The 144,179-nt window shown below is 46.7% G+C and overlaps 2 protein-coding genes across 5 annotated transcripts in view; both read right to left on the bottom strand.

Annotated features, from left to right (window-relative positions):
- The window catches only part of Rnf130 (ring finger protein 130), a 113,211-nt gene extending 92,378 nt beyond the window's left edge, over positions 1 to 20,833 (bottom strand). For 3 of the 4 annotated variants that reach the window (XM_039086813.1, XM_039086814.2, XM_039086812.2), the window contains exon 1: positions 20,195 to 20,833. In XM_039086813.1, the coding sequence (XP_038942741.1) occupies positions 20,195 to 20,441 (247 nt within the window). In that variant the 5' untranslated portion in view covers positions 20,442 to 20,833. The remainder of the gene's footprint in view (positions 1 to 20,194) is intronic. The other variant, NM_001037658.2, reaches the window with a different exon arrangement.
- A 49,156-nt stretch (positions 20,834 to 69,989) lies between these two features.
- Positions 69,990 to 136,180, bottom strand: Rasgef1c (RasGEF domain family, member 1C). Its single transcript, NM_001108273.1, has 14 exons — positions 136,063 to 136,180; positions 92,407 to 92,589; positions 92,140 to 92,262; positions 90,855 to 90,992; positions 88,658 to 88,858; positions 88,021 to 88,095; positions 82,100 to 82,189; positions 79,880 to 79,982; positions 79,372 to 79,451; positions 79,194 to 79,289; positions 78,073 to 78,168; positions 74,085 to 74,208; positions 71,476 to 71,548; positions 69,990 to 70,718 (listed from the first exon to the last, which is right to left on the bottom strand). The coding sequence occupies exons 2-14, from the start codon at positions 92,581 to 92,583 to the stop codon at positions 70,694 to 70,696; spliced, it is 1,401 nt and encodes a 466-aa protein (NP_001101743.1). The 5' UTR covers positions 92,584 to 92,589; positions 136,063 to 136,180; the 3' UTR covers positions 69,990 to 70,693.
- Between the last annotated feature and the right edge of the window lie 7,999 nt (positions 136,181 to 144,179).

Raw genomic sequence — 144,179 nt, 5'->3', positions numbered from 1 at the left:
CAGAGTAAGCCACAGAAGTAAGGAACCTAAGTGACATATTTGAGGGGCAGGATTTTTCTATGTCTCACTGGCCCAGGAATTCAGACTGAAGGTAGGTCGAAGCCAAAGGCAGATAAGCAGGCAAGCATGCAGGAGGCGGTGAGAGGAATGCTCTTCCCAGGGAGAAAGAGGATCTTCCTGTTCTTTACAAGCCTTCTATGGAGTGCACAGGGCTCCCTCAAATTAGGAAGGACTGTCAGTTTTACTAATTTATGAATTCAGGTGTTAACATCATACAAAAATACTCACACAGAAATTTTGGTAACAATGTAAGACCAGTATTTCAGCAACCCTGAGCCCAAAAGGTAGGTAGGTAGGTAGGTAGGTAGGTAGGTAGGTAGGTAGGTAGACAGACAGACAGACAGACAGACAGAGAGAGAGAGAGAGAGAGAGAGAGAGAGAGAGAGAGACAGACCATCTCTATTATTTCTATCAAGTCCTCCTCACAGCTCACCTTCCATTAGTAGTCTCCATCCTTCACAAATCCTTAAAGGAAAATGTTATAGTAAAGTTGCATTGTTATATCTAAAAACATTTCTGTTATTCCCATTCTTGAATGTGTATCCATTTAAATGTTAAATAAAACTAATCAAAAATTAAAAGCTCCTTTCAATTATCCTCTAGCTTTATTTTTAACAAAGACAATATTCAAATTGTGTGGTCTCTTGAATATTATTCTACTCACTTTTTACTTTTGAATATAATATTTTAAAAAGTACATACATTTATTTTTCTAACTGGCAATTTTTACTTCTTTGGCCATGTTCTAAAGAAATCTGTCAAAAGTTACTCTCTTTCTATTCAGGATTTTAGAGGAGGCAACAAAGTATCTCCTGCCCACTCACAGTGCTAGCTGTGTGGGACAGCACTGCAAGAAGAGTCCGTAGCCCAAGCGTCAGCAAGCCGAGCTGTCAATAGCTATCCATTATCATTTGTCTTCTGTACTTAGTTACTGTACATCTCAAATGGATTTTGATTATTTTTCACATCCTTAGAACTCGAATATATTTGCTGGATGTTCTCCATGGCATAATGAAAAGCATCTTAAAAGCAATTTTAAATGATGGCTAATACAAATCACTTTACATGAAAAGTCATGCTCAAAAATAATTTTTATTACAACTGATGTAACAAATATCACATTCAAGAGAGATGCTATAAATCAAAGCAAGTAAAAATGGTAGCTCAGTCCTCAGACAAAAGTGGTATCTGAGTACACCAGGAGTGTTAAGTATTTAAACTACCTTGCTGCCTGCTCCATGAAAGGATTTCAGCATTGAATATGATTCCTTCAGGCCCTTTCTTTACTTGGCTCCTGTTCATCATGCTTTCTGCTTGCCTCTGACCATTCCTTCTCATTTTCCAAGGTTCTATCCACTGCTCAATTTTCTCAACAAGCAGCCACCTACATGACAATAATATATAAGTCTAACTCTTTCTTGAAATTTAGCATTTATCATTCAACTGTCTGCTAGGTATTTCTCTATGAATTTGTACTTCTACTCGGGTTATCTTCTGGTGCTAAGATCCTAGCCAACCAAATCATCTACTTAAACACATGTTGTTGGATTCCCTGTTAAAAGCCAGGAAGTGACTATCTAGAGACCCAGCTCAGTCAACAGAACCTTCTGGTTTTGTCTGCCACAAGACCAACCAAAGTTAATGACTGACCCACTAATGCTGATACACGCAGGGATCTAGGACACCACCAAGAATCCAGAGCAAAGCCAGGAAGTAACAGATGTTAGTAGTCAAAGCACTAAGCAGGCTGAGAGCTATTTGTCAAATTCTGGTCAGCCTGGGCTATGTGGTGAGGCCCTGTCTCAAACAACAGTTACGATACAATTCAGAGGAAGCTGAGTGCAGTGTAGTAAGCCTGTAGTCTTAGAATCTCTGGATACTGAGGCAGAAGCATCTTTTGAACCCAGGGGTCAAAGCTAGCTTGGTCTATATAACAAGACCCTATCTCAAGAATCCAGAACAGTATCCAAGACATTAACTCTTGGGCAGAAAAATAAAGAATATTGGTACACTTTTGTTGTATTTTTAAATCACTTCTTTATTTTAGCACCATTAGGCCTAGTACATGACGAGAATGACAAAGACTAGACTATCAGGTCCAATAACGTCAGGTGCAGGAAACAAGCTAGGAATTGTATAGCTGACCCTTATAAGGCAGAGGAACTTGTCAAGAGATGTTTAAGCTGAGTTGCTGAGACAGGAGGTAGAGAAGAAAACATGGAAAGAGAGCAGCCATAAACTCAGTCACAGTAGAGGAAAACTGAAGAAATCATACAAGAATAGGTGGTTTCAAGTTTTCATAATCTGAGCTGTCTATATAGCAATGAACAAGAAAATAGGCAAACATTTAAATGTACAAAATAATCAAAGACACTTGTTGAGGTAGGTCTTAACTTTATCTCTTAAAATACCTCTCAAAGGGGGGCGGGGTGACATACATTTACATCAGTGAATATGTGCCTTTCAAGGAAACATCAATAAATAGAAAATCAGGCATGGAGAGGCCCCCCTGGCACCAGGTCCACTTGCTGCATGGACCACCCTGCTGCATGGCCCACCTCTAGCAGGAGCCACTACAGTGTACAAGTATTTGGTAGGCAGATGGGAGAGAAAGAAGTGGAAGTCTGAGTACTGTGGAGAGACAGAACTGGAGACATGAGAGTACAGAGGAGCAGCCTGATATGAGTAGCCTGCCTTGCCACCTGAGGCCATGGTAGAGTCTTGGCCCTCACCTGCTGCAGCACTTGGGAGAGTGAACCCTGCACCTCGCCCAGGCAGCACAATAGAGCTGGCCCTGCTGGTGTAGGCTTGGGCAAGCTGGCCCGTGAGGGTGTGAAAATAGGGGAACTGGCCCACCCCTGCCAGTTGTGGTATTCAGTGAGCTAGCCATCATCCTGGCAGTGGGTGCAGGAGAACCAGTGGGCTGACCAGCTCAGCTAACACCCAGGCCCCTAGCCAGGGCTTTGAGTGGGCCTACCCCAACATCTACCCCACCTACAAATGGCTGGAGTGCACAAAGGGACTGTTCCTGCAGATCCAAAGCTGCAGGGTCTTCACTTTACAGGGTTTAGAGAGGTCCAAGTGATATTGACAGTGTAGTGGAAGCCAGAGGCCTTAAACCAGAACAATGACTCATTAAAGCAACATTTGCAAGTAAAGCTGTGTGGACAAAAGGGTATACTGTCTGACACACAGCTTCCACAGTGTGGTGGTTTGGACAGGTATGGCCCCACAGACTCATGTGTTTGAATGCTTGGCCATAGAGAGTGGCACTATTAGGAGGTGTAGATCTGTTGGAGTAGGTGTGGCCTTGTTGGAAGAAGTGTGTCACTGTGGTGGCAGGACTTCGAAGTCTCAAATTCTCAAGCTAGGCCCAGTGTGAAATACATCCATTCTCCCACTGTCTGCCTTTGGATCAAGACGTAGAAGTCTAGGCTCCTACAGCACCAGCTGCTATGTTGCAGAGAGACTGTCAAAAAGCAAATGCTTTCTTAGGATGGGTGTCTCTAGGATTACCACAGAGTCTTGGAAAAACCAGTTTATAGCTTGTGCATTTGGTCTGACTTCTTCAAAAACATCTCTATTTTGTCTTTTCCATTAAAATGATTGGTAATTACACGGCTTCTTTAACTCTGAGACATGCAAATTTTAAAAAGGACATAGTTGCTTTCTTCCAAATTCCCAAATTACTTTCTACCACAAAATGCAAAGAATTTTCTTTCTTCCCCTAGCACAATACCTTCCTCCTAAGTGTCAGACAAGGAAAACCACTTGGCTTCTCATCCCAGCACTCTTGGTTAAAAACATTATTTCCTCTCCACTGAACTGTATAGGTAACCTTGTCAAAAGTCACTTGACCAAACCTAAGGGCTGATACCTGGATTTGAGTCCCACATCACTTATCTATGAACCTGATCACATACCTGCCTTATAACCAGGAAATATGTATCTGGGTACGTACGTACATGCATGCGTGTGTAAGCCCTAGGTGGATACTGAGTGCCTTCTTCAACCACTTGGCACAGTATTTTTGGAGACAAGGTCTTTTGCAGACCCTGGAACTCACTGGTTCCACCAGGCTGACTGGCCAGCCAATGAGCTGCAGGTATCTTCCTGTGTTAACGCATCCAGTTCCTTTGAGGGTGCTAAGGAGAAGATGCTGCTGACTGAACCATCTCCCAAGTCCACAACTGTTTTGTTCTTTTTCAAGACTGTTTTTATTATGTCCTTTATACTTTCATGTGAGTTTTGGGACAATTTATCAATCTCTCTAAAACAAAAAGAAAAGCAAACAAAACACCAAGTAATTTTTATAGGGTTATGTAGGCCAATTCAGAGTAGTGCTATATTAAGAATACTCTCTGCTAGACATGGTGGCACACGCCTTTAATCCCAGCACTTGGAGGCACAGGCAGGTTGGTTTCTGTGAGTTTCAGGCCAGTCTGGTCTTCATAGCATGTCCCAGGCAGTTACTAGTAGAGAAACCCTGTCTCTTAAAAAACAAAAACAAAAACAAAAACCCAAACATTAATAAACAAACAGAATACTGTCTCTGAGTCCATGAACATGAAAAACATTGTTTACTTAATCTCCTTCCTTACAAAATGGTTTATAGTTTTTGCTACCAAGACTGTTTTCACTAAACTTTCACTAAACTAACAAATATCTTTAGAAAGCTATGCAAAGAAACACAAAAACAGGCAGAGCTAGTACTTCAGCTTACGAATCTGCTCTCTTTAGCTACCATAAAGGATTTTTTTTTTAAAATAAATCAAATTTGGAAAAGAAAGGCAGGGGGTGGACTATGTGAGACCGGGAAGGAGAGGGCTGTTCCTAGGATGGTTAGGCTCAGACATGACGCCCCCATGAACAGTACTTTATGCTACAAGTCACAGTAGGATCTCAGACTACAGGGAAAGAACTGGGAAAAAACAATGGACATGGGAAGCCAGGTAAGGACTGTGTATAGTCTAAGAGAGGAGTGATGGAGGTAATAAATGTGAAAATCATCACATTTTAGAGGTTAAATTTAGGAGTTTGGATCACCATGCCTGTATAGGTTGGGGATCTAAGGAGGAAGAGGCCTAAGTTTCTAGCAAAACAGGACAATGCTAAAATAACATTGGATGGAGTTGGGACTGAGTTTTGTAGGAGCGAAGATGAACTGTCTCAGACAAAGGCTGGGAAGGAGAAGGCCATTCTTAGGATGGTTAGGCTCAGACATGACACCATCAAGGGCAAAGAACCTCTGTCCAACTGCAGTCTCCTGACAGTCTTTCTCCTCTTAAGCAATTCAAAAGAACCAGAACTCCACAACTGTTCTTCCCAAAGGTAGTTAAAGAAACTATCCCTGTCTGCCAAGCCAAGGGTGAAGCCTAATGAGGTCTTCCATTCATGGAAGGGCCCTGCTTAGGAGGAAGGAAGGCTGCCCAGAGGCCACGAAAAATCTGAAGAGGCAGACCCTGTAAATAAAAAAGTTCATCTTGAATCTCCTTGTTTATTTTTTGTGTGCATACATTGATGTGTGGGTGTGCTTGCCTGTGCACTCCTGTGAAGGTCAGAGGTTGACTTTGGGTATCTCCTTTACCACTCTCTACATTACTTTTTTGAGGCAGGGCTTCTTCCTGAACCTGGAAGTCACCATTTTGGCTGCCCAGTGAGTCCCCACAATCTACTGACCTCTGCCTTCCCAGAGGTGACATGAGTGCTAGGGACACACACTCGGCTCCTCGTATCCGTGCTTGTTAATCTTAACTGTTAACCTGACTCAACTGAGTGATGCTTAGGAAATTTGTAAAGGAGGCTGTGTCTGTTAACATTTCCAGACACTGATCAGGGCAGAAAGCTAGAGTAAGGAGGAAGCAGAGGCTTTCAGTTTAATGAAATTTGGGTTTTACAAGATGAAAAGAGATTTAGAAATTGGTTACATACAGCATGAATGCATTTAACACCTGTGAACTATTTCTCCTCAAATTATTAGAAGTGCTAAATTTATATTTATACTTAAGTGTCATAATTTGTTTTATTAATTTTATATGATCAAAGTGCATTAAACACATCTATGAAAACATTACAATGAAACCAATTATTGTGTACACTATGTGCTCATAAAGATGTCTGAAAACAAACAAGCTAGCAGCATCTCCCGTCAGGCTCCCCCTCATTACTTTTTACTTCTGTGGTGTTGGGAATTGAAGACAGCCACAAGCTGGATGGAGGTGATGCTGCTGACAGGTTCATTGTCCCAGTGTGACTCCCACTTGGAATGACACCTTCACTAAGGACTGTCACACGTGATAAGCACAAACTGCTTCTGAGTGTAACCTCAGCTCCATGATTTTTAAAAACTCACAAAGACTTCTTCCCATAATGTTTTGTCACTCTTATAAAGTCCCAAGCCCCAAAAGACTAGGGGACACTGCCTCCCTTTCCAGCCCTTCTGTATAGCATCCTCCCCTTACTCTCTTAAATTCTGTTCATGGAGTATTTTGGACCCTTTGGTCTTCATGCCAAAAAAAAGGAAGTGATCTTCCTCTCTGTCCTCCTCTTTAGTGTCTGTGCTCAGGCTTCTGCCTCAGCTTAAATACTGTTTCTTTAGGGAAGTGGGGTTGAACTGTTAGTATCATAATGTTTTAGACTAGTCAGAGAGATTATTAACAATTACTTCAAAATTTTTATTCCATGTCTCTTCTCTCCATTACAGAGTACTTGTTACACTTCCCTTCCCTTCCCCACCAAGAGCACAAAGGTACAGTAAGTACTTAAAAATGTGACAAATGAAAACGTGTAGCAACTGCCACCACCTGGATGTAGGATTTTTAGTTTCATGAGTTAGTCTGGTGACAACAACAGAAACAAGAAACTCCATCACTGATAAGAACTTTGAGGAACCTCAGAAAAGAGACAGTAAGGAATAAATAGCACTCCAACACTTACAAATAAAAATGGAGAATTGTGGGGTTGGGGATTTGGCTCAGTGGTAGAGCGCTTGCCTAGCAAGTGCAAGGCCCTGGGTTCGGTCCCCAGCTCCGAAAAAAAAGAATAGAAAAAAAATGGAGAATTGTACAAATATAGGACCAGTTAAGCCACTGTAAACCATTAGCAAAACTAAGAAGTCATTATAAAGAAATAATCTGTAGACACTGAAGAAGAGAACTGTAACCACAGGGTATCAGTGCTAAGGCATTATGTACAGAAGACAGAAAAATGACTTCGCCAAAGATAACTAGGTTTTGTCTCTAGAACCTATAACAATGTTCTTCATAAGCCTAGGTGGAATACAGTTATAGATCAAATAATGTGCTAATCAGCTGATCTTATGAGGAAGGGACCATCTTGGACTAGCCAAGTGAGTTCACTGTAATCACAAAGTTATTTAAGTGTGTGTGTTTTGGGGGGGGGGTCAGAATTAGTGGGAGGTTTGAAGATGGAGAAGGGCTGTATGCTAAGGAATGCAAGGCTACCTCTGCATGCTAGAAAAGGCAAGAATCTTCTTTAGAGCTTCTAGTAGAAGTGCAGTGTGATAGCTTAACTCTAGCCCACTGATACTCAATGCAAACTGGGGGCAGCGGCTGGGTTTTGTTGTTTGTTTTCTAAGGCAGGGTCTCACTGCCTAGTGAAGGTTGCCCTCAAACTCATGATCCCAGCCTCAGCCTCACAAGTGCTGGGATTATAGATGTGTACCACCATGCCAGCCTAGAGTAAGGATTCTAACTCTAGATCTATGAATCATGTGAGGCTTCAAGATATAATCTAACTGTCTCTACTTACATATTCTGTGTACATCTACATAAAAGATATATTTTCCTGCAGGAAGGGCCACAGCTTTTATCAGGGCCACTAATTTTGTCAAGATCTATAAGACCATAATCTATAAGATCTAAAAGCAGACAATATGTTCATGACATGGAATAGTAATAAAAGTAAAATAAAAACAAAAAAATAAAAAATAAAAAAATAAAAAAAATAAAAACAAATCAGGATTCAAAAATTGTTTTTACAGACTGAATGAACAGAATTATGTGGCTTAGGATGGGACTCTATGAAAAAAGACCATGGGTTTAATCAAGAGTGAGCCCAGGATGAGTCAGTGTTCGGATCACCAACACCTTCTGTAGAGCTTCAGGCCTCTATCCACAGACAGAAAGAGCTGCACCTCTACACTGCCAAACCAAACCTGCGAGACTGTTCAGTTGTGGACTTTTCTTTTTATTAGTTTCCTGTGGCTACTATAAAAAAAATCATCACAAGTTTGTTGGATTATAACATCAAAAGTCTGTTGTATCAGAATTCTGGAAGCCAAGTCTAAGATCAGGCTTCTTTCCCAGTTTCTGCTGAAAATCCTTGGTGCTCGCTGGATGGGGGAGAATCACTGCAATCTCTGATTGACTCCTTCCTCGGGTTCTCTTTCATGAGCTCTGAACCCTTCTGCCACTCATTGGTCACTAGATTTTGGTTTATGCTAATTAGTAAAATGTCATCTTAATCTATAACTAAAAACACATTCAAAAGTTCTACTTCCAAATTAGGTCACACTGCAGTTCTAAGTGGATATGGCTTCTCTTTAGCCTCTTTTATAAGGGCACTAATCCCATTCATGAGGGTTCCACTCTCATTATCTAATCACTCCCAAAAGATATCACCTCTAAATATTGTCACTATGGGGGAGCAAAGTCCAGCACAGTAATTCTGGGATGACACTAACACTCAGACACAAAAGACTGGGTGGGATTTTTATAGACAAGATGGATACATTCTGAGGCCCAAGATGCCAAATTCTTAAGAACGACCAAAATTAAACCAAACCAAACCAAAGTCAAACAGACACCCCCACAGGAACATGAAGTCTAAAGGTTAGAGAACTTGAGTCAAGATAAGGAAATTTTCAACTATGTAGGAACATTTAAACCAACTTTTCTTTGGGGAAGAACATTTTGTGACCCTCTGTTTTCAAAGGATGAAAGTGGTAGTCCTTTGTCACTGTCCTTATTAAAGTATCTATTACGTAAGATGCAGGCTTCATGGAAGGGTTAGACTTGTGGATCATTGATGAGTTAAATTCTGAGTCTATAACTACTTCCCTTGTCTGTCTCTTTAATGGCAAGTAACCCTCTACCAAGAATGCAAATCCTGTGTGTGTGTGTGTGTGTGTTTATGTGTGTGTGTGTGTGTGTGTGTGTGTGTGTGTGTTTTGTGTGTGTAGTAAGGGATATGTGTTGGTGAGACACCAGGCAGAAGGTACACATGGTAAACAAAATTTGGAAGTCCTAAGAACCAAAGGAGCACCAAGGTTTAGCATGTAAACTGCTAGTGGTGAGACGAGTGAGTAGCATGAGGGAGAGTGAGGTCGGAGCTGATCAGAGTCCAGGCTCCCATTCTAGGGATGAGAAGCTACGGAGGGAGTTTAAACAAGGAGTGGCATTGCTGTTTTCAGAAAATTCTGGATACTGCAACAGACTGATAGAAGATAAGGGAAAAAACAAAAAACAAAAAAACAGAGACCAAGAAAACAAAAAGGGCAGGAGATAACAGCTACCTCCTGAGACTCTGGAAGTGGCAAGTACGCAGTGAACAGATAAACTGGAGGAGCAGATAACAGGTGGACTGTCAAAAACAAGCAAGTATGACTCCTGGTTTTGTCTATAAATGACTGGACAGTGGCATTACTTACTGGGCTGGGAAGACTAGAGAGCAATGGTAGTTGACTGGGAGGTGAAAACTGAGCTGCAGCTCCACTGAACTGATTAAATTAGAAAGACTTGAGGGTACTTGAGTAAAGATATCAGGTAAGCAACTACATGTATGAACCTAGAGCTGAGGATGGCAGAGGCCATGTCTAAGGACACAAGAGAAGGATTAAAGGAGGCACACAGGAAGGAAAAAAGGACTGCCTTCAGAGCTTTAATTAGTCATGCTGGAGATCAAAACTGGAGTTATCTGTGCTACACAGATGCTCTATACCGAGGGCTACATTCCTAGTCCTACTTTTTGAGGCAAAGTAAATTGCCCAGGCTAGCCTTGAACTTAAAACTTCTCCTGAGTTAGCTGTCTGAGTAGCTGAGATTAATCACAGATGCATGCTATATACTCGACTTTCTTTAAAAGACAGTATTTTTTGATTACTGGATTAAGTGTTCATTGAGTTTTGCTTCAAATTTATGATCTCAAACTTCAGCTGGATTACAAGGTTCCTTACCCCCAAACTCAGCCCCAGCATTCACCTGCTTGGCAATAGGAAACTGGGAATTTAAAAAAAAAAAGGTTTCTGGCTTGTCCATGATGTGGTTTTGCCAAGATGATCTGGAATAGAGGAACAATGGATGGATATGCAGGAAAAAATCATGTTAGAAGTCAGGAAGAGGCAGAAACTCACTCTATCCAGTGGGGCCACTGAAACAGTTGAATGAAGGTTGAGTTTGAACATAATTGAGTGGTAAGGAAGATACCTGCTAGAGAATAAGAAAAGACTAGAAAGACAATTTGGTGGCTACAACATTAAGTTATTTTATGCCTGTGGACCTAGATCTGTTTATGAAAACAAAGGCAGTAACTGTATCTCCTGATCTCACAGTTCAAGTAGACCCTGAGAAGTTGCTTAGTCTTTACACAATCCTAAATTCCACCCCATGTCACTGGAGCTGGAAAGGATCTCAGATATTGAGAAAATGAGGAACCTTTTCAAAGAAGGAAAGGAAATATAGGAAGCAGATTCGTTTGCTGTGAGCAGAGGGGAAAGGGTGGGATTTTACATTAAGAAAAGGCAAATTTACCCAACGGCTCACAAACAAGCACAGCTATGCTCATCCCCCTGGTACCCAAAGACAAGCAACTTCTGGTTTTAGCTCTTTCGCTGGCCAGCCTTCACAGTTCTAAAATAGTAAGGGCCATTATTTCTTTGTCTACTTTACACAGCATCTGTGGATTTATAATTGTCACAGAACAAGGTTCAATTCATTTATCTTCTAAATTTGTTTTGATTTTGTTTTTCTTTGTTTTCCTGTGTGGTTAAACCTTTCTAGCATCTGCAACTCCTGACGACCTCTTGAGGCTTACCCTGTGAGAGGATTGTACTGGCTCCCCCAGCTGCATCTATCATGCTATCCTCTTGTCATTTCTTCAGCTTTGTCATCTACTTATAGATCCTTAAGGTCACAAACCTTCTGCTCTGAAATTGTAATTATCCCCCATGCTTAATTTCCAGATTGTTTTTACACAGTGAACAAACAACATAACTAACACAAATGTCACCACCACCCTATAAACAGGAAAGTTGAGACCTTGTGCTTGCATCTCATTTCCCTTTCTAGGACTGGCTACTCAAAGTCATATCCTAGATTCTGTGCTTTACATCTGGACCAACCAATCACAGCTGCTCCTAGAGTACTTCTTTTTTTATTTTTTCCCAAGACAAGGTTTCTGTGTAGCCTTGGCTGTTGTGTAGCCTTAGGTGTCCTGGAACTCCCTCTGTTGTTGAGGTTGGCTTCAAACTCATAGAAATACACCTACCTCTGCTTCCCAAGAGTTAGGATTAAAGGCTGCCACCACCAACACCCAGAGAGAATACTTCTTATTTAATGAAAAGCAGACTCTGCTAACATATTCTTGCTCAGACTAACCACACCTTGAAGTCATCCTGATCTTACTTAAGGTACAGAATAAACTTAAGAGTAAAAGGGGAGGGGGTATAACTCAGTCATGTTTGTCTAACATGAGCGTGGCCCTGGGCTCAAGATCAAATACTGAAAAACAAACCAATTTCCAGATGTTTCTTCCTTAGTCATCACCTTTCGGCGGTGAATACCCCCATTTTGCCCTCATGAACACTTGCCCCCACATTTTCTAAGAAATCCATTATTGTGTGTGTTGCAGTATTCACATGAAGGTGACAACTGTGTGGAGTCATCTCTCCTACTTCTATGTGGGGTCTAGGGATCAAGCTCAGGTTGTCAAGTCTGCACGGTAAGTGCTTTTACCCTCTCAGCCACCTCACCAGCATACTCTCCCCTGTCAATGTAATAATCTGTGCTTGTCCTGGAGATGAAGATGAGGGTGTAAATACACACGGCACTGATCTCTACCCATAGCCCTGCAGCAATTTGTTTTAATCCAGAGAAATGCATTGATGACCTAATCAATACAAAACCCTTCTTATTTTGCATATTACTTTGAGCCCTTGTCCACTGTAAACAAACTTAACACAGTCATAGTTCAAACAATTTGTGTTTATTTTTGTAGCACATACAGAGCTTTAACGATGTCCTCTTTTATGGCTGTGTAACATTCCACTGAGTGGATTTATCATAATTTATTAAACTTACTTGGGAAGTAACACAAAGAGGTGGTTAGAGTATGGGCACTGCCGTCAGGCAGGCCTACCTCAAGTCCCAGCCCTGCCCCATTTCCAAGGCCACAGTGTGCTGCCTCATTCTCTTTAATTCACCTTACACTAATTGCTCAGTACCACTCTTATATGTTCCAAATACCATATGCATCCCTGAATATACAGGAGTGGACACAAGAGACAGGCTCCCTGCCCTGCCTCAGAAACAAAGAAACGAGATACATTTCAGTTATGTTAAGTGCTATAAAGAAAACAAGCACCAAATGAAAGACTGGAGTGCCTTGAATTCCCCAAGCACTGAGAGGATAGAGTACCACCTGCAGCTTTTAGGAAACATCGGTACCATTTGTGGGACACAGCACATACCCAATAGCTACATTATTGCTCCAGACAAACTGAGAACACCAAAGAAACAAGATCCTCTCCTACCCCCACTCACCAGTCAGTGTATCTCTTGTGCATTTTCAAGGCTAGCGCTCTCTAGAGAATTCTGATCTACAATGTTTTTAACTTTCATTCTCTCTCCTCACGTTCATGTTTCCTTTTTCATTCTTGAACACATAGTATATTTCTAAAGATTGGCCTAACATTATCATCTGCAATCCTGTCATCTGGTTATAGGTCTTGTTATAGGTCATTTTCTGCTTCTTCATAAGCCTGGTGATTCTGGACTGGGTCAGTTTCAGATTTTATAATTTTACATATTAAGGCGTTCCTTTAAATATCATCTAGACATTTGGAACAGATTACATGGTCTCAGTCAGATTCTTTAAAGGTTTGCTTTTAAGCTTCAATGGGGAGAGGGTCCCAGAACAGCATTGCTCTAGGAGTAATCTGGCCTCACTCACTACATGCTTCTGCTCACCAAGTTTTTCTATTCTGATGAATGAGAACCTCATGGATTCCCAGCTTTCTGTGGACTCCTGGAACCATCCTAACTGCTTCTTTTTGGCAGTTCTTCTCCCAGCCTCCAGTAATTTCTTCACACAGGTCGGTGCCTAGACTGGAGGACAGTCCCCTGCAGCAGTCCCACTGGCTCTCTGCAGCCCCCTCTTCTGCTCCAGCGGTGCCTCACCCTCCTCAAGTTCTGGCTCATCAGCTCATGAGACTATAGACCTGCATCTGAGCTGCCTATCTCTCTGCACTGAAGCCTAGAAATTCCCAGAGAGTAGGAGGCAATGGTGGGGCTCTTTTCTCAGGGATTCCCACCCCACGCTACCTACTGACCTTATCTAAAACTTCTGCTCATAGGCTGTCTGGTATTCTGATTAGTTAAGGTTGAGAGGGAACCAACAGCAGTGAACATACCATAGCCAGAAGTGGATGTTCTCATGTTTGACTTCAAGTCCCTTTAATGGGGAAAAGACAAGGTCGACCTCTTTTTCTCAATCTCTGGCTGGCCTGGAACTTGCAATATGGCCCAGGTAGGCCTTGAATTCACAAAGAACTGCCATCTTAGTGCTGAAAATTAAAGTCCTGTGCCAATACACCCAGCTAAACAAATCTCATTTTAAAAAAATGAAACCTTTCTAGACTATTAGTTCAAATAATATTTTTCATTTTTCTGATCTCTATACTATACAATACAATAATGGAGTCTTACTCTGATCATTCCTGTTCTACCCTGTCCTAAGATCCTGCCGTCACCTTTACCAGCACACCAAGCACCGCAGGGTTAAGCACAATTACATATCTAAATCACTTGCTAGTATCAGATATAGCCTTACAAGCTTGGCTCAACTGAAGAAGATAAGACCTGTTACTTCCAAGAATTCAGTCTGGGACAATTTAGCAATCAAAGCCTCAAGTTATAATACAGTCAGGCTTTAATGGGCAAATAAAAGAATGTTCTTACAGGACTGGAGAGAAACATTTTATCATAGGTCCTGTAGGCTCTCCACAAACATAAACCCTGAAGGTACTGAATGAAAGCAGCTACTGATGCCAGCTTGCATGTGGACAAAACTCTATTTCAACAGAATGATCTGGAAGTCCCTGCTTCAGAACAAAATCCACCTGCAAAATGAAGAAAACCTTTAGTCTTTCAAAGTGTTATGCCTGAGTAGTACTATTCAGCCAAGTTTGATCCTGTCAACAAGATGACCCAAGGTTTTTTCATGTCAGAATTTATACAGGTTCTTTTTGTGCATACACAGAGCTTGCATAGCACAAGCACAGAGTAGGCTTTTAAATTGTTTTTTTTTAAATGATATTTGAAGGGTTCACTTTGTTTTACTCAACATTACCTCTAACAATAAGGAAAACCTCACAATTAAAATCATGGAAAATAACAAATGCCTACTGCTCACAAAAAACCTTAAGAGTAATAAAACAAAAGGTGATGGTCTAGACAAACGTAAGGGCTGCATTCTGTGAATGGGTCAAGTGCTATACTTTAAAAAAACTAGCCATGAAGACACTCCATTCATGCCACTGACATTGATATGACTGAACCACTAAACCTCCTTTTCATCAATTACATAAAGGATGAAATATAAAACACAAAACACTCCTTCTCTATTTTGTTTATTTTATACAAATTAAGTTCATATAATATGGGCTGGAGAGATGGCTCAGCGGTTAAGAGCACTGGCTGCTCTTTCAGAGGTCCTGAGTTCAATTCCCAGCAACCACATGGTGGCTCACAACCATCTGTAATGAAATCTGACGCCCTCTTCTGGTGTGTCTGAAGAGAGTGACAGTGTATATATAACATAAATAAATGTTTTTTAAGTTCTTATAATATATGAACTTATGATATATATCAAAAATATTTTGTTATGGAAGAAGCTAGCTCTGAACCTTTGATCCTCTTGCCACAGCCATTTGAGTGCGGGCTTCCCCTACATATCTAATTTTAAAACTATTTTTGAAATAATTTTAAATTACATGGAGGGTATGTGCATATAACTGCAGTTGCCCACGGAAGCCAGAGGAATCAGACCCCCTGGAACTGCAGTCACAAGTAGTTGTGAGCAGCCAAACATGTGCACTGGGAATCAAACTCAGATCTTCTGCAAGAAATACATTCTTTTAACCACTGAGGCATCTCTCTAGCCCCGTCGCCTCTATTTTAAATAAAACCTACCTACTCCCAACTGCCTACAAGTAATTTCTGATTGTCAAAATTCAAAGTTATCTAGAATTTAAAGATGTTATATGTTGAATCTTTTTAAATTGTTCGATAAAAAAACAGAAAGCAAATACAAACCATGTTGACTGATTTGTTGCTCTAAATGGGCACATACGGTCTTCGAATTGACTGGTTCAAAAGAACAATATTCTTGGGCAAGGATATAGCTCAGTAGCAAAGTGCTTGGCAAGCACTATGAGGCCATGAATTTAGCTCCTAGTAGGACAAAAAGAAAACTGAGCAATATTCTCTTTAGTGAGTATGTATATTTTGGCAGGCTTCTTAAAGATTTGTCTTATTTCAGCCACGTCTTGCCCTAGGTGAGAGGATTTCAGAACATTAGTCTATTCTTAGCAGTCAAGGATTTCTTCTGTAACATTCAAAATAAAGTTCTGCAGTTTGTCTGTCTCTTACAACTTTTAATAAAAATTAACTATACATTAAAGGTATGTATGGCCTCTACAAAGTATGAGAGAGCCGCCCTACATTCAGATGCAACCCAGTACTGGCCTGGGCAAAGTCATGAGAATTTACTAGCTGTCACATATGTGTAAGCCTTATCTCCATTAACAACTCTCAAACAAGGCAACGCTTTTAACATTTGTCTCTACTAAAAAGTTAAAACTTTTTATTTTAATTTGGCCCATCGTTCTATATACATCAAGATTCTAGGAATCCTGACCAAGTCATCCAACATGTTTTTATCAAAATCACTAGCATAGCAATCAAAGACTTTCACTGTGTAAGGAAGAGCAGGAGGTAAAGGGGAAGCCAGCTAGGAAAGAAACATCAGACACTTTGCTCTGACAGAAACAGAAAAAGGAAGGTAGTAGTAGGTTGGGAGCCTGGTAAGGAGAGTGGGTAGTTCTACGTTTTTCGTAACATTTATATGCTAATAGAAATCAAAAGTGACAGGGAAAACATACCATGTAAAAATACTGTCTGCACGGCACAGTTCAATACAAACGCAACATGCACACCCCACATTTCCTTCTTGCCCCTCTAGCTCATTCTTTCAGCGCTGCAGCTTTTCTTGAGTTCTCTTCCTGAATGTTCAGAATACCTGCTCCTGGGATCACATGTACCTTTTCTGTAACTATTTTGAGATCTCTATGTCTAGTGGCCTTCCTCTGCTATTATCAACTGTAATGTTACGTGATCTCTTTCACCTTCGGTTTTATGTCAGTCTCCTGTTCGTGAAAATTCCTAAATCCAACTTCAGATTTGTTAAAGGGAGAATCAGGGTTTCAGCACAACCACAATTTCAAACATAAAAAACTGAGATAAACCTTTAAAAAAATTAGTTTGCAACTCTACGATCAGCAAGGTATCAGTAAGGTTTATTACTTGGCAAGGCTGTTCTCTGAGGTTTTAACACGCCATCCTGAAATTTCTGTACAATGCATAAAGTGGCCAATGCCAAACTCTTGCTGCCAGCAATCTGCATACATACTAATTACATCACCACCATAGGGCTTTCTCCTTCCCCAACCCCCACTCTGGGCTCAAACAAAAAGCCAGTGTGCATGCACATAAAGCACACTTACAATGTCTGTGCCACACACTAGCTAGGTCTGCTCTGCAAAGGGATTAGGGTGTTCCTAATTCAAAACTGATCACTGCACCAAGCAGCCGGAAAACAGCCATGATCTGTTCAGAAATGTACAACACAGTCCTTCAAAACTCCCTTTCTCAAAATGAGTACTTTTTATCAGGTAACATAAAAATGTTAGTCCAGAACAAAGAGCATCTCCACTCACTGATAAATTCTGTTTAATGAAAAATATGTCTCAAAGTATACTTGTTTAGGAAGTTTTTTTTTTTTTTTTTGGTTCTTTTTTTTTTCGGAGCTGGGGACCGAACCCAGGGCCTTGCGCTTCCTAGGTAAGCGCTCTACCACTGAGCTAAATCCCCAGCCCCAGGAAGTATTTTTTTTACAAAGTAGAATGCTAACACTTTCCAAAATGTACTTTTAAAATAACAACCTCTTAAGGATAATTAGAGTCAATCTGACCTTTATAAAGATAGAGCAAGTAAAACTCAGTAACTCGTATATGCCTAGCTGTGCAACTCACATTGGCCTGGAAAGAGCACTGTAAAAATAACAAGTTTCTAACTTCACAAATCAAGCCATGAGTATAGAACTAGCCATCGTGATAATCACTATGAAAACTTTAAATTTCTTGTGTCTTTTCAAGTAGGTATTATTGTTTTTGTTTTGGGGAAGAGGGTCTCACACCACAGGCTGTCCTGGGATACTCTATGGAGAATCAATCTACTGCTGTGATAACAGGTGTCTGCTTTAAATGGTTTTCTTAAACACAAAGTTTCTAGTGTACAAGCAGAATGTCACCTTGGAGTTCTTAAAAACCCACGGGTGTAGAAACACTTATGGGTAGACTTCCTGGGGAAAGACCAGCTCTGAATGGGAACTTCAGAAAGACTCCTTTAACCGCTTTACTCCAGGCTACTGCTCCTTCCTTTTCTGCAGTGCTTTTAATGGTGCTTGGCAAAGTGGGTTTCAATCGGCGCTGGCTGGACTGAAAGACCACATGGGTAAAGGCCATTTGTCCAAACCTTGACTGAAGCCACCTACAGTGTCCCGCCATAGCCATGCTGAAAAATCCTGACACAATTCTCATGTGGTATGGACTGGAAAGATGGGTCAGCAGTTAAGAGCAGTTGTTGCTTTTGCAGAGGACATGGGCCTGGTTGTCAGCACCCACAGAATGGCTCTGTAACTCCAATTCCAGGGGACACAACATCCTCTTCTAGTCTCTATGGGCACTACAGGGTACACATACATTTGACAAAACATCCATATGTAAAATAATTAATTTTTTTTTGAGGATACAATAAGGACACCTTTTCTTCACAGGAGAGGTGAATACTCTCTCAGTCCATTTTTTTTTTTTTAAGATAAGAAATGAAGACACCAAGCAGAATTATGTTGCTGGTATCATACAGTGTGTTTGTAGCAGAGGTCTGATACAGACCCTTCAACCTCACAATGCTATTTCCCAGTGACAGGTTAAGACAACTTTCAGTTTCCCAAACCGTTCTGCTGGCCTCCTACACGCATTGTCGAAGATGGGCCTTAACTTGGAGGTGAAGACAAACAGCTGACATTGGCACTCGAAACACTGCATCTTAAGTGAGGGTGGTGGTCTGGGTTGCCTGGGGGGGAACCAAGCCCCAAGCACAAACCACAGATTTCACAACACTTTACAGATCTTTCTGCAGAGTAGCTTGCCTCTTTCTTCCTCTTCCTCCCCTTCCACATGACCCTCACGGTCCTTTTCCCCTCCAGAAAATAGTGTAGCATTGTTACTGCCATAGTTTGGCAACATTACATGTCCCAACCACAGTGACTGGCACAGAGCAGGCAGCAAATATTTATTGAATGGAGCAAAGAAAAAACTGTTTCTGTGGTCAAACAGGGGCCTTAAGTGCTGATTCTAACCTAGTGGACTAAGAAATACACACCATAAGCATTTGGTCGCTGGTGTAAAAAATGAACGCTTAAGAGCCCAATCTAAGCTGAAGAAAGAAACCTTATGCCCCAAGCCAGTACGTCTCAAAAGCAGCAGCAGCAGCAGCAGCAGCAGCAGCAGCAGCAGCAGCAGCAGCAGCAGCAGCAGCTTAATATGCATTATACAAATAGTGAACTCAGAGGGCACATTTTAATATTTTAGACTATAAAAACAAACACCATTATCCTAAAGAGTTCCTAAACATCTAAACAGGAATCATAGTTTTGTTTTTTTTAATCCTCTCAACATTGTAAGGTGAGAACGGGAGATAGGATAGGAGACATCTCCCCAAAGTCCAGCCTGCCACAGCCCCCAAATATCACACTCCACGGAGCAACGTCCTTTAAAACACAACCAGTAATTAACATAGGAGTTTACACCAAATCATTAAGTATGCACAGCCGGCATACACAAGGGGAACGCCAAGGCTAAATCAAATGGCTTCAAAGACGATTCCTGACCATTTTACCTCTTTCCCTCTGGATGGGCACCCGTGACCAAAGACTTGGCTACTAGTTCAGCTACTCTCACATTCTTTATAATGTGAAAATCTCTAGCGTTTCATGACAGCAAAACTACCCGGGTCAGAGAAAGCCAAAAGCAACAGGGACCCTCTCCCCTTAGCCATTATCGAAAAAAAAAAAAAAAAACCCAAAAAACAAAAACCAGCACGTTTTGACGTTGGGGGTGGGGGGGTGAGTAGGAAAGGCGGGGGGGGGGTGGTTCTCATCCCTAAAGATTCACTGCAGTGTTAAATCCGTGGGATTTCAGGAACAAACCTGCCGATTCCAAAATACAGGTTAAGCATCTCGTCCACCATGAACTAGTTCTGCGCCCCTGCACCACCTCCTTTGTCTCAACTGTCCCTGCAAACTCGCATTCCAATGCCCTCCAGTAAACAAGCTACCTAAATGAAAAAGAGGAGGACATTCTAAGTCTCGCTCTCTTTTAATTTCAAGGGGAAATGCAGCAGGGTTTCTGGAGCCTCTTTACCCAGCGGGAAGCAGGCCAGGCTCCACAGCGCGGGGACCGCGATCCCCTTGGGCCGGCGGCCGAACGGCGCGCAGACACCCGGCCACGCCGCCCCCGCGACCCCCGCCCCGCCTCAGGCTTCCGCTCCCGCCTCACCTCCGTGGATGGGCAGCGGTGCCAGCACCTGGCCGCGGACCTCGGCCTTGGGTGAGTCGAGCCCGTAGCGCCCGCGGTCGATGCGGAACGTGAGAGGGGTGCCGCGGCCGGGCTCCTGCACCGTCACGTTGATGAGCGCCGTGTAGTACTCCTGGCTCGCGTTGTCCGCTCGCGTCGGCCACAGGCTGCAGGTCAGCAGGGCCAGCGCCGCGAGCCGGGCCGGGCCCGCCCGCGCCGCGCCGCTCATCGTCCCTCCGGCCGCCGCCGCCGCCGCTCGCGGACCGGGCTCCGGGGCCGGTGCTGAGAGGCGGGGCGGGCGCGGCCCGGGCTGCGGCGGGAGCGCGCGCGCGCCTCGCGAGGAGCCGGGCACGAGCACGGCCCTCCTCGGCGCCGCGGTTCCGTCGTTCGCTGCCCTCACGTCCGCGGCCCGCGCGCGGGCACGCGCCCCTGGGTCCCTCAGGGGAGGACGGCGCGTCAGGCCGCGTGCTGCCTCTCAGGGCAGCTCGACTGACGAGGGACCAGGCTTGCGGACAGGGCACCTGAGAAGACTCGGGGTGGGTGGGACGAAGCAGTCCCGACTGCTCCGGGAATGGGGGTTGGGGAGCGTAGGCGATGCCGCCTCAGGCGCGTGCCCGCTGCCTCCCCATTCCCTCCAGCCCAGCGGCAACGCGCAAGCCCGAAGCACAACCCCGTCCGCTACGCGTGCGCACTAGGCAATGCCTGCTCCCGCCCTCCCGCACGAGGGCCAGGGGCAGTCCAGTCACCTGCTTGCTGGCACCGGGCTCAGTGAACTGCCCCGGGCTTCCTAGCCCTCTATGACCTGGATCTGTGAAGCTTTCCAAGAACCTATAGAGATGTTGGAGATACGACTAAAAGGAACCAAGCTAAACGTTAGGTTTTAAATTAAATGGCTTTGAGAGCTAACATTTCCACTCGGTTGTTTGCATGCTGTATAATTGAAATCAGTTGGGAGGGTGTCTTTGCGTTTGGGGCCGGTAGAATTGGACTCAATAAGGCATCTGAGTGGTTAGCAAGGTCTGTTAGAGACAGATAGAAACTTCATAAGATTGGTATGGTCCTCTTCCCCAACCCCGACTCCCCCCAGAATACCCAGACCCACAGACACTCACTTCCTTTCTGTAAAGTGGAATAGTGCTTGCAGCATTCAACAAGGGCTCTGCTCGGTTTCTTCTGTAATTGGGCCTCTCCTCACTGGGGAAGCGGACCACAGTACCTATTCTCAGGATGAGACCCTAGAGTTGCCTGCCAAAAAGTTACAGGCTATGTTTGGCCCCTACATGGGGCTTTCTCTAGTAAGAATCTCCTCTTCCACTCCCATTTGTTGGTCCTGTCTTCTCTTTGCATACTTATCCCCCCCCCCCGTTCTTATCCTTAGCAAGGGTTTTTAGTGTAGGGGTGCTTATGCCACCAGCAAGAAGTGATATTACAGAAGTCCATACACACCCACAACAAAACCAGGGCAGAAGAAATAGCGATGAAAATAATTTATGGTTGGGGGTCACTACAACATGAGGAACTGTATTAAAGGGTCACACCATTAGGAAGGTTGAGAACCATGGTATAAGAGTATATGGTAAATGAGAATATAGCGTTTGGGGTACTTGGGTGTGGGAGGTCTCCTGGAGGATGTGGGCTGAAGTCTGAATAGAGCCCTCGGTTGCCTGTCAGTGAGCTGCCCTCATACGCACCACCTTGACAGGGCCGTTTCTCTCTCTCTACCATTTTCTCTGTCTCTTAAACCTCTCTACCTGTCTCTCTTCCCATTTCCCAGGTCATAAGAATGCCTCAGTCACCTGTATGCCCCATGTCAAATTCCCTTCTTCCCAGAGCTCCACTAAGAGCTACCACCTTCCCAGGTCCTAGATTCTATGAAGGGCTTCAGTCTATCAGGATCTGATCTGCTTGCTACCTCTAGGTGTGCAAGGTCACGTGTGTAAAACTCATTGAACAGTGCTTGGGGGACTCCAGGGGTCAAACCTAAGCACCGTCAAACCCTAAGCAGTGCTGAAACTCAAAGGGTTGTCCAGATTCTCAAAGCCTGTTTCCTTCCCCGTCCTCTCCCTCTCCCCTCCCCCTCCTCCTTCTCTTTCTCTTCTTCCTCTTGTGCTTCCCTGTTTGTTTTATTTTAAACTTCTAAACGATCCCAACTGGTCCTACAAAACCCTGCTCTTATTTTACTATCAGCATGTTTATTTTTTTACCAGGATTCCTAGTCTGATGTTCTGCCCCACAGACAGCCATTCTAATGTACTTAATGTATCTTTTCTTTGTGTTCTTGCAACATTTGTATCGTCTAGTATCATGTACTTTTTAATTATTAAATAATGCCCGGTTGTGACTGTCTTCTGTCTTTCATTCTCTTCATTCACACTGGGCGTTTAGATTTACAGTTATTAATGTTTGTGTTGAAATGTAACAGCTGAGGGCTGGGAGGTAGCTCTGGGCAGTGATTACTGTGGAAACACTAGAACCTAACTTCTGAACCCCAGAACTCACATAAAGACAGAGATGGTAAGACATGTCTGTAATCCCAGAGTTTCTACGGAAAGATGGGAGGTGGGGCTAAGACACCTCAAACAACATGGGAGGGCAAGGACAGATGCCCATGGTTGTCCTCTGACCTCCACATGTGTACCATGGCATGAATACATCCACACACACCGAACAAGCACACACATACATGGTTCCTAAGGAATGTAACATCTGTAGGAAAGTACAGAAATCTTGTGTGTGCACCCAGCAAATGTTTCCAAGGTGAAAGCCCTTTTGTAATAACTAGAACAAAATAGAGAACAGCATTAAAACCCTGGAAATCTCCCTGACTGCCTCGTGATGAACACCCCGGTGCTCTTAGTCCCATAACTGTAGATTAGTTTGATTTACATAAATGGAACCACACAGCACATACTCATTGGTGTCTGGTTTCTTTTAATGTTATGTCTGAAATTAATTTTCTGTCATTTTAATATAGTCATGGCTCTTTTTTATTTCCTGTGTAGTATTCCACTATTGATTTATCCATTTTTTTCCTATTCATGAGCATTGTTATGATTTTTCTCCTGGGACTAGGAAAAGCAGAGGTGTTGAGAAATCTGCTTTGTTTCTATGCTGCCACACCTCCTTGTTGTCCGTTCCTCCTTCTGCTGCTGGACTTTGAGCCTGTGGCCTTACTCGTGCAGGACAGCTGTTCTGTCACCAAGCTTTAGCTGTGTTACACCCTATTTGCTATGGCTTGAACATTTATTCCCAAGCGTTTACATGTGGTGACGTGATCTCTAAAGTCATATGGTGATGGTATTTGGAGGTCATTGGGTCAGGAGGGTGCTAGCTCATGAATAGATCGATCTATTTATAGATTGGTGGGATGACTTAGTTATAAAAGCAAGTGGAGGTCAGAGGACAAGCATGAGTGTCTGTCCTTGCCTTCTGTGTTGTTTGAGGCAAGGTCTTTTCTGGTTATTCCCCAATCTTGTTTTGCTGGCTCTGATCTTCCCCATGAAGTCTTCTACCATGATAAGATACAGTAAGAAGGTCCTCCATAATGGTACCATGATCCCGGACCTTCCACCCTTCAGAACCATAAGCCAAACACATATCCAGCCTTTATCAAGTACCCAATTTCAGGTAATATGTCATAGCAACAGAAGAGACACTGTGCCAGCAGTTTGGGGGCTGCTGTCTTGCATCCCCGAGAGTGTGTGCTTTAGAGTTGCAGGGCAGGGGTGTACTCAGCTTTGGAAAAAGTACCACTATCTTTTCTTAGCTGTCCTCTCTTGACCCCAACTCAAATCTCTCTTTTCTGTGTTAGAGGCCTCCACTGCTGTTATTGATCACATTTCATCCCCAAACTGGATAAATTGCTACAGAAACTCATCCAATACTATAAAGCAGGCTTGCTGGAGGTGTGTCCTGTGGACACTCCAACCCCCAGGGTGCTACAGATGGCCTATACCCCTGACGCAGAGCCCCATAGGAACTGCTTCTAACGTTAGCATATTCAGCCCAGATTCACTCGCTCTTCCTTGTGAATGATGTGAACAGGTGTGTCCTGTCCTATAAAGGCTTCACAGAGACAGGCTCTAGGGTCCCAGAGCCCAGTCTTTGAGTCATCAGATCCAACACATAGCGTCCGAGTTACTTTCTATTGCTTACTTTCTATTGCTGTGATAAAACACCGTGGTCAAGGTAACTCACAGAAGGAAACAGTGATTGGGGATCCCGATTCCAGAGGATTAGAATCCATGGTCATCATGGCAGGGAGCATAACAGCAGACAAGCAGTCCTGTCTCTGGAGCCTTATTTTTTTTTTTTTTGGTTCTTTTTTTCGGAGCTGGGGACCGAACCCAGGGCCTTGCGCTTCCTAGGTAAGCGCTCTACCACTGAGCTAAATCCCCAGCCCCTTATTTTTTTTTTAAGATTTATTCATTTATTATATATAAGTACACTGTAGCTGTCTTCGGATACACCAGAAGAGGGCATTGGATCTCTTTACAGATGGTTGTGAGCCACCATGTGGTTGCTGGGAATTGAACTCAGGACCTCTGCAAGAGTAGTCGGGTGCTCTTAACCGCTGAGCCATCTCTCCAGCCCCTCTGGAGCCTTATTTAAGAACTTACATCTTCATCCGAAAGCAGGAAGCAGAGATAAGTAAGTAGGAGTGGTGTGGGCTTTGAACCCTGAAAGCTCACCCCCTATTGGCACACCTCCTCCAGCAAGGTCATACTTCTTGGTCCTTCCCAAACAGTTCTATCAACTAGTGACCAAGTATTGAAATATGTGAACCTATGGAAGAAGGGGGAAGGGCATTCTCATTCATTTTAGCCAGACGTGGTGGTTTACAGGTATAGTCTCAGCACTCCAGACGGAGGCCAAGGCAGGAGAGCGGCTCAACATTCAAGACTATGTCCTTGAGGTCCAAGTCAGAGAGTAAGACTTTGTTTCAGGTAAAGTACTTTTGTACTTACAAATAGTCTCCTGTAGCCCAGGCTGGCCTGGAACTCATTATATATTCAAAAATGTCCTCGAACTTCTGACCCTCTTGCTTCTACTTCCCAAATGCTGGGATTACAGGTGGGCCACAACGTCCCATTTTACAATGCCAATTTCAATGTTATCTTCCCTTTTGCAGTGAGTGATTCGATTTTCAATGATAGCCTTATCACCTGCCTCGAGGTATCACCCGATTGGCCAACCTTGAAGAAACCCTAGATTCTATCCCCAACCACAAAAGGAAAGAAAGCACGTGGTGGGTGGGGCAGCTGGAGAGATGGCTCAGCGGTTAAGAGCACTAACTGCTCTTCCTGAGGTCCTAAATTCAGTTCCCAGCAACCACATGGTGGCTCACAACCATCTGTAATGAGATCTGGTGCCCTCTTCTGTTTTATCTAAAGACAGCTACAGTGTACTCATATAAAGTAGATAAATAAATAAATCTTTAAAAAGAAAGAAAGAAAGAAAGCACGTGGGGGAAGGGAGTGAAAACAAGGGAAGGGAGGAAAGATTCTGGAAGAAAATTATTTGAATAATAAGTAAATGGGACCTGAACATAGTGAAATTCCGAAATTGATTTTTTTTTTTAAGTCAAAACATAGAACAACTGTTGGGAAAGAGCGGGAGGGTGGCATGAGAGAGACACTCGAGCCTGGGCTCGCATCAGTGGTGCACTAGGGCCTGTTGTTAAGTATTCAGGAATTCAGAGAGCCAGTTGTTAAGTTGTTGATACCCTGCAATTGACCATGATATTGGGGTAACATTTACACAGGCAGTTCTTAGGAAGTAGGATGTTCTCAGGAGTCTGCATGCTCCTTCTTTCCCTCTCCCTCTATTTCTTCGTTATTTTTCAGGGTGATTTATATAAATGCCGGTGTTTCACATAGGTGTTTGGCCACAGGTCAGCTGGATAGAGTTCGCTTGTCCCATTGTCTTAAGGTTAGCATCCCTCAACGAAGCAGAGACAAGATTCCTGGCTTCTCTGATTTTTTTTTTTCTTTTCTTTTTTTCGGAGCTGGGGACCGAACCCAGGGCCTTGCGCTTGCTAGGCAAGCACTCTACCACTGAGCCAAATCCCCAACCCCAGCCTCTCTGATTTTAACAGGTTCTAAACTGATGATGAGTACCGACAGCCTGTAACCACTAGCCAGCACATCTGCTCATGACTTATTGCCAGAAAGACGGACTTTGGAAAGATCTAGGTCGTGGTCAGGTGAGTCTCAAGAACGAGCATGGAGTACATGACTGCACACTTGGGTACCAGAAGCCACCCTGTTAACCAGGGGACAATTATAGAAAATCCACAACCTATTTGTGTCGTCGGTTGTTCTGGAATGCTGTCCTCCAAGTTTAACAGTCATTACCACCTTAATTAGAGCAGCTGTGATCACCAGAAGAGGCCAAGATGGCACCTGTTGACTTCCCTGAATGTGGGGGATCTCTCTGAACATCACAGCCAGCAGAGTACTAATCCATGGGAGGCAAAGGTAGTTAGTGTTGGTTCAAATTTTTGGGAGACTGACCCCAAGTAGTTTATTTTAGGCATATTTAAGCACAGTACATTTTGGTGAAATTCTTCCTGGCGATAACTAACTCAATCCGGCCTGCACAATAAAGCTTAAGATGTGACCACATCAAAACTTTCCTGTGTTATTCTGCCACAGCTGTCTATGGCCTTGGAAGATGCTGGAGTTTATAGAGTGGGAAGTTAATTTAAGGGGGACTTCATCAGGGTTGGGGATTTAGCTCAGTGGTATAGCGCTTGCCTAGCAAGCGCAAGGCCCTGGGTTCGGTCCCCAGCTCCGAAAAAAAGAAAAAAAAAGGGGGGGGGGACTTCATCTCCATAGCTGATTACCCATGCTCCTCTGAGACTTTACTAACACTGAGGTTTGGGGTCTCCCACAGTCCTGTGTGAGTGTCCCCTCACTCCTGCTCCTTCCTCGAGTAAGACCTCACTGCAGCTCTTGTAAGCAAGCCCGATAAGCACGTTACATCACCAAGCTAGACCTGTGTGGGATTGTTTCTTTGTTTTGTTGTTGTCGATTAATGGTGAGGTGGGTTGAACAGCTTTTGAGTATGCCTTTTCAAGAAAAATGTGCACAGCAGGGATTCCCTCCAGAGTGTAATGTTACTTAGTAAGACAACGGCCAGCACCTGAAGGCTTTTAAAATGGCGCTTGCACGCTTGCTAGTTTAACTCAGCCACGGCCATGACTATTTGGTCAGACATGCTGTCTTCACATGGTTTTCGCTTTTGCCTGAGTTGTTTGGTGGCAGCTTAATCTATTTTCCATCACTCTAGAAGGGCTTTTTCATAGAGAAGAGGTCTATTTAGCTCACAGTTCAGACCTGTGGGAGATCCTGTGCCATAAACAAAGACGGGTACCTCCTGAGGAATAAGATCTGATGTTGACCTCTGGCTGTCATATGCCCATGTGCACACAGTTCCCCACCACACACAAGAATATATAGTCACGGGGTTGGGGATTTAGCTCAGCGGTAGAGCACTTGCCTAGCAAGCGCAAGGCCCTGGGTTCGGTCCCCAGCTCCGAAAAAAAGAAAAAAAAAAAAGAATATATACTCACACACCTGCATACCCATAGAGAGTTGTACACACACACACACACACACACACACACACACACACACACACACACACACACACACGTTGAGCCTTTAAGCTTGTTTTCTGCCAAGGACTGCACCACTCAAAATTTACCAAGAAACATATTGAGTTCTGCAATTACTTTGCCAACAAATGAGTGCCTTGTGGTTTTTCTTTTCCTGTTTAAACGCTGATATCATAATTACTATAACTTTATTTATTTTTTTCATAAGCTGGGAACCTCAGGGAAAAAAAGGAAGTGGCCCAGACTCCCCTTACCTCTAAGTGGATGGTCTGGAGGAAGAAAGCTGACCTCCTTTCCTTTCCTGCTAGAGTCTTTTTAGGGAAGCCACATGGTGGAGTGCATAGAGGGAAAGCCTGTCACATTGACCTGTCCCACAAGCCCAGGGCTCGCAGGCCATACCGGACACTATGGCTTTGCGGTCAGGTGAGATGTAAAAACTTGTATAAACAGAGAGGCCGGGATGTAACTCAGTTGGTAGAGTGCTTGCCCAGCATCCAGGAAGCCCTGGGCTTGTTCACCAGCCCCTTATAAATTAGTCATGGTGGTCCAACACCTGTGATCCCAGCACTTGAGAGATCGTAGCAAAAGATCAAGAGGTCAAGGTGGGCAGAGGAAGATTGAGGTCAGATTTGGAGCCTGTTGTGAGTAGCAGAGCAGAATTTAATTCTCCAGAGGATAGTCGGATGAGGAAATCGAAGCTCAGTGAAGTAACTCCTTCTCCCAGTAGATGAGGCTGAAGCAAAGGCCAGGGATGCCAAACTAATCCTGGCTGCTCCCAGCATCTCACCCCCAGCTTGGCGCCAGGCTCAGGATCCAGATGAACTGTATTTCCTTGCCTTTGGCTCGGTCCAAGAAGCCAGAGACCTGACACTGAGCTCTGTCCAGGAATTTGAGTGGGTCCTGGGCTTGATCCCTCCCCTGGGATGCCGAGCTGGGATGAGCTGCCAGGGTGGCTGCCCTTTCAGTAGAATCGAAGGCATCTCTTTGCCCTTTGTCAAGATCCCTTTGGTCGGAATGATGAATGATCAAGCCACAAAGAGCTGAGAGAGCAAGTAGGTGACAGCTGGCTGGAGCCAGCCTGGACCAGCTGGCCTTCTCGTCGTCTGACCATTGGCACTCAGGCTGACTTGAAGTGGGCATCCTTAGGGTTCTGATGGCTCTGCCACCAGGGAATTTATTGTACCCAAGGGGCCTTCAGCACATAAACAACAGAAACAGATTCGGTCAGCATGTACAGAAAAGGATTGGGAGAGGCTACTCAGCTGCTCTTCTGCTTAAAAGGGAAGGTGGCAGGGCTGGCTTCAGAGAGGACAGGACACCCCAACCTGGATCTGGGGGCCTGAGCAGCTGGAATCTGGGGGCAGCTTCATGAGAATGCTGCTGTTCAGCTAAGTCAACAGTGCATTCCTCCAGGTTTCCCATCGAATTTCTCTATCTGAGCCAGATATACCTGAACCACCAACCAGCCTTGCCCAGGGAGTATGTGGTGGCAGATAAGTAGCCCCACCAGGGCCAGCATGACTCAATGGGCACGGGACAAACAATGGTAGCTTTTATCTGATGCAGGCAGGTGATGACCTCACTTCTTTTTTTTTTTTTGACCCAATTGGTAAGATATAATTGCCCACTTAAACATACAAAGCCTGGTACCATCCATCCCTTAGGAACATTGATAACAACCTGTAAATACACAGAGCAGAATCTTAACATCACCTGCCATGACTTCTCCCCTCTCTCCATCTCCCTGACCTCACTTCTTGCCAGGTGAAGTCTGACTACTTTCTTCCAGAAATAGAGGTGGGGTTGTGAGCCTTTCTCTTTAGACACATCATCTGTCATGTCTTAGGGGCTACCCCTAAAGACTCATATAGAAGCTTAGCCTCCAAAGTCATATATTGAGGATACTTGGCATGTTTGGGGGAATAATTTGGGAAGGGCTCTGGTGTTTGCATTGGTAACAATGAGAAAGAGACCTAAACTAGCAGGCTCCTGGCTTTCCATGTGACATCCAATGCTGTCTGAGGATTCTGTGGCGTCTCAACAGCAAGACCCTCCCTAGACACAAAGCTGGTACATGGAACTTCCCAGGATCCATTCCATCAAACTCGGGTCTCCATGCTTGCATGACAAGATTTTTTTCATAGTGCATCATCTCCCCAGCCTCTGACTTGAGATTTTGAGACAGGGTCTTGTGTAGCTCAGGCTGGACTTGAACTTGCTGTGTAGTCAGACCTGATCCTAAACCCCCGTTTTTCCTGCATCTATCTCCCACATGCTGGGACTCCAGATTTGTGCCATCTCACATGGCTACAAACCATTCTTCATCAATTTCGCAGTGTGTGGTATTCAGTTATAGCGTCAGAAGCCACACTGAGATATCATCCAGGAAGGGGACCACAGAATTTCCAGGTCACTTATGGTTAGTGGAGAGTCTGATACTTGGGACCAAGAAGCTCTTCCATAACCAGCAGCCTGGAGACTTAGGAGGAACAACAAGACAATGTGAGCTGCCAGCCCCAGCTGATGCCAGAGTCCAGGCTACCACCAAACCAACTTCCCAACACAAGAACAAACAAACTCAGTACACAAGCATGTTGATTACAGCGTTTGCTATCGGGACAAAAAGTTGGGAATAGGCTCGTTTGTCTGTTAGGAAAATTATGGTGCAACAAATTTGAGGATGAATAGAGGCTATTAATATAGCACAAAGCTGGAGCAACAGAGAAGGCTCCTGACATTCTGTCGAGTGCAAAAGTGGAATGCAAAATATCTGGTTGCCACTGCATCAAGTTAAGTCCGCACGTGTGAACAGGCACTGGAGGGAAACCAGCGAATAAAAATAGTCCAGCTTATTTGGGGCAGGGGGGTGGGTGGGTGACTTTTTAGGTGCCTTGTTTTCATCTTTTCAAAATAAGTTCAGTTTGGCAGTGACAAAAACGCTCTTCTGATGCCTTACCAAGAGGCGCCAAGGAGCCTAGGACAGCAGTCAGACTGTGGAAGGGAGAAACAAAGGTAGGGGAATGTATGGATAGTGTTAAGTCTGAGGCTGGCAGAGTTGGGGGGTGGCCCCAAGTGACCCTTGGTAATATATAGGCCCCAGTAGACCTGCATTATCGTCTGCTAAAACACTAGCAAACTCCTCTAAAGTGGATGGCCTAAATGATAAATGTTTTACCTTTTTATGTGTACCTTTTTGAGTCTGGGTATATGCTTGTCTCAGATGTGAGGATCAGAGGGACAACCTCAGGTGTTGGTCCTCGAAATCCATATTAGTCAGAGTTCCCTGAATATATTTTTATCTGTACTGTGTTTGGCAGTATGTATGTCTATGCATGTGTGTGCCTGGTGCCAAGATAGGACAGAACAGAGTGTTGAATCCCCTGGAACTGGAGTCACAGATGGTTGAGAACTGCCATGTAGGTGCTTGGAATTAAACCTGGGTCTATGGGAAGAGCGGCTAGGGCTTCTAATTGCTGGGTCATCTCTCCAGCTGCTATAGAATTCTCTAAAGGAGCAGAACTGATAGAATGAATACATATATTAAATGAGGATTAGCTAGATTAGCTCTCAGGCTGTGGTCCATGTAGTCTCACACCGCAGAGGCCAAGAATCAATAGTTCAGTCTACAAGGCTGATGTGTTCCCACCCTGGTGCTGGAGTCCTTGACTATTCCTGAAGAGCTGCTGGCCTTTAGTCTACATTGGAATCCTGAAGAAGATTCTAATATCAGTGGAGGGATACCCCAGCAACAGGATAGATGAATTTTCCAGTGAGAGTGAGCTCAAGCAGGCAAAATACTATTTCTGTCTTCCATGTCCTTTTATATGGGTTGCAAATGGAAGGAGCCACCCAGATTTAGAGTGTGTCTTCCTGCTTCAATAATCTGGTCAGGAAAATCTTTCACAGGAGTCCCCAGAAGCATGGGTATGGGTTAATTCCAGATGTAACCAAGTTTGATAACCAAGGTTAGCTGTCACACCTTCCAACTTGTTTTGGCAAAGTCTCTCTTTTTCTTGCTCTCTGCTGTATGGGTCAAGCTAGCCAGCCTATGACATCCATGGATCCTCCTGTCTCCCACCTCACAGTAGGTGCCCTGGATCACATATGTGCTACAATGCTCAACTTTACATGGTTTCTGGGGATTTGAACTCAGGTCTTCAGGCTTGCATAGTAAGTGCTTTACCCACTGAGCCAATTATCCAGATCCTAAATGGCAAATGTCTATTTCTCAGTAGTTCTGGAGCTTAGAAGCCCAAGATCACATGCTAGCTAAGTGGGTCCTGCTGAAGGTTTTCTCTCTGGATTGTAGATGGCCATCTTCTCACTGTCTCTTTACTTGACAAGAAAGAGTACAACTGTCTTCTTTCCTAATTAAACATTATTACTATGGTGCCCATAGGGGGCTTCCCCTTCTCTGAGGTGAAAGAAAGGGGGTAATGGGAGAGGGGGTTGTGAGGTGGGACTGGGAGGAGAGGATGAGGGGGGCTGGGATTGAGATATAAAATAATTAATTAATGAATAATTAATAAAAGCAATTATTGTTATTGGTGTGTGTGTGTGTGTGTGTGTGTGTGTGTGTGTGTGTGACGTATGTGCAGGCAGTAGAGTGCTACAGTATGCATGTGAAGGTCAGACTACAACTCTATGGAGTTAATCCTCTCCTTCTGTCTTCATGTGCATTTTGGGGATTGAACCCAGCTCATCTGGCATGCACAACAAGCCCTTAACCAACTGTGATCCATCCCCTGAGTGATCCCTCTTTTCTCTTCTTACCAACCCCTAATTCTATCTTAAGAGCCTCATCTGCACGACCCCACCCAATCCCAATGACTTCCAAAGAACCTAGTTTTCAAATACCCCGGCATTGGCGGTTAGGGATTCGGTTAGGGCAATGGGGTCAGAAGGCACACTTCAGCCCACAGCGCTGAGGCCTCCCTGGTGTTCTCTGTGTATTGACTGAGTCTAGCTACACCTTTTCAAGGGAAAAAAAACCATAAATTTGGTTTTACTGCCCATATTTCTGTTAAATGAAAATCTGCCATTTTTTCCACACATGGAATATGAAAGTGTCTATGCTATAACCCGGGTGAGAACTGTATTCGTTTCCTGTTCACTGTATTTACTAAAGGCAGAAGGGGACCGACAGGCCATGCATCTGCTCAAGCTGTGATTGAACGGTAATCCCAACAGTTGTTTTGGCCTGGGAGAACTTGTAAGAATTGGAGGACACATCTTTCCAGGGGAACACACATGCTTTGGAGGGTGAGGATCTCCTAACAAAGGTGAGCGGGACAAGGTATCCAGATCTGATTAGCTACAGGGGGAAACCCCTCAAGAAAATTTTGTGAATGGAAAAAGCCCATGAGTGGTGTCAAGACATCACTTGTCTAACTGTCTGGGAACCAAGGTATCAGACATCGTTAGAGTCACCTCATGCTCATCATCGGCCCTCTCTCAGACTGATTCTACTTTGTAGGCTATAGGAGGTGAAAATTCCACTCTTATCTTCCTGAAGAAGCATCCATCTTCTACCCATTCACCCTACACATGTGTATGAAGCAGGAGCTCTGAGACTTAAGAGTATGTCAGCAAATGATCAGATTCCCGCCCTTGTGCCACAGTTTGGGTCCTACGAAGTTCTACCTCACGGAGAGTTGGGAGGGGAGCTGTTGCCTCAACTCGTCCTTTCTCCAGACCCCGTGGGACCTGAGCAGCAGCAGCAGCAACTTGTAGCCTGGAGAAGCAGCTAGGACGGGTAGCAAAGCTTCCCCTCGGCGAATCTGTCAAGGTGTCTCCATAGAGATTTACCTAAGGGGAAAACTTGCTCTGCATGCGAGCAGTATCAGCCCACAGGCTATAGGCCTGGATGTAGTAAGCAGGACAGGAGAAAGGTTGCAGGTTAGGCTTGCTCTCTCCCATCCCTCCCCTGCTTTCTCTCTCTTTGTCCCCCCTTTCTCCATAGCCTGCCTGCTCTACCACACCCTTCCTACCCTCCACAGACTGACAACTCTGAAACCATGAGCCAAGATAAATCTTTTTCTCCTTGAAGTTGCTCCTTGGGTGTTTTCCTCCCAGTGCTGAAAGTCTTGCTAATGCAGACAGGCACAGAAGCAAGGGAGAATGTGCATGGGTGGAGAAGAATTCTCTTAGAATAGATGCAGAACCAGCCCCCTGTCTCCCTTCTCCTTCCTCTCTCCTCTTTTGCACTTCTCTCTCTAAATCACTCGGTGAAAGATTTCCTGCTAATTGCATCAAAATGCAGTCCTGGCTGATATAAGTGGATTAAAGGCAAACAAATTAAAAGGGGAGATACTCTAAGCCTGGAATCTGGTTTCTGTCGTCTGGAGGTTTCTCATGCTGTTTAAGACACCCAGATTAAGCCTGGCCTAGAGAAATGAGCCAGTTTCCATTCAGCTAAGAAGGACCTGAGGTCTCTGGCTGAGCGGGGAGGGTGTCTGGGAGAGCCTCAGAGCAAGGTTGAAGCTGTACCCTGAGTGGCATGTCATCATTGGGCCCGTTTTAGTTGCTGGAATTCCAGCTTGGTCAGGAGGAAATTTATTGGGACTTTTATATAAAGTCTGGGGCTTATTCTTACCTCAGGTACAACTACCACAGGAGAATAGGAACTGGGTAGAAAAAAAAAAAAGTCATGGAGATTGACATGTAAAACAAGCCATTTTACAGAGGAAGACTGGAAGCCCTTCTCTTCCCTTGGCATCATCTAATGAATAGAGCATGCTCATTAAAAAGAAAAAGAAAAAGAAAAAGAAAAAGAAAAAGAAAAAGAAGAAGAAAAAGAAAAAACAAGCCCTGGGAAGCACAAAGCAAAGGGAAGGGATATAAAAGACCATGAACCCGAGGCTTCAGGCTCTACCCTCGGCTGCCTAGCATCCTTAGTGCCTTTGCCTTTCTTAAGCTGTCTGTGTTCCATCTTGTCAGGTCCAAAGCCCCTCCTCCCCCACTTCGCGGTGGTGACAACTACCAAACAGGACTCTGGCTGGGTTAAAGAGAAGGAGTGTCATTGGGTAAACAAGTCTGAAGGTGGGTTTCTGCTTACTAAAAAAGCATGAGTCTTCCAAGAACCTTCCTTAACCTTCAGCCAAAGGTCGGCTATCTCAGACGAGGGCTTGCAATCCAATCGGTTTGGGCAGCCCGTATCAGCGCAGATCCTCCCCCCGCTGACTGTCATAAAAACCACTGCCCGCTTTTCTGTCATTTTATTCTTCTCTCTGCCCAACCACTGAAGATGGCCTTGGCAGTGATCCCCAGTAAATCTTTCATTCTGCAGTAGTTTCTTTGTGCTTATATTTGGTGCCCAAACCCAGTAGAGTTACCGGACCTCCCAAAAGGCTGGGCCTTCATAATGAACCAAACTGTGGATGTTTGACCCTCCTGTGTGCAGATAACTTGCTCCTGCTGGCTCCATGCACCATATTTGACATCAAATTTTAACATCTGCCTCTCCAGCTGCTGCTCTTCTGCTCTAACAACCAACTAGTCTCTCCTCTCCTACTTGGTAAATGTCTCCCTCAGAGCTGCCTGCTGTTTCTCTTGGCACCTGGAACCTAGCACAAAATCACACCAGTGTATCGGGTAGCCTTCCTATGTCCTGTTAGGTTGCTCCATCCTGTGAGGGTGAGGTGTCTCTCTTAACAAGTCTCTCAATCAGCTTAGGGACACCCTGGATAGAAATTCTTGTCCTGCAGCAATTTTACCCTTGAATGTGTCACCTTCTCTGTTTCTTTTTTTTTTTCTTCTTTCTTTTTTTTTCGGAGCTGGGAACCGAACCCAGGGCCTTGCGCTTGCTAGGCAAGCGCTCTACCACTGAGCTAAATCCCCAACCCACCTTCTCTGTTTCTAATACTGCACTGGGATCCTCCTGGTGGAATTCTGGCTTACGATTCCTTGAAGCTTCAGCCATCCCCTTACTCTGCTTCTGGATGCCTGCCCCCTTCTACTACTCCTTGCTCTGTGTAGCTCCCTTCTGGAACTTGCTCTCTAACCCTGGCAAACCACTTGTCTCTCCTCACTTCTCCTTCAGAGCCGTCTGCTCAGTCTCCGTCTCTTTCGTTGGCTCGCTGGAGCCTACCCTACAGGAGTCCTGCAGGTACATCAGGCAGATTCTCTAGTCTCTCCTGGGCCTCCGTGATATTGGGATCCTCTCCCTGGCAAAGCTCCTGTTGGTCATCCCTTTCCCTAAGTCTTCCCTACCTCTGCTTCACTCTGCTTCTGAAGTTTCTCGCCTTCCCCTGCTTGCTCTCTCACTCAGCAAACCCCTTTCTCCAACTGATCAACTCCTTCCTCAGCTGCTTCTTTTCCTCCTCGGGCTCAGAGATTCCGTTAAGGCACACTGTCTTATAGCAAACAGCTTGGCTTCATTCAGTGCAAACTAGATAATCATTCTCAATGACCAGAAAATGGCACACTTGAATTCCAAATTCACAGATTGTAAGAACTGCCACTGCCCACCCAAATGTCCAAATGTCAAAAAACAAAAAACAAAAAAATAAAAAAAATAAAATAAACAAAACAAAAAACAACCAACCAAACAAACAAAAAAACCCCACTCTCGAGTTGGGGATTTAGCTCAGTGGTAGAGCACTTGCCTAGCAAGCGCAAGGCCCTTGGTTCGGTCCCCAGCTCCGAAAAAAAGAAAAAAAAAAAACCCAACTTGTTTCATTTCTACTCTACTAAAAAGCTGTCTCTGGAGTTTGCTTATGGCCCCATGTCTGCGAAACCAAGCATGCTTGTTTAAAAGTTTCCTCCAAAGCCTGTGTTCTGGGTCAGGCTGGCCACCTGACTCTGTGACAGGGATAAAGAGCACAAACTGGAACAGCCCAGAAAAAGACACTGTGTGCTTTAAAATAGCTGAAAAGTGAACTGTTCCCCAAACTGAGTACCACGGCTCACCTCACACCTCTTTCTCTGTCTTATCTAACTCTGGAAGCTAAAACTCCCCAACTCTGGAAGCTAAAACTCTCCTGTCTTATAGCTCGAAAACTTTTGCTAAAGTGTAACCATTCTCAGGATTTGTAAGTCCACTGCCTAGACGTTCTGTATCTCAGGATTTGTAAGTACTGGGTAAATTTTTTTTTTTTAATCTATAAAATCTGTAACAAAAAGGTTGTAACAGAAAGAGGTGATAGGTTAAAAAAAAAATCTGTACATAGGCGTTCTTAATTTGCTGCAGAGCGTTTGTATGTAACTTGGTTTCAGCTCTTTTTAGGACAATGTTACCAGTGCTGCCCTATTTTGGAGGCGGATGGGGTGGGGGTGGGGGTCTTTGGACCTGACAATGCCTAACTTAAAGGGCCTGACTCTTTCTCCATCTTTCTTCCTCCGGGCTGCTGAGGCTTTCACCTAACCTGCACTGTTTAGTTATTTTCTGAAACGCTAATAAAAATTGTCCTTGAATCTCCTTCTGAGTCTATTTCTAATTTTCTTTTTTATCACTGAGACTAAGAACTCCCAAAAGGAACCTCAATTTCCCCCAGGAACACACAACATCTAGGAAGTCAAAGATAATATCAGAGCTGGGCTCTGGCTCTGGCCGTCTCTGTCTCAGCCTTGATCTCTTTTGGGTGACTTGACATATTCTCAGATGGGATTCATCTCACCAACTCAAACTGTGGGTATAAAAAGGACTGTATTTGAGCTCTTAGGAGTTGCAGGAAACACAGGTTCAGATAGCTCGGAAATAAATGTTTTAAGGGAGGCCAGCAGTACGCTGAGGCTATAGCTCAATTAGGAGAGCCCTTACCCGAATTCCTGGGTTTGATGCCAGCGTTATATAAAACCAGTGTCAGGAGGTGGTTTGGGATTAGAAGTTAGATTATCCTCAGCTAAGTTTGAGGCTAGCCTGGGCTAAATGAGGTCCTATCTCAGAAACAAAACAAAACCCAAGGCAGATTAAATGGGGAAAGGTATTAAAAAATATAAATTCCTTTGTGAGGCTATATTTTGCCCCGTGCAAGGTCAATCTCAAAGTCAACTGGCTCCCAGAGCATTGTGGAACATCTAGTAGAATGTTCTGTAGCTCTGGCGGGCCATCTGTCATCTTGTTCAGGGAAGCCATAGAGTAGGGTAGACTCATAGGGTCAGACTCTAAGCAGCATCCAGCCTACTAGTAGTTGACCCTGCTAATCAACACAGGAAAAGGAGTGAACTTAATGCTTCCAAGCAAAGTCAATGTCAAACAAGGGCATTGACTCATCCTCACACAAATGGAACCACTGGTAAAAGGAAGGCCAAAGAGCCAGACGTTCCTCCCAAGCTCTGGACCCCGAGGACCAGAACCTCAGAAAAATAAAGAAGGAGAAAATGGTTAATTTCTGGCCACCTAAAACCCAACTGGAAAGTATAGCCAAAAATAAAAATGATGCCTATGTCTCTTTAGCAGTCCAAGGGGATCACACATCCAGACAACCATTTCTCACCAATGATTTGTCTTCCCGATAAGGAAAATGCTGCCCAAGATGTAGGACATCATGACCTTGGTTTCTTTTGTTCAACACTGCAGGGCTTACTTGAAGCCAAGAAAATCAGGCCTCTTTATCCTTTTAAACTAAAAATCAAATAATAGCTTAAAAAATGGTGTTTTTGCTCCCTCTCCTCCTTTAGAAGTAATCTGGGAGGGACTACACACTGGTTCTAGGAAGTCCAACAGCTGGGACCATTCTGGTGCATGGGGAGTAGGGAGGAAATAAAAAGGGAAAGAAAGAAAACATTACTCTTCCTAGGTATGGTGTAGATACGGGGGAGAGTGTAGTAAAAGGGATGCCTGGAAGAGTTCAGAATGTTCTTGACCAGGCTGAGCTGTGCCAGGTGGAGAGAGGGAGAGGGGAAGCAGAGAGAGGTGGACCAGGCACGGCATCCAGGAGGCCTAAACGTACAAAAGGAGCAGGAAACCAAAATGGTGTGGTTGTACAGGAGGAGCAGTCCAGCTCCCTGGGCCCAGTTTGGGACAGGGAGTGGGGTATACCAGGTAGAAAGGTCCCGTAACAGGTAGGGGACTGAGGGATGCAGGGAGAACCTGGTGGCCAGAGTCCCGCTTTGATATGTAAAATAGGCACCTCGCCATTTGTCCTGGGTACATCCAGTCCTGGAGCCTGGTTTTCCTCCAAGGGATGGAGGCGCTTATGCGCTCCTCAAAAGATTCTAATGCACTTTGATTTTTTAAAAACGCCCTCCATTCTGACTTCTTCTGGCCCCTGGCTAGGACTTGTAATGCTAATCACTTTTGCTTTTACTTCTTCACAGCTCCGTGCAGGCACTAGTCAAGGATTTCCTTTCCTTCCTACACTTGGCTGTTAAAGGACAGAGCTACCGATATACACCGTTGGGGTCCTTGACAGGCCCACTGAAGTGGTATCCGTCCACTACCACATTTGATGCCCCCCCCATTCAGCTGGAAGAAACCTGATCCACCATTACCTCAATTTCATAATGGCAGTTAGGGTTCAGAGGGTGGGGGCGTGTTGAAGACAAAGTCAAAATGACTAGGCAGTTTGGAGTAAAAAGCCCCCAAGAAAAGTAGTCAGTTTCTACCTTGATTAAAAGCCAGAAATGTCCCTGAGCCTCTTGGCAACCTCGTCCTTGCCACAGGGCACAGATACCAAGCCTGACTGGAAGCTCTGGACCCTGGTCTTGTTCATATATGATTTTAGGGTTAGAGTAACAATAACTATAAGAAAAGGATTCCTTTTGCTCCGGAGAATAGAATCTAAGGCCTAGGTGGAACCTAGCATTCCAGTTAGACTATGTCAGTCACCACTAGGGAGGCTATGCCAAAGAGGCAGACAGAATACTTTTTCCTGTATCGAATACTTTTCCCTCCTACAATTCTTCCGGTCCTTACCATCCACCTTGAGGTTTGGCTGGGTCTGCTCACCTTTCTGAAGCTGGAGTCAGAGGCCTAACTTTTCCTTTCTTTTATCTATCTTCTTCTTTTAGATGCTGGCTAGAACCTAAGTGTGCTGTTTGTGATGTTTTAGGCTTACTTCTTCTCTAAATACTCCCTTACCTTCATGAGGCAGCCTCCCCACTGTATGTCTGTCCTCCACGGTAGCCTAAACATCACGGCTGCTTCTCTTTCTCTTCTCCTCTGGGCAGCTGCCGATATTTATAGCTTGCCTGCCCTGGGATGTTTTTTCTTTTAAGCTCTAATAAAATTGTCCTTAAGCCTCCATTTGAGTCCATTCTTGAATTCTTTTTATTAATGAGACCAAGATAAGGCCCCAGTAAGACCCCGAGAGGGGACCCCAGATTCCTCTGTATCAGTACCAGCAGTGGAGCTTCATCCCAAAACACGTGGCCTTTGGTGTACATTAAAGATGCAAACCGTAGGGGTTGGGGATTTAGCTCAGTGGTAGAGCGCTTGCCTAGCAAGCGCAAGGTCCTGGGTTCGGTCCCCAGCTCCGAAAAAAAAAAAAAAAAAAAGATGCACACCGTAACAAAGCTCTGTGAACAATTTACTTTTATTAAAATTTGATGTATACGTTTGAAATCTCCATTGAATATAACTATTTTAATAAACAAGTGACCTTTTGGTCAGGTCCAACGGAAACAACAGAAATTCCGTTGTCATGTCAAGTGTAATGGCACTTGCCCAGATCCATGCACTCGGGAGACTTGTATTCAACATTAGTCTGGACTGCGTGATGAGAGCCTGAGTGGAAACTTCTGGTTTCTTCTTTGAAAACCGGTTATGTCAAATGACGCTTTGCTGGGGCAGACAGGTGAGAGAATGTTTTGCTGAAGCACACACAGGTAAAAGGATGTTTGCTATCTTGGACATGTGAAAGGACGTGTGTTGTGTAGAAGGGTATAAACATGGCCCCACAGACAGCGGGAGCTTGAGGGTTGGTGTTGGGAATTGTTTCTAATGCTTTGTCTTAATTTGGCTCCCAGAAGCTGTTCTCCCAGACACTGAGGGTCCCTGCCCCCAGCTGGCTTTGATTGGTAATAAAGAATCATACAGCAAATGGTTGGGCAGGGAGACAGAGACAGGACTTTTGGATCATTCAGGCAAGGGGTGAGGGAGAAGAAAACCCAACAGAATCGCCATGGTGGGAAAGCAGAAAGATCAGACTAAAAGGCCTGCCTACATGGAAGAATCAGGTAAGTGGCCACAGGGGCCAAGCCCCTGACTGGGTCTGGGGCAGCAGAGATAAAATATAGAGTTAGCAAATATTAATTCAGGAATACTGGAGTGGAGTGTGCGCTCGCTGCAGGGAGGTTGAGAAGTGCCCAGCCATTGAGCTAGTTAGGCATATTAAAAATTAAGCTGACACCCACGTGTGTGTGTGTGTGTGTGTGTGTGTGTGTGTGTGTGTGTCTTTCATTTGTGATCCAGAGAGCTCTGGAGGATGGCTAGAGACTTGACCATCTTCCAGGAGGGAGCTCAAAGTGGATTAACTATTTAGAGGTTCACAGCATTTCACTTTGCTCCGACAGCACCATGTATTGGTTCCCCTTACATTGCGTTGTTGAGCATTGCTTGTGGTGACTTCATAGAGAAACTTGCCAAAGAACTTCTCGTGAGATTCTTGCTGCTTCCTCAGACTCAGGCAGGTTGGCAAGCCTTGGGGTTTCTTCTGGATGGAACTGCAGTTGCTGGTTCATGTGTAGTGTCCGCCAAGGGGACTGGACTGAGAACAGTGAAGATTGGAATCGCCCCAAAGAACTATGTCTGAACAGGGCAACTTCCCCCATATCCTAATAACCTTTTTTCCCCATTGCCTCTGTTGGGTGGTGGGCTAGAGGGGAGGTTGAACCCTTATTAAAGTAGGTTGAGAAAAATTTATGCCCATAAATGCCTGGTGTTTGTTTTTGTTTGTTAGTTTGTTTGTTTTTGTTGCTGTTTTTAAGGGAAAGAAAAGAGAAAAAATCTGATGTGGTAACTTGGGGAGTGTAGCTCAAATGGTTGAGCATTTGTTTACTGTGTGTTGGAAAAGAATATTCTTGGTGTCCCACAAAGGAACACAAACAAATTCAAAGTAAATGGCAAGAAATTTTCCTATTGCAAAGAGGGTGTGTCACGACCCAAATTGGGTGAGAAAGCGCTCAAGGGTGGGAGTCCACTTTGTTTTTAACAAGGGTGGTGACTGTGTCTCATTCTATTGATAGGAGCTCGACCTCACAACCTCACTCTCTTGGCTAATTCCTAATTGCCTGTGGGAAAGAGTGTGATAGTCAAAGTGTCCAGGGGTTGGGCAAACAGGCAAATGTCATACTCATGACTTTCATAAGATGGGGTGCTTCGTGCAGTGCTGGTCATCGGCATGAAGCAATCCATTTCTCCCATGTGTGACACCTTAGGTTTGATGCCCAGCACAACGACCATAAAAACAACAAAATTGCTTTATAGGGAACTTCTATTGAAATTGAAGATTGAGAAGGAACAGAGCCTTCATGGCATGGGCTGATTAACAAAGCAGAGGAAGGAAATGTTAAAAAACTAGCAGTCTAGGACTTATTGTTATGCACCCTGAATCTCTGGATACCATGCAACCCTCTGTTCCAAATGTCTACCGTCAGAAGGGACCTCAAGCTCGCACTCCAACTAGCAGCTGGAAGCATGCTCCATCCCAACAGGCTCTTTCGACGTTCTGTACGTCATAACCATCTTTCTTTCCTTACCTTCAAACTTCTGACCCTCTGCCTCCACATCTCCCATGCTGGGGTTTCAGGTGTGCACCACTCTCCCAGTTTCTATAGGAGACACGCTTACTCTTCGAAGTAGAGAAACTTTGACACAGCACTGTGGAGTGAGACCGAATGGTGAGATTGAATTAAACAAAGCAAAACAAACACACTTAAAGCTAAGTATCTGGTCTTTGTTCTCGGGGCACAACTCTTAAAGCCCTGGGGATTTCAGACACTAGTGTCTTTTGTAGGCTAGTTAGATAAGTAGCAGGTAGACTTGTAGACAACTTTACGAGAGAGTTGTTCTGGAGTGAACTGGACTATTCAACACTAAAGAGAGCCAAAGCTCTCAAGGAAAGGAGAGAGGCTGGATGCTGAATTATTCACCAAGGGCCAATGATGTATTCATTCAGTCCCATGCCAGGAAACTGCCTCAAAGATCCTTAACTTGAGTAGACCTCAGCTATACAAAAAGATTACCAGCACCTAAGGGATGCTGAAATTATCTTCCCCAGGGAAGAGCACACCAACTGGCTGTCTGATAGCAAATGGTCATCCCTAAACACACACACACACACACACACACACACACACACACACACACACACACACGTAACATGATCCAGACTGAGCAGGTTATATTTAGGAATATATGTATATAAGTATACTTGTATGCATATAATAACAATTAATGAAAGGAGAGGCTGGGGCTGGGGGTTTAGCTCAGTGGTAGAGCGCTTACCTAGGAAGCGCAAGGCCCTGGGTTCGGTCCCCAGCTCCGAAAAAAAGAACCAAAAAAAAAAAAAAAAAAAGAAAGGAGAGGCCATGAATTTTAAAGAGAGCAAGGTAGAGAGCATGGAAGGGTTTAGAAGGAGGCAAGGGAAAAGGAATGTTATATTATAATCTCAAAAACAATAAGATAAAAAATTTAAAAATGTTAAAAAAATCCTTAAATTGCAGGTCCAGAGAGCTTACAGGTTGGTGAACTCATTGACAAAACTGATAGGTGACATCCACAGAACGGGCATAGGAATTCTACATTTCTGTCCCAAGACTTTGCCCTACACATCTCTCCCATTCGACTGGTTTATAATAATCTAACGGCCATGATATAGTTTGAATGTCTCCTCCAAAACTCGAATTGAAATTTAATTGTTACAATGACAATACAGGGGATTAGTCCTTGAAGAGATGACGGAATAAGGTCATTATCCCCTGGAGTAGGGTGCACGCCTGGAGAGTGAATAATTAGAAAAGCGAGGTCAGCTACGTTGGCATTTTTTTTCTTGCCTTTACCCCGTTGCTACCTTTCTGTGCATCTGTTGCTATCCTCTCTGTTATGACCCAGCAAGAAGTCCTCTTAATATTGGACTTCCCAGACTCCTGAACCATGAGAAATAAATTTCTCTTCTTTGTAAATCATCCATTCTGTGGTATTCTAGTATAGTAACAAACACTAGACTAAGCCACTCTCGTTTCTAGAGTCCTGTGAGGTGTGCCAAGTACAGAACAAGAACTGAAGAGAGGTTGTGGGAACTCTGACTTTGTGGTGGAGTCGGACAGAAGTGTGGGTATTCAGAGAGTTGCAGGAATCAGTTGTGTGTGCATAGAAGTGTGTGTATAAGGAATATGGGGGTGTCCCTGTAAGCATAAAGGGTGTAGATATGAGTACAGAAAATAACAAACACACCTGGACTCCCTGTGTCTGGAGGTGGCTTGCTCTGATCCTGGGCCCAGAGTCAGGAATCTCTCCAGCACCCACACACTGGAGAAAAGACCCAAGAACACTCCCCAGAAGCAACTTAGGCTGGAAGGAGACTTATTAGTTGTCTGTTAGGATGCTGGGGGCTAAAAGTAATCAGACTTGCCTTGGACTGGCTCGCCTGAGAAGGAAATCCAGCAATGGGAAAAGCTCCAGACTGACAGCTGCACATCCAGTTCATGCTCTGGCTTTGGCCCCAGGCTTTTCCCTCCCACTGCTATAAGCCAGGCACCAGCCACGACTCATCCTTGTTCCTGCTGGAGAGGTAGAGAGAAAGCCTTCTCTCTATCGCATTACAGAAACAATCTTCAGCCAGTTTTGATACCTACCCGACAATGCCAGACTGGACCTGTCAACAAGGAAATGCCAAGGCTAACCAGGTTAACCCGGGTCCCTGGCTGGAAGATGGAGAGATTCACCCTTTGCTTACATTGGCTAACATGCCCATGTTTACCTTATGAAGGAGCAGGCTGCATGCACCCAGGGTAGTCACTGCACTGTGGACACTGCCTAGAGCTATCATGGTCCGTGAGGAAGGCCTCTCCCCTTCTCTATTGCCTCTCCTCCTCATTTCTTCCCTCTCTCACCCATTCCACCCTCTTTCTGCTTCACTGCTCTGATCTTCCAGCTCTTGTTTTCCTTCTTGTCCTTTCCTGTTTTCTGGAAAATATTTTTTTCTTTTCTTTTTTTTTTTTCGGAGCTGGGGACTGAACCCAGGGTCTTGTGCTTGCTAGGCAAGCGCTCTACCACTGAGCTAAATCCCCAACCCCTGTTTTCTGGAAAATATTATACGTGTGTATATATCGTACATCAGCTATTCTAGTAGACGGTTTGGCTCCCATGTGTACACATGCTCAGCTGTCACCCCGGTCTCTTAGTGCATCTACTTTGGAATATCGCAGACCAGCTGTCTTGTGAACACAGCATTGTATTTACTCTCACAGCTCTAGACGGGAAAGAAACCAAGACCCGGGTGTTGATAGGTTTGGTGTTTGGTGGGCAGGTTTTATACACCCTGGTCACCCAGAGACTGAGAACACCAGAGCACCCTTCTCAGCTTCATCTGTCCCAAGCCATCTGTGGTCACCTGTGGTCTGCCTGCCCAAAACTCTTCTCTGTACTGCAGTTAGTGACATGCAGAATGACTTTCAGGCGGCCACAATTATGAACACCCTCATAAGATTATGACCGGAAGTGGTGGCATATAGCTTTAATTCTTGCACTTAGAAGGCAGAGGTAGTTGGATCTCTGTGAGTTCAAGGCCAGACTGGTCTACGGAGTGCGTTTCAGGACACCCAGGGCTACACAGAGAAACCCTGTGTCAAAAAAACAAAAAACAGGGGCTGGGGATTTAGCTCAGTGGTAGAGCGCTTACCTAGGAAGCGCAAGGCCCTGGGTTCGGTCCCCAGCTCCGAAAAAAAGAACCAAAAAAAAAAAAAAAAAAAAAAAAAAGAACCAAAAAAAAAACAAAAAACAAAAAACAAAAAACAAAAAAAAAAGCAAATTTAAAAAATTTTGACTGGAAATCCTATGGGAAAATACCTGTTGTCTAGTCACACAGGGTCACACTGGTAGAAACAAACTTACTGTGTTGCCAATCGTGAATACTGTAACATTCATTCATTGCATTATATGTGAACATGATGGGCTATCTTTTCGGTCTAAGTGTTTTCTAGGTTATACTTCCTTGTCTCTTTATTTGAGAGAGGCTCTTATCTGTAGTCAGGGATTATGTAGGCCAGACTGACCTCAAGCTCACAGCAATCCTTTTACCTAGCCCTCTAATGTTTTAAAACTCTGTGTCTGTGCGTGTGCATGCGTGTGCGTGCGTGTGTGTATTTACGCTACCAAATATGTGTGGATGTAAGAAGACAATTTGTGGAAGTTGGTAACCTCCTTCTATGTGGGTCCTGGGAATTGAACTTAAGCTACCAAGATTGGCAGCAGGTCCCACAATGAGTTATCTCACTGTCCTGTGGCCCCTTTAAAATATTGTTACAGTTTACCTTTTTGTATGTGGGAGTGGTGGGGTGGGCGGGAGGGGTGGTCCTTGTGTGTGCCTGGGTGTGTGTGTGTGTGTGTGTGTGTGTGTGTGTGTAGTAGCCAGAGGTAGCTGTTGGGAATCTTTCTCTATTGATGCCTGCTTTATTTTGTTGCTATTACATGTGTGAGCACATGGGTGCCCTGGCACACATGGAGATCAGAGGACAACTTTGTAGAGTTCAATGCTTACATGGGTTTTAGGCATAGAAATGAGGTGGACAGCTTGTGCGGCAAACACGTCTCACTGGCTTTCCCCTTTGCTTTTGAGGCAAGGTCTCTCATTGAAACTAGAGCTTGCTACGTTGGCTAGAGTGTCCGGGAAGCAAGCCCTAGGCTTCTTCTATCTCCACTTCCCCAGTGTTGGCATTACAGGTTCCTACTGGCCTGCCTAGATCTTTTACTATTTTTACAAAATATTTCGATCATATTCTTTCCCCTCCTCAACTTCTCCTGGATCCTCCCCACCTTCTTACCCAACCAATTTCATGCTCTCTCTCTCTCTCTCTCTCTCTCTCTCTCTCTCTCTCTCTGTCTCCCCCTCTCTCTCCCTCTCTCTCTCCTTCTCTCTCTCAATGCTAAACAAAGCAAGTAAAAATCAAAATAAAAACAAAACAAAGGAAGAAAGGAAGGAAGGAGAAAGAAAGAAAGAAAGAAAGAAAGGGAGGAAGAAAGAAAGAAAGAAAGAAAGAAAGAAAGAAGGAAAGAAAGAGAAGGGAAATATAAAGAAAGCAACAGCAGGGCAGCAGTGGTGGCACACTCCTTTAATCCAAGCACTCAGAAGGCAGAGGCAGATGAGTCTCTGAGTTCGAGGCCAGCCTGGTCTACAGAGCAAGTTCCAGGACAGCTAGAGCTACACAGAGAGACCCTGTTTCAAAAAACAAACAACAACAAAAAGAAGTCAAATAAAAAAAAAAGTGCACAAAAACCAACCCAACAACCACTCCGCCCGCCGCCCCGACCCAAAGACATATAGAGTCTTTTGTTGGCCAGACTACTTCTGGGAATGGAGCCTAACCTAGAGCGTGGTTGAAAGAGCAGTGATACTCCGTTAAAGAAAAGTGATTTTCCCCAGTAGGTATCAATTGCAAAGAGCTTCTCAGTTAGCGATAGTAAGCTGTGTCCACTTTTCCAGTGCTGGGACCTGATCTCCCAGGCCCAGCTTGTGTGTGTGTGTGTGTGTGTGTGTGTGTGTGTGTGTGTGTCTGTCTGTCTGTCTGTCTGTTTGTCTGTCTGTCTCTGTGTGTGTGCATGTGTGCATGTGTGTATTTTCCAGAAAGGGTTTCACTGTATAGCCCTGGCTATCTTTCTATCCTGGAACTCACTCTGTAGTCCAGGTTGGCCACAAACTCACAGAGATCCGACTGCCTCTGCCTCCTGAGGGCTGGGATTAAAGGTGTGTGCCACCACTGCCCGATGTGTCCTGCCCGGCTTTTATATGGATGTTAGGGTCTGAACTCTGGTTCTCATTGTTGTACAGGAAGTACTTTAACAACGGAGCCATCTTTTCAGCCCACGTTTATTTCTTCCTGTATAAAAAATGTCTGCTGTGCAGTAGTGTGCCAGCAGCAGCTCCTCCATGGGTTTTACAGTGGGCCTTGACCATCTGTCTTTTTGTGAGTGTGCGCTGGTGTCTACGCGTGAGAAATCCCCTAAGGAAGCATTCCTCAGAATGTACTCTGACTGTTGGAAACACAAACACACACACACCTTTGATGAAAAACTCTTGGTTTTTCTTTGTTAGGTCACAGGATTCCTTAGGCTCACAGTGAGCATGTGATCCCAAACCAGGTGAAGCAAACTGCCCCCCACAGGCAGCTCTGCCTCAGGAGGATCAGTAGATATGGTATCTTAAGCCATAAGACTGTTCGGGGCTCAGAAGATGTTGTCTTAAGATTCAAGGAAAAGCTCTTGCAGTCAAAGATTATATTTATCTTCATACCGACACAGTCATAAAAATAGATCTTGTGAGGCAGGGCTAAGGGGGAGGCTCAATAGGTAAATGCTTGAAGGCCTGAGTTTGGATTTCCAGCACTCGTGGAAAAGCTGGAAACAGCTGGGGACAGCGACCGTTCTGTAACCCAAGTGCTAGGAAGGGGAGTGGGTCCTGACAGGCTGATTCCTAGACCTTTCCTCAGCCAGTTTATCTGTATCAGGGAGCTCCAGGTCCTTTGAGAGACAGTCACAAAAGCTAAGGTGGAAAGTGACTGAAGAAAACCACCAATGTCTGCCTCTGACCTCCAGATGCATACACACACCACCACACCACCACCACCACCACCACCACCACCACCACCACCACCACCACCACCACCACCACCACCACCACATAGATCATTTGTTATATATTGTATTATATATGATTAGTTTTTCTTATATATTTAGGTATTTTAGCATCTTTTTAAAAAATTTATTTATTTTTTGAGTACTCTATCTGCATGTAGACCTGCATGCCAGAAGAGGGCATCGGGTCCCATTACAGATGGTTGTGAGTCACCACGTGGTTGCTGGGAACGAAACTCAGGACTTCCTCAAGAGCAGCCAGTGCTCTTTACTGCCAAACAATCTCTCCAACCCCTATTTTAGCATCTTAAAATAATTCTTTCTGGCAGAAGCGTTTAACTCTCCAAGAGCTAGCCGATTCTCGAGAGGTTGGGCGGGTTTAGCTAGAGGCATCCCAGAGATATACAAATTGACCAATCAGAACCATGCCTCTTCCAGCCCGCCCCAATACCCGAGTAAGCTCTAGGACTCGGCCTTAATGACCGCTGAGAACTAGGAACAAGAGGCTGAGGGAACACCTGTTTTGGCCTGTTATTGTGTTGTTCTAACAGAGAGCCGCAGCCTGGGTTGATTTAGAAACAATAGAAATTTATTTGGCTCATGGTTGCAAAGTCCAAGACTAAGGAACCAGTGGTGGTACGGGCTCTTCATCAGCACCGTCTCCATGACTAGAATCTGAGAGAAAGAGCAAGAAGAGGCTCTCTCTCTCTCTCTCTCTCTCTCTCTCTCTCTCTCTCTCTCTCTTATCTTTATTAACTTGGGTATTTCTTTTTTTTTTTTTTTTTTTTTGGTTCTTTTTTTCGGAGCTGGGGACCGAACCCAGGGCCTTGCGCTTCCTAGGTAAGCACTCTACCACTGAGCTAAATCCCCAGCCCCAACTTGGGTATTTCTTATTTACATTTCGATTGTTATTCCCTTTCCCAGTTTCTGGGCCAACATCCCCCCCCCCCCCCGGCCTCTCCCCTCCCCTTCTCTATAGGCTTCCCCTCTCCATCCTCCCCCCATTACCGCCCTCCCCCCAACAATCACGTTCACTGGGGGTTCAGTCTTGGCAGGACCAAGGGCTTCCCCTTCCACTGGTGCTCTTACTAGGCTATTCATTGCTACCTATGAGGTGGGAGCCCAGGGTCAGTCCATGTATAGTCTTTAGGTAGTGGCTTAGTCCCTGGAAGCTCTGGTTGGTTGGCATTGTTGTTCATATGGGGTCTCAAGAGGCCATCTCTTATGGAAAATTCTCTCAGTGGCAACACAGTCAGGCAATCATGGTACTTACCCTGTCACGTAGAGCATGGCGCTCACCACCTAACTGGTTCCTATGAGGCCTTCCTGACGTTGTATATTGAGTTTCCAGCATGTGAGCTTTATGGGCACACTTAGACAGAGCACCACCTCTCCCCTAGTTTAGAACTTGATGAAATTGTTCAAGCCAAGCTATCCTAAATCATCCACCAACCCCAGTTTTCTTTCATGAGGAAACCATAATAAAAGTGCTGGTATAAACCTGTCCTTTCCTCTTGTCTTTTGCCTTTTGAATGCCCTGGTGTCGTTTTTTCACATGGCCTCATACAGTATGATATGCCTCTCCTCTGTCTGTGACCTGTGAATATATCCACTTTGTTTCCTGGAGACAAGTCTGGATGACCCAGACCTCCACCCCCAGAGCTATCTCTTTTTTTTTTCCCCTTTTTTCAGGAGCTGGGGACCGAACCCAGGGCCTTGCACTTCCTAGGCAAGCGCTCTACCACTGAGCTAAATCCCCAACCCCTTCAGAGCTATCTCATTGGCCAAAAGGCCATCATCAGCAAGTCTGGAAGCTTGAACTCCTAGAGTTCAATTTCCACACTAGAAGAGAACAGACTTTCAAAAGCTGTCCTCTAGACTCTCTGTGTGTGTCCTCTTCCCAACACACAGGTAAATAAATGTAATAAGAAATAAATAGAAAAATATAAGTTCAAAACATGTTTCTTATGGAGGAAGGGTTCCATGAGGGAGAAATGGCAAGAGTCCAAAATCATCACAAGGCGGCCCTGCCTACAGGCGGGGCAGGGAGCCCGGTGTAGGCATGAGCTGCAGCCGTGGTATGTGTGTTGTTATGGTTAAATATTACATGTCCTCCAAAAGCACCCATGTTGTCGGCTGGGTCCTTAGCTGGAGGCTCTATTTCAGGCAATGAAAACTTTTAAGAGGTGAGAGCTAGGTGGAGGAAGTGGGCCGTTGGTGGCATGTTAGGGAACTATTCCTCATGTTGGCAACTTCCTGTCTCTCTGCTTCCTGCCCATCATAAGACGATTAGCTTTGACCTACCACCCACTCTCCGCCGTGATTCATGTGACTCTGTCTATGATATAGACGCAATCAAACCAAATGATTGTGGGCTAAAATGACTGAAATAAAACTGGCTTCCTTGAAGTCAGTGGTTCTCAACCTTTGGGTCGAGACTCCTTCAGAGGGTCAAACGACCCGTTCACAGGAGTTGCCTAAGAAGATCCAAAAAAAAAAAAAAAAAAAAAAAAAAAACCCAAAAAACAAAACCCCACAAACAAACCAAAAAACCCAGATATTTACATTCTGATTTGTTGCAGTAGCAAAATTAGAGTTAAGAAGAAGCAACAAAATAATTTTATGATGGGGTGGGTGTCACCACAGCATGAGGATAGTTCATTAGGAAGAGTAGGGTAGCAGCATTAGGAAGAATGAGAATCACTTCAAGTTTTCTCACGTATTTATCACAGTGACAAACACAAACAAAAAACAAACAAACAAAAAAACCCCAGACTTAAACAACACTGCCATGTTCTAAGAGCCTTCCTGGAACTTCTGCACAGGAGTTCTGGCAAATGCATTCAGGAGCTGCCTGAGAGCAGAGCCAGGCCAAGAGGGAAAAGCCAGTTCTGATCACACTGCAGGTACATCTGGATCTCAAGCCACAGCTCAGCCAACTTTCCAGTTTTTTGAGGCAAAGACTGAAATTTTGCTGGGACCAGTTTTCACTGAGTTCCCTTTACTCAAACCAAAAGAGTCCAGGCAGATGTTCCTGGGGGAATGGTCTTTTTTCCTCCTTCATGAAATTGTTGGAATGCTTTAGGATAACCGGCCTCTAGCTTTTGGCAAGCTCTCTTTAACTGGGCCACTCCTGTGGTTGTTTTGCTCTTGCTGGTTTACACCTGAGGCCTTGGGCTCTCAAGGTGAGCAAGCTGGCAGTGACCTGCATCGTAAGCTGTTGTTTTTTCCTACATGAATTCTTGATCGTATCTCTCTTTCCTCAGAGACTTTTCACTCATTGTTTTCTCTTTTTGTTGCAAACCTGATTGTGTTTGGTAATTTATTTTATTAAACTCTTTCTGTCTATTAAACTTTTACTGTTCAGATTACTCGGTGGGGCTAGGAACCATGGAGTACTTCTGTAGTTCTAGCATCCGGGAGACAGAGGCAGGTGGATCTCACTAGGCTACATAATGAGACATTGTTTCAAAACAGGAACAAACCAAAATAAAACTACTTAATGGTTTCTTTATCTGGGACAAGATGCGCATGTGTTTGTTAAGTCTGTGTTCTTCTGTGCATATAGATGTGGAGCCCAGAGGACAAATCTGTTATTATTCCTCAGATTCAATCCACCCGCTCTTGAGCCAGGGTATCTGTTTTAGTTAGGGTTTTACTGCTGTGAACAGTCACCACGACCAAAGCAACTCTTTAAAAGAACATTGGGGGCTGGAGAGATAGCTCAGTGGTTAAGAGCACTGACTGCTCTTCCCAAGGTCCTAAGTTCAATTCCCAGCAACCACATAGTGGCTCACAACCATTTGTAATGGGATCCGATGCCCTCTTCTGGTGTGTGAAGACAGCTACAGTGTACTCATACATGAAATACATAAATAAATCTTTAAAAAAAAACATTTAATCAGGGCTGGCTTACAGATTCAGAGGTTCAGTCCATTATCATCAAGACAGGAACATGGCAGCATCCAGGCAGGCATGGTGCAGGAGGAGCTGAGAGTCCTACATCTTCATCTGGAGGCTGCTAGCAGAATACTGACTCCCAGGCAGGTAGGACAAGGGTATTGAAGACCACACTCACAAGGCCACACCTACTCCAACAAGGCCACACCTCCCAACAGTGCACTGCCTAGGCCAACCATATATAAACCATCACAGTCTCTTCCTGGCCTAAAGTTCATCAAGTGGGCTAGGCTGGCTGGTGAGCACACCCCAGGGATCTGCCTGCTCAGTTCCATCAGTCTTTTTTTTTACAAAGTCTGGGGGTTGAATTCAGGTCTTTGTGCTCGCTTCATGCTTACAAGGAAGGGACATTCACTGATTGGTCCATCTCCCAACCCTTGGGGAAATTTTGTAATTTTATGTTGTTTTTTTTTTTAAAGATAGATTTTTTTTTTTCCCGGAGCTGGGGACCAAACCCAGGGCCTTGCGGTTGCTAGGCAAGCGCTCTACCACTGAGCTAAATCCCCAACCCAGATAGATTTATTTTTATGTGTACGTTTTACCTGCATGCATACATATGTGCACTCTGTGTGTGTGTGTGTGTGTGTGTGTGTGTGTGTCCATGTCCAGACCTGGCTATTAGCAGCTTTGCTCTGTATAAATAATTCTTCCTCATGGACTACATAGACAAGAGTCTCATTACTTGAAAACCACTGTTCTTTGAGGTAACAGGAAGAATATGGTATCTACCACTTCTATTTACATTTCACTGACTGAGAAACCACATCACCTGACTGACTGCATGTAGCGGGGAAAGGAGCCCAGCGTGGGCAAGAGCTTTGACTGTGGTGAGCATGATGTTATGGTTGAACATGAAATGTTCAAAAGTGTCTGGATTTCAGAAGACAGGGGAATGTAATCAAACCACAGGCCCAGGAGGAGGAAAAAAAACCAGACATTTCAGTGATCAGAATTAATGGTCACCAGAATAATCTATCTCACTCAGAATAATCTTATCACACAGGATGCATCTATGCCAGACGTAGCCACATGGATGACACACACATATGACATACATGCTGTTCAGCCTATACTGTAGATTATATCGTAAAATACTCGTTCAAAGTCAAAAGTACAGCAAATAAAACATGCATCCTAAATACTATGTACATCTAACCAACCAAACATCATCTTATGGCTTGGGTTTGAATTGTTTATTGTTCTTTCCAAAGGCTCATGTTTAAAGCCTGCTTCCTGACACAACTTTCAGAGGCAGGGCTTGGGGAAGTGGTCAGGTCCTGAGGGCTCTGACTTCATCAATGGGTGGCAGATTTATGGAGTCATATTTTGACATTACTGGGAGGAGATAGATTAACCAGGAAGAGGGCCTGGTTAGAGGAAGTAAATTGCTGGGTCCCTGCCTTGTCTCTCCTCCCCCTCCTCTCCTCCCTTCTCCCCTCTCCTGGCTGCTATGGCGTGAATCACTTTCCTAGGCTCTTCTGCCAAGATGCACCACCTCACCTCAGGCCCAGAAACACAAGAGTCAACTCAGCACAGCCGAACCTTCTCAAACCAACAGCCAAAACAATTTTCTTCTTAAAATGTATCTATATTTTATGTGCAAATGTTTGCCTAAATATGTGGGGAATGCCCTGTGTGTTCTTGGTAACTGTGGAAGCCAGAAGAGGGCATGAGATCCCTGAAACCAGACTTACGGGTAGCTATGAGCCACCACATAATTGCTGGAAACTGAACCTCTAAGATTAAGGTCTCTTAACTGCTGGGCCGTTTCTCTGGTCGATGAGTGTGCTGGCTAGTTTTGTTGTTGTTGCTGTTGCTGTTGTTTTGTTTATGCATTTGTTTTTGTCCACTTGGCAAAAGCTAGTTATCTCGGAAGAGCGACTTGAATTGAGAAAGTAACTCCACTGGACAGACTGTCTGTAGACAAGCTGACTGATGTGGAAGAGTCCAGCCCACAAGGAGTAGTGACACCACTGGGCAAATTGTCTTAGGTGGTATTTAAAAAGCGGACTGAACAAGGCGCGAGGAGCAAGCCAGCAGGCAGCATTTCTCTGTAATTTCTGCTCCTGTCTCTAGGATCTTGTCTCATGTTCCTGCCTTAACTTCTTTTTTTTTTTTTTTTGGTTCTTTTTTTCGGAGCTGGGGACCGAACCCAGGGCCTTGCGCTTCCTAGGTAAGCGCTCTACCACTGAGCTAAATCCCCAGCCCCCTGCCTTAACTTCTAATAATGGACTATACCAGGAATCCAAACGAACCCGTTCCCCCCCACATTGCTTTTCATCATAGTCTTTATCACAGCCGTAGAAAGCAAACCGAGGCACTAAGTTTTCTGTCTTAGCTGTTTTTGTCACAGGGATGGAAAACTGATCCACTGAACAACAAACACAGCACTGTAGCAAATAGTCTGTTTCTCCATGCAGTGCTGTGGCCATCTGGGAGCCGCTGCTCCTGCATGGACCATAAAGGGGGCGGGGGGTGGATAGACCACTAACTTCAGAATGCAAAGTATGCTGTCTACTGAATGCCTACTGTGAAAAAAAAACCAAACCTTAAACTCAAACCACTGAAGCTACAGGTGCCTGTGTAAGCACATGGAGATGTTCGTATGGGATGGATTCATGGGAAACCTGTCTGAACAGGTTCAGGGATGCGTTCAGACCTCCCCATCAGACACATAAGCCTGTCCTCTGGTTTTGTGTGGCAAGTATGTAACAGCTGTATATAACAATGCTAGCCATTGCTTTTTGAGGTGTCTCTTTAGACAACCAACAGCAGAATGAATCCATGCCAATAATAGAAGGTCTGCATCAGTTAGTCGGGGTCCTATCTATCATGGAGTACCGCAGTCATTAAAATGAGGATGAAAAGTTTTCCTTCAGTTTGGATGGGTTTTAAGGCTTGTTGGAGGCTGAGAAACAAGATGTGGTGAAGGAGGGAGGAAAGCCAATGTTTTGTGACGGAATTCTATTTTTGCAAATGATTCCAATCCACTGTATGTAAAGGCTATATAAAGCACACGGAAAATATATATGAGAAAAATATGGAAGAGTATGTGTTGGGTTACTTCAGTGGAGTGATTGGGGGAAGGTTGAGGGAAGGGAGGCCAAGTGATAAAAGAAGAAAGAAGACCATTAAGATGAGGTCATTGTGCAGACGTGATTTGGTCTCAAGGCAAATCGAACAGTTTTTGAAAGGACGTGTTTAGGAAGTTAACAGTGGTTCTGTTTGATAGGGTTTTCCATTGATTTTTTTTTTCACTTTTTCTTCACGTTAAAGTGCTTTAGAGTAAAGTGAGTGATACTAATGACACAGAGGGTTCCTAACTTAGATCACTCAACTTAAGGCACCTTGATTTCATGACACTTCAAAAGTGACCCACGCACAGTAGAACTTTTTGATACATGTAGCCGAATCCACAGCAGGATGGAGTCTGTTCTTTTTTGTGTTACTACAGTGAGTTATCACTGGTGAATTAAAGAAGACATATGTATTTCTTACTGCACTAGAGGCTGGAAAACTCCTGTGCCGAGATGTTGGCATCTGGTGAGGACCATCTTGATGTATCCATGGTGAGGCAGGAGGTATCACATAGGGAAAAGGCAGCAGGTATACTGCTTAGATCTCTGTGCTTCTCACAAAGCCAGTAACTCCCTCATGGAGAGCCTTACTGTGAACTTATTAATGCCCACTTAATGACTTTATCTAATATCCACTTATGACCTCATCTAATGCCCACTTATGACTTCAACTAATGCCCACTTATGAGCTCATCTAATGCCCACTTATGACTTCATCTAATGCCCACTTATGACCTCATCTAATGCCCACTTATAACCTCATCTAATGCCTACTTATGACCTCATCTAATGCCCATGTATGACCTCATCTAATGCCCACTTATGACCTCATCTAATGCCCACTTATAACCTCATCTAATGCCCACTTATGACTTCATCTAATGCCCACTTATGACCTCATCTAATGCCCACTTATGACCTCATCTAATGCCCACTTATGACCTCATCTAAGGCCCACTTATGACCTCATCTAATGCCCACTTATGACCTCATCTAAGGCCCACTTATGACCTCATCTAAGGCCCACTTATGACTTCAACTAATGCTCGCTTTATCTCATCTAATGGTCACTTATGACTTCATCTTACCTACATTATGACTTCATACAACCTTCCCGATGACCTCATCTAATCCATCCTATGACCTCACCTTACATACTTTATGACATCATCTAACCCAATCTCGTGGCCTCATCCCACCTTCACCCCAAGAGTTGATGTAACCTCTACCCCATGACTTCATGTAACTCCCCGTATAACCTCATCTCACCCAGTCTTAGGGCCTCATCTATTGCTCCCCTCATGATCCCCTTATGACTGCATCTACCTCCATAGGCTCAGGGAACATTCTATGACCTAATCCCCTCCCTCTTGGCCTCATTTAATACTTCTGTCATGACCTCACCTCTATCCCACTTTCAAACACTATCAACATCTTGGAGGAATAAAGTTTTTAACTATGAAGTTTTGGGGGCGGGTCACATTGAAAGTATAGTGTGGGGTGGCTGGAAGTGACACTTGGGAAGTATCATTATGGTCATGAGTGTAAGGCCCTCGTGACAAAGATCATTGCTGTTACTAAAGAGTCCCAAGGGCACTCTGTGTTTATTACAGTGCAGGTCTGTAATCCCAGCACTCCGGAGGCTGAAGCCAGAGGTCAAAAGTTCAAAGCTAGTCCGTGCTAAAAAGTGAGACCCTGTCTTTAAAAAAAAAAAAGAATTAAAAATAAATAAGAACAAAAGAGATCTAAGAGAACTCCCCCACTCCTTCTGTCACACGAGGACACAGTGAACAGGCACCTCTGGGTGGACCAGGAAGTGGGTCCTCATTCCGTACTAACTATGCCGGCAACTTGACGGGATACTTCCTTCCGGTATCCAGAACTGAGAAGGGCAGTCTGTTTGTCTCTAACCCGCCAGCCTGTGCTGCTAGAGAAGCCTGAACTGACTATGGCCTGGCTGGGTCGCACAGAGACGGGAGAGGCCACAAGTATAACATTGTTAGCCTAGCCAGGCAGGGGCAGGAAGACAGGGAAGCCCTTCAGGAGTAGTTAGAAGCCCATGTTCTGCATAATTTTCCCTTTTAAATGTCTGCCCGCACTCAACTACATTGTGCCCGTCGTGTTTGCCAGACTAAAGGGGCTCGCCTGCTGTCTGGGTTCAGCGCCTCGTGCTTTTCCCATGGTCATTGGCTCGAATGCTGTGTGCGAAAGTCTGGGCAGCTGTTTTGGTCGTATGGGGGCCCTGTCAGCACCTGCATTGGTTATGATAGCGACTTCCCGACCTGCGTTGGATTCCTGAGCCAAAGATGTAGGTGTGGAATCAGAGCTCCAGCCTTGGCCAGGTTAACACAGCGGTTGTTCTTCGAGCTGAATTTGAGCATCCTGACCACTGCAGGACCTTGAGCCATTAAGAACTGTTGAACCCCAACAATGTGCCTAACTACTTTTGGCCTTGGGAATGCCCGTATACACTAGCCCTCATAATGATCTGAGCCTTGGTTTATCACTTAAATATCTGAACGTAGTAAAGATCTGAGTTTCACAGGCCTGGGCCCAGGTCATTTGCAGGCGCCAGCCCACTCAAATCAAGCAAACACAGAAGTGTGAGCAATTAAGCAGCCCCTCACCTCGTCCACGTTTTCTCTGCGTGAATGCTACCCGACTAGGCTGCAGGCAGTTTTCCCAATCACATTTGTGTTTTGTGGACAACCCTAATTCACCAGATATTGTTGGCTTAATTAAAATCTGTTAAATGTACCTTTTCTGAAGCGTTTTTTGTTTGTTTGCTTGCTTACTTGCAATAAATGTCATGTCTGGATACCCATGACATGAGAAGATGTTGCTCTTGTTTTTTGAGTCAGGGTTTCACACAGCCCGGCTTGGCCTGGTATTTGTTCTATAGCCCAGTCTGGTTTTGAATTCATAGCAATCCTCCTGTCTCAGTCTCCTAGGGCTGAAAGCATGGGTGTGCACAAACTACTATGTCCAACTTAACCGTACCTCCTCAATAAAGTTAGCTGCTAACATAAGAGCTGGGGTTGTTTAACCCACAGCAGTCAGGACATCTGGATCTTTGGGAGATGGTCCAGCTGTGTCACTTTGCTTCTTGCCTCTAGCAGGTCTCCTTACGCACAGTCATATTGTAAAGAGGGGAGGGGAGGGGGGGAGGTAGTGTGGAGATCAGAAGTGGAGGTGGGGGTAGGATTAGGGAGAGGGGAGTTGGGGATAGGGAGTGGGGGTCAAGGGGTAGGGAGGGAGGTTTGGGAGGCAGGGAGTAGGGATTTAGGGATAGGTAGTGGGGGTTGGGGGTATGGAGTAAAAGGTGCTATACCAGGATTTGCTCCCTCCCTGGCACAAAGAATGCAAGTCCAGAGACAGACATTAGCCCCAGAGAAAGAGAAGGTAGCTAGCAGCTTTATCCCTTAGGATGGGAGTGGCCCCAAGGTTGCTGGTTCATGTACTTTATAGGGCCTTTGGGTCCTCCTCTTTTCTGTGCTGGTCCTGTCTAGATATACTTTTACCCTTTTGCTGGAAATGTCTTCTGGAAACCAGAAGCAGTCATTGGTTGGTGGGTGCTTTCACTTTCCTTGTTGCCTATGTCCCTCTGACCCTCCTTCACTCTTCCTGTCTGCACAGGCTCCAGGCCCTTGCTACCCTGTCCTCAATCTGTATTGCCATTCCCAGCATTCCCCTTTCCCTGCTGCCAATCCCAGCATTCCCCTTTCTCTATTGCACAAACATCATTACTTTAGGGAAATTTCCCTAGAACCTCGACATAGGTCCTCTATCCCTGACTCTTCACCCTCCCTGCTTTGTTTACTTTCTTAGCCTAACATTTTTTTTAACATAATGCCAAAACTTATAATACATTTTGCTCCTGGTCAATTTCTGAAAGACAGTACCCAGCACAGATTAGAATGATTGGTTCTCAACCTTCCTAATACTGTCACCCTCTAATACAGTTCCTCATGTCGTGGTGACCCCCAACCATAAAATTATTTTGTTGCCACTTCATAACTGTAATTTTGCTACTGTTGTGAATGGTAAGGTAAGTATTTGATATGCAGGATATCTGATATGTGACCCCCCTCCCCCAACAAGTTGCAAAACACTGGATTTTGTTGAAAATTATTTGTAGAGAGAATGTATGGTGTCTGGGCAGGTGCTGTCAGCCTCTGGGCCTAGGCAGGTGTTAGTGCCTTAGCTTGGAATGCTCTTTTCCTCAGTAGAACTCCTATGTGCCCCCATCTTGTCCCTCGGGCCCCATCAAGTGTCTTCCCACAGAGATTCCCTTAATAGTTTCTCCTCCAGTGCATCATTTGTTTTTCCCTGAAATTGAAATATCATTCTTACAACGTTTCATGTAACATAAAACTTCAATGTACACAATCAGGGATTTCTTGTGCAATGATCAAATGTATCAAATTCTTGAGCATTCCCCTATGCTTGTAGTCTATGGGTGCCTTATAGGTTGGGTACCCATAGACTCATGTGCTTGAATTCGGGACTTACAGATAATGGCACTACTAAGAGGTATGGCCTTATTGGAAGGGGTGTGTCGGTGTTGGGATGGGCCTTGAGGTTTCCTAGGCTTAAGCTCTCCCCAGTGCAGAATTCCAGCAGAATTCCTCCTCGCTGCCTACAGAACAGATTTTCCTTTCCACTGCTTTCAGACCAAGGTATAGAACTCTTGGCTCTTCCAGCCCCACACCTGCCTGCACATTGCCATGCTTCCCTCCATGATGATAATGGACTGAACCTCTCAAACTGTAAGCCAACCCTAATTAAATGTTTTTTCTTTATAAGAGTTGCCTTGGGGGCTGGAGAGATAGCTCAGTGGTTAAGAGCACTCACTGCTCTTCCAGAGGTCCTGAGTTCAAATCCCAGCAACCACATGGTGGCTCACAACCATCTGTAATGGGATCTGATGCCCTTTTCTGGTATGTCTGAAGACAGCTACAGTGTACTCACATACATAAAATAAATAAATCTTTAAAAAAAAAAAAGAGTTGCCTTGGTCATGGTGTCTTTTCACAGCAATGGAAACCCTAACTAAGACATTGCCCAAAGAAACCTCATGCCTGTTAACAGTCATTCCTCATCCCCCTGCCTCAGTTCCTGGCAAAAGATGAGATTATTCTGTCTCCATGGATTAGCCTGCTCTAGACACTTCATATAAGTGGAACCCACAGCGTGCAGCCTTTTGTGCCTGGTTTCCTTCATCCGTGCAATGTTTCCAAGGTTCATTTCATGGCGTCAAGTTGATTAGAACTTCCTTCCTTTTTTGAAATGTATTCCATTGTACAGACACAACACACTGCGTTCAGCTAATCACTATAATACACTTTGCACCCTCATACTTTGGATACTATGGTTAACGCTGCAATGAATATTTGTATACAAGTCTTTGCATAAACATGAGTTTTCATTTTGGGGGGGTGTATATTTATAAGTTGAGTTGGTGGACCATATGGATAACATTAGCTTTGCTCTTCACTTCTGAAGCTAACATTGGGATTCTAACGGGCTCTGCCGGGACTAGCAATAGAGTACGCACTTCAGGTGCAGTCAAAGCAAGCTGAAGTATCTCAACCGTTGGCAAAACCAATATTTAAACAATTTAGGACCGGGACTGAAGAGGTGGTTCAGAGGACCCAAGTTTAGTTCCAGCGTTCATGTGCAACAGCTCACAAAACATGGAACCCCGTCACCAAGTAATCTGATGACCTTTATTGGCCTCCATGGGCCCGGCACTCCTGGGGAAGTCTCATACAAACACACACACACACACACACACACACACACACACACACACGAGTAATAAGCCACAAAATGACTCAGCTGGTAAAGGCTCTGCCTCTGAGTCTGACAACCTGAGCGCACACTGGACCCACACAGTAGAAGGAGAGAACCGACTCCCACACGTTGGCAGCTTGTCCTCTGACCTCCGCATTGGCACCGTGGCATGTGTGTGCACCACCTTCCCACACACTAAATAAAATTTAATATGTAAGAACAAAATTTAACGAGTTAGCTGGGACACGATTTTACATTTTTTTTTTATGGAGTACAGGATGATAACTTGATTTACCTGTGAAATGTGGAATGATCAAGTCAGGGTCATTAACATTTTGACTGAAAGACCGAAGATCTGGAGCCTGAGGCAGAAGGAAATGTGTAACCCTGGCTATAAAATATTGATCCTTGGCCATCAAGATGGCTCAGTGGATACAAGTGATTCACACGCAAGCTAGAGTTTGCCCCCTGGACCCCATGGTGGAGAGAGGTCAGACTCCAGAAATTTGCTCTCTGGTCTTTTTACCTGCAATACTGTTCTCTCTCTCTCTCTCTCTCTCTCTCTCTCTCTCTCTCTCTCTCTCTGTCTCTGTATAGTAATTTAACTTTTTCTTTTTAAATTGCAATCTGTTATGGTATGATCCCAACATTCCTAAGGCCAAGACAGTAAGATCGTAAGTTCTAGGCCAATTTAAGCTCACAGCAAGATTTTTTTGTTGTTGTTTTGTAAAAAATATTTCTTTAAGCTGGTCATAGTGGCTCATGCCTATGACTCCAGCATTCTAGAAATAAGAGGATAATTTCAAGTTCTAGGCCAGTCTGCTCTGCATAGCAGGTTACAGATCAGCCAGGGCTACATAGGAAGAAGGCATCTTTTTATTTTTAAGCACCTTAATCTTATTAATCTGAAGTGGTGGGGCACTCTACTAAATTTCGCACCAGGCTTCTGACATGCCCAGTCGCCCAAGTCCCTTCTGGAACATAAGCCTCAGGCAGACATAATCTCCACATACTCGCCCTCCCCCCACCCCTGCCCGCAGAAAGTTCAGGAAAGAACTTAGTGTGCAAGGAGTACTTCTGTCAGCCCTCACTTTCATTAGCCTCCACTTTACAGCGAGCGGGCCCTCCAGCTGTGAGGCCAAATCTAAAATCAAGCTGGGAGAAAGATCTCCCCGGGTGATCCGGAGTAAGATCAGGAAGGGCAAGGTAGGAAGGAAGGAAGGAATAGATTCCAGGACACTGGGGGCGGGGAGAAACGGACCCAGGTAGGTGATGTCAGTGGGGAGTTCAGCCATGCCTTCTGCTACCTAGAACTCTGGGTTAGGTTTGGAGCCAGAGTGGAAGCTACTGTCTGGTCAGAACACCCTTGGCTGTGTCCCAAGCTTGTGCTGGAGCTGTGTAGTGGGTGATGGTGAGAGGGCGCACCCTGGTGGCTCCATGAAGCACTGATCACTCTGCAAGCCTCCATAGTAAATAACTACAGTTAAAAAAAGAATAGGGGAAGGGGTGGGGCGCAGACTTGAGGAAGCCACACAAATTGGATATCATTTTAATGAAATAAAAAAAAATCAATCTGTAAGTTGCTGCTTATGGGTTGGCCTCTTTTTTGGAAGGAAATTTGGCAATAAACAGAGGGCTTAGGTCTCTGGTGCCTGCAACGTTCTACAGAAAGGCACCACTAGGAGATTGGATGGAGACACAGCTATTTGGGAAAGCAATTTTCAGTATCTCTTCAGATCTAAAACTTTGGTCCCTGAGACATGGTTCAGCGATTAAGAGTGCGCATTGCTCTTCCAGAAGGCCTGGAGGTCGGGACCCACGATCCACATTGGGGCAGTTAACAACAGCCTATTACTCCAGCTCTAGGGGACATGACGCTCTCTTTTGGTCTCCGTGGGTACTGCACCCATGCACCCACCATAACATTTCAACTAAAAATAAAATATTAATAGGTATTCAAAGTCTTGCTCTCGGGATTGGGGATTTAGCTCAGTGGTAGAGCGCTTGCCTAGGAAGTGCAAGGCCCTGGGTTCGGTCCCCAGCTCCGGAAAAAAAAAAAAAAAGAATCAAAGTCTTGCTCTCTCCTCCTTAGGCACCTGTCTCCCACTGGCCACACAATGTCCTTAGGTTTTTCTTTTCTTTCCCACCTGGCAAACTGACCACAGGTCCATCTTTCTACAAAATAACAGGACTGTCAGAGACCATGATTCGTCAATGGCTCCTGAATTACTTTTCCTTTATCCCTATGACAAAATATGGAACAGAAGTGACTTACATGCTGACCACTGTTTCATTCTGTCCTAATGGGGAAGACATGGTAAAGTTCGTGGTGATGACAGCAGAAGGTTCAGTGTTCAAGGCTTGTCTCCAAGAATTCGCTTCTAAAGATTCTATACCCTCCTGAACTAGGACCTCCAGCTGGTGACCAAGTGTTCAAACATATGAGCCCATGGGGGACGCTTCACACTCAAGTCATGATGGCTCTCAAAGACCCACGAGGTGAGAGCGGATTCCTCTGCACACACCCGCCACCCGTCTGGCTTCCTAGCCTCCTACCCTCTGCTCTGGCTTGCATCTGGGATGTCCCCTGTACTCATAACATTTCTATCACTGGGATAAATACCGGAACTAAATATCTAAATAGAAGAAGGATTTTGGCTTGTGGTTTGAGAGGATACTGTCTGCCATGACTGGGAAGGCATGGTAGGTAGGAGGAGGTGGCCAGAAAACAGTCGGCACACAGAGAGGTCCAGAGCAAGGCTGAAAGCCTCAAGGCTGGTCCCCAGAGACTCACTTCCGCCTCTAGGCTCCACCTCCTAAAGGTTCCACAACTCCCACAACTGAGAACCATGTGAGTCTATAGGGGGCATTTCCTACAAACCACAACACCCTGCCCCCTAGGCCCAAAGCTTGGCTGCCAGCCTGCGATGCTCTTGGAGGTGGCAGAACCTTTAGGAAGTGGGGTCAACTTGGAAGGAACTTAAGTCTGTGAGTTCATGCTCGCCCACAAAGAGGATGTAGCAGACTTCTGGCTTCCTCCTCTTCTCTTTTGCTTCTGGGCTGCAATGGGGTGTTTTGTGTACTGCGTGCTTTTGCTGTGACTCACTGTCTTTCTACGGGAGCCAAGCAGCCATGTCCGAATCAAATAAGTAAGGATTCCCTCCTGATAGCTGATTTAGTTCGGACATTTTGTCACAGTGACAGGAAGCCGAGGAGAACACCCTCGCACTGTCACACACGTTTGACCAGGGCTACTCCCCAACTCCGGCACCTTCTAGCCCATCCCTCGGGCTGTATGGCCTCTAATATTAATATATCACAGCCATTCATATTATTGGGGTTCTCCTGTACATACACGATAGGTCATTTTTATTTTGCTTCACCCAAACTTTTTCTTGGTCTGTTTAGTACTTTTACTACAATGTGCAAGTGCATGTGCGTTTTTGTGTGTATCTTTTTTTTTTCTTTTTTTCGGAGCTGGGGACCAAACCCAGGGCCTCGCGCTTCCAAGGTAAGCGCTCTACCACTGAGCTAAATCCCCAGCCCCAAGTAGCATTTGTTTTTTTTTTTTTTTTTTTTTTTTTTTGGTTCTTTTTTTTCGGAGCTGGGGACCGAACCCAGGGCCTTGCGCTTCCTAGGTAAGCACTCTAACCACTGAGCTAAATCCCCAGCCCCGTAGCATTTGTTTTAATTTAAAATTTTAACCACCCAATTTCCAATAACATGTTTTAATTTAAATTTTTTTTCTTTTTTTTTCCGGAGCTGGGGACCGAACCCAGGGTCTTGTGCTTCCTAGGCAAGCGCTCTATCACTGAGCTAAATCACCAACCCTTATTTTAAAATTTTAACCTTATGTGTATGGGTGTTTTTACCTATGTACCACATAAATGCAGTACCAGAGGAAGCCAGAAGAGGGCATCTGATTTCCTGAAACCAGAGTTACAATCAGTTGTTAGCCACCATGGGAGTAGTGGGAATCAAACCAGGGTCCTCTGGAAGATCAGCAAGTGCTCTCACCCTCTGAGCCATGTCTCTAGTCTGCCTTCACCAACCTTAAAAACAAAAAGACCCAAAAAACTCCTTTACTATACTTTCAACTTTAGATCCTATTATTTTAAAAATAATTTTATCTGCTCGTCAATAAAACACATCAGTTCTGTATTTGATGAGTCGTTACTATCAGACTTTCAGTTATTTCTCAAGCATGGTCCAGCAGCTATTTCCACATATACATGACAGCTGCTGTCTGGCACCTCCTCTCACAGTGGTTTCTGTTGCCTTCTCCAGCCCACCCCACCCCACCCCACCCCACCCCATTCATGCCATAATATTTCTGTTTTGTTTTGAGTTCATGTCTTTTAACTTTTAGTTGGACACTGGCATTTAGAGTATGGCCTGGGACATGTCTGTGGCCAGTCTGAAAGGACAGTGGCTTGCCCAGGGAGCCCTGTGACTGTCTCCCATCCCTCCGTCAGCTGTCTGACTTTGCTAGTACCACATCTAACCATTGTGTTCCAGCTCACTGAAGTATAACTGGCCTACTGTTCGCAACAATGTTCAAGGGCATGGATTGCTACAAAGACAGACTCACCTGAAATGCAGGCTCCGTCCCAGGGGCAGTTTGTTCTGATCCCGGGAGGGCTCCCTGAGGCTTACATTTCTCTCAATGATTTTGCTTTGGTAAGCTGTTTGCTTTATGGCTTAGCTTATAGGATTATGTAGCTGTGGCCTTCTATTAATTTCTTGCTGCCAAGATCTCTACTGGTTTTGAAATTGCCCTTGGGTTTGAAGTAGTTCTTGAGGAGTTTAAGAGATGTCTGAACTGACAGCTTGCCTGTGGCCCCCTTCTCAGGGTGACACCCTTGCTTTTTGAGTTGAGCACTAGTGTGGGACTGTTGCCTCATCTTTCTTTCTTTCTTTCTTTCTTTCTTTCTTTCTTTCTTTCTTTCTTTCTTTCTTTCTTTCTTTCTTCCTTTCTCTCTCTCTCTCTCTCTCTCTCCCTCCCTCCCTCCCTCCCTTCCTTCCTTCCCTCCCTTTTTTTTTTCTCCATAGTATGACATTTCCACCACATGGGTGAGCTACCGTGAGTGTGAGCTGGGCCCCTGGCACTCATGGGGGAAGTGGTGAGTTCACTCTCCTCTCTGTGAACGGGGCTGGGTGCAGGAAGGACTCCTTGCCTCTCAGCTGTGCTCAGTCAAGTTTGCACTTTGGTGGCACAGAGCTGGGCTCCCAATGGGAGTGGCTGGCAGCCTGTCTTCCCTGTGGGACTGGAACCCGGAGGGTCTGTGTGTTCTTGGCTGTGCCCTTTGGAGTTGACTTGTATTGTTCCTCCTGAGAGGAAGTGGTCACGGTTCTGTGTGTGTACGTGTGTGTATACGTGTGTTATGCATGTGTATGTTTGGGTGTACTTACTTGTACATGAGAATGGAGGCCAGATGTCAATATTTAATGTCTTCTATTATTCTCCACTTTATTTATATTTACTTGTTTGTCTATTTATTTATTTTGGTTTGTAGAGACAGGGTTTGTATACTGCCTAGTTTTGAGTGTCAACTTGACACAGGCTGGAGTTATCACAGAGAAAGGAGCCTCTGTTGAGGAAATGCCTCCATTAGACCCAGCTGTAAGGCATTTTCTCAACTGTGGTCAAGGTGGGAGGACCCAGCCCATTGTGGGTGGTGCTGTCCCTGGGCTGGTGGTCTTGGGTTCTATAAGAGAGCAAGCGGAGCAAGCCATGGGAAGCAAGCCAGTAAGTAACATCCCTCCATGGCCTCTGCATCAGCTCCTGCTTCCTGATCTGCTTGAGTTCCAGTCCTGACTTCCTTTGGTGATGAACAGCAATGTGGAAGTGTAAGCTGAATAAACCCTTTCCTCCCTCCCCAACTTGCTTCTTGGTCATGGTGTCTGTGCAGGAATAGAAACCCTGACTAAGACTGTTTGTTTGTTTTGATTTTTTTGTGACATGGTTTCTCTGTATAGCCTTGGCTATCCTGGCACTCATTCTGTAGACCGGGCTGGCCTTGAACTCAGAGCTCATCTATCTCTGCTTTGCCTCCTGAGTGCTGGGATTAAAGATGTGTACCACCACTGCCTGGCTTCCACTTCCTTTTTTTTTTTTTTTTGAGACAGGGTCTTCACTGAACCTGGAGTTCATCATTTTAGCTAGACTGGCTGGCCAGTGGGCTCCTGGGACTTGACCTTCTCCTTCCTTCTGGTGCTGGTGTCACAGATATGTGCTGCTGCGCCCAGCTTTTTACATGGGTGTTGATGTGAACTCAGGCCCTGGTGCTTGGACACCAAATACTTTACTGATCCATCTCCAAAGTCCAGATTTCCCTGAGTAATCTTTCTTGAGTTGTTCCATGACCTAAGAGAATTTAAAGTCATGTTCACACCATATAGTGACTTCCCTGGAGGACCTTCTCCATGGGGCTCTTTCCTGCAGCATGTGGCTCTGCCGTAGGCCACAGGCTCTCAGTTCTGGGAATCAGAAGTGGAGTGCCCACTTCAAATTATTACAGTGGTTTTGAAGCACTGTGGGTTGAACTCAGGACTTTGAACATTGTAGGCAAGTCATTTATCACTGGGATATATCCGGCTGCCCCAAGGTATTGGAGGGAGAAAGAGTTTGTTTATTTATTTGTTTGTTTATTTATTTATTTATTTATTTATTTATTTTTGAGATGTGGTCTTCCTATGTAGCCTAGGCTGGCCTTGGGCTGTTGATCCTTGTGCCTAACCTCCCGAATGTTAAGGTCATAGGCCCACACCCCCATCTGGCTTAGAGACTAGGTTTTTGTCCAAGTATTGAAAAGCTTGTAACAAAAGCCTCCACTTCCTTTCTCTGGGCTTTCTTCCTTCTCTCTATTCCCCAGAGGCACTCTGCAGTGACAGGAGAGCCTACTCTTAGTTGAAGCTTCTCCTGGTGCCGTTGTCTCCTTTGCCCCACTCCTCCCAGCTCCTCTCTCTCTCCAAGGCTTTGTGTGCATTTTCTTTTTTTTTGTTTTTTTGTTTTTTTTTTTGTTTTTGTTTTTGTTTTTTTTGTTGTTGTTGTTTTTGTTTTTGTGCGCATTTTCTTGTGTTGAATTACACAGTTGTTGAGCCTCGTTATCTTGCTTGACTTTATTTCCTTATTGTGGTGGCACGTACCTTGCTGTGGAACATATATGCTGGTGGGGCTTTGGGAGGGAGGCCTGAGCCATGCTGGCTAGACACAGACACCGTGGGGTCACAGGTATTTCTTCTCATCAGTGCATAAAGCACCCTTATCACAGCTGTGGAGGTTGGGCCCTGTGACAACTGAGTTACCTAGATTCTTATATATGGATGCTGGTCTGTTTCCAATCTTTTCCCTCTCAAAGAGTTTTGCAGCAGAAGTGTGTGAGCATAGTGACCAGATGAGTCACTAGAGGCGACAGCCACAGACAGCCAACATTTGTAGTTTTGGTGGCAACTCTCCATTGTGGTTTGGCTACTGTGTTACCACCCAGAACTCCGTGGGTGGGTCGGAAGCTTGGCGACTGGATGTTGGTACTGGGCAGAGTGTGAAGCTATTTTTGTTTTCTTTTGCTTTTTTGCTTTTGTGTAGCCCTTGCTCTGTAGACCAGGCTGGCCTCAAACTCACAGAGATCTGCCTGCCTCTGCCTCCTGAGTGCCGGGATTAAAGGTGTGCACCACCAGTCCCAGCAGAGTCATGGAGCTTTAAGAGGGGGATCCTAATGTGGTCCTTGTGGTAGTCAAGGGCGCTGCTCTCTCTATGAGGCCTCTTGGTAATTATGGAGAGGAACTCTCTCTGGCACTGGGTAGAGTTGGCAATGTTTCACCCTCATAATCCTCCATCGCTGTCATCTGCCTTGATGTGCCACAGAGAGAACGTTTCCAGAGCTAAGTCAATTCACGTGCTGTGTCCCTTGCCTCCCGGGCCTGCGAGCTACCTAGACCTCTAGGTTAGCTCCTTCGAGTATTTTGTTAAGTGGTTAACCAGTAACTGACACCCTGTCAAAGTCACATCTTTGGAATGTGACAATGTACACTGTAAATAGTGACACGTGGGCGGCACCCGAGAAAGGCTAGATGCAGACGAGTCAGCAGGCACAACGAAGGCCCAAGGGCTGATGCACTCCCCAAACTCCAGGAAGCCTGGGTGAGGAGTTGCAGGAGGCAGAGAAGACCCTATTGGCTGGATGCTGCCAGAATCTTTCAGAATTCTAAGGATTCCTCATGGGCTCCTGAAATTGTCTGTGTGGCCGGGAGGCAGGGACAGAGAGACAGGGTCTTGACCTGAAATTTCAGCTCAGCAATTGGTCACTGGCAGGCTAGCGAGCTCCAGGGGGCTGCATATTTCTGCCTATCCAACACCAGGTTTACAGATGTGCTCCACCAATGCCTGGCTTTTCACACAGGTACTGGGGATCCAAACTCAAGTCCTCACATTTGCACTTGGCCAAGAGAGCCGTCTTCCAACTTCTCACCCTAATTGGAAAGTGCATTACTACATTCCCAGGAGTGATCTAGGAACCCTGCACCGTACCCTGTGTACACTGTGAAAGCTTATCCTGGGCCTGAAGATCAGAGACATATGGACACTCACGTGCAGGATGGGCGTACAAACATGAGTTTACTCCGACTCTAAAGTTTACAAGGGAGCTAGGCAGCAGGTTGTAATATACACATTGCTGACTCCATGACTCCGGTTTGTCTCAGTGACTTGTTTCACCGCAGTCGCCAGGGGGCTATCCTGATACCAGCAGGATGCAGAAGGAGATGGGTGACTGCAGAAACAAGTCCGCTGGGAGGGACGGGATTGGGGCCCGTCAGCGGAATGCCAGGGGCTAGAGTGGGCTCGGACCTGGTGCAGGGACATCTCATGTTGCACCGTGATGCCCGCTGCAGTTACAGAGGCTCCCAAGCCACCTGGTGACAGACTGTGGCGTTACTCTCCATAGCACAGGTCATTCAACAAAATCACATGATCGCAGTCACCCAGCTATCCGGGTAACACTGTGTCCCTGTCCAGAATGGACAGACTGACTATGTGACCCACTTGGTCATAAAGGCAATGTTTGCCCAAGGCGTGTCCCCCATGCTCTTGGAGGCCCTGACAAGTCAGCCAGGGCTGAGGTCCTATGCAAGGTTTCCCGTGCCCATGTGGCCTTTGTGGCAGGTACCAGGTCATAGCGTCTGGTTTACAAAGTAAAGAAGCTTTGCGTCAACCTCCACCCATTGGGCCATCTGCGACAGGGTTGGGACTGCCTGTGTCAGCTCCGATGTTTCCTCTTCCTCTGTCTCAGGGCTTCTCATGTCTTCCCCAGAATAGAAGATCTGCAGATTTAGACACACAGGAGAATAAGGTGAGACCCTCCCTGTGGCCAGAAGGCTTCCACCACAGGCCACCTTCTCAGCACGATAGAGGCAGCCAGAAGAGGGGGAAGCAAATACTTTCAGCTCAGTCCTCTTAGTTCATTGCATGCTTCAGACTTCCTGCTGAATAAACAGGAGAGAGAGTGTGTGTGTGTGTGTGTGTGTGTATGTGTGTGTGTATTCGTGCATGTGGGTGTGTATTCATACATATGTATGCATGTGTGTGTATGCGTGTGCATGTATATATGTGTGTGTATGCGTGCACATGTGTTATTTTGGCATAAAAATATGGATCAGAGCCAGGCAATGATAACACATGTCTTTAATCCCAGCACTCAGGAGGCAAAGGCAGGTGAATCTCTGTGGTCAAGGCTGATCTTAGTCTACAGAGTGAGTTCCACATGTCTAGGGCCACACAGAGAAACCCTGTCTTGAAAAACCAAAATTAAGTCAGTCAGTCAGTCAGTCAGCCAGTCTAGGCCCTGGGATAGGCATCCTGACCATCCCACAAGAGGTACAACCAGGCATGAAGGGTCATTGGCTCAGTCTCACAGCCCTTGAGTTTTGCTCCAGTCCCTCTGGTCCCGGCCTGATCCTCTTCCTTCCTCACAGGGAGAAGCTAATACCTTGCAAGCCCCTCAGCCTCGTCCTGGCCTCAAGCAGCCCAGTTGTCTCCCTCAGTCTATCTTGCATGCACCTTCCTGGCACACAGACCCACCTTAGAGATTTCCACCTCTCCTTTTCTGTCTGGTTCTCTGGACTTTCGCTTTCATAGGAAGCCAAATACAGACCTAAACCGAAATGGAAGTGAAATTACTCACAGCAGGTGACCACAACTTGTTTACCCAGAACTTGACCTGCTTTTTGTTTGTGAATTAAACTTCTCATTTGGAGGTCACTGTTCACAGGCAATTTTAAAAAATGACATGTAGAGATCCCATGGCCCCTCTACCCAATTTCCCCCTGCAGTGCCCATGTGCAAAACATGTTCTTCACGTATGACAGTTTAATGTTCAGTTTTTCTGCTCATGATGCTGTAAGGTGACACATTTAGTAGATAACACAGTCTGAAATTTGGATGTGGAGTTTTCCCTTGGTTAACAATAAGGGGTGTGCTCCTCTTTATGGACTGCAGCCATATCAGTCATGGGACTCCAATATATACTGTGCATCATATTTAATAAACAACAGGTGCTATTCCACGTATAGCAATATAACGTGTCACGTTAGACCTTAATCCCAGCACTCAGGAGACAGAGGTGGTCGGATCCCTGTGAGCTCAAGGCCAGTCTGGTCTATATAGAAAGTTGCATGGCATCCAGGGCTACATAGTGAGACTCTGTCTCAAAAAATAAAACAACAATAACAACAACAACAACACACAAAAACGGAAGCAGCTGCACTTGTGTTAGATGACTGCGTTCTTCTCGACCGTGAGCACTGTAAGCACATTAGCAGCAGGCTGGACCAAGCTGTGACAACCCACAGGCTAGGGAACTAGAGATGTGTTTTTGACGGATGGTGTTTCCAAATTACGGGTTTATTGGGATGCAATTCCGTCATGTACCCTGGTACAGCCTGTGATTAGGACAATGACATGGGCAGAGTTTAGACACAGGACATTTCCATAAGGACCAGAGCATCCATGGGAAAGGTGCCCGATTAGAGGCACAGTCATTTCCTTCATTGCCCCACAGTTTTCCCCTACCCACCTCGCCCCTATTCTCCCTCTCCTCTTTTCTTTCTGTGATGTTGGGGATTGAACCCAGGGCAGCATTCTATCATCAAGCTACATCCCCAGATGCTCTCCTTTTTCTTAACTTCCAACAATCTGTTCTCCATTCCTTTCTTTAGTAATTTGAAGAATATTATAGAAATAGTCATATAAGATATATGATATATATATAGAGAGAGATGATGTATGATATATAAGACTGGAGAGTCATCCATGGGTGGCATGTATTCTGTTTGTGTCTGACAAGGTCCAAAGTCGGGGTATATCACAGTTCGTTTAACCATTCACCCATTGACAGACACTGGCGTTATTTTCAGTTTGAGGCTTGTTGTTGTTGTTTGTTTGTTTGTTTGTTTCTCAATGAGCATGGATATCATGTATCTAAAATAACTCAATGCCCAGGTGTGCAATTTCTTGGTTATATAATGTTAATAGTATTTAGTTTTACAAGAAACTCTTTGTCAGTTGGGCATCCCAACATTGGGGGATCCAAGTGTGAGTTTGGAGTTAGTCCAGGCTACATAAATTCTAGGCTAATCCGAGCTACACAATGAGGCCCTACCTCAACAAACAAAAAAAAATTATCGGTTGGGGATTTAGCTCAGTGGTAGAGCACTTGCCTAGCAAGTGCAAGGCCCTGGGTTCGGTCCCCAGCTCCGAAAAAAAAAAAAAAAAAAAAAAAAAACCAAAACAAAAAAGAATTATCTAGGTAACCACAAAGAGCAAAACAAGCAAACCTAAAACCAAGACCTCTTTGTCTACACAGATGCTTCCTGGGGTATGACACATTTATGTCCCAGTACACCCCTGCAAAGTGAAACTGTTGGAGTTAAAACAGTGTATTTAGCAAGCCAGACCTGGTGCCCCGAGTCTGCAATCCCAGCTATCTTGGGGGCTGATGGAGGAGGACCACAAGGTCAGGTTTGCCTGGGCTACAAAATGAGTTCAAAATCATCCCGGGTAACTTTGTGAGACCCTGACTCAAAATAAAGTAAAAAAGAGGCCTGGGGAAACAGCTGAGTGTCAGGACATTTGCCTGGTGTGTGAGGCCTTCCTTGGGTTCCATAGTTTCCAGACATGAATGTCTCCTGCCGGTGTGGATCACATGCACCATCTATAGAAAACCCGTAGCCAAGTCAGTGCATGGCTCTCCTTGTGTGAGCCCTAGTTCTTATCCTCACTAACATTTTATCAATGAGAAAACCAGAGGACGTTGGTGCTGAAGTGAGGCTATGCCCTACTCTAATTCTCCCATATTGTATCGAATTCTGACACAGCAGAGAGACAGTGGTTGTAACACAGGACGCTCATGTTTACAATGGCCAGCCATGATCACACCCTGTTCAGGGGGAAATCTAGACTCAGGGGTCCTTGAGGTGCTGGCTAGCCTGCAACCTGTTGAGTTGGTCTTGTGCTCCGTAGGAGGCAACTGGGTGCTCATCGGACAAGGGCATAAACCTTCTCTGTTCCACACTCGGCCCAGCAAGCATGCCTGCGATGTTACTTCAGCCCAGAGTTGATGTCCCTGCATGGTGACTAAGAGGCCACAGGCAGTCCCATTGCCCGGCTGTCGAGGCCCTGGGCCACCTTACCGTCTTCGCTGAAGATGGGTGCGGTGTACAGGTAATGGGTGATGCTTGGATCTTGCTCGAAAGGACATTCCACTTGTTTCCAAGTAATGAACTCTCCAACCTGCTTGGCCAGTTCCAGAAATTTCTGCCAGGTTTACAGAGATACAAAATGGTGCAAAGTGAGCCATTGGATCATCACCCTTCTTGCAGATCTGAGAAGGAACGTGGGGCTGTAGGGGGCAGCAGAACCTAGGAAGGATGCTGAGCGTTGTGTGAGAATCCTGCCAAGTCTCCTTCTTAAAGTCTGTGATACCTGCCACCTCAGGCCCCCAGCATGCTCATCAAGGGGTGGCAGCCATTGACCCACAGCTGTTTGAGACAGTGTCTCACTGTGTCTTACTAGGGCTGGCCTGGAACTAGCTGTGTACGTCAGGCTAGCTTCGAACTCACAGAGATCTCCTGCCTCTGATTCTAGAATGCTTGAATGAAAGGGTGTGCACCACCATACCTGGCTGCTCCCAGCCTTTGCCTAAATGTGGTAAGAAGGAGCATTTATTTGAATTTCTTTTTGTTTTGTCCTTGGGAAAGTGACACAAACTTGTTGACTTATAGGGTGTTGTAAATGCAGTTCAGCCAATCCATTTAAATAAAATTTAAGTAATCTAAAAAGATGTGCATAGTTTTTAATTACGTGTATATATGTGTGTATGTGTATGTGAGTGCAGGTGCCCACAGAGGCTAGCAGAGGGTGTTGGGACCCCTGGAGCTGGAGTTACAGGTATTCCTGAACCGCCTGACATGGTGCTGGGAACCCAACCAGGGGTCTGTGGAAGAGCAGTGCGTGTTCTTAACTGCGGCTCCATCTCTGAAGCCCAAGTGAATTCTTTTTAAAAAAATCTGTGACATTTTATTGTACACATATGTGTACGTCGGAGCAGAGGTCGAGGCCAGAGGACAGCTTGCAGGAATCAGTTCTATCAGGTAGAGGTCAGAGGACGTCAGTCCTATCTTTCGACCATGTAGGTCTTAGACATGGAACTCAGGTCCTCGAGAGCCGTCTCAACAGCCCTAACTAAATTCCTTTAAGTGAATTGCAAAATAGAATCATTTGTTGTTGTTGTTGTTAGCTGGACTGGAACTCACAGAGCTTTGCCTGCCTCTGCCTCCTGAGTGCTGGGATTAAAGGTGTGAGCCACTACTGTACAGCTTAGAATCATCAATTGCTTCTAGGATCCCTTTACCCCAACCAAGAAACCCAAACCTCAGAGGCGCTGGTCCCTTCTTAAGATGGTATATTACTCCACGGAACAACTCTAGCTCCTCTTGCCCAGTTTAAACCAGCTCCAGGTTCCTCCTGACACCTAGCACAACGTAAATGCTATGCAAATGGATTCCGTGAGCATTGTTCTGGGAACAGTGACAAGCAACACAGTCTGCACATCTTCCGTACAGACGTAAATAAGAAATATTTTTCCAGCCACTGATGCAGAACCCATGGAAACAGAGGGCTGGCAACATATGTGTTTAAATTTTGAAAGTACACTAACTCTCAAAAGGACTTTAAACACAGAGCAGCCGGCCTGTGAAGTACCCCCAGTAAGCTTCTTTTCCAGCTGGTGACGATGTTGGAAGGTTATGAAACCTGTGGGAGGTGGAGATTTGCTGGGGAAGTATGTCACAGTGGGTGGCCTTTGAGAGTTGACTGCCTGGTCCTACTTGTTGTCTGGACGCTTCCTGATGCACTGTGGCCAGTCGGCTTCCTGCTCCTCCCTCCATTCCTTGCCTTTAATGATGGACTCTCATCCCCTTGGAACTGTAAGCCCAAACAAACCCTCTCTCCTTTGTGTCTGCCAGTGTATTTTATCACAGATCCAGCAAAGAAAGTAGGACACAGCCCAAAGCCATGCTTGGGCTGGAGAACCTGCCCTGTTTCATCCCTCAGTCAGCCCCAGTAGCCGGGTCTATCCCCTACCACCTGCTCCCTCAGCCTGTGGTCACATGAGTGGCTCAGTCTTCCAAAGCTCTGATTAAGGACCAGTTCAAGAAGAGGAAATGACGGAGAGTCCTCACTCTCAGTTCTGTGTCAGGGTCACCAACAGAAAAACCCCATCCCAGGCCCCTAGACGCCTGACGTCTCATCTATGTGGTCCCGAGATAAGACCCTGGGACCACATGCTGGGCTGGACAGTCCTCTGGATCTGACAACTTTGGGACAACCAGGCTTGTGGGTCACCTGAGATCTGTGCAGACACCAGCTGTAGGCCAAAGAGCTCAGACTCATGTTGTGGTCCTCATGAGCTGGGGTGTTGAGTGATTCACAGAATTCCTGACAGCCTCCAAGACCTCTGTGAGGCCACAGCTGTGGCCCAGTTTACAGAAGCAGGGGAATGAGCTTCCTACAGGGCGGCGGCTCTCAGCCTTTTTTTTCCGGAGCTGGGGATCGAACCCAGGGCCTTGTGCTTGCTAGGCAAGTGCTCTACCACTGAGCTAAATCCCCAACCCGGCTCTCAGCCTTCTTAATGCTGTGTCGTTCAACGCACTTCTCACGTTGTGCTGACCCTCAACCATAAAGTATTTTCATGGCTACTTCATAGCTATAACTTTGCTACTGTTATGGATCATAATGCAAATATTTGTTTTCTAGTGGTCTTAGGAGATTCCCGAGAAAGGGTTGTTCAACTCCCAAAGGGGCTGTGACCCACAGGTTGAGAACCACGGCTATAGAGCAAGTACTATGTCCAGGATTTATGCTTGTTGGAGCTGAAGGCTGAGTGGGCACCAGGTTGGGCTGAGCCTTCTGCAAGACAAGAGCCTCTTTTCTCCCCCACAGATTGGAAGGTCCCACGAAAACTTTGTGCCACGCCATGTTTGCTGGACTCTGTCTGCAGAGCCCACCTACCTACCACATCAGTATGTGGGTGGGCTCTTCTGAAGTGTTCAGGAACTCTGGTGCTCTGAGTGAGTGAGTGGCTGGTGTGCAGCCTGCTGGGTGAACCCCAGCAGATGGGGGTCTCTCTGCTTGTGAGGTCATGGGAACTTCCTGAAAAACCTCTAGTGAGCTGAGGGAGCAGAACCCTCTTTGCTGCTGCCTCCGTGGTTTCTTCTTTATGACTCCATCCTGCAGCTCAGGGACCCTCCTTTTTGGGACCTGCTCTGGTTCTCATGTACTACACTTTTGTGTGACCCCCGAAGCACCTTGCCAGCTGTAATCATAGTCCTCAGGGTTGGCTTTCTCTTCAGCCTGCTGCTCTTCAAGGACCAAAATAATGGAGCTCCCTGTGCTGAGAACAATGTCCCGGATGGAGTGTTGGCAAGAGCCTCAGCCTCTGCCTCTGCCTCTGCCTCTGGGTGATGTTAGGGAACCTGGATGACCCCAGTCTGAAATGGCTGTAAATTGTTGCACCCTGAATCCTGTAGCTCCCATGAATTTAGCTATCCAGGGGCTAGCAGTCCCATGCTGGCAACTTTTGTCTGAGTGTGTTTGTGTTTGTGTGACTCCAGGTGTACTTAGGTAAGTAGAGGCCAGAGGACAACCTCAGGTACTGCCTAGCATGCTTTCAAAGACAGGGTCTCTTGGCTGGGCATGGAGGCACACACCTCTAATCCCAGCACTTGGGAGGTAGAGGCAGGTGGATTTCCCTGAGTTCCAGGACAGCCAGGGCTACATAGAGAAACCCTGTCTGGAAAAACAAAACAATAAAGCAAACAAGCAAACAAACAAAAAAGACAGTCTTTGGCTGGCCTAGAACTAACAAATTGGGCTAGGCCGACTGTTCAGAGACACCCAGAAATCCACCTTTCTCCTCCTCCCAGGACTGGTATTATTCTAAGCCCATGCCAACGAACCCAGCTTTTCTTCCCATGGTTCTGGGGTTTGGGACTCGGGTCCTCCTGCTTGCATCACAAGCACTTCATGTTGAGGCTTCTCTCTAGCTGCCTCCCTTGTTTCTGCTGGGAGCATTTAGCAGCTGTGTCACTTGCTGGCATCATTGAAAGCCTGTGGACCCACCTCAAAATTGACGTGTCCATTGGGAAGGCGGTTGGCGCAGCCCTCATTGAGGAAATAAATGTCCTTGATGAGCAGGCTGAAGAAGGGGATGACAATCTGGAAGGGAGAAGGTGCAGATCACTGTAAAGGAACAGCCCTAGTAGCCCAGAGCTAGAAGCGGGCTCAGAGTACAGGCACAGGAAGTGCCACCCTGCTCCATGGTCACCCAGCCTCTGTAAGGATGGGAGAAAACTCATGCAGAAACCCACTGTTGTATGTGACTTCTCCTATCAGAGGTGACAGCCCAGCTTCTATACAGTCCACCCTAGAGTCTGACTCATGAGCTGGGAGCCAGTATCCCTGAGGCTAAAGCACTACTTGTGTCCAGGGATCAGCAAAACAGCCGACAAAGTACAACAAGGTCAGTATATTCAAAGCTGTACGGGGCCTGGCTCTGCTACTGCCTCACAGTACAACTGAACAGTGAAGAATCCTCACTGGGACTCAGTCTTCCAATCTGGCAGATGGGAATGCTGAAGCCCATCAGAGTTAAGTAGAGGGCTGGGAATCATGGAGCCCACCTGTTCTAGATACTCGGGGGAAAGAAGTTCCTGGCCTTGCTGTCTGGCTTTCTAATGTCCTGGCTCCTGCTTGCTGCAGGCTTACTAGGGCAGTGACTGGGCCGGGTGATTTGGTCCCTCAGATTCCTGACTGCTACAGTTTGGATCATGTGTTTTCCAAAGGCCCCTATGACTATGACTTGCTTCTGGGGGTAGTGGTCATGGGAGGCTGTGGGAATATTAGGAGACGGAGTTTAGTCAGCAAGAGATCTTTAGTCACAGGGGACATGCCTTTGAATTCTGAGTTTTTCCTCCTCTTTTTGGCTCCCCTGCCATCATGTGAGCAGTTTAATTTTATCGTATGTCTTTACCATAAAAGGCTTACAGTCACAAAGTCAGCCAACCATGGGCCGAGACCTTTGAAACCCGCAGAGTTGAACCTTTTTGCTTTATAACTTGGCTGTGTCAGGCATTTGGTTACAGTGACAGAAAGTTGGAGCATACATTGATACAGCCCACCTGAAACAATATGGGAGGAGCTGTGAAGGCCGAAACGTCTAAGCTTTGAAGGCTCTTCCCTACCTTCTCCCTGCTGCTGTGAGCAGTCAGTGAGCGGTGGGCTGCCCCACGCAGAGCTGTCCTATAGTTGCAGAAATTCCCTGTTGGGTCCATCTGGTGCTGGAAGGAGACAGGGAGACATTTGAGTGACTATATTCAGGGACCAGAGGGCCACACCCATTGGACAAGCAGCCCTGCTTACCTCCAGAATGAAGAACTTGGCTGTTTTCACTTTGGCCCAAGTCTTCTTCAGCCTGGAGACAGGACTCATGTTCATGCCGGCTGAAAGAAGGTAAACAGAGATGGGCGAGCTCCTCCAGCCTGGACAGTCCCCTTTGTTCCCATAGGAAAAGCGGTCTCGGTGTGCCCTGACTGTGTGACTCAGACTGTGGCTGAGGGAGCGGGTGCTGGTGTACTTGGGTGCATTTAACTCTGACTGATCCACCTACAGGAGCCCACCACGGAGTCAGTACTTATTATCGTCTCATTCTCTCTGTCTGTGGGTGTGCAGACTCTTCAAATGCACCCCTTGGAGACTGACCTTGCTTCAGATGGAGCGCCTCCATCAGCCCCCGGAGCTGGCCACCTAGGCCACAGCCACCCACTGCCGAGAAGACCCTTGGCACGCACACCACCTGCTAGCTGTGTCCTGTTTAACCTCTCTGGTGGTCCTCACACAGGGTACTCGAGGCCTGGGCAAGTTCACTCACAGATAATGGCCATGAGGGAGTTGAAGTTGCCGATGTTGAAGCACTCTCGGGCCACGTCAATGAAGAACTCGATCACCTGTGCCCTCTGTTTCTTCTTGGCTGGCTGGGGAGAAGACCCCAGAGCTTCAGTGGGTGTGTGTTCTTCCCCCTTCAAACACCCCAATTAACCAGCCTGGCTCCCCTGCCCTTCTCTAAGCCCAGTTCACAGCTGAGAAGCCCAAGGCCCAGGGTCTCGGGACCCTTCGTCAGGACCCTCAGCAGATGCACCCACAGCTCAGAAGTGTGCAGGGCAGATGTGACCCCAGTAAAGTTCCTGTGGGATGGGTGCCCCTGCACTGGAGGGCCTAGGAGGTGTCTTTGGAATGGTGCCCCCACAAGGCCAAACTTTCCCTGAAAGGTGGAAACAGTACTATTTCCTTTCTTCCCAGTGTGGAACTCCTCTCTCTTCAGTAGTGGCCGAACACCAACCCTGGGCCCTGCTCATTGTGCTACCCACTATTGCTTTCTGTCAGAAAACCATGCCGCTGTGAGAACTCACTCTGGGGACAAGTAGTTAAGACTCTCCACCTTTCTGGTGGGTCAGGACCAACCTGTCTTTTCCCCAGAGCCCTCCCAGGTGGGTTCCTGGGTGGTCTAGCCTCCACACTGGCCTACCTGAGCTGCCGAGCCAGTGATGGGAATATGGGAACAGGCTCAGGTCGTACAGTTCAGGTGCATCTTTCTTGTCTATGAATACCATAGCCTCTCCGGCCACCAGGAAGTGACACTGTAGGTGCCCCACCACAGCTCCTCCAAGGAGTCCTCTCTGCTGCAGAGAGCCGCCTACCTGAGGCTTAGTCCTGTCCTTCAGATGGCAACACTAACCAAGGACAGTGACGGAGCCAGGCGATGTTTAGACAGAAGCTGGCCATGTTAGCCCACTATGAATGCCACAGGTCAGTTTCTCCCTCAGCACAAACCTGACTGTCCTGTTCACTTCTCAGCTGCTGACCCCTAATAAACACTGACCCTTGACCCCAGGCTCTGTCTCAGCACCTGCACCCTGTGAGCCCAACTAGCCCGTCTGTCCCTTTGTGCTTCAGGACAATGGTGGGTCGTGACCGGCCAGAGTCAAATATCATATCCTGTATCTCAGATATTTACATTATGATTCATAACAGTAGAATTACAGTTACTAGGTAGCAATGAAAATAATTCTATGGTTAGGGGTCACCATAACATGGAGAACTGCATTACAGAGTTACAGCATTAGGAAGGCTGAGAACCACGGTCTGAGGATGAAGGCGTATGTGCAGAGGACAGTGCCCTCAGTTTAAGGAAGAGATGACAGGCAGGGTTTGGCCAGGCACCTCACCTCAGTGCCAGTGTGTTTAATACTAGGGTGACAGAACTTCCTGTAGACAGAAGCAGCCACTGGCTGGACTTGTTTTGGAATTCAGTTTTTTAAAAATTATGGCCCATCATTTCTTATATTCAGAAAATGACAGATAAAGAGCACACTCGAGGGGCTGGAGAGATGGCTCGGTGGTTAAGAGCACTGACTGCTCTTCCAGAGGTCCTGAGTTCAATTCCCAGCAACCACATGGTGGCTCACAACCATCTGTAACGGGTTCTGGTGCCCTCTTCTGGTGTGTCTGAAGATAGCTATAGTGTTCTCACATACATTAAATAAATATTTTTTTTTTAAAGAGTGCACTAGAGATCGATGGTTTGGAGGAATTGTGCATATCCTTCAGAGCATTTAATAAACGTATGCGAAGCAAGGTTAATAGACACAGTGAAACCTGTAGAGGTCACCTCCTGTCCCCTCTAGGTATCATTTCCTGACTAAATAAACAACATCGTGGCTTTAGGTTACTCTGAAGATATGAATTTTAAAAGTAATAGTAATTAAATAAAGAAAATATTTAGGAATCGATTTATTTCCAGTCTCATCGTTGGCCTGGACTGTTAACATTGCAATTTCCCAGCTCTTAAAGGTTGGACCCTTTTTATCTCCAAGCCCCAAGTAAGCTACACAGCCCAGATGCCTGAGGCAGACAGGCAGAGGCACACAGTAGTCAGCTCAGTCCCCAGCAAATTGTCTGACTTCCACTTGGCTTCCATCTACAGGGGACATTCACTGGGGGGAAGGGGCTTGGGAAGGTTGAGATTCGATGCATCCTTCTGACTCTCGGGTAGCCTCTGACTGGCAGGCAGGCCCAAGCTGGCTTTACTCACCATGCAGATTTCTGTGGCTACCAGGTAGCATAGTCTGTTGAACCACTTCACGTAGGCCTCTACGTTGTTTGTCTTGTCATTGAAGCGGGGCTAGGAAAGACACGCAGGCTGAGACTCGTTGTCAATAACTTTTTAGAGCATGGAATCAGGTCACAGTCATTATAAAGAACCCAGACAACGGAACAATCTCAAAGTCAACCAGAAACACAACAATCTGGTGTGGAACCTCCTGGTCTTCTTCCTGTAGGCTGGAGGTCCTGGGCTTATCCCCAGAAAGGGGGTGGCAGTTAGGTGTAGAGCTCTGCAGTATGTGAGCTCACACACTCACCATGTGTCCCTGGGTCCATCCCCAGCACCAGATGATGGACAAATAACATAATTAATAAGGTTGTACTTCAGAAGTATGAGCACACACACTGAATCAGTATTTATTATCCATAGATTCTGTATTTGCAAATTTGCATACTACTTCTTTTTTTCTCTCTTCAAATAGCTTGTGTTGCCTTCCCATTCAATGGTGTGCGGGCACAGAAAGGCAACATATTCGAGCTACTTGCATAAGCATTTCCAGCTAAGACTGAACTAAACAAAGCTGTTGTGTCTTGTTTCTGCTCAGACTGTGAGCAAGGATCCTTCCCCCTGCCTCTGTTTAGTATCGCTTTTCTTTCCTTTTTATGTTTTCTTTGGAGAATAGTTTCCGCATTTTGAAAGGATTCCAAGAATAATACTGAGGTGATGTATTTTATTTCTAAGCACAGGAGGGCTATGGTGTCTCCCACAGAGAAAACACGCGCCAGGGAGTTCTCATTTATCTATGACTTATACAGACAGACAGCCAAATAGAGAGAGATCGGTAGATAGACAAGTGGATGGACACACACAGATAGATGGAGAGACAGACAAGTAGGGAGATAAATATTTTTTATGTGGTTCTGGGGATGAAACCCGTGCTCCTGAGCTCCATCTCAGACCCAATCATGAGTTGGCCTGGCCATTTAATGCCCTAAGTTCAGTGCTAATCAGTGATGCATGTTAGATATGTGTCCCTTACACACGAGCACATAAACATGACTATGTGTTGATGGCTTGTAGAAAATATTGAGAAAAGAAGCTTGTGTGAACCTGATGTTACATTTTCCCCCAGGAGCAATGGCTTAGGATTTGATAATTTGACACTTGTGTTAGTGTTCTACAACATAATTAGCGGGAATAACAGAATCAACTCTGTGTGTGTGTGTGTGTGTGTGTGTGTGTGTGTGTGTCTATATCTATAGATTTCCATTTGAATCTTTTCCTGAGTCATAAATCTTTGGAGAAAAAAAATTCAACCTATGCTGAACATTCTATGTATCGTAAATACATGGACCATGGTTTAAATGAGTAAACTTAAGGTAAAGAACTATGTATGTTAAAACTACGGGGATAATTTTCAATGAGTAGGGGAGATAGATGGAAAAAATGTAAAGAAAGGAGAGAAAAAGAAATGGGAAGTCAAGGAAGGTGATGACAACTGGACAAGGACAGACCCTTGCAGATCAGCAATTACAGTCAAATCCCACTTCTTGACATTTTCTAAGCCAAGGATGTAAATAAAAGAGAAGTAGGACATGTGCATTTGACAAGTGTCACACAGCGATTTGGAGGATTCCAACTTTGGTGGTTCAACTATGATTTTTTTCAGTTTTATGGTGGGCTTATCAGGACAGAGCCCCATTGAAAGTAAAGGAGGATCGGTAACATTTGGACAACATTTTAAGCCCCCCCCCCAAATTATTTTGATGGAGAAAGCATTGTAGAAGCAACTACAGGGTAACCACACAGTGATAAGAAGTTCAATTCCTTAGGAAAATATCACGAGTGCAAACATGTTTGTGCTAAGTAACATGCTTTCGAAATATGGAGTTAGGACTGGGGAGATGACTCAGTGGGTAAAGTGCTTGCCAGACAAGCATGAAGACCTGAGTCTGATGCCCAGAACCCCACACTCACACACACACACACAAGCTCGGTTGCATTCACCTTGTAATGCCAGTGATGTGATATATAGATGAAGAGACAGAAATAAATCACAAAAAATAGTAATGGGACTCCAACAGGAATGTGCAGAATAGTTTAAAAGGATAGTTGTCCATGAGTAACTTTGTATCTGTAAACACAAAAACTTAAGGGAAAAGGTTAAGTTCTTGAAACAATATAAGAAGTTACAAAGCAACTTAAGAAAGAGAAAGGCAAAGGCCAGCTACCCGGGAGGCTGAGGTAGGGGGAGCCCAAGTTCAAGGCCCAGCTGAACTAGTTAGTGAGCCTGTCACAAAAATTAAAAACAAAACAAAAAAACAAAAACAAAAACAAAACAAAAACCAAACCAAACAAAACAAAACAAAAAAAAAAAAAAACCGGGCTGGAGAGATGGCTCAGCGGTTAAGAGCACTGACTGCTCTTCCAGAGGTCCTGAGTTCAAATCCCAGCAACCACATGGTGGCTCACAGCCATCCATAATGGGATCCAATGTCCCCTTCAGGTGTGTCTGAAGACAGCAACAGTGTACTTACATACATGGAATAAATAAAATAAATCTTTAAAAAAAAAAAAACCAACCAACCAAACAAACAAACAAACAAAAAAAAGGAGATTTGGGAGTGTAGCTCAAGGGTGGAGTGCCTGTCAAGGAAATGGAATGACCTCAGTTCCAGCCTCAGGAATACTTTGGGGAAGAGGATAGGGAAAACCTAAATACCCTTCTGGTTACTAAATAACAGTGAGAATAGACAAAGAAACAATCCAACAAGAAAAACTTGAGTGGGTTAATGAATGCTGCTCCTCTAAGAACACTCATTCTCAAGAGTTTTCACTGGCAAAAGCTGATCAATGTTCCAATAACAGGTAATTCCAGTCTTTCCCACACAACAGAGTAAAGAGTGAGAGGAGCTGAAAATAGTTTCAGGAAGAGGAGTGTCCGCTCAACCTGACTCATGAGTAATGGTGGCAGAGTATCCAAACAAACGGCATGCAGGACCCAGGGACAGGGAGAGACAAAGGTTCATCTTCTTCTGGTTTGCTTATTTCAGGATCGTAAGGTGGACTCAACACTGATTTTAAAAGCTAATAAAAAGTCAGTACTGTAGAGGAGAAGCATCACATGAGTTCTGTGACGATGCATTATTATGAAAATATCTCTTACATCCCAGAGATGGGGACTTTTGCCAGACCTTACAACCTCGGTAGTAACACCTTGAGCTCACTTAAGACCGATGGCTGTTCTGCTGTCCACTCAGTCTGTTTGTTCGACCTGCCTCCAGGAGAACAATGTAACAACTATCCCTGTCTTAGATGTCCCAGGAGAACAATGTAACAACCATCCCTGTCTTAGATGTCCCACACAATCGGCTTTTGCAGCTTAAGCTGGTGCTTAGCTTTCATCTTAAATAGCGGTTTTTCTTCCACGCCCCTGGCCCAGAGCAATGCGGGGTGTGCTTGAATGTGTGCTATGATAATCATTTGCTGAAAATAGCAAACAGGACAAAAGAGACCTTGTACAATAACTGTCACCAATGCTGGAAACGGCCTGGAGACAGAGCGTTTGCAGGACTGCTTGTTATTTGGGGAGATTGGAACTGGTAGTTTCATTCTATGTAAAACTCGGTTCAAGTATTTCTGTAAAGCAGCCTTACTTGTGTTATGCTGTCTGTTTAATAGAGGAGAGCAAAGCCCTTTGTTGGGGACAGATTCACAAAAGACAGCATTCAAGCAGGTGCAGATTCAAACTCATCTGACAGGCAGACAGGACAGAAACCGTAAGCTACCCAGAGACAGAAGACACATGGAGAGGTGTAGAGAATTCATATTTGGGCTCCCTCTTCAAATTCAAGAAGACACACGTGTTGGACCTTTTTGTTAATATGACGCTAATGCACCTGGGTGCATCTGAGATGAGCTCTACTGCCCTTAATCTATGCGGGGTAATAGAAGCAGAGAAAGAACCCAGCAAAAGTCAAGGACCGTGCGTGTGAGACCTCCTGACACACTAAGAAGCAAGCACCTGGGGCTGGGGATTTAGCTCAGTGGTAGAGCGCTTACCTAGGAAGCACAAGGCCCTGGGTTCAGTCCCCAGCTCCGAAAAAAAGAACCAAAAAAAAAAAAAGAAGCAAGCACCTTTCTGTTACCCGGAAAATAATCTAAAAGCAAACACTCTAGCATGGCCTGCTAAAAGTGATCCTTTTAAAACTAGGAAAAGAAGGGCAGAAGGGCGCCATTTCTCAACGCTTCTGCTTAACATGGTACTGGGGTGCAAGCTTCTGCCATAAATAGAATTGGGCAGGGGTGTCCCGAATTAGGTAACAATCTTAGCACTTCAGAGACGTGAAGTGATGAAGGAGAATATGTAGACGATTCCTGTTCCTCTTATACCGGTGGAGTTTCTATTCTATGATTGCCACAGAAATAAAAATGAATACTATTTCAGGGGCTGGTCGGGTGGCTCAGTGGTTAAGAGCACTTGCTAGAAGCCCACAGCAGCACGTGGTTGCTTGGCTGCCTAGCATGCAGGAGGCTCTGGGTTCAGTCTCTAATACCAAAAATTAGAAATAAAAAAGTACTGTCAGTTACAAAATTGGTCTGCAAAAACAAAAACAAAACCAAAACTGTTGGATCTGAACTGACCACTGGTTTCCACTGAATATTATTTTGACCTGAAGAATGATAGAGAAACTCCCATTATTCAGACTTCAACATTTGGCTGATCTTGCCTTGAAAATGAATAAAAAGCCAGGTAACTTCCAAGAGAACAATTCACAGTATTTGTTGCCAATGATGAAATTCAAGCTTTCAAGAAGAAATTGGGAATTTACAAAACCCTTACCCACCTCTGTGAGCTTGACAGCCTCTGGGTTTTCATGGATTTTTCTCCCCAACAGTGGGAAGATCTCCTGTAATTAGTGTCTCCATGGTTTTTTTTTTAATGATGTATGGTGCTATAACATCCCATATTCAGGGTGCGTTACAGCCCAGTGGACATCACGGTGTATGGAAAGGTCACTGCTATACTTTCGGATCTCATGCTACAATGAATGTTTAAAAATTAGCACTTGCATCTAACAAGAATATGGGCAGGTATCTCATAAGAATGTTAACTGTTTCAATTCTCAACTGCATACCTGTGAGATTTGATCCCCCCTCCCTTCCCTCCAGGGATTGGCACTAGAATGAACCTTGGGGGTTCCTGAGCAGGAGGAAAGAGTTCTGCCCTTGAGCTCCAGCTCCCAGCCTGAGGACGCACATCTGCAGAGTGGGTGCCATTGATCATCTGCCTTGTGAAGTCCTGTGATCTCTACCAAACGCATGATCAGGTTATTTTCTGTCTAGCTAGCTCAGAGACAAAAAAGGGCAATTACCACTACAGCACTTAATTTACAGTCCTTTTCTTAGGAGGGACCATAAATAACTGATGCTTCCAGTTCTGACTGGATCTAGCCGGTTGGTTAGACACCCTACTCCTGTGCTGGGGCCCTAGGAGGTAAGAACTAGCTCTAAGTGTTAGTGTGGCTCAACCCTTCCAATTTTTTTTCAGGCGACGAGCACTAGCCAACACTTCTTACAGTGGCCACTAGAGGGCACAAGCGCCTGCCCAAACGCACAAGGAGGACCCTTATGTCCCACCCTGCAAGGTGCACCCTGTACATTCTCTCTACCCAGCGTTGAAGCTTGACTCAACCTAGCGGGGTATATCTAGCCAGTCCATGGGGCTCTCTGGGACTCGGCGCTGGACATCTGAGCTGGAAAGGCTGGGTGGAACGTCCAGGGGCCCTCCGTTCTGCTCTGGGCAGCATCAGGGTTTCCCCAGATGATGTCCGTGAGATCTCCCCGCTCTTGGCCACCACTGAGTGGAGGCCACTGTAGTCTCAGCATTCCCAAGAACCTTTTTTTACCTTTGTGCCTGCCAGGGGGTCCTTGTTCACAAAAGCCTGGACAAACTCCTCGGGCCCAATGTGCCTAAGCCGCTCCTGCATGGGGAGGGGAGAAGAGTCAGAAAAGAGGGCGGGGTACACGCTGGGGAGGAGGCACATTCCGGGAGGCAGCAAGGGCACAGTCAGGGGTGCTAGCGTGACAGGGAGGTGCCAACTTTCTTTCACTACCTCTCTCTGGAGGCCCTTTAGCCTCTGTATCTACACAGAACCCCCATGTGCTTGGGGTGAGGTCGGCTCATTCCTTTTACCAATATGAAGGAGGGCTCAACTGCTGCTCTGGAAAACTGGGAGAGCAGCCTCCCCCTACTTCCAGCCTCAGGTGTGTTGGGCCCAAATGGTAAGTTCCGTAGGCCTGGGAAGACCACATAGTGAATGGCGTCAGAATGAGAGTTTGAACTCAATTCCTCTGTCCTCAGCCTAGACCCTTAGCTGGCACCTGCAGACCTCCTGACCCAGGCCCGAGAATGCTGTGGGACTGCTCTGGAGTCTTCTGCAGGGTCCATTGGGCATGGATCCTTGGGCTATGCTGAGATCAGGAAAGACAGGCTGGGGGCAGTGTTTGCTATGTCTAATGGCTCCTTCCCTGGGTCCCACTTACCAGCTCCACATGGGTCAGTTGCTGGGCCAGTGTGTAGGGGTCACTGCAGACACCCAGGAGCTCCCTGTGGATTGAGGCTGGAGGCTTGGTCCTGTAGGAGATGGGCTTGTCCGCCCCTACCAGGCCTTCTGGTCCCTGGCCAAGTGATGCCAATTTCTGGTGCAGAGTCTGCAGGAGCTGGTGCATCCTGTTTCCGTAGGTCTAGGTTTGTGGCGAGGGGAGAGGGCACTCAGGCCTGAACACTCACATCCCAAACTCAACCCCAGCTGCAGGCTCCTGGGCTCCAAAGTGTGTGTGTGTGTGTGTGTGTGTGTGTGTGTGTGTGTGTGTTTAGAGCATGTGTGCTGTGTGTTTATAGTACATGTGGTCTGTCTATGTGGTATGCGGAGGGTGTTTTCTCTGTGTGTTTTGAGTGTGTGTTTGTGGGGTGTGTGTATATGTGTTTTGTGTGTATGTGTGTTTTGAATGTGTGTACGTATGTGGTGTGTGTGGTATGGGTGTGGTGTGTGTATGTTTAAAGTATGTGTGGTGTGTGTATGTGGTATGTGGGGTATGTTTTCTCTGTGTATTTTGAGAGTGTGTGGTGTGAGTATGTGGGGTGTGTGTATGTGGGGTGTGTGTGTGTATGTGGTTTGGGTGTGTGTGGTGTGTGTGTATGTGTGGTGGGATGTGGTGCCTCTGTGAACAAGGCCAGGTACCAGCAAATATCCTGGGGCCTGTCCCATCCTGAAAAAGGTCCCTACACTCCACATGTGGTGGTTGGGAATGAAGTGAAGGCAGTTGGGGAAAAGGCTGTGGGTTTTAGGTGGGGTTTGAGAAAATGCTTCAGGTAGAACATCTCTGGCTAAAATGTACAAGCTGCTTCTGGACTCTGGGGAAGAGGTCAGGCAAGCCAGGGGAAGAAGGAAGGGGAGGAAAGGAAGGCACAGGACACACCCAGTCCCGCAGGATTGGCCCCTTACTGGCTCGAGTGAGAACCATCCTGGTCCTCAAGCTTGGCTCAGAGCTGACTCTGGGCCAGCCTCACTCTCCTGCCTCAGTCTCTGGCAATGCCGCCTTCCCTGATGGGACTTTGTTCACAGGACCCCAGCTAGAATGATGCTGCATGGGACAGGAAGTGCCATGTTTGTTACAAGAACCCAGCCCAGCTCTGGGCATGCAGGGTAACAAACCCTCTCAACACGGAGCTCGGAAGGACAGCCTGCTTTGAACTGTGCCCGGGCTGGGGACAGGGACACGAGGTTCCTCAGGGTGACCTTCGACTCACAATGAGAAGTCCACCATTTCTCCTTCAGAGACCCTATTTCTTTGTTTTAAAAAAAAGTTTTTTTAAATTAAAAAAACAAATTGGCTGCGTGTGTGTGTGTCTGGGTGTGGGTGTGTACACTTCAGTGCAGGAGCCGTCAAAGGCCAGGCTAGGGCATCAGTGTCCTGGAGCTTGAGTTACAGGTAAGTCATGATGCCAGCATGGATGCTGGGAACTGAACTCTGGTCCTTCTGCTCTTCACTGCCGAGCCATGCAGCCCTAAGGACACTATCTCTAAAGAGAGCCGCCATTAGTTTAGCTGGATTTATTGAGACATCTACATAACCCAAGACCTTTGGCCTTTAACCCACGATAGACCCCTAAGACTATCAGCCCATGGCAAATATCACTCCTAGAGACATCTCTACTCCTTGTGCACCAAGGAGCTAGGGTGAGAGCTGGCGGGAGAGTGGGAGGCAGTTGGGGAACTTTCTCTCTCAGCTGCTCTTGTGGTTCATCTCTGGAACCCTTCTCCTGCTGCAAACTACAGGTCCCTGGCCGTGAACACTGATTGCCAGCCTGTGTCTACATGGGGAGCAGGCCAGTGGGGACTCTGTAGGCCCCTGAACATGGACCTTTGCAGGTGGCTTAATGGGTCACACAGAGCCACTGCCAGGCCCCCAGTCCTCATGAGCCCATGGATGGGTCTTATTCACTACCTAATACCATTGCCAGGACAGAAGGGAGGGGTAGAGATGCTGGCCTAAACAGGTCCCTGGATTCCCTCTCAGCTATGCAGGGCCTGGCTCCTCAATGGACTCCAGAGGGCCCATTGAGGGTTTATACTATGTAGTGTTGGGAGAGAAGGGCCCAGAGGAATCCGGAAACAGGCTCAGGTCCTGGATGAGAAGGTACCGGAAGGGGAAGTGATTTCTACCCTGCCTTGCCCACCTCGTCACATGGGGAGATGCGGCCCACCACGTCTGTCAGGTGTCCGATGGTGGACTCCTCTTCAAAGTCCCGTGGGAAGGTTTCAGTCCACTCGGCTAACAACTGGAGCAATTTGGCACCAAACTTCCGGACTCGGGCCTGCAAGGCAAAGGCAGAAGCAGGAGCCATTTGGTGGGCTGTAGTGAGCCTCTCACGGAGCAAGCTCTGCCCGTCTAGGTTATACCATGGCCCCTTGCAGTAGTTGTGGTAAGCCTCAGGCTATCTGTGCCCTGCGTCAGGGAGAGGACAACAGAGCAGAGGACTGGAGGGGAGGTGCCTTGGCTCCGCTCACACAGGGGACGGAAGTGAGGCAGACACTTATTTTGAGGCCGGGTCCATCTCATTTCTACCACCGACAGTATCCCTGGCCTCTCCCTTTCCTAGGGTCACAGTATCCTAGGGTTAGTTTTCCCATGGGACTTCCCCTCCTCTTAGAGAGAGAGGCCCAGCCGATTGGCTCAGGGGTGGAACTATTTGAGTACTGGCCTATCAGAACCCGGGATTCTAAGGCATCATGTGCAATGAATGCCCACAGATGAGCATGTGACCTAAGCAAGGTCGATGAAATCTCAACCTTTTACCTTCAAAGGTCTTTCCATGTGATTCAGAGGTTAGAAGGTCACCCTGACAAAGGAGGTCACCTGTCACTGTGCAAGAGAATCAGCCAGCATAAGCTGAGGCCTGTGGTCCCAGATGAAACCAGGGGGGACCATCAGAGTAGGAAACCCCATTGGGTGATTTGGGCTCCTCACAGAGAAGTACCCAATGCTGGGCAGGCACAGGAGTCACCCATGTTTCTTTGCTTGGGTCAGTTGAAGCTGGGTTTCCGCACCCAAAAGCCTGACTGACACAGGTGTGGAAAATCATGTTAGAGAATCAGGCAGGGAGAGGAGAAAAGGCCTGATGAGGCATGGCATAGAGAAGCCACCCTCATTCAGAAATGGAATGGGACTGAAGAGAAATCCTGCAAAGGCCTGGGCTGTCCCAGGCTACAGGTAAGGGCCCTGTAGACTCGGTTCCGCGGACTCAGGTCTGGCTTTAATAGATCTCACAGGACGTTGGAAAATGGCACAAGGGTAAGAGTGACCTATTCTTGCAGGTCCTGGGCCTCCGGTAAGTCAGAAGCTTAATAGGCTCCCTTTCCAGAGAATGGAGCAACCACTGCCTCCCCCAAGAGTGACCCTGTGAGGTCATACCCAGGGCATACACGTTCGCTCAGAGGCCCCTGGCCTACCTAGCTCCTCACCTTGTCCAGCACCGGCTTGTCCAGCTGTTGCTGCTCTATGCACAGGTGACACACACGAGCCAGGAGCTCTCGGGGCTCGATGAAGAGACGAGAGCTCAGCAGGAAGGTGAAGATGTAGGCTTTCTGGTGAGGACGCCACATACACTCATCAGAGCACACAGGGTGTCACCAGCCTGCCCCGACTCCCCAGACACCAGCCCATTTCCAGCCCTGTCGCCTGCTCCATGCCCTCCTGCCCCTTGTCCCCGCACCGGGCGGCTCACCTACCTCAGGATAGTAATCGGCTGTGGGCACGAGGTGCTGAATCAGGGTCTCCAAAGAGGCTGAGGATGGAGCTCCGTCCAGGAGGGGCTGCCCAGCCTGCTCTCCTTCTGTGGAGTCTATGGGAGGCGGGCTGAGGCTGCCTGGGGTGACCATGTCGGAGGCAGTCAGTGTCCGGGGCATGCCTGCCTGCAGTGATAAGAAACAGTTGGGGGGTGGGGGGGTTGGGGGTTTAGCTCAGTGGTAGAGCGCTTGCCTAGGAAGCGCAAGGCCCTGGGTTCGGTCCCCAGCTCCGAAATCCGGGCTGGAGAACTATGCCTCTCACCATCCACACTTAAGTTCAGCAAGCCCATCATGAGAGGCTGCCAGTGTCCCCTACTTTGCAGCCCAACGTCCATTCTGCATTTTCTTATAGCCCCCACCCAAGTCTTCCCCCAGGAACCATCTCTCCCTGGAAAACACATCCTTTTTTTTTTTTTTTTTTTTTAAAGATTTATTTATTTATTATATATAAGTACACTGTAGCTATTCAGATACACCAGAAGAGGGCATCAGATCTCATTACAGATGGTTGTGAGCCACCATGTGGTTGCTGGGATTTGAACTCAGGACCTCTGGAAGAGCAGTCAGTGCTCTTAACCACTGAGCCATCTCTCCAGCCCTGGAAAACACATCCTTAACAGCTGGTTATCCCTTGCTTCTCTCTCTTTATAATTCAGGTTGGCCTTCAACTCACAGCAATCCCCCTGTTTTAGACTCTTCCATTGCCGGCACTCTAGGTGTGAGCTACCTAGCACAGGAAAAGTTGTTCGTCCAAGTCCTTAATAGTCACTATCTTCCCCCAGCTTCTGGCCACAAAAAGAGGCTCAGGGGCGACCCTGATCCAGATTAGGGGTTCAGGAACAATCCCAGCTCTCCCTCGACACTTGGAAGCTATGGTTCCCCTGAGGTCCTAGTGACTGGACTTTGGGGAATGTAAGCTCAACATTATTGAGTTCATCTCGGTACCATGAGGAGCTAGGAAGGTAGGCACACTCTTTTTGGAGGGAGAGAGTTGGCACTGACCGCCCGTACATCTACCTGAGGACTCTGCCGCTGAGCTAACATCCCAGCTCACTTTGCTACTTTTCATTTTGAGACAGGCTCTTGCTAAGTTGCCCAAGTTGGCTTTCCATGTTCTCTGTAGTCTAGACAGGCCTTGAACATACAGTTCTCCCGCATTAGCCTCCTGAGTAGCTCCTCAATGGGGCTAGTCCTGCTTCCTTTCAGGATCTCTGTACTCCAAAGCCATGTCTGACCCCTGGTAGACGTCAGTGGATTTTCATTGTGAGCCCTGTTGTAGGCCTGGGAGCTTCTGTCAGTGGTTGGTGTAGCTAAGACCCTCTGCTGGCATTAGAGTGTCTTCTCTATGTAGGCCTCTAGACCGATGCTGAGTACTTCTGTGGCCTGGCCAGCAGAGGGCGCCTGCACATTTTTCCGGTGAGCTCCCAGTTCTTCCACAAGTTTTGTAGGTCTGTGGGCGTTTAACCAGTTCCAGCCTAGACAGTCAGGTCACCCCATTTTCTCAAACACGGAATCTTATGGGCTCACCCCCTGAAAGACTCTGGCTTTGGCCTGCTTTTTCTGCCCCCTAGCGACCCTGACCTAGAGACAGAAAGACAGGAGGCCAGAGCCCACTCAGGGGTGAGGGGGAACTCTCCAGAGGGCTGTACATGTGGTGTGGGAGGTGCTGGGATGGGGTTGCAGTATTAACGAGTGCTTGGTCAATCCATGTGGATAGCAGCCTGGACAGCCCTGACCTTGGCAATTGTCGAAGCTTTATTTTTAATCTCCCTAGCAATCTCCAACACTCAATTTTCAGTCCTAAAAATGCAAATTTCACAAGCCACCTCTTGTCCATCTGTGTGGGGAAGCCGGTGCAGATGAAGACGGCGGGAGTGGGGGTGGGGAATTCTGAAGATTCTCAGTGGAGAGGGTGGCCATCTCTAGAGACAGCAGGTGCCAGCTCTGTTTCATGCCTGGAGCTCAGCACCTGGTTCTAACTTTATATGCCAACATATGTGAGCGCTGAAGCTCCCCTCTCCCATGTAATGTCTGCCGCCTCTTCACCCTACAGCCCGTCCTGGATTCCAGTCCAATTTTCTCCCAGATGGGCCAGTGACAGAGTGGAGGTGACACTAAAACTCTCTGTGGGGCACAGCAGCAGTCTGCCAGGTGGTGGGAGAATCACAGAGGGATTGACGCGGCACAAGTCAATCGGGGAAGCTCTCAGAACACCCCTAGGCCTGGCTCAGCATTGGGCACTTGATGCTGGGTCCTTGGGGGTGGGCTAGATCCCCAAGCTCATGCTGAAGGAGTGTCCTGCAGGGATGACCTGAGAGGGGACGGGCTGCCAACTGGGAGCCTGGGGAGGTCACTGACCTGAGGACTGAGGGTAAGAATGAGCCCGTGGAAAAACATGGCCATCATGGGACCAACAAGGGGAAGTCGGGCGATTATGAAAAAGTGTGCTTAGGTGGCTGGGAACAGGTATCAGGTCCTAAGTGACAAAGTGGTGGATGAGGGAGAACACAGGATGACAGGCACATCGAACGTCCATGTGTGGAAACACATGTCTTTCCAAGAAGCACATCAAGGCCCCAGGCCATGCACCCAGGTCCTTTCCTGTGCGAATGACTCTTGGATCAGTTTATCGCCCTATGGTTTCTTCACACAAATGCAATGTAAGCATTTATTTTTCCCATTTCGTTATTACACACAAAATAGCATGTCCCCAATGCTGTCCCATTCTGGGTTCTTTTCTTTAACAATACATCTCAGAAATCTTTCTGCAGTAGGCCAGGGTTTGTTTCAGTTTTTCTTTTTTCCCTAAAATGTTTTGTTTTAGTTTTTGAGACCATTTTATTCGCTCTTTGTGTGTCCAGGAGTAATTTCTTAAAGCCTGCCTAATTAATGTCCATCAATGGATGAATACATAAACAAGATGTGTATATATAATATATATATGGTATATACATATGATGAGATATTATTCTCTCTCTTTTTTTTGTTCTGGAGCTGAGGACTGAACCCAGGACCTTGTGCTTGCTAGGCAAGTGCTCTACCACTGAGTTAAATCCCCAACCCCGATATTATTCTCTCTTAAAGGTGGGGGGGAATTCTGAGATGTCTTACAGCATGGAGAAACACTGAGGGCACTGAGTTAGGGGCAGAAGCCAGTTACAGGAAGACAAAAGCTGGTCTGGGGAGATGAATCTGCAGTTAAGAGCGGATACTTCCCCTGTAACTCCAGCTGGAAAGAATTCCTTGCCCTCTGACTGTCTGAAAATCAATCTGTCTCTGTCTCTGTCTCTGTCTCTGTCTCTGTCTCTGTCTCTGTCTCTGTCTCTCTCTCTCTCTCTCTCTCAGCCCTTTTTGTGGCATGAGTCAGCAGGCTTCACAAGTGCTATAACAAATTCCAAAGATAGTCAATGTATCAAGCTATCTTGATACAGTTTACTTTAGCTTACTGTTTGGAAGCTTCTTTTTGGTAAGTGACTGGCCAGTGACTGGCTGGTCTCCTTGCTTTGGGCCTTTGCTGGAGGCACCATGGTGGGGCACTTAGTAGAAAAAACAACTCACTCGTCTCATAGCTGGTAAGTGAAGAAGATGAGGAGCAAGAGCTCAGCCACTATGTCCCCCTTCGAGGGCATGACGTCAGCAATCTGAATAGCTCTCACTGGGTTACACCTCTTAAAGGTTCACCACTTTTCACCAGGCTTTGGTGCACGGGCCTCTGGAGGAGCATCAAGATCCGAGCTAGGGTGGGACCATGGGTAAGTTACTTGGATCATTGCTGTGATAAAATACCCTGAAAAACACAGCTCATGGGAGAAAGGGCTTATTTGGTCATGGACAGAGAAGCCATGGTGGCTGGAGCTAGAGGCATCTGGTCACGCTGCACCCACAGTGACAAAACAGAGAGTAACAAAGGCTGGTGCTCAACCCGGCTTTCCCCTTTTTATGTAACCCAGAACTAGAGCTCAGGGATGGTGCTGGTTCCTTCTGGGGTAAGCGTTCCCACCTGAACCTAATCAAAGTAACACATCACAGGCATGACTGGGGCTAACCCAATCAAGATAATTAATTCTTCATAAGTGAGCCTGGCACTCTTTGGCAATCAACATCACAGGCCACAAAATAAATGAGATTTTACAGTAATCAGTTCTGGCCAGCGTGTTGGAACAATCCTTTGAATACTTCTGGGGTGAAGGAGTAAGAGGGGTGTCAGAGCTTTTGAATCGTACCAAGATTCGGTTTTGTGTGCCAAGCCATTCATATCCCAGTTTCCTTTCACACCAATAAAATCCTTGGCAATACAGTCCAAATAAATAAATAAATTAATTAATTAATTAATAACCAACCACAAGGGAGAGGCTCTGGAAAGAAGAGCATAGGCTTCGACTATAATATGGCTCCTAACTGAAGTGGACAAGCCAAGCCTTCTGGTGGATTTGGTCTAACGCTTGTATTATGTTATCTGGGTTCCCAAAATTGTGTGAGAATCCATATGTAAGACGCTAAGAGTCCCTGCCGCCCAGTTGGTTGGTTCTGATTGGAAAATAAAGTGGTCAGTGGCCAATGGCTGAGCAGGGAGACAGAGGCGGGACTTCAGGATTCACAGGCGAGGGGACAGTGGAGAAAGGAGAACCGCCACACGGGAAAGGAATAAGGAATGGAGAGCATACCGATCTTAAGAGCCAGAGATGAGTGGCCCCAGCCCCCAACCCCCAATTAGGTCTAGGGTAGCAAAGATGAAATATAGACTTTAGTAAGTATTAACTCAGGAGTATTGGCGGGGAGGTGTTAACGACACGGAAGTTTGGGAGTGGCCCAGCCACTGAGCTGCTTAAGGCATATTAAAATATAAGGCTGCGTGTGTGTCTTTCATTGGGGAACCTAGAACGTTGGGGTGGGTGGTGAGGAACGCGCACCATTGCCGGGCGATTAGAGCCATTAATCAACCACAGCAGCAAAGCCTTACACTGCTAGGTCCGTCCTGTGGCTTGTTGTCCTGGCAAGTCTAATTGAAAGCTCACCGTGGCAGAGAAGCTGTCAGTCATTTATCGACACGTGGATTTCACTGTGTTGAGGTCACTGCTTCTGGGTGTGTTATTTTTGTCATTCAACTTTGCCAGTTCTTGTTCTGCATTGACATGACTCTGCACGTGCACATGAGCTTTCCTGTGAATGCGTATTACATCAAGTTTCGGTTCAACCGTCCTTGCATTCCGTCAACAGTCTCACTAAACCCTGTGGTATAATCCTTTTTAATGTGCTGCTAAATTTGGTTTGATAATTTTTTTGTTGTTGTTGCTGCTATTGCTGAGAACTTTTGCATCAACGTTTCTAAAGAAACATTACCCTTGAATTTTCCTTTATTGTAGGTGTTGTGCCCGTTAAGCGTTCGTGAACCCTGGAAGACCACCAAGCAGTCGATTCTGATGCAGTCTCACTAGGGTCTTTTTTTATTCAAGCTCACGCTCGGGCTCAGGACAGGAGGGTGAAGCCCCAAGCCCAGTTTCAAGCAAGCGTTTATAGAGGCAAGTCAACCAGCAAGGGGGTGTCTAGCCTGGCACAGCTCTGATTAGGGGGCTATTATGGAGTTTCGCCACCCTTTAGAATGATTGGCTGGTGCTAGGAGCCAAACCATAAACTTAACTTCTGCTTTCCTCCTGATGGGTGGTTGTTGGGGAGCGAAGTGCCAGGGGCAGGCTTGTTTGAGAGTAACCTGGAAACTAGTGCTGGGTGCAGGCCTGTTAGTCAACTCGAGTTCAACCTCAGGTCAGGGTCTCTAAGATGGCCTGGTCTCTCAGTAGGGTCCCTGCACCAGACCAAATGCTTGTCATATAGTATGAGCTAGGAAGCATCCCCCCACTTCAATTATCGGTAAAAGTTTGAAAGGATTTATATTAACTCTTCACACACTTACCAGAGAAGCCGCCATCTTGCACTTTTCTCTGTTGGTGGCTTCTAATTACTAACTGATCTCTTAACTTGTCTCAGGGCTTGGATTACTAACCTGATCTCCTAACTGGTCTGAGGGCTTCTCAGATCTTCATTTCTTTGTAATTTGGACGCCATAACTTTTGTGTTTCTAGGAATTTCCATTCGTTTCACCTGGCTTATTCAATTTCTTGGCATATAATTGGGCATCCTCTCGATGTCTGCAGCACTGGTTCTCTCTCCTCAGGACTTTTCTCTTGGGGGGCCTGGAGCAAGCCTGTTGTTTGGGCGAGCGTCTCCGAGCAGATGACTAGGGATGGGTGTCCAGGGTCTCAGCCAGCCCAGGGCTGCTAATCGGCTGGGATGCTTCTTCAGGGACAAGGAACAACCTGTGTTTAGGGCCTGAGGCACTGAACACAGGGCTCTTTCCAAGGGTCGGGATAATAAACTTGCTCTGGACAGGTTCTGACCTCCAGAGGTTTCAGTAAGAAACAAAGTCTGTTTCTCAGCCTAAGGGTTTTTTGGAAAGTTGGTTGAATGGTGTTTTGCCAGGGCAAACACGTGAAGGAACATTGAACTAAAGCAGATGCAGGTAAAAGGTTGTTTCGCCAAAACAAGCACATAAAAGGACATGTGATAGAAGGCTCTTTGTTAACAACACGCATGCGTTTGGTCCACCTTACATGTGTAGTTGAGCTGCATTTGTCGTGACTCCATAGAGGGAAGCGCACTGAGAAACTTCTGGTGGTGTGCTGCCGTTTCCTGCCACTTCTGTGGACTCTGCTGATTGGCAGAGTGATGTCAGCTAAGACAGACATACTTGCCGAGACAAGACATGTGCTGAGACAAGACCCGTGGAGGACACATGACCTTTGGGGGATATAACTAGGACTTGACAGACAGTTGCTGAGGCTGAGCTTGGACTTGCTTATACAGCGAACTGTACAATGTCTGTGGGTCTCACGTCTTCGCTGATCTTGGCTTTCCTGTAAGAGGCACAGCCGAGAACTTCTGGTGTTCTTCCTAGTCCCTCCTGCTGACGGAGGCCTGGCTGTCTCTGCTAGGTTTGCCACACAGCTGATTCCTGTTTGCTGTCCCGACTCTACCGAACTGGACTGCTGGTGTATCCCTAAAGTGTTTGTGAGTGGATTGAGCTGCTGCTGCTGCTGCTGCTGCTGCTGCTGCTGCTGCTGCTGCTGCTGCTGCTGCTGACGTGTGGACTGCAGATTTCCACACAACACAGATGGGAGTTGCTCCCAAAAACCTTTCTAAGCAGGTCCACTTCCTGTATCCTTTCTCTTCTACTACCTCTGGTGAGTGTTGGGCGTATTTAAGGGAGGTTAACGTATTTAAGATCCATCATTGATAATAAGGTTTGAAAAACTTAGTTACACAATCACTTAAACCTTAAAGGATGATGTTCTCTCATTAGATGGTTTCTCACTTCCCAAACATGGGCCCCAGGTAGTAAACGAGTAGACAAGGTTACCAGTGGGACACTCATGGACTTCCCTGGATCTCTGGGCTCCCAACTCCAGACCAAGCTCTTATCCTTGACCCTGTGAAGTGGGACTTGATAAATGTTGATCTGAGTTGAGGACAGATGAGGCTTAAATATTCATCAGGGTACAGAGTCTGGGAGCTAAGGAAGAACCACCCTTACATGAGAAATCCTCAGTGTAGCCCAGCTTTGCAGGATTTAGGATGCCCCTGAGTATGGCCTGCTGGATTCAGCTGAGGGAGAGACCCAGTGTCCAGCCTGACCCTCCTCTTGCGCAGGAACATTGGAGGTGTCTAGAGGAAGCCACTCTATGATGGCTTTGACCATGCCATGTCATTTTTAGCTTTTCTGATCTTGTCTAGCTAGCCTCTAGGGTCCCCGTCTTCTGGTTTGACAGAAACTGGGATTGAGGCATGACTCATTCCCCCGGAAGAACTCCTGCCTATTCTCTGTAGCCTGTAGGATGCTGTGGCCTCTTATAGGCCTGAGGTGTTCCCAGGTTGAGAATTTACCTGGCTTCATCTGCAGGGGGCTGGTGACAGCACTGGCTGGGAGAGGGATGCTGGGCCGACTTATCTGGGGCTCCAGATGGCCCCTGCTCCTGCTGACAGACCCTGCTGCTTCCACACTTCTAGAAGCAGTTGGGTTTGGAGAGCTCGGGGCACTTGCAGGCAATCTGTTGTTGCAAGTCGAGAGCACCAAGCCTCACAGTAGATTGGTAGCTGAAAATAGAGTTCTCCAAAGAGGGATGAGCTGGCTTCTCCCCTGTCCCCTTATCCATCCTCAGTCACGCTGGCAATTACTTCCTAAACCTCACTTTGAAGAGCTGTCCCACTTAATGGGTCCCCTAAACTATAGCTAAGAGCTGATGTTTCTACTTCCCTACGACAAGGTTTCTTAAATTTTAGGCTGAGACAGGGCGTCCCGCTATGTAGCTCTGGCTATCCTTGAACTTGAAATGTAGACCAGGCTAGACTTGAACTCACAGAGGTCCCCTGACCTCTGCTTCATGAGTGCTGGGGTTAAAGGCATACACTACCACACCTGGTTCTAATCGCTGTTCTGCTACTATTGCTATTATCAATTATTATTAATTTACATGTGTTTTACACACACACACACACACACACACATACACACAGACACACACACACACACACCCTCTGCGAGAGCACTGAGTGCTGTTAAGTAAGCCCTGAACCGTCTCTCCAGCCCCCAGCCCCAGCCCCAACACCAAACCCCACCCCACCATGCTTCTTTGCTTCCAGAAATCACTTCCTTAGACAGGCTGGCACCCAAGTCACAGGGACGAGAGGAAGGGTGGGGAGGAATGAGCCCTGGCTAACAGAAGTACAGCATCCTTTTCCCACTGAGCTGGTGGCCCAGGTTATACAATTGTAGTAACTCCTGAGCCTAGTCTGGAGACCATGGAGCAGTGTCCTTTTGATATTCCCCCCCCTCATCAACAAAATAATGAAAACAGAAGAGTCTATAAGCACACAATAATTTAAATAAAAACAATTATTATAATAATGCAAACATCTGTGATTTCCTAAGCTAATAAAATGAGCACTACTGGTATTAAAAAGTTTACCATGCCCTTCTGTCCCCAGCCCCACCATTCCCTTCTATTCAGTCCCACCATTCACTCTAATTTTCGCTGAATAAACATCTTGACTTTTGTGCTAATAGTTCCCTGCTTTTAGTTATGATTTTACCTATATATCTATCGCTAGGAAATCTGCAGCAACATATGCTTAATTGATGGAGATTTAGGAAATGAATTTGTTAATGGCAGGGAAATACATCATTAGGTGATTTCATCATTGTGTGAACACTGGTACATGCTTGTCCAAATCTAAACCAGATGGTGTAGCCTATTGTGTGTGAGTGTGTGAGTGTGTGTGTGTGTGTGTGTGTGTGTGTGCACATATGCCATTGTTCCTAAGACTGTGAGGAACAAAAAAATATGAGAGTAAACCGAAGACAAGAGAAAATGATTCAATCAAGAGAAGCGATAAACATGTATATATCAAGTTGTGCCCATGGAACAATGACATACTCATTATCAATAGTAAGGGCTGATATTGTTGATTAAGTTTCAAGCCACCGAGGAGATGGGCCTTCAAGCATGTGTGTGGGGAGTTATGTTGATTATATTAACTGAGGCAGCAAGACTTTCCTGTTGTGGGTGTCAAGCATGCCTTGAGTGGGATGCTGGACCACAGAAATGGAGAGAGGGGAGTGGAGAGCAGCACCCATTCATTGCTGTCTTCAAGCTCCTGCTGCCTTGATTTGCCTGCCAGTATGGCTGAACCTTGAACTGTGGTCTAGAACAAGCCTTTTCTCCCTTAGGTTGACCCTGTGGGTATTTTATCACAAAGAAAACAACAACCACCACCAAACCTAAGACATCAGGCATTATCATTATAGAATTCATTATCCTCATACACAGGAGCTGTGTTTTGAACTGAAAATTTCCCACCCTGGCTTATGTGTTTGAACCTTGGCTCCCAGCCAGTGCTGTTGTTGTGGGAGATTGTCAAACCTTTGGGGCATGGAGCTTAGCTGGAGGAGAGCAATAGATCACTCAGAAAGTTGCAGCTACCACTGGTTCTAATCTGATTATCTGCTTCCTGGTCTGGTCACCCATGTGAGGTCGCAGCTCCTGTCACCATGGCCAGAAGCCATGCTGCCAGGCCTTCCTTGCCATGAAAAACTAGAGCATGCTGAAGTCGGGAGTCAAGATGAATCTGTTTCCTTATGTTGTTTCTGTGAGGCATTTTGTCATAGCAACCAGAAAAGTGGCTAATCCAGAAAACTGGAGCCAGGAAGTAGGCCGTTGCTGTGATGAACTGATCATGAGGGCCACAGGCCTTTGCAAATGGAGAAGGGGGAAGAGTATGGGAGGACTTAGAGATGCTAGGCAGAGGAACACTAGAGAGCTCAATGGGCCATTTGGGTAGAAGTTTAGATAAAAACGCTGATAGAAATGCAGACAATAGAGAACAATGCTCCTGAGGGTTCAGACAGGAGCAAGGACTTCATCAGGAATAGAAACGCAGGCCACTTCTGTTATACTCTGGCAAATAATTTGGCTACATTCTGTCAGTGTCCAGATAATTTAGGTGAAGCTGATTTCAAAAGTAATGGTTTTCAAAAAAAATTTTCAAAATTGGTTGAAGAGATTTCAAAACGGTATCACATCCAGGCTGTGAAATGGTTATCACTTGCTGCTTTTAGCTAGATATGCAGAGTTAATTTGGGGAAAGTGCAGCAAAAAGATTAGGAAGTGTGCAGCTTGGGAAAGAAAAAGAGGTTGAGTGCATTTAAAGCTGCAGATAAGGTGGGTGTATGCCAAGGACCTGTAATTGTTAAAGAAAGAGTGTATAGTTTATACTGTGACAACAGGGAAGGTGTTTTGATGGTGAGACCCTCAGGGTGCAAAAATGCAAACACATTTGAAAGGCTTTCCTTTGAAAAGAGAAAGTCTGGGGAAATGGAACCTTTGGGATACCTGGCTTAAACCAAAGAAGTTTTTTTCCCCCATGGTTTGAGTGTGTAAGCATTTGCCAGCTCCTGCAGCTGTGACAGGACCCAGAGGTGGCAGCAAAGCTTGGTGCAATTCATGTGGTGCCAATTTTACAGGCAATGCCGAGTGCCAGAATTGTGAATCAAAGTTCCAGGGAAAAAAAGCCTGTGAAATCAGGCCATGTTTAGCAGTATCAGATCCCCTGCCTGAGCTCCAAGTGGACTGTGCACAAGGCACAAGGCTTTAAATCAGCAGCAGTCAGCACTGGTGGAAGGACAGGCACATTGGGCCAGACAGCCCAGAAACATTCTCTCTCTCTCTCTCTCTCTCTCTCTCTCTCTCTCTCTCCCTCCCTCCCTCCCTCCCTCCCTCCCATCCTCTCTCCCTTCCTCCCTCCCTCCCCCTCTCTCTCTTTCTCTCTCCTGGTCTTTGGCAGAAGCACATGAATGATACGATAAAGTGTCACCTCTCTAACAGTGAGGCCAGGACATCTGGATCTTCTCATCCTAAAACTGCTCTAGGGCTGGAGAGATGGCTCATGAGTAAAGGCACGTGCTACCACACACAAAATTCTGAGCTCTATCCCCAGGACTCACATGGTGGCAGGAAAGAACTGAATCCTGAAGGTTGCCCTCTGACCTCCACATGTATGCTGTGGCATGTTATAGTATGAATGTGATATCCCTCCCCCAAATAAATGTATAAAAAAAGACATCAGTGAATAGAGACACAGACATCACACTCTTCATAGATATCAAGTGGACTTGGTCTCTGGATCTAATGTAAAGTGCGGACTTACAAAACTGGAAGAGAACGTAGGAGAATGCCTAGGTGAGCTTGGGTTTTTCAGGTTCCATGCCAAAGGCGTGATCCAGGAAATAAAGAGGTAATATGCTGGCCATTTTCTGCTTCTGAAACAGCACTGCCCATCAAGAGACTAGAAAGAGGAAGCACAGACTCGGGCTAAATGCCACGTCTTAGCCTGTTCCCTGTTAGCCTCTGGGGCTTTCTGACTGGGTGTCATCTGCTATCAGGCACCTGGGCATGCTCTGGCTGAGTCTCCTGACCTCCTGTCTGTGGTCAGGGGTTGGTTCCCCACAGAGGATGAATTAGTGTCGGAGACACATAAAACCACTTCTTGGGCACCTAGGCTCACCCACTTGGCCCCCTTAGTGGAAGAAGACGTACAAGCTGCCGCCACCCACATTACTATTCTATACAACTCCATCCTCACCCCTTCATCCATGCAGCTTAGCCTCTGGGAACTGGCTCCTTGTTTCAGGAAAGCCATGCTAAGTATATCTGCCACCAGGGATGAAAGCTTTTAATGCCTTCATAGCTGGAGCCACGACTGAGTGACTCAGAGTGTGTATTGCTCCTGCAAAGGGGACTGGAGTTTGGTTCCCAGCACTCAGCTTAGACAGCTCACAGCCACCTTTAATTATAGCCCTAGTGGCTTCCTCTGGCCTTGGTGAGCACTGCACTCCTAAGAATATACCCACGTAGGCTGGAGCGATGGCTCAGCGGTTAAGAGCACTTGATTGCTTTCCCAGAGGTCCTGAGTTCAATTCCCAGCAACCACATGGTGGCTCACAACCGTCTGTAATGGGATCCGATGCCCCCTTCTGGTGTATCTGTAGAGAGATACAGTGTACTCATATAAATAAATAAATATAAATAGTTTTTAAAAAACCTATCCATGTGCAAACACACACACACACACACACACACACACACACACACACACACACACACACGATTAAGATATAAAACAAGTTGGAGAGATGGCTCAGCAGTTAAGAGCACTAACTGCTCTTCCTGAGGTTCTGAGTTCAATCCCCAGTTACCACATGGTGGTTCACAACCATCTGTAATGGGATCTGATGCCCTCTTCTGGTGTGTCTGGTGTGTACTCACATACATAAAATAAATAAATAAATCTTAAAAAAAACAAAAAAATATAAAACAAAATCTTAAATGATAAAATGGTTTTAAAGCTAAAACACACAAGGCGAGCTGCTCAGTCGAAGCCTCGTGGGAGGAGATGATGCAGACTCCCTCCATTCCCAAGCACCTCCATCCAGTAGTCATTCAGACAGAGTTCAGGAACTCAGGGAGCATCGCGGCTCAGATTCATAAATGCTTCCTACAAGTGCTCCAGCGTCTTCCTCGCCCTGCACACAGTTGCGTGCGTATCTAGAGTGTCTTTATTTACAGTACAACACAAGGTGGGGCTATTCAGGAACTGTTTCAGTAAGACAAATAACAGGAAAGGAAGGAAGGGGCACCCACTGGCAAACTGACACAGCCTGGGAAGGTCATGGGCTTTGAAGAGAGGTGGGAAAGAAGAACACCTCTTAAAATAGTGACAGTTTCTCTAACAGTGCGCCTCTTTCCCCACTTTGTCCCCCACGCCCACTCCGTAGCCAGCCCACATTTGGAGATCTGTGGGGATGGGTGGCAACAGAGCAGAAGAATGATTCTCCCATGGGCCTTTGAGTTTCCCTCATCGGGGGCAATGTCACGAGCAAAGGGAAGGTCCCTCCACAACAGTTAACAACGGAGGCTTTCTGTATGCTCTCAGTTCACCATGGCAGAAGATTTTAGTGCTCCTACCATCAAAAAATAAGCATTTATATAAGATTCTGGGTATGCAAATTTATCTACAGTAATCATCCTACTATATTTATGGACATCAGCACATCATACCACATTCAAATATATACCATTAACAAAAACAAGAAGACAAAGTTCTTCCACAGCATGTGGAGTAGAAAAAAGTCCCGAGGCTTGTGGGGGAGGAGTTTACAGAAATCGAGGTTGGTGACAGGTGGGAGAGGGCTCTTCCTCAGCCTGGGTTGTACTGCAGCTTTGGGAAAGTAAACCCTGGCTAGACAGGTGAGCCGACTCTTCAAGCAACAGAAGCAGTTTCCACCGGGAATGTGGGGAATGTGGGCTCGAATGACAGCAAGAGATGACTGTCGGTCTCGGTCTTTCCACTGGGAGCCTCGCCCCTCATTTCATGTGGTTGGTTCCCTAACCTTCAGAGTTCAGGAAGACTCTGTCTCCTGGAGATGACCTCACAGTTCTTACAATGCAAATCTATCCTACAGGCCCCAGCACTACCTCAGCCTCTGGCATCTACCGAGGCTCTTGTTTTTAGTGTATTTAGTTTAGTTTCTTCTCTGTCTCACCACAAGGCTATGAGCCCAGAAACAAGGTCTCACCTATATAGCCATGATTCCAGGCCTAGAGAGGACTTGGTACCTGGAGGGTACGTGTTTGAAGTGAAAATTGAGCCGGTGGATGCATGACTGCTGTGTTGTTGTTGTTGTTGTTTTAAAGATTTATTTATTTAGTATATATAAGTACACTGTCACTCTCTTCAGACACACCAGAAGAGGGCATCAGATCTCATTACAGATGGTTGTGAGCTACCATGTGGTTGCTGGGATTTGAACTCAGGACCTCTGGAAGAGCAGTTAGTGCTCTTAACCGCTGAGCCATCTCTCCAGCCCGACTGCTGTGTTTTCATTTGACCACCACTTGCTGTGTGGCTTGGGCATATCGCTTCTCTACTCTGAGTCTCATTTTCCTCTCTGAACTAGAAGGAGTGGGAAGATGTCTGGTGTGTAGCACTGGTCTGCCGAGAGGCATGAACGTTAGAGGAAGTCACCAGTTGCCTGGCTTCCTGCTCACAGGCCCCACCTTCCTCTTCCTGAAAATCAAGATGATGGCCACTCACGTCTAGCCTCCAGACCTCTTCTTCTGACAGCATGGGATTAGCACCTAACCCTGATTCCTAGAGCACGAGGGTACAGATGTGTGTGGGCCAGCAGGAAGTCAGGGAGAGGATATTGTGCTCAGCACTCTGCATTCCAGGCCCAAGCTCTGGACTCCAGTCCCACGGACCTCACATGGATGGAAGGAGTCACAGACCATACTCCAGATGGCCACTCATAGACACACCCAGACGACCCTGGTGAGAGTCTCAGAACCCCTCTGTACTCTCCAGAGCTGCTCAGAGCAAGTAACTTGCTGTTAATGATAAACGGCTCCCCTTGCCTCATTGAGGAGTGGGTTTTCCCCCAGATACAATGATCATAAATAGGTTTGTTTTATTCTGATCACATTTTAGTGACATTGGTTTTTTTTTTTTGACTCTTGCATTTTCATATTCATTTTTTTAATGGCACCGCCCTTATCTGTAACAAAAACAGAAACAACAAAGCAATACAAAAAACAACCACCCCGCCCCGCCTCTGGGGTACTCAGATCTGTCAGCTTCTTTGGGGCACAGCTTTATATTTGACATAGTATATATTTATTATGTATTAAGTTATAGGTATGTATATATGCTATAGTATGTAGTGTGTATAAGTAGTAGACAGTATATATTTACTATGCTAAGTCTTCCAGTCCATGGACATGGTATGCCTCTCTGATTAGATGCAATGCATCTTTGACCCTTTCATTAGAGTTTCACAGTTTTTAGCATACCAGTTTTGGATGTAGCTATGTTTATTCAGGAGTGCCTTTTGCAGCAAGGATATAGAAACCCACGCTGTATTTTAATTTTTAAAAATATTTTAGTGTGTGTGTGTGCACGTGCCTGTGCATGCGTGCCTGTGGTGTGTATGTAGAAGCCAGAGGACAACCCGAGGGAGTTAGCTCTCACTTCCACCGTGTAGACCCCAGGAATTGAACTTAGGTCATCAGGTTTGGGGACCGCTGCCTTTACCCGTTGAGCTACCTATCTCATTGGCCTATGTTGTTCATGGTTAATATGACTGATGGGTGCTTGCTATTAATCCTGATGACTTGAGCCATTTTCCAGGCTCCTCTGTTTTTTGTCACTACAAAAGCAAAACAAAACAAAACAAACAAAAACAAAAACAAAGGCAATCAACTTATAAAGCGAAAAACAAAAACAAAAACAAAACCCAACAAAACAAAAACAAAAGCTTATTTTGCTCCAAGGTTGCAAAGTTTCCATCTGGGCAAGGAGATGTGTGAGGAGCACATCACAGTGAGACTGCCCAGTGCAGCTCACCTCATGGCGTGTGCCACGGTGAGCTGAGCAAACAGACCCAGCTCAGTATCACCAGGACACCTAACAATCTGCCCTGGCCTTTCTGCTGGCTCAGAAGGACCAACCCCTTAGGCACCAAACCCATCAGTCTAACCTTATACGTCTCTCCTTGCTTCCCTTTGTGTACATGCAGACTGGAGTCCTGCTATCGTCATCTTTAGGAATGAAATATACATACACTCTCTGCTCAGAACGCTGAACTCATTCCCACCCCAGAGCTTGCGGTCTTCTCATTGGAAACACCCTTCTAGATCTTCCTCTGGCTGCTTCCTTCTCCTTCCTAAGAGGCTTCCCCTTAATGAATGGTCTTCACAGTACATGCTGTCCAGTCCCTCTCCACACTGGACTGCAGAAGTCAGCTCACAATAGGGATTAAATTGCACACGAGTTCTGGAGGGTTCAAGCTATATTGAAGCCATGGCACCTTTGATGTGTGCCTGGCTCCTTAGGTCCCCAGACTGGATATTCACTGCACCCAAACACCTGCTAATTAACCTACTCTTGTTCATGGTTGTCCTCTTGGAACGCTGAGCAGACTCTGCCAGTGCTTGCCAGATACACGAATGAAGGGATGGATGGATGGATGGATGGATGGATGGATGGATGGATGGATGGATGGATGGACATCACCAGTGGAGATGACTAGAGGAGTAGCAGATAGAAAAGGCTGGGTGTCAGGGCATTGAGGAGAAAGCTCAGTATGTGCCTGGCTGGAGGCCAAGGGTGACAACAGTGACCTGGCTGCCTCTGCAGGGCTGACCAGCTGGGTGGCAGCTGGGATGGTAGGGAAGCGGCATGGTTGGTGAGGGGAAAACAAGCCCCTTATTTATTGTGGGGAATGAATGTCAGACTGTGCAAAAATCCTACTTGCCACCCAGACCTAGGATGTGCCAGGGACAAGAGTTTTCTCTCTGTGAACTGCCCTCATCCCAGCTGACACATGCCATCTTCTAGGCCTGCTCACCCTGCCTAGGTATGGCCACCTGGTCCCTGCTGTGACCTTGTGACATCAGTCACCTCAGCTTCTTCACCCAGGCCACCTTCTGTGGATACCCTCTGCCCGAAGCCAGTTCCCCAGTGGCATTTTCTTCACTCTCTGTACTGTACTGAGCCCCCAGATCTCCACTGCCATGCCTACCTGGTCTCCTCTTGATGCCTGGACACTCTGTGCTGCAGCCAAAGGACTTCACAAGGTTTGTCAGGCCACATCCCTTTCCTATCCCTCTCCTCAGGGTCTGGTCATAGTATGGTGACCCCTCCCTGTGGATCTGTCCCTCAAGCTGGGCTTCCTGCTCTTGGCTCATTGCCCCCACTCCCCTCCTTCCTCCCTCCTTTCCCTTCCTCCTTCCTTCTCCCTTTCTTTTCTATCTTTCATGTGTGTGTTCATGCTCATCTGTGTATGTGTGTGCATGTGTCTGTCCACGGAGGCCTGAGAGCAGCGTCTTCCTCCATTGCTCTCCACCTTATTTTTGAGACCAGGTTCTCACTAAGCCTGAAGCCCATTGGTTTGGCTAGATCAACAGTCACAAGCCCCAGGAATCCTTCCTGGTGCTGAGATTACAGACACAGCCATCTCAGCTGGCTTTTATGTGGGTGCTGGGGACCTCACCAGCTGAGCTATTTCACCAGCCCCTTGCTACCCACTCTGCCTTCTCATGGGCTTTGCTGTCTGGGGAGCTGGCTCATCCTATCTGAAGCACCCTTGTCCTATAAGGACCTGGATAGGAGTTGTTCCACTCGGTAGGGAGATGGATGAAGCCTACAGTCCCATGTTCTAGGATGTGGGGCATAGGCCATTGTTCCCCATAATAAGCCCTGTCCTAGTTAGGGCTACTATTGCTATGATGAAACATGACCAAAAGCAACTTGGGGCAGAAAGGTTTTATTTGACTTATACTTCCACATCACAGTCCACCCATCACCAAGGGAAGTCAGGACAGGAACCTGGAGGCAGGAGCTGGCGCAGAGATCATGGAAGGGTGCTGCTTACTGACTTGCTCCCCACGGCTTGCTCAGCCTGCTTTCTTATAGAACCCAGGACTTGTAGCTGAAGGATGGTCCCATCTACAATGGGCTGGGCCCTCCCACATCAATTACTCATTAAGAAAATGTCCTTCAGGCTTGCCAACATACCAATCTTACGGAGGCATTTTCTCAATTGGGGTGCCCTCATCCCAGAAGACTCTAACCTGTGTCAGAGTGACATCAAATTAGCCAGCACAGACCCCCATAGCCTTTCCCCAGTTTCAGCATAGGATCCTCTTGGGAAGCAAAACCCTAGTAGAACATAAGATTCTGGGAACCATTTTCAAAGGTGAGGTTTCTGAGCCACAAGAGCCTGGGATGCTCAGTCCCTAACTCCCTGAGCCCCTTCCCCCCATTGAACACAAAAAGAAAAAGAAGACCCGGATGGAGTATGGATGCGTAAGGGAGCTAACTGCAAAAGGAAAGCTTAACCTGTTCACACTGGGGGTGCAGGGTGTGAGGTGGCCTGAGCAGTGGCCTTGATTTTAGACTCCGAGGACTAGCGGGAAGGGAATGTCAACAAAGACCCCAGTCTTTCCTCCCTACAACTCTGGGACCCCAAAGAAACTCAGGAGAGGACCAGAGACCCTGCCTCTGACAAGCAGAGCCTGCTGCCTCAGGATGTCGTCTGCAGTGTTTACCTCTCTTGGGATGTCCGTTCCACCTGAGGGCATCGCCGTGTGGGTACTGGCTGTCAATGCTGGGGCTTAGGGCTTAGCCTCTTGTTGCAGGTCAGCTGAGCCATCCCGAGCATCTGCATCCCAGTGATAGGCACCCGAAAGAGATGCTGCCCACCCACCCCCCTCCTCCAGAGTCTAGGGCAAAAATAGCCAGTTCCATCTCCAAGTGTCTGCGTGAGTCACCCACACCTCCTGACAAACACCTCTCGGGCTCTTTCCAGAACGGGGAGCATCAGGCAAAAATAAACACTTTAGTTTTCCTCTGTAGGCTGTGGGAGTCATTTCTAAGAGTGAGCTTGGGAGACAAACTTTGGGTGAGGTCTCAAGGGCCTGCTTCAAGGATAGGGGCAGAGTGTGAGCCCATGGGGGTCGGGGGAAGTGTCTTCCCACTGACTGGCTTCTTCGGAACAGCCACCTCTACTTCCGGGTATCAAATTACACATATTTAAAGTGGTGGGGTCAGGAGCTGAAGAGGGTCAATATTCCATTAGCAGGGGCCCTGCTCTATTCATGTCAGCCAGTGGTGGACCAAAAAGAACCATGAGGACAATGTCTGTGATGAGACAGTAAGGACACGGAGTACCTCAAGCCTGACCCAGGAAGTCATGCCCCCATATGCCCACCGCCTGGCTGGCTGGTCACCCCAGCCCGTTCAGGAGCCACCCCAGACAAGGTTCTCTAGGCCTGTGCTTCTGTTTACTGAGCTTCCTGAGGCCCTGGCCTCTGCTGAGCTTAGACTCCAGGCTCTGGCTGAGTGTTATCCTGTGCGGGGTCCACTAAGTGGCTAAGGAGGTGGGGTATATGTTGGGGAACAGAGGTGAGGGGTCCCCTAGCAGATCTGACACTGAATCCACAGCAGCCAAATCTTCCAGATGGAGTCTGCATACGGACTTTATCCACACTGTCCCACAGAGCCACGACCTAGGCGTGAGGGCACAGCCATCTGTCCAGGTCTCTTGGCCAACAAAGAGCCAGGTCCCCGCCCTCCTTTTCTCCAGAATCCCTGCCTAGGGTTGCATCCCAATCTGGGGCCACTCAACATTTCCTTTGTGCACCCAACTACCCAGAGTGGTACCCTCTCCACTTCCAGCTCTCCCAGTTGTCCAGAGCGTTCACTTCTAGCTCCTTCCTCTCTCCACATCTCTGCATAGTCCACACTGTCTTCCTGGAATGCCCTCCCCTGCCAGTTGGCCTAGAAGAGGCCCTTCAGGTTCAATCCATGTTCTTTCCTCTAAGGAACCCTGCCTCATCTTTCATCCTGAAGACCGAGGCTTCTTTCCTGAGCTGTGCAGTTCTTTGGGTACCTCCGCCTTTCAGCCGGTCCTACGACTCCCTGGCTAGTTCTCTCACCTGCTCCCTTACTCTTGCATCCCCTGAACCAGCTCTGGTAGGTACCTGCCAAGGGCGTACTGATGCTAACTCCAGATGCATGAAGCTAAGGCACTGGGCTTCTTGCTATCCTTTTTCCTATTGATTTCATGGCCCTATTTACCCTTCACGACAGTGTATCTGCTTTTCTTGGAATGCTAGTGGGATTGGCCAAATCAGGTACATTCAAGCCTGGTAGGGTCTGCTGGCGATTGCTGAGTGGTCTGGGGGAGCCGCTACCACACTGCCCCTATGCCCTGGTCTCCCCTGCTGCAGCCACACTGCTAGTCTTCATCTCCTGACATCATCTGCGGCTATCCAAAGTCTGGGTCAGGGAGGGACACTGAGGAAAGCATTCTGGTACTTGAGGACACAGCAGAGATGAGATTCTCTCAGTGACTTCAGCTGTTCAGGCAGAAGTGACCGCATGGGCTTCACTCCTTGGGACCTTTTTCTTTTGACTAGAGATATCTGCCAAGGGTTAAAAAAAAAAAAAAACAAAACCTTAAGGGATGAATTAAGAACCAAAAGTAATTTCTATCTCTCCCATAGTTCTGGAAACTTGAGGGGATGGGTTAAAACCTGTGGGGGTGTTTGTTTGTTTTTGTTTGCTTGCTTGCTTGTTTTTCTCATAATGGTGATCTGTGGCTTGAGTTCACACGGGTGGGTAGTCCAGGTACGCAGTGGGGGCTTAGAAAGATGGGGAATTGTGAACTAGGTGTGTCAGCTGGGGCGGAGCCTGAGAATCCTACCCTCTGAAGGATTCAGAACAGATCTTAGAGTGGAGGGCAGGTTTTTGTGGTATCCCTAGAGATGGTGGGAATCAGAGTACCAAACAGCCAGCAGGGAGCTCAGGACATACGGCGTGGGCTCGCACAACACCGAGACACCAAATAAGACCCGAGAGAGCTGAAAATAACTCGGGAAAGCAGGGAGCTGCTTTGAATGTTTCTCATGTTTTGCTGGAAGAGTAGGCTCTCGTGGCTGGACTTTAACAAATTCGTCACCGTCTTTTCTGGGAAGGACAAGAAAGATGAAGTCATTGGTGGTGTGTGATAAAACAAAGAAACATAGTGTCTCCTCTGCCTTCGCCGAGAAAAGACAAGCACTCGGAGAAAGGGCCCTTGTTAGAAAAGCTGAGAAGACGTGTGTGTGTGTGTGTGTGTGTGTGTGTGTGTGTGTGTGTGTGTGTGCAGCCCCACCCCCAGAAGCTCCAAACAGAATTCTAGGCTCCGTCCCCTTCCTAGGTTACAGCCTAGGTTACAGAGGACAGAGAAGCCATTATCCACAGCCAACACCCAGTGTGTGCACTAAGACACGACCACCAACCTCCCTCCCTTAAGTTTGCTGAAACAGGGTAAGATGTGCTGAAATGAAGCGGACACACCATTCCGCCCACCATAGGAGATGTAGAACTCCGTGTCTTTTGGTATAGTCTTTGGCTTCTCTCCCATTGCTCAGGGACATTCCTATGCGTGTCTTTCCTCGTGGCGGAGCCACTGTGTCTTGGTTATTACAGTTTGGTGTGTGTTCCCGTGAGTGCACACGTGTGTGAATGGTTACCTTGGAGAGCCATCCCTCATTTCCACACACCATGCTTTTTGAGACAGTTTCTCCCTGGCTCATCAACTAAGCTATCCTGTCTGGGCAGAACAATCCCAGGGACCTGCTGGTTTGTGCCCTCGGCCCTGATATTAAAAGGTGTTCATCCTCCTTTCGTGTTTGTCTGTTTTTCAGGACAGGGTTTCTCTGTGTAGCCCTGGCTGTCCCGGAACCTGCTCTGTAGATAGGACTGGCCTCGGACTTAGAGATCTGCCCGCCTCTGCCTTCTGAGTGGCTTACGAGCAGAAAAATAGGGCTGCAGTTCCGTCGCGGAGCGCCCAGCCTTTCCCACCAGCTTTGTGCTCTTCGCAAGTTCCCAAGTTAGGAAACATGCGCGCCCAACTTTGTTTTTCCTTCAAGAGTCGGTTATCCGGACACCCTGGAGTTTCCGTGTGAATTGTAGGGTTGTCTGGTCAAAATTTCCAAAGAACTCCCCCAAGGTTGTTTACGAGGGTTGTGTAAAACGTACGGGTGATTTGGGGAATATGTCTTCCTGACAAGATCAAGGCACGGTACCGGAACTCCAGGTGTTCTACCACTCCTTTAGATATTCTCCAACGCAACTTTTTTTTTTTTAAACGCCGTTTTACATTTTGATAATCTTATTTTCCCCTTGATGTGTACTTTACAATTGTTTATAATGTTTGATTCACTCAAGATGGTTGTTCGTGTCCGTGGGATATAATGTGAAGTTTCAACATATATAATTATCAAATGAGGATAGCTGCCACACCACATCTATAGACTCAGGCGGATGCCGTACATGGTGAGAATACTTAAAACGTGTTCTCTTGCTGCAAGGCAGTTGTGTTGCCGTCCGCAGCCAGAGAGAAGGGAAACTGAGGCTTCGGCAGAGAGTAGGCTGCACTGCGGCCTGCAGCAGGAACGGGGGGTGATGGGTCAGTCTAAGCGCCCCCTATGGACCTAGAGTAGTAATAGGTTTTGTGCATCTCCTGAAAATGGGTTTGGGGTTTCCTGGAGTGAGGTCTGTGTTTCTGACTGGGTTGGGGGTTGGGGGAGCAACTCCCCAAATAGTCTTGAGATCTCTGACACTCAGCACAACCAGGTCCTTTGATCTGAAAAGCCTTACATTTGGGTCTCTCATAAGTGCTGTGACCCAAGTCATGCTGAGAGACTAGCTTTAGGCTCGAGAACCTTCAGGGTACTCCATTTCGGTGCCCGTGGGCTGAAGGAGCCAGTTAAGGAACACTCCCTGGGGCCGGGCGCTCCCTGTGCCACATGCCCTGTTAATTACATTTTAAAATGAGTGTTTAGCCTCCCCATGATATCTGTCTGCCCAAGGGTAAATAGTGCTAACTACATGCGTTTTAAAGTGCATTTCAATAAATACCTACGAATGGCGAATGGCGAAGACAGTGACTGATGGCATTATCGTAACTGGTTCTTAGCCTGACCCAGAGAGGCAGCAATGCTCTCCCACAAGGGGTTGGAAGACACACAGCTGCTGGGGTGCATTTTAGACCTTACTGGATTTCAGTCTCTGAAGGGGATGCCCTTAGTCTGGGTCTTAGTGCAGCAGGTGGGCCCTAGAGGCAGAGGCAAAAGGCAAAGCCGCCCTCCCCACTCGTTGCAGGCATTTTGGCAGATAGACAGTCCCCTGGAGGGCACTTGATTCAGCCATGCTAAGTGCCCACTTTAATCTTGCAAAGACGGGGGCCTCACCCAGGTCCATCAATCCTGTCATCAGAATAATGACTTCCGGCCACATCTCCGCAGCTCTGGGCTCAGCACGGGGCCTCTGGTCAGCTCAGGAGCCATCTATCACACCCAGACTGCTCTGCCAGGACAGAAAAGCTGGGGGGGGGGGGTGTGTGTGGCTATTGTGTGGGCTGAGCTGCACCAGGAATAAAGGGTCCTGGCTTTCGTGTGTGTGTGTGTGTGTGTGTGTGTGTGTGTGTGTGTGTGTATGTGTGTGTGTGTGTCTGTGTGTCTGTGTGTCTGTGTGTGTGTCTGTGTGTCTGTGTGTCTGTGTCTGTGTGTGTGTGTGTGTGTGTGTGTGTGTGCGTGCGCTTCCAAAATAGATTCAGCAATGATAGAATTTAGAAACACCATCACCCTAGAGATGCCAGCTCTTGCAATCAGGCAGGGGACAATCCTATCTACCTGTCCTGGGTTCTACACAGCCCAAGGCCTGGCCTCTGACGCTTGACTCACCTTAGCCAACCTGGCCTCTTAAAGGAAGAGTTCGAGGGCCAGGCAAAGGGATTCCAAGGAGTGGTAATTTTTAATAGCATGTGTGGAGTTGGGGTGACAGGCAAGACCCTGACGTGGATAAAGAGGCACAGCTAAGTAGATTACTTCCGGAAACATCTCCTAGGAGAAGATGCCTTCAGAGTCCCCCGTGCCCACTCTGCCTGCTCCGTTCCCCTCCCAGCCTTGTCTCTGTCCCTTATTATTCAAGTTGAACTCACTGAGTGCCCTGCCGTGCTCCAGCAGCCTCCCCGAGGAGACAGCCTGTTAAGTGTCTCCGCTTTTAGCCTCCTTTGAGCTCTAGCAATGCAGGCCCTCAGTGCACGCCACTGCTCGAACTTCCCAACCAGGCTGCAGGAAACACGGGCACAGAGTGAGGCTGTGTGGGGTGAGCCCTGGGTGTCACAGGAAGAACTTAGCTTGCCTCTGGGTCCCTTGCCAAGCCTTGGTCCTGCTGCAGCTGCCCAGGGTCGCAGCCGCTATGGCTTCCGCCTGCCCATCATCTGTTCTCCCTCTGGACAACAGAACTATTTATCCTCCTCTCTGGTTCAAGACAGGATGACACACAGTCCCAATGCCAATGGCAACAAGCCGCCTGGGTATGTTATGTGAGTTTGAGGTGGACGTGAGATTCAGGCGTGGGGTCTTTACTTGGATGGTGAGGACAGAGCCTCTCTTGTCCCGCTGAGGTCAAAGGGAAGAATGGGTGGCGAGAGTGAAGCTATCGCACCTTGTTGGGAATGTCAAGAATCAAACAGGCTGAGACCAGCCTGTCATAGATGCAGCCATTCCTGAAGTCCATTCTAGACGTCATTCACAGAAGTGAACTTAAGAAGCAAAGAGGTTTGCCTTTTGTGCTTGAGTTTGTTTGAGTCAGGTGTCCACACCTGTAACAAAATCCTAATGGCCACGCTCTAGAGACCAGCATGTTTTTCGAAAGTACTGCTCCCATCCAGTGAGGGCTACACGGAGTCAGGTTTGGACTGTGGGAAGGTGTCTCAGTCTATTTTCTATTTCTATGACAGAATACCCATGACTAAGTAATTTATAAAGACAAGGTGATGTTGGCTCATGCTTCTGAAGGAGAAGTCCAGGAGCAGGGTCTGTTCTCATGGTGGGAAAGAGGACTGGGTAGGCATGCATAAAAGACAGATCATCATGGGCCGTCTTGCTTTATACCTGTGCTTGTGGCTATGAATTCACTGAGAAAGTTTATTCCGTGCTGCTAGAGTGCCGTTATCCTCTCCATGATGTAAGCCAAACACTTCTCGTAGGTCCACCATCTTCCTAGACTGTTATATCAGGAATCAAATTGCAATGCCAGTGTGTGTGGTGTGGTGTGGTGTGTGTGTGTGTGTGTGTGTGTGTGTGTACGCGCACGCGCACGTGCGTGCACATGCATGTACATGTTTGTGAGTGTTTGTGTATTCCAGCGTACACATGTGTGCATGCAAGCCGGGGTCAGAGGTCTATATCCGGTGTCTTCCTTAATTGCTCTCCACATTGTTTTTTAAAGACTGGGTCTCTCATCGAACCAGGAGTTTACAGATTCAGCAGGACTGGCTGGCCAACAAGCCCCAGGGAGCCTCCTGTCTCTGCCTGTTGCTGCCTGCCCGGATCTGGGATTACAGGTATGCAATGCTGTGCATAGCTTCTCTTTCCATTTATTTGTGAAATGGGGATGTGTGTGTGTGTGTGTTTGTGTGTGTGTGTGTGTATGTGTGTGTATGTGTGTGTGTATGTGTGTATGTGTGTGTGTGTATGTGTGTGTGTATGTGTGTGTGGTATGTGTGTATGTGTGTGTATGTGTGTATGTGTGTGTGGTATGTGTGGTATGTGTGTATGTGTGTGTATGTGTGTATGTGTGTATGTGTGTGTATGTGTGTGTATGTGTGTGTATGTGTGTGTATGTGTGTGTATGTGTGTATGTGTATGTGTGTATGTGTGTGTATGTGTGTATGTGTGTGTATATGTGTGTATGTGTGTGCATGTGTGTGTATGTATGTGTGTGTATGTGTGTATGTGTGTATGTGTGTATGTGTGTATGTGTGTATGTGTGTATGTGTGTGTGTATGTGTGTGTGTATGTGTGTATGTGTGTATGTGTGTATGTGTGTATGTGTGTGTGTATGTGTGTGTATGTGTGTGTATGTGTGTGTGTGTATGTGTGTGTGTGTGTGTGTGTGTGTGTGTGTGCGCGCCATGTTAACTGTGGAGCTCAGAGGACAACTTGGGAAAGTTGGTTCTGTCCTTCCTCTGTCAGAGTCCAGGGGTTCAAACAGGAAGGTTATCAGGCTTGGTGCCAAGCACCTTTACCTCTGAGTCATCTGGCTGATTTGGCTTTTTAAAAAATTAATTAACTAATCAATCAATTAATTTTAATGTGAATGCTAGTGACCCAAACTCAGGTTTTCATGTTAATGCAGCAAACACTGTATGGACTGGGCCATTTCCTCACCCCTCAACATGAGTTTTTAAGGAAACCCACCGGAGTCAAAGCACGGAAGAAATGCAGTGGCTTCACGCAGGCTGATCGGAGGGAAAATATGGGGTCCTTGCTGGCTGTGGAGCCCTGGGGAGGCCACTTTCTCTTACATCATCACCTGCAAAATGGGACTAATGACCCCATCCTCACAGGCTTACATACAGAAAGTGAGTTCTGATCTAGAACTTAACAGCAGGAACCAGGATGGGATGAACATCCTGGGAAAAGAGAGAGGGCGCACATGGGCCTGTGGGAGAGGCAGGAGAAGGCAGGTGAGTACCATGGTCCAAAGAGGAGAGCAAGCTGAGCAACGTCATTACGGCTGGAACAAGGTGAGAGTGGACCCTCACCTGGAAGCAAGGGGAAGCATGGAAGTGACTTTGATCAAAGCCACAGAGCAACCTCAGAGTGAAGAATGGGCAGTGGTCAGAGGGAGAGTCTCCATCTGGAATGAACTGGACTTAAGGAGGTAGCAAGAAAGAGCTGCAAGCTGGAAAGGTTAGAAGATAAAACACTGAGTCATGGGGCTGGAGAGATGGCTCAGTGGTTAAGAGCACTGGCTGCTCTTCCAGAGGTCCTGAGTTCAATTCCCAGCAACCACATGGCGACTTACAACCATCTGTAATGGGATCCAGTGCCTTCTTCTGGTGCGTCTGAGGACAACTACAGTGTTTCATATACCTAAAATAAATAAATATTTTTAAAAAAAAAACACTGAGTCATGCTATTGTTTGGATGGCGGTAGGGATCACTGATAATACACAAGTCCTTGGCTCCAGGGCCAGAGCATGATATATCCTTTAAGGACATCCCCTGCCTGACCCCACCCTTCATAGCATGTTGATAAAATTAGCCTCTTGATCATCTAGTCACTTCTCAATGACAGCTGGGGTATAAACCTTCAACACATAAACCTTTCAGAGTACTATGCCATGTTCATGTTTCAGTTAGGGGAGACTATACAAAAGAACTGGAATGGGCTTGGAAAGGTGTGAGCTACAGGAGGGAGTCCTGAAATGGGAGGGATCTTGGCAGTTCAGTGAAAGTACTTAATGGGTCAGAAAGGAAGAAGCTGGTCAGTGGCCCAGCGATGCAGTCAGGGAAGAGGAGCTTGAGGGCATAGAGAACCCCAAAGTCTGATAATCTCAGGTTTTGAGGAACCCCTCCTCCAGAGCTACTCTGTAGAATAGCATGAAAGCCAGCTGGAACCGATACCGTTGAGCCTGGACCCAGTGATTATCCTGAAGACCTAATTCAGAAAGAAGGCGGCCAACGCAGCAGCTGTCAACTGCAAAAAAACAGGACCACAGCCCTGAGCAGTGGGAATCGGTCAGTCCAGCCATGGGTGTTGGGTAGGCAAGTGAACAGCCCACAGCTGTGGAAGGAACTCAGACACCAGGGGCAGAATGTCGAACAGATCACTGAGAAAAGCCAAACCAACCAAGCTATGCTTAGGACAGAATCTTCATGACAGAAAAACCTGCTCCTCCATGCAACCCGGAGGAAAGACTGGAGGTGTCTTCAATTACCTGGGTGGTGTGCGAGTGAGGGCTTTGTTTTCTGAGTTACCCACATCTGCATTTCTGCCTTTCCCTCCAACAATGAGCTTGTATCATTTTATACAAACAGAAAAGAGGTGCTCTCAGTTTGGAAAGAGGGAGAGAGAAAGGGAGGGAAGGAGGGAGAGAAGGGAGGGAGGAAGGGAAGGAGAGAGAGAGAGAGAGAGAGAGAGAGAGAGAGAGAGAAGGCAAGGGAAGATGGAGGGGTGACTGAATGGAGGTGGAGCCATTGCTCTCTGTGTGTGCACCACAGCCTGGGCTCTCTGGGTTGCCACCAGGAGGAGGCAGCCTGCTGGTGCTGAGACTTCACACAGCTCTGGGAGTAAGCCAGGCAGCCAATTACTCTAAAAGGCAGCAGATGTGGCTTCCTCTCCCTCCAGCCACTTATTACTCTGCAGAGGTAATAACGCGTCGGAGCATTTAGGGCACATTTGAGTATGACAAAGAGCAGGGATGATGGATTCCAAGCCATTTGTCAAAGCCGGAGTTGGCATGAAAGGTAGCCCCTCGGCTACCTCCCAATTACAGCCACCCTGGGCGCCCTCTTTTCTGAATCCAGTGCCGCATCGCAGCTGCCTTTACCATGAGCTCCAGGGCTCAGGTAGTCGGAGCACTAGCCGCAACTGCACTGTGCTTTTACGGTTTTCAGAGTCAGACCACCGTGCACACCCTGCCTTAGAGTCTGCAGAGTTAGGCTGCCTGGGCAACCTTTCACAGTCCACACCGTCAGCCTGACACTATGACACAGTTACAGTGTGCAGTGACGGTCAGACGGGAGATGCTACTGTCCCGGGTCCTGGGTCTCTTCCTACAAACTTAAGGAACTAAGTCTCTGTCCCAGGCTGACCCCTGGGCTACTACATGACAAACCCATGCACTTCTAGTACCTCTGGCTCCATTGTCAGACTCGGTTGTTCGTACGACGTCGTTTTTACTGAAATATCATCTACAGCCTGGGATGCACATAGGACCGAGCCAGCTCGGTAAATTCTCCTGATGACGTTGACCATATGCAGGCCAGCAGCACACACACCAGAAGACAGAGGTTTCCAGTTTGCAAACCCTTATGCTCGTGTCCCTTTATACTAAAGGTGCGAGTTCCAACCATGAGGAGACATGAATAAAAGCCGCCACATTGGAAAACATCGTTGTACACACTGACTTTCAGGTTTTGAACACGTGGTACCTTGGCAGAGGCATCCCCTGAACACAGGAAGAAGATGGAGGTGAGCCCTTTCATGTCTGACACCATAGACAACAAGATGGGCCACAGGAAGCAGCTGTTAGGCCACACCCACCTGCTTGGCCACGCCCATCTGGGATCAGAACTTCTTCTCATCAAAATATATGTCAGGGATCCCTAATCCAGAAATCTGAACTGCTCCAAAATCTGAATACTTTACATGTCAACATGAAGCCTCAAGTGGAGAAGCCCCACTCTGGAATGTGCACACATTAGTAGTAACATTGGCTAGCATTTCCTCCAGGCTGCGTGTGTTCAAGTACTATAGAAATATTAGTGAGTCTTGTGGTGGACGATATCCCACTATGGAAGTGTAAAGGTTCCAAATCTGAAAACAATTGGAAATTGGAAATACTTCTGGGTCCCAAGTATGTCGGATGAGAGACACCCTGCCTGTGTCCTTTAACTATAATTGGCCATTTGATGCAAATAATTACAGTGTAGTGTGGGGGTTAGGGATACCTGGACTAGAGAGGGTGATGGTGAAGGCTGGATTGTGTCTTCTACACAGAACAGAAGCTGAAGTCCCAGCCCCCACAACCTCAAAATAGGGTCTTCTATGGAAACAGGGTCATAGCTGACTTGAATCCCCTGAATGAGGATGAACTAGAGATCCTCAGAGGAATGGAACATCCGTGCACCCCGGCACACAGAGGGAACATGCTACGACACGGATGAGAGCCTACAGTGCTGTGGCTTCACATCAAAGAACACAAAGAATTCCAAGGAAGTCACTGGAAGCTAAGGGGAGGGCAAGAAGAGGTTCCAGGGGCACCAGAACTATGTCGCCTTTTAGAATATATTTTATTTTTTAAATTATATGTATATGTCCGTGTGTACATTCGAACACAGGTGCCCATAGAGGCCGGACAAGGACACCGGATTCCCTGGCGTTGGAATAACAGGTGGTTGTGAACTTGGATGCTGTGGACTGAATGAGGAGGGTTCTCTACAAGAGCAATGAGTGCTTTTACCTACTTAGCCATCTCTCCAGTCCCTGTAGTCATCTTGCTTTTGGCCTTCATGCTACTGTAAGGGTGAGAGAACATATTTCTATTGTGTTATGGCATCCTGGTTGGTGGCACTTTATTAGGCTGTCGTAGGACACGGACACATGTGCAAAGACTGGGAGCCTTGGAAGCACTGGCACAGGCTCACACGCCTTAGCAAGAAGTGCAGCATCATTTGAAGATGAGATGTGCTGCGTTAATGATGTTGCAGTGGGGAGAATTCTAAGATGGCCCTAAATTCTCACCCTGGTGTATTTGCATTGTCCCCTTGTATTATCTTCTACCCTTGAGTGTTGGCAGGGCCTGTCAATATGACGGATGTCACTCCTGTGATTAGGTTATGTTCTCTGGCAAAGAGGAAGGGAGTTTCGAAAATTGAATTAAGGCCCTTCATCAGTTGACTGAGTTAATCAAGAGGGAGGAGGTCCTCGGCAAACCTAACCTGATAAGGTGAGATTTGAAAGAAAGTCTAGACTAAGGCTTTCTCATATTGGAAAAGCAAGCTGTCATGAATTCTGAAGCTGCAAAAACATAAAACAAAATAAAAGTGAATTGTATCATAAGTCAAATGAGCTTGAAAGGAGACCCTCAATCTCAGATGGGACTCAGCCCCAGCACCAGACTGTAAGACCATAACGGAGGGACCTAGACAAACATCCGTGAATACCTGACTCTTGGAAACTCAAATAACAAACAAGTATTTTAATAATACTAAAGGGGAGATCACAAACCTGCAGGTGGAAATTTGAGAAAATGAGGCTTTGTGGATGGGAGGCTTGGAGAGATATACACACAGGGCTCCTATATGAAGTTCCCCAAAATAAAATTATAAAAAGAAGTAAATAAGTGTGTTTCGCATCTTTAAGAAGGCTCTGTTTGGGTGGCACTTGTGTATTATGACCCTTAAGCACTGACACAGTCTGATAAAGGGTTAAAGTGAGATAATAAAGGACATTAGATAGAGCTACAAATACACAACTAACCCAAAAGACATTAGAAAAACAAGATAAAGGGATGAGAGAGTAATGAAACAAGTCAAAATAGATTGGAGGAGGTTGGAGAGATGGATCAGGGGATTAAAATTTGTACTCCTCACAGCCATCCACAACCACAGCTCCTGGGAATCTGATGCCCTCTTTTGGCCCTGCAGGTACAGCACACACACACACACACACACACACACACACACACACACACACACACACACACACAGAGAGAGAGAGAGAGAGAGAGAGAGAGAGAGAGAGAGACATACACAGAGAAACACAGAGAGGAGAGAGACACACACATACATACATACATACATACAGACACACACACACACACACACACACACACACACACGAAAGTGAGCTGGGAGCTTACATCTCTGGGAGCTGGGGAATGGGGACAGTGTGACTTACATCCAATCTCTTTCCTCCATGTTTTTGAAATTCCCTGTAAGAGAAGGTTGCGGGGGGAATGAGGAGGGCCTATGACTTTCTTCCTGGAAGTCCTGGCAAGCCCGAATACTGTGTCACCTTGGGCTTTGGCAGGCAGACCTGCTGGGTCCTGGTCCCTGTCTGAGCTGCGGAAAAGACGGTGGCAGGAGGGGATGCCAGGCTCCCCGTCGCTCTTTCTCCTCATTAAGGTGAGTGGCAGCCTGCTGATCACGCTCATTATGTAAAATGTGCCTCTGTCAACGGTTCTGCGCACGGAATTGGTTACGGCACAATAACCTAATTTGTTCCTCCTTCTTAGGCTTGCTGTTTGCAAAATAGAAGTACATTTTCCCCAAGAACGTTTCAGAACGGTAACCCGAAGCACTTGGCACCCCTTCCATCACCCCCAGTGCTATACAATTTGGCTGCGCTCATGCCCAAACATCTGTTTGCAAACCACAGGCCACTGGGGACCTGCAACTCTTGTCCCCTGAGCAGCTGTCACACACTCTGTCATCGCAGCCTCTTTAAGCCTTTCCCGCAATCTGCCTTGCACAGGCTCACAAGACCTCTGTGTGTGCCATTTTTTATCCTTAAAGGGCTTGTCAAAGCAGCCCCACAGCCAGAAGCACTAAGCTGGGGAAAGCTCTGGTGTGGCCCAGACATGGCCACTTCCCAGATGACTGATGGATGCTCTTACCAGATACTGAGGTGCTGGGAAGTTAAACCGTTTGATGGGAATGTGTCACCAGTAGATAGCAAATTACTCTAGGGGGCTACAGAATATGACTGACCTCTGAGGACCCAGAGCCAGTCCAAAAGCATAGTGGCCAGGGCCTGGAAACAGAGTGTGCAGTGAGACCGTCTTGTCTGTTGTGGCTCAGCCCCACCCCTTGCTGGTCCATCTCTTGTGCATGGAGTTTGCTGGAGGCTGGCAGGGAACCATGGGGATGACTGGGTAAGGGAGGTTCAGATAGAGAATGTGAAGATGCAGTGGGGTGGTAAGAAAGCGTCCTGGGGGCTGGGGATTTAGCTCAGTGGTAGAGCGCTTACCTAGGAAGCACAAGGCCCTGGGTTCGGTCCCCAGCTCCGAAAAAAAGAACCAAAAAAAAAAAAAAAAAAAAAAAGAAAGCGTTCTGTTCTGTAGCACAGTGGGGTCACTCCATCTACAACAATTAGGTTAGCATGCCTCACTGGCCAGAGAGGAGGGATCTGAAGGGTCCCAGAACAAAGAAATGGTCACATTGGAGGAGATGGAGCAGAGGAACCCGTGCCTATCATCACTGCCTATTGTGTGTGTGTGCGAGGTAGTGCAGTGCTGAAGCCCACAAATGAATGCAAATAAGCCAATCTCAAAATAAATGCTTTAAAGGTAAAAAAGAAAGGCGGCCCGGAATCCCTGCACATTTGCTATACCACCTCACCCCAGCCATTGAGAATACTGAGAGTAGAGTGGCCCAGTGCTTGAAGCAGAATGGGTAGAGTCCTCCATGCTAGAACCTAACACTCTTTCCTTCCCCAGACACACATATTTGGTTTGACTTTTGAAGACAGCGGGGGCATCGTAACCCCATATCAGCTTCCCTTAAGGTAATTCCCACGGCGGCTCCTTCCCCGCCCCGCCGCCCCCGACACACACACCTGGGAGCACCTTGGGTCCACACTCAAACCTTACAGCGGAGAGGCCCCTTGGCCACGTGGCTTCATGAGTCAGTGGTATCCTAAGTGAGAACAGTCCAGAGAGAGCATGGCAAGAGGGTGTGTGGGGACTCATCTGGATGCTTTATTACAGACTAGAAGTCCAAAGTCTGCTCCAAAATCCAAAGCTTTTAGAGCACCGGCCAAACAACAAGTGGAAAATTCCACACCTGATGTCATGTGATAAGTGACATCGAAATGAAGGCGCATTAGAAAATACAGTATAAAAACAATGACTTCATGAAATTGGAGGGCAAATGGATGGAACTAGAAAATATTTTCCTGAGTGTGGTAACCCAGTCACAAAAGGACACGCATGGCATGCACTCAGTGATAAGTGGATATTAGGAAAAAAGCTTGGGACACCCACGATACAACACGCAGACCATAGGAAGGTCAAGAAGAAGGAAGATCAAAGTGTGGATGCTTCAGTCCTACTTAGAAGGGGGAACAAAATAATCACAGGAGGTAGAGAGAAGGAGGACCTGGGAGGGAGACAGGAGGGGAAGGGAAAGGGGGGGCAGGACCATATGTGGGAGAAGATGGGGGAGAAGTAGAGAGAGTCAGGAAACTGAACTGAACACTGCTGAACACTGTTGGGGAACTTGGGGGTAGCCACTAGAAAGTTCCAGATGCCAGGAAAACAAGAGGCTCCCAGGACCCAATGGGGATAACATTAGCTGAAATGCCCAACAAAGGGGAGCGAGAACCTGTAGAGACCATATGCAGAGGTTAGGCATGACCCTCAGTTGAGGGCTGGGGCCACTCACCCATCTCAAAAATATTAACCCAGAGTTACTCCTGTCTAAAGAAAATGCAGGGACAAATTGTGGAGCAAAGACCAAAGGAAAGGCCATCCAGAGACTGCCCATCCCATCTGTAGACACCAAACTCAGTCACTATTACTGATGCCAAGAAGTGCTTGCTGACAGGAACTGGTATAGCTGTCTCCTGAGAGGCTCTACCAGAGCCTTACTGATACAGATAAGGATGCTTGCAGCCAACCATTGGACAGCACGGGGACCCCAATGGGGGTTAGAGAAAGGACTGAAGGAGCTGAAGGGGTTTGCAACCCCATAGGAAGAACAACATTTCAAACCAACAAGCCTCCCCCCGCCCAGAGCTCCCAGGGATTAAACCACCATCCAAAGAGTACGCATGGAGGGACCCATGGCTCCAGCTGCATATATAGAAGAGGATGGACTTGTCTGGCATCAATGGGAGAGGAAATGATCTTCCAGCTATGTGTTCGAGTGATACCGGAAATTCCCGTTTAAACTTGGATACTATTCTTATCATGCCTCATTATGTATATGTAAGTAATCCCACCCTGCCAAAAAAGATCCCTTAAGCACAGACTTCTGGTTTCAGGCATCTTGGATGAGGGACAGTCGACTCTTGTTGAAAGGATCATGTCACAATATTTTGCTTGAATGTGTAGCATATGTCATGAATCACAGTAGCGAATTAGAAACCTAGGGGCTCTCTGCCCATTCAAGCAGTAATTATTATTAGACATTGTCTTAATTGGAGTTTCTATTGCTACAAAGAAACACCATGACCAGAAAGCAAGTTGGGGCAGAAAGACTCTAGCTTGTGTCAAGTCGACAAGAGACTAGCCAGCAGTCATCTATGCCCCTACCCCAGATCTAAAGTATAGGGCATTAAGACTTTTTAAAATTAAATTAAATTGGTTAATTAATTTTTTTAGTGTGTATGTATGTGTGTGTGCGCGCACATGTTGTATTCGTATGTAAGTACATGCGACATGTGTGCACGTCTGGAGCCCAGAAGCAGATATTGAATGTTCTCTATTGGTTTTGCCCTATTCCCTTGGAACAGGGTTAATCAGTGAACCTAAAACTCACTAACGTTGCTGCTCCCCTTTCTGGCTAGGCTGTCTGGCTAGTGAGCTCCTCAGGATCCCTAGGTCTCCACCCCGAAATACTGTGGTGACAACGGTGCCTGACTGTGTTCTCTTTAACATCAGCGCTGGGGATTCAAACCTTGGTCTTACTCATGCTCATACTGCAAGCACTCTTGCCCACTGAGCCGTCTTCCCAGCTCCTACTAAAGCACTTTTTATGAACAAAAAAATATATTTATATTTATGACAAATGATGTGCTGTTGTGATGGAGGTGTGACAAGGTCAAGCTATCGGTATATTTTGCTAGATGGAACTTTAAAACCTCATTTACCTACCCCTACATCTTCTCTCAGAAGTAGGCATCCCGCAACACTACTTTGTATAGCTTTTACATCTTACAACAAGGACTTCATCCTCAAAGTGTTACTTCTTAATCTAACACATGCGAGTACATCGTTTCCAGTTGTTGCTGTGGTGAGTCAGGTATCATAACTCACTCAGTTCTGTGGACAGACACCACGGGAGCAGGACGACTGCCTTGCAAGTCTATCCAGCAAGGACCAATTTCACTAAGTAGTTTCGCAAACTGGTTCTAGGAACGCACACCCCTACCCAAGGACACTAAGGGTCTCTGTCACCCATGTCCTTGCCAGTATCTGAATTGTTTTACTGACAGAACGAAGGTGTGATGGAGTTCCTTTATTAAATATTTGATAGCATTCACTGTAGAAGGCTCCTGGGCCTGACATTTTCTGTCTAGGGAGAATTTTAATTATAAGTTCAATTTCTTTAATAAAAAAAAAATAGTGCTGTGCAGGTTTTCTCTTTCTTGTGTTATTTTTGGTAAGCTGCAACTGCATTTGTCCATTCTACATCAAGTATCAAAGTCTTGGTATTTTTCTAAAAAACCCTTGTTATTCCTTTCTCCTCTCTCTCTCTCTCTCTCTCTCTCTCTCTCTCTCTCTCACACACACACACAGAGAGAGAGAGAGAGAGAGAGAGAGAGAGAGAGAGAGAGAGTTATTTGAAATGATGTCTCCCATTTTTGTTTTTGATATTGGTGACCTGTTCTCTCTCACTCTTGCTTGCTCTGTCTGTCTGTCTGTCTGTCTGTCTGTCTGTCCATCCGTGTGTGTGTGTGTGTGTGTGTGTGTGTGTGTGTGTGTGTGTGTGTGTTTCTCTTCTGGTCAGTCTCACTAGGAGTTGCCCAACTTTATTAACCTTTCCCAAAGAGGATTTCTCTACCATCTGTTTCCCCCTTTACACACGACCTTTACAGGTGCTCACAAGGACCTGGCACCTTGCATAGGGCACGGCAGGGAGTAGCACTCAAGAAGCACTCCATACTACGATGCAACACTGAAGTGTAAACACTCCCAGGCATCATTGTAGCTTCCTAAGACCCAGCACCAACAACAAACATACAGCCAGATGCTGCTGGCTGGAGGCTCACACAGATGGGGTTCCCTTCAAATCCATAACAGAAGGACAAGGTCACTCTCCCTGTGGCCAGCCCCACATCTGATGTCTCGTCAACCCTCCTTAATCTCTCTGGAACCATGGTGCCTTTCCTAGAGTCTAATTGTGATATATGGAGGAGTTCACCTACAACCCTCTGGAGTGCTCATGTTTGCAAACGCACATCCTTGTGAATTGCTGGACAACCGCTCTCTCTGTGCAGGGGGACGCTGTCCCTGAGACAACAGAGGAAAGACTGAGAAGAGTCCAGGGTGCTGCTCAGAGCAGTGGTGGCTTCAAGTGGTCCCAGAATGGACAGGAAGGTGTCTGAGGATCATTAACATAGTTACTTCCCTTTTCCTCCCCGCCTCTGCTTAATTCCTTCGGGGAGTTTACATGCCCTCACTGCTGCTTGGCATTCTTAATCCTAAGAAGAAGCTCCCATTTACATGGTTAAAATGCTGGCAATCTTGTGTCAGATTTACAAAACCTAGAGTACCCGATGCCCTGTGCAACAGCCCTCAGACGGATCAACAAACACAAGGTATGGCTTGAGTTAATGTTCCCAAAAGGATGAAGGATAAAAAAGTTGACAAAGGCTGGGTGGTGGTGGTGCACACCTTTAATCCCAGCACTCGGGAGGCGGAGGCAGGCGAATCTCTATGAGTTCAAGGCCAGCCTGGTCTACAGAGCAAGTTCCAGAACAGCCAGGGCTACACAGAGAAATCCTGTCTCAACAAAACAAAACAAAACAAAACAAAACAAAACAAAACAAAACAAAACAAAACGAAATGAAATGAAACAAAACAGTATGACAAAGTTCCCTGCACCCCTCCTCCTTCTCTTCTCTATAAAGTTCTCAGCCTGTGGGTCCCGGCCATTCTGGAGTCGTATGCCAGATATCCTGCCGTTCCGTTATTTACATTATGACTCATAACAATAACAGAATTACAGATGTGCAGTAGCATAACAAAATAATTTTATGGTTGGGGTTCACCACAGCATGAGGAACTGTATTAAAGGGTCACAGCACTAGGAAGGTTGAGAACCACTGCTCTGTCCTTGAGACCAGAGGGGTCTGGATGATCTTTGAGGAATCCACTTTCTGTCATCTTTCGGAGCTGCTTCCTAAACTGCCCGATTCGTTTGTACTAACTCGAGTCTCTTGAATTATCGGCTTTCAAGTGGTGCACTTATTCCAATGATGCCCTCGATTCGTTCAGGGAAAACAGATACTTAGCAGTAAGACATGGCAAATATTCCACAGTGGTTCAAATGTAAACAGAGTGGTGTAAATGTAGACACAGTACACTGTTCTTTATGAAGTTTTCCCAAGTACCAAGGTTGGCGATGTCTCCAAGTTCCCATCTTAACGAGTTTAGGAAAGAAATTCAAGTATTTTACAACCAGCCAGTCAGTCCTTCAAGAGTCAGGGATACAGGGGTTGGGATTTAGCTCAGTGGTAGATCGCTTGCCTAGCAAGCACAAGGCCCTGGGTTCGGTCCTCAGCTCCGGGAAAAAAAAAAAAAAGAGTCAGGGATACAGAGAGAAAGAAACACTGGTTATGCACTCTTAAAGAAACTGTCATAGGCTAAGATTGGTCCAAGCAAGGGATGACACCAGGGCCCTCTGGCAAAACCAGACAGTAGCAATCTGAAATGGAGTACCACAGTGGCCCATCTCTATAGCACCCAACCACCCCTCGCTTGTAAGCCACGCCCTGGAGAGTGGGTGGGAATTCTCGCTTTCCCCTAACTAGTGAATTACATCAAAGGTGACAGAAAGTTGTGTCCATGGCTATGTGATGTGGCTGTGTTTTGCTCTGTCAGGACATTGCCCTGTGATCTTTCTTAACTAGCTTAGTGGAGTAACGTAGTCTTGGTGAAGGCTGCCCTGTGACAAGGACCCGGAGGTGACCCCTGGAAACTGTGGATGACCACTGAAGGTTGAAGGTGTCTTGCGGAGTTTGTGTGTTGATTCCCTCTCCAATGTGTTAAAAAGGAGGGGCCTAATGAGAGGTGAGTAGGTCCTGGGGGTGGGGCGGGGGTGGGGCTTCACTCTGGCCAGCCAGCACCTGCTCTGAGCCAGTTCTGAGGGGTCATGAGCATGTGCTGCCGTAGACAAGCTGTCACACAGAAATAACTAACCAACATGAAAACAGAACGCTTCATGGCCGAGTGGGATTGATTTCAGGAATGGCCGGGGACTGCAATTCAACTGCATTTACCTCACTTTTGCCCCAGATCTGACATTAGGGAATCCCCTAATGGGGCTCACCGTCCCAACAGTGCCAAGGAGAAATAACATACTGCTATATGAAGACACATGCTTCAAGAAAAACAGAACATTTCCAATAAAATAGGAACAGATGAATGATTTGTGTCAGGGCGTCTACCAGAGGCCATATGCCAGAAACTTTACCCTCAGTACTAAATGTATAGGTAGCACCTGGGGGCGAGGCATGGTGACACATGTCTTTAATCCCAGAACATGGGAGGCAGAAGCACGTGAATCTGTGAGTTTGAGGTCACCTTGGTCTACAGATTGAGTCCCAAGCCAGCCAGGGCTACATAGTAAGACCCTATTTTTTTTTTTTTTTTTTTTTTGGTCACAAAAATGAGGTAAGTGATCCAATTTTATTTTTTTTCTTTTTTTTTTTTTCGGAGCTGGGGACCGAACCCAGGGCCTTGCGCTTGCTAGGCAAGCGCTCTACCGCTGAGCTAAATCCCCAACCCCAGTGATCCAATTTTAAACAGGCAAACAAACAAAAACATGGGTGTTCAGCTCTTACAAATGAGCTGCCATTCTTGTAGGCTGGGTTAGGTAGCTCTAGAGTGGAACATTAGAAAAGTCAACTTAGCTGCCCCTCCCTCCTCCTCCCCCCTCCCCACCCCTCTCATCTTTCCTCCTTCTGCTGTGGGGTGACCAGGCACAATGGCCCCTACAAATTCAATGCCTTCATTGTGGACTCCCTAGCCTTCCGCCCATGAACCAAATCAACAGCTACTGTTTACTGTTCACTCGGCGTTTTGGTATTCTATAAAGAAGCAGAAAATGAACTAAGGCATTTCCTTCACAGCTCCCTCACTGTCCGCCCTAAAGCGTGCATCTTTCAGCCTTAGAACAAGGGAAAGATGCCCATTGCATCCAGGATTTAACACTGAGTCTCGGGGGGGGGGGGGGGTATTTGTTTGTTGTTTATGTGTCCCTATGTGCATGTGCACATGAGTGCAGGTGACCGCACAGGTCAGAAGAGGGCACCTGGTCCCCCAGAGCTAGAATTACAGGTGTTGTGAGCCACCTGTTGTGGGTGCTGGGAACTGGCTCTCTGGAAGAGCAGACAAACTCTAGCCCCAAGCCAGGGTATTAGCTGCTCTAATTAGATGGGAGTAGTGAATACCTGCAAATTAGTAAAGGACAGTGAGACTAAGATACAGTTTACACCCAAACGATCTACAAAACAAACAAACAAACAAACAAACAAACTGAAAAAACGGTAGAGAAACGTACCATGGGCAGAGATAATAACCAGTTAGGAGATACAGTGGGAAGGAGAAGTATTTATAACAACAGTGAGCCGGGTGAAGTCCTCCTGGGTAGAGGAATGGAAAAACCCTCCTGTTCAAGGACAGCTTCACCTGTGAGGTGGCCTTGAGACAGAAAAACATCTATGATTCCTCCAATTCAACTGCATAAAAACGTCATTTTTCCAGAAGCTAATATAGAAATGTGGCTGAGAAATGTATTTAGTTAGTTAGTTATTTAGTTAGTTAGTTAGTTAGTTAGCACAGCCGGGTGGCAGGAGTCTTTCGTCTCGGTACTGGGAAGGCACCGACAAGGCAGATCCTTGGGCCTCTCTGGCCAGACATCTCAGACTAACTGGCAAGCTCTAGGTTTGTCTCAAGAACAGTAAGACACAGGGTGCCCAAGGAGTAACACCCAAGGCTATCCTCTGGCCTACACACCCACACACACTTCTGCACCTGCACACAGAAACATGCACACACTGTGAACAGGAGATCCAACCCTACATGCCATGAACACAGCAGAATAGCTAGGAAACCTTTGAAATAAAAAGTGGCAACAATGAACCCTGCCAGACTCCGAAACACAGTGAGGGGAGACTTTTTGTTCCACTGCGCTCCCCTGGACCATGATCCCGAATACACTTTTTCTTTCCTTTGGATAATAAATAAAACAAGCAAATATTTTAATTAATTAATTAAAGATAAATACAAGCTCATAAATGTCTCTGACTCTAACTTCAAAGAATCCAACACAGCTTTTGGCCTCCACATAGTACACACACACACACACACACACACACATGCACACACACACACGCACGCACGCACACGCACATGACACATAGGTATAAAATAAATCTTTTAAAAAGACCGAGGGGAAAAAAAAGTCAAAAGCCTGGAATAAAAAAAAATCAAAGGTCCACACACAGAACACAAATAAACTAGGGTATGGCCACACAGTGGAGTAATATGTAGTAGTGAAAAACAACTGGAAAGGTCTCTGTAGACCGTGAGAGCTGGTTTTCAGGTGGACTTTTTATCACAGTACAAAGGGGGATGCAACATATACTAATATAATATATAGATGGCTTGTTTGGTACAAAGAAACGTAGACACTTGTTTAGGAACTATTAATCTAGGAACTATTTAAAATGGTTACCGCTGATATGGGATGGGGACAAAGACACAGGGATGGGTTGTCCTTCTAAATAACTTCTAAATACAGCTTTCATGTAGTTGTGACCTTTGAGCCATAAAAATATTTTATAGATTTAAAATTAAATTGCATAATGAATACCAAGGATGTGCAAAAACAGGTTGAATGCAACTGGGAACTCACGAAACCAAAACCGTATCAGACTGAAAATGACCCACCAAGCTCTGGGTGCGCCCCCAAGGACACCCGAAACCTTATGTACTAGTTTTGGATTGGTAGTGAAACTATCTATGCGTCTTCTAGGGTTTAACAAACAATTAAATATATTGATGATTTGGGAATCAGGTCTCACTGTGAGAAAAGAGACAGAAATATGAATTTTTAGTTTGTCTGTAAAGGCGATTTGGTTGGGGGCCCCTGACAAAAATCTAGATTCAATGACACCAGGATAGCCATGGGCACACCCAACCTAGATGGTGGTTTCTAGGCTCCTCAATGTCCACTTAAAGGAATAAAGCTCTCTGTGGGAAACGGCCGACTCCAGGCTTGGTTAAGGACAAATGTGAGCACCCCGAGACACCTGATGACAGGTCAGAAGGTTCCAGATGTTGGGCTTGCCCAAACACCCGGACTGGACCTCTGCAAGCCCACCCGCACTCACGCGCCCCCTGCTGGACGGGAGTGGGAAAGGAAAGCACTTGAATTAAAACCAGGCTCCCTTTCCACCTGAGCCCCTCAACTTTCTATACGCCTCTTTATGGCTCTGGTTTTGCCGGGATGAAGGCCTTTGAGTGGCTGTGCCGCCAGGGGTGGGCGGGCACAATCCTCCCAAATATCTCTACACCTCTGATCTCTTAGTCCAGTCTGCATTCTCTCTGCCTGACCACTCTAACCCTGCTTCCTCTCTGCCAGCTCTTCAACTGCCATTAAGCCTTTCCTTCTACTAGTCAAACTCCAAACCTCCAAGGACTGCCCACTGCCCCCAGGAGAACATCCAAGCCCCAGTCCCGCTGACTTAGTTGGTTCAAAGCCCTTCCCATCCATGACCCGTACTTGCCCCAGGGATGTCGTACCTGTTCAATCCTTACCCATGGCCTTCACTCTTGATTTACAGCACAGAGGACTCTAGCCAGGGACAGGCCCAGGCTCTGTCCCACTACCTGCCTCTCTCCAGCCCATTACCCCGTTTTATTGTCCTCCTAGAGATGCTCTTCTGAAACAGCTTCAGATTTTTCTTTATCTGCCCTCACACCAGTGTGGGAACAGTGCTCAGAATAGGGAGCTGGCTGCACACAGTAGGTGGTCAACGAACACAGCATTCTTAGGGAACCTGACAAAGTGGCTGAGTACTGGGGTAGGAGCCAGAAACCTCACCTCTATCACTTCATGGCCAGAGCAAGTTCTCTCACCCCTCTGAGTCTGTTTACTTGACTGTGAAGTGGAAACAGCCCCGCGCATCAGGTGGGTTTTCCAAGGACCCTTTTTGGCCTCTCTTACCTGTCCTACCATCACAGGAGGATGTCATTTGGAATGCAAGGGACCTTGCCACCTCACCATCTAAGCTGCTGGGCAGACAGTGGCGTTCAGAGCACTCACTTCTCTCTAGGGCTTCTCTGTTTCTATCCTTGATCCTGCTTCCTGCCACTGCCTGAGGGACACGTACTAAGTAGATGCCATGACCCTACAGATCTCTATGGGTACACTGGTCCTCTGATTCCCACAAGGCCAGGGCTCTTGTCACCCTTCCCATGCAAATCGCAGGTCAACCTAGCTGTGCCCGTTTCAGAGCCAGGGAAACTGAGGCCCATGAGGTAGGAGACTCTGGGCCCAGGCTGGCTGTTTCTATCTCTAGCGGGTGTAGAGAGGTGGTCTCCTTCAAGTGGCTGGGGGCGTGCCCTTCGCTGAGTCCCCGGCCTCCAGCCACTGCAGGGCTTCTTCACCCCGGGACCCCGCGTCCGTCCTATGCCTTAGGGAGGTGTGTGTGTATGGAAGGGGCGTGGGGGGGGACTCCCGCGCCATTCGGCCCCATGTCGTCCACCTCCCCACCACGCGCGCCGCGGCTCCGGCCACGAGCACTGTCACCCGCGCGCACCTTGCCCCGGGTCAGCCCCGCGCGTGCCCGCCCGCGGCCCGATCCTCCGTCCCCGCCCACGTCGCTGCCGCGCCCCACGCGCGGACCTCGCCGCGCCCCGCACGCCCTTGTCCGCAGCGCAGGTGTGTCTCCCGACCGCGCGTTACTCACCGGCTCCCGGCGCTCCGACAGCCCGGGCCCGGCCCATCGGCAGCGCCCGCCGCGCTCGCCCCAGCCGCTGCACCGTAGACCGGGCGCTGCCTACCCGCCCGCTCGCAGCCCGCCGCGATCCCGCGCGCAGCCCGCCCGTGCGCCTGGCCCGGCCGGAGCAGCGCGGAGCCCCCTTGCGGCCGCTCAGGGAAGCGCGGGTGGAGCCGCCCGAGTCCGCGCAACGCTGCGCTGCCGGCTGCCCTCCCTGTCCACTCCGCATGCCACCGCCTTGCCCAAGCCTCCCTCTCATCTGCTCTCAGCTCCCGGGGTCAAGGCCCAGTGTCCAGGAGTCCTCTCGAAACCCACAACGTGGTTCGTCTCCCCTCGCTTGGGGGAAGTCCCGCGTGCTAAAACTGCTCCTGTGGTCCTGAGGTCCCCGAGGCCTCTGCACTGTCCCCAGGCCATACCTCTTCTCTGGACCAGTCTCTGGCATCCTGAAACGCAGGCCACACTTGCTTCAAGGCTGAGTCCTGGCCTTTCCTCTAGGCTCTCCTACAACCGCCACTGAACTTTGGGTGGTCTGTGTCCTTGAGTCCTATTGATTGGCATAAGATAGGTATAAAAGGAGGGCGAAGACTGCTCACACCCTCCTCCCTATAGTGAGGGACATAGCAGACAACCAGCCGCATTTCATGGCTCTGGGAGGCACTGGGATGCTAGAAAGATAAAGGAGGGCGGTCATAATTTTAAGTGAAAAGAAGGAGCCAACACAGGACCTGGCGACCTTCTGCCCTGGCTCCATCCAGGCGTGTCTCACTGCAGAGGTCAGGACATCTGTCTTCTGCTTCGGTAGAACCTCCTGATGAATTGTGGCAGAAACCCAACTCAATTCACTCAAGCAAGAGTTTATTGGTTATTAAAACATAAAAAAATCAAGCTATGTTGATTCCTTGGGTAGTTAAATCACAGTCTTTGACTCTTAGGGGGGGGAGGGGACGCTGGGAGCCAAGGTGGATGGGAGCAGGGCTGAGTAACCTCCTCAATACTGTGAAGAGGTGGATCTTGTCCTTGAGTGTGGCCCTAGGGACAAATTTAGTGCCAGCTCTGCCTAAGGCATTCCCAGCAGGAGGTAATGGTATATTCCCAGCTGTACTGCCTGGGCTCCTAAGAAGTCCCCTGCCTCCGTTTTCCCGATTGCATCTCCCGTTTACAGAGGTCTGGACCACAACAGTTCATCCCACCGGGTTGTCACTGAGAGGGCACGCGAAGGAGAAGCAAGCAGCGGGAACCAGTGTAGAGGGGGCAGGCAGAGGAGAGCTGAGAAGCACAGACCCTAGACAGGGTCAGAAAACGGGGCAGATACAAGGGCTGTTTTCAAGAGAAAAGCCACAGGATGTAGTGATCCAGGGCAGGAGAACTTGAGAGGAGTGGGGGCTTCCGGGTTGGTGAGCGTCGGGGAGGAAGTTTCCCAGGGATGGGTGTTGGGTAAGTGGCAACTGTGAGGCTTGCTGAGAAACCCTTTCCCAGCAGGTGGTGAGACCATGTGGCCAAGGGAAATCTTGGGAAACTCCTGAAGACAGCTAGTGGGTGCAGCCTGGGGTAGAGTCCTTGGGGGTAAAAGAAGGAGACCCTTGGGTTTCAGTGGCCATAGACAGCCTGTGTGGGACCTCAGCAACATTCTCCTCAGCCTTGGCTTAAATGCATCAGGTGACTCAGGGGAGCCTGACAACCTGCAAGGTGGCCAAACAGGATCACCAATAAATGCAAGAACAAAGATGACAGAACTTTGGGCTCCAGCCAACGCATTTTATTAGCAGAGCCCATAAACTGTCCATTCTTGGGTCTGGTGAAAGCCCTCCAACGTTACTACAAGGGCAGAGCACTAGGAGACAGTCACTCCACAGTCAGTCACAAGGAGGGGTGTGTGTGCGTGTGCGTGAGTGTGTGTGTCTCTGTGTGTGTTTGTGTGTGTGTCTGTGTGTATGTATGTGTCTCTGTGTGTGTGACAATCTCTTATTGTTTACACACAAGGATCCCGCCTTCCCACAGAGTCTGGGTGAAGACTGGGGAAGAGGAGGAAGCGAGAATGCCAGTATGTGTATATATGTGCAGTATGAGCCTGCACGTGCAAAATGTATGCAGTATGTGGTTCATGGTGGTGTTTATGTTGTACATATGCATGCAGAACATTTGTGTGTGATATGTATGCAGTATGCGGTCCATCTGCATGTACAATATGCATGTGATGGAGGGTGATTGTGAAGCATTGGGTGCATGAGTGTGTACACTCATTGTGTGCATGTATGTGTGTGTTTGTGTTTGTGCATGTATGTGTGTGATGTGTGTGATATGTGTGTGATGTGTGTGTTCATGTACGCATGTATGTGTGTGATGTGTGTGTTAGTGTGTGTGCATGCGTGTAAGTGCATGTGTGTGATGTGTGTGTTCATGTGTGCATGTATGGGTGTGATGTGTGTGTTCATGTGTGCATGTATGTGTGTGCTGTGTGTATGCTTGTATGCGTGTGATGTGTGTGATGTATGTATGCATGTATGTGTGTGTGATGTGTGATGTGTGTGTATGAGAGATGCGTGTGTGTGATGTGTGTGCATGTGTGTGTGATGAGTGTGTGTGTGTGTGTGTGTGTGTGTGTGTGTGTGTATAGAGTAAATGTGGATCTGGATATGGGTGGGATGGGTTCCCAGCACCATCATGATGCTGGTCCCTAAATAAAGGATGCTATCCCAGATGGGATCCTGGCAACAGAACCTGGGACACGACTGAAGGTTGCTGAGGCAGAAGGAAATCCCAGGGAGCCAGGGCTAGAACAGGGAAGGAGGGACAGCTCATAAAGGACACATTGTTAGGGTGCGTGACCATCACAGCCAACGAAAGCCTGTCTTCCTGGTGACTTTGTGGGAACTATACTGAATGCAGATGGTTGAGATTACAGAGGGCACAGGACCTGTCTGCTTCAAAATACCAATTGGGACACTCAGATTCTCCTGGGTCCTACCTTAAGCCAGTCACCTCCCTCCTCTACCACACTAAGCCACAGGCAGTGCCTCTTCCAGTTTGTCTGAGGTTGGCTCCAGGCTCAGAGCAGGTTCTGCATCCCTGTTGGGCACGGTTATTAGCACATCTATGGTTATGCGCAGAATCAGAAGCACGGAGATGCTCAGGACTGTGAGTCCTACGCACTGGCCCATGGCAGGAGCCTGCCTCCTTGTGATGAGCAAGGCTGACTATGAAATGGTCCGCATTATATCGGTCTCTTGGTCCCCAGATGCTGGTCCTACTTTGGAGGCTGTGAGGGTGTAAACCACGGAGGCATTCATTCGCAGGTCATTCCAGGACCTGGGTCTGGTCCTCTCCCTCTGCCTGCTATGAGGCCAAGTTGCTCATCGCACACCCCTGCCATGATGATGCTCTGCCCAAGGACAAAGTGACCACGGCCTGAGGCTTCAGAAACCATGAACTGACGTGAGTCATCCCTTCCCTTTCGTTGCCATCCGCTCATTCGTGAGAGTGAGAATGTGAACTGCGGAGAGTGTTTGCTGTTGCTAAACCTGATGAGTGGTTGGTCTTCGGGACTTGGGAAGTGGCTCTGTGGGGAAATCTGAAGACTTTGGAAAAGCAGGCTGGAGAGTTCTGGAGTGTTGCAAGCTTAACTGGCAGTGACGGTGGGAACTCGGGGAAAACAGAACTGCATTGGAAAGGCAGACAGCAGAAGACTGCTCTTGGGACTTCAGATAGGCACAAGCACAGTGCTGGGAACTGGACCAAGGTTGTTCATGCTGTAGTCTGGCAAAGACTTCTCTGTATATTTCTGCATCCCGAGACTTTATGAGAGACAGAGTTTAAAGCTAACAAAACTGATGTATTCTCTCTCTCTTTCCCTCTACCCTCCCCCTTCCCCCTCTTCTTTTCTCCCTCCCTCCTTTCCTCCCCTTTCCTTGTTTCTTTTTCTTTTGGAGATGCTAAGGATTGAATCCAAGGCCTTGTACATACTAAGTACCCTACCACTGAACTGTATCCACAGTCCTTTCCCCCTATTAAAACTTTATTTTGACATAGAGTATGGTGGTTTGGCCCCTATACACTCATCAGTTTGAATGCTTGGCCCACAGGGAGTAATACTATTAGGAGGTGTGTCTTTGTTGGAATAGGTGTGGCCTTATTGGAGGAAGTGTTTCACCGTGGGGGTGGGCTTTGACAGTCTCTTCCTGGTTAATATTGGACGAGGGTGTAGATCTCTCCACTCCTCCAGAACCATGTCTCCCTGCACACTGCTATGCTTCCTGTCATGATGATAATGGACTAAAACTCTGAAACTATAAGCCAGCCCCGATTAAATGTCGTCGTATAAGAGTTGTCTTGGTCATTGTGTTTTTTCACAGTAATGGAAAGCTAAACTAAGACAGAGTTTCACTAAGTTGCCCAGGCTGGCCTTGAACTTGTATCATAGCCCCAGAGGAAATGTGAGCACAACCAACACATGCACAGACTGTGGCGTGGTTGTCACCAGCTGCTTCTGGCCACATTTACAATGAGAATCAGGAGTAAAAAAGATTTGAAAATGTACATCCTACCTAGGTGAGATGGGGCAACCCCTTAACGCCAGCACTCAAGAGATAGAGGCAAACTGGATCTGAGTTTGAAGCCTGGTCTGCATACTAAGTTCCAGGACAGTCAGGGTTATGTAGAGAGACCATATCCAAAAATAAATAAGTAAATAAGAAAGAAAGAAAAGAATAGAGAAGAAAAAGGAAAGATGGAGAAAATGTGCCATCTAGCCAAAGAAAGAAGCACGTTTAAAGCTGAGTACAAGGAGGGTAGCGTTGTTAAAGAGATTGGGGCCATTGAAAACAATCCAAACATTTGCATCTTTATGGCTAGGACACTTGCACCCTGATGGCTGTGACACTTGCACCTTGACAGCTATGACACTTGCCCCTTGACGGCTATGACACTTGCACCTTGAGGGCTATGGTAGAGCCCAGTCTGCTCTCCAAAAGTCCCCCCACCTGTTTGTCTGCCTGCCCATCATCTGTCCATTGGTCTGTCCATCATCCATCTGTCTGTCATGAGGTGAACATGCTCCTGCACTATAATGGTTCTGCCAGGTGCAAAGGACCAAGTAACCATGAGCTTTCCAGAATCCCCAAAACCTTGATACCAAATAAACAATTACTCCCCTAAATTTTTTCCTCTTCAGACAGTCTGTCAAAGCATTAAAGAGTGTGACTAATACAGAGACTCTGAAAGTTAATGTATTTTTATGCTTGTATTCAAAACTAGCCCTGAGCCATACTATAATCAATATCATACGACTTGTACCAATAATCTCAAATTGTAGATTTCCATAATGTCATTAAAGGGCACATAAAAATATCAGGAAGGAAGGGAGAGAATTGGAGAGAGAAGAGGAATAGGAGGGAAAGGTTACATGTTTTAGTACTTTCGTGTGTGTTGTGTGGGGTTTGGGACACTGAGGCTAAATTCGCCCTAATGTATCTGCTGGATTTTGAAAACTGTGGGCTGGGTGTGCAGAGTCTCTCTTCTCAGACATTGAGAGCTGCATTAAATCCTCTCATCTCCCAGGGCTTAGGAGACCGGGCCTCTGGAGAGGGGACTTGAAAATGCTACAAACAACCCATGTAGACCATAGAATGGCAGTGAATTGGCCCTGAAAAGCCACTACCACTTTTCACCTGGCAGGAACCCTTAGCACTTTTGAGCCTGGCAGAGCCCACAAATCCCATCTCAGGTTCTGGCAGGAAGCCACTGCCAGAGAGACAGGAAAACCACCAGAGACTCTGGAATTTTTGCAGAGGTGAAGCAGCCGAGTTGGAGACTATGGACACAAGGTGGCCAAAAGAAGGTCCGTCTCCACTACAAGACAGCAGTCCAATTTTGAGGGCATTTAGGTGAAGGAAACCCTTCCGTGAGCAAAGCTCTGCTACCTATGGTTAAGGTTTTGAAGGCTCTGGGAACAGAGCACTTGGGTTCATTCAGGCTGGCACCAATGTCTGACTGGACTGAGGTAATTCACCTTGCTCTGATGTGACAAACAGAAGGAAGGGAGGGAGGGGCTGCCACTAGTGAGAGAAAAGAGTGTGTGGAACCTGCACTTAAACAAACAAACTCTTGACTGATGTAGGTTCAACAACCAGCACTTTAAAAAGGAGGAGAAGGAGGAGGAGGAGGAGGAAGAGAAGAGGAGGAGGAGGAGGAAGAGGAAGAGAAGAAGAGGAGGAGGAGGAGGAAGAGAAGAAGAAGAAGAAGAAGAAGAAGAAGAAGAAGAAGAAGAAGAAGAAGAAGAAGAAGAAGAGGAGGAGGAGGAGGAGGAGGAGGAGGAGACGGAGGAGGAGGAGAAGGAAGAGGAGGAGGAGGAGGAGGAAGAAGAGACAGATTAACTGTCATAGATGTGATACACCATATATAGGCAAGGCTATATAACAAGTGTAATTCAAAATAATCCAGACACTGGAATGAGCAAACGAGGCATTTTAAAATAACAATGAAAACACAAGATAGAGAAAAAGAGATGAAATTGGTTAAAAAAGAAACCATTTCATTGAGATCTCTGAAAAGTGATGAGTAAAGGGCTTGAGTAAGAATGTCTCTGGGGTTGGGGATTTGGCACAGTGGAAGAGCGCTTGCCTAGTAAGCGCAAGGCCCTGGGTTCGGTCCCCAGCTCCGAAAAAAAAAAAAAAGAAAAGAAAAGAAAAGAAAAGAAAAGAAAAGAAGAAAGAATGTCTCCGGGATTAAGACCATGTTCCACCAGTGCAGAGGACCTGAGCTTGGTGCCCAGCACCCACGTCTGGCAGTACTCACATCTGCTTGCAATTCCAGCTCTAAGGGCTATGATGCCCTCTTCTGGACTTGGAGGGTACTCACATTCACATGCACACATCCACACACAGCACACAATATATAAATAATATATAAATAATACCAAATATAAATCCCGAAAGGTAATTTCACAAAAGAAGGTATTTGCGTGTCGATAAATATGTGGAAGAGTTTGAGCTTGAAGCCGTTGCTATCCGGCTCCCCAGCGCTGTGACATTACGGATTGTCACTTGAAGGAGGAGCGGTTTATATGGCTCATCACCTCAGAGGTGTCTGCCCATAGTCCTGCCGTCCTATCGCTCTGGACCTGTGGCGAAGCTGAGCATCATGGTAGATACCTGTGGAGGAGGAAGCTGCCTCTACTTCATGGCATCCAGGAAGCAGAAAGACTGTCTTAGTTAGGGTTTGACTGCTATGAACAGACACCATGACCAAGGCAACTCTTACAAAGGACAGCATTTAATCGGGGCTGCCTTACAGGTTCAGAGGTTCAGTCCATTACCATCAAGGTGGGAACAAGGCAGCATCCAGGCAGGCATGGTGCAGGAGGCGCTGAGTTCTACATCTTCATCTGAAGGCTGCTAGCAAGAACTCAGGACCGCTGGAAGAGCAGACAGTGCTTTTAACCACCGAGCCAGCCCTCTGGCCCCACATCTCTGTCCTTGTTGTGAGCAGATATTGCTGTATCCTATCTCCACGTTATTGAACACTCGTAAGTCCTACCTCACTTGCTGCCACGTCCGACAGTGTAATTGACTTATCCTTTTTGCTGATGGGCACTTGGATCATTTCCAGGTTGAGGCTGTGGCAAATGGCGCTGTGCTAAGCGTTTCTGCGTGTGTCTCGGGGCTTTCTCCTTTCAGTGGGTGTGCAGTGGTCCCCATGTAGCTCAGATCACAATTCCATGGTGGCATCTATGCTTTGGATCTGGAATGTTCCCTAAAGGCCAATGTGCCAAGGGTTTGGCTGGCAGCCTGTGTGCTACTGGGAAGTGGTAATGGAGTCTCTAGGAGAGGGAGCACAGTGTAAGTCAAATCATTTGGGGCAAACTTTTGAAGGGGTTATTGGAACCCCAGCTTCTTCCTGTCTATGATGGTTTATATATGCTTGGACCAGGGAGTGGCACCATTAGGAGGTGTGGCCTTGGGGGCTGGAGAGATGGCTCAGAGGTTAAGAGCACTGTCTGCTCTTCCACAGGTCATGAGTTCAATTCCCACATGGTGGCTCATAACCATCTATAATGAGATCTGGTGCCCTCTTCTGGCCTGCACGTCTACATG

The sequence above is a fragment of the Rattus norvegicus genome, chromosome 10 (genome assembly GCF_036323735.1).
Source record: "Rattus norvegicus strain BN/NHsdMcwi chromosome 10, GRCr8, whole genome shotgun sequence".
NCBI classification, from domain to species: domain Eukaryota; kingdom Metazoa; phylum Chordata; class Mammalia; order Rodentia; family Muridae; genus Rattus; species Rattus norvegicus.
This window is presented reverse-complemented; position numbering and strand designations above follow the sequence as displayed.

What these genes read in the sequence shown, in the direction of transcription:
- Rasgef1c (NM_001108273.1), bottom strand. Translation starts at nt 92,583, where the DNA reads ATGCCCCGGACACTGACTGCCTCCGACATGGTCACCCCAGGCAGCCTC. An exon ending in ACAAGCCGGTGCTGGACAAG is followed by an intron (nt 90,993 to 92,139) that starts GTGAGGAGCTAG and finishes TTTGCCTTGCAG; the next exon opens with GCCCGAGTCCGGAAGTTTGG. An exon ending in TAGCCACAGAAATCTGCATG is followed by an intron (nt 79,983 to 82,099) that starts GTGAGTAAAGCC and finishes TCTTCTCCCCAG; the next exon opens with CCAGCCAAGAAGAAACAGAG.